This window comes from Camellia sinensis, chromosome 5, assembly GCF_055761805.1.
Source record: "Camellia sinensis isolate YWXY chromosome 5, ASM5576180v1, whole genome shotgun sequence".
Taxonomy (NCBI): Eukaryota; Viridiplantae; Streptophyta; class Magnoliopsida; order Ericales; family Theaceae; genus Camellia; species Camellia sinensis.
In genome coordinates this window covers 20,526,638-20,670,816 of record NC_138965.1, presented here as the reverse complement: position 1 = coordinate 20,670,816, position 144,179 = coordinate 20,526,638, and the positions used below count along the sequence as shown (strand labels likewise).

Sequence of the window (144,179 nt, the reverse complement as noted above, 5' to 3'; positions counted from 1 at the left end):
TTTCTCAGTTTTTGACCTAATACTTGAAAAATATTTATCATAACATTTCCACAAGTGTTATTTACAACTTGATACTTCACTTTTAGCAAGACTTCTGTCTTCAAACTTCTTCCAAGTCTTGGCAATATGGTAATCTCAGCAAGTATGTAGATACTTCTTATAACCTTGATTTAACTTGTAAATTTTTGCTCGTTCAACTTGTAAATTTTTGCTCAAAAAACTTCAACAAGTATTTAACCATAGTCTTCAATCTTGTAAACTCTTCTCTAGTTTCAACAAGTGTTTGAGCATCTTCTCGGTTTAACCTAACTTGTAAACTTTTCTCAAGTTTCAACATCATCTCGGCCTAACTTCGGTTAAACATCATCTCGTCTAATCTTTGGTTAAGCATCATCTGGGCTTCACTTTGGTTAAGTATCATCTCAGTTTAACTTCGGTTAAACATCATCTTCGGCTTAACTTCGGTTAAGTATTATCTCCGTTTAACTTTGATCAAACATCATCTGGGCTTAACTTCGGTTAAGTATCATCTCGGCTTAACATCGGTTAAGCATCATCTCGGTTTAACTTCGATTAAACATCATCTCAATTTAACTTTGGTTAAACATCATCTCGGCCTAACTTCGGTTAAGCATCATCTCGGTTTAACCAACTTGTAAATTGCTACAAATTTCAACAAGTGAAGGTGAACAATTATCTTGACTTAACTTCAACTTGTAAATTGCTACAAATTTCAACAAGTAAAGATAAACAATTATCTCAGCTTAACTTCAACTTGTAAATTGCTACAAATTTCAACAAGCGTTAAGCATTACTTCGGTTTAACTTCAACTTGTAAATTCACACAGAATTTCAACAAGTGTTAAATATCACATCGGTTTAACTTCAACTTGTAAATTCACACAGAATTTCAACAAGTGTTTAAATATCACATCGGTTTAACTTCAACTTGTAAATTCACACAGAATTTCAACAAGTGTTAAATATCATCTCGGTTTAACTTCAACTTGTAAATTCACACAGAATTTCAACAAGTGTTAAACATGACCTCGGTTTAACTTCAACTTGTAAATTCACACAGAATTTCAACAAGTGTTTAAATATCACATCGGTTTAACTTCAACTTGTAAATTCACACAGAATTTCAACAAGTGTTAAACATGATCTCGGTTTAACTTCAACTTGTAAATTCACATAGAATTTCAACAAGTGTTAAACATCATCTCGGTTTAACTTCAACTTGTAAATTCACACAGAATTTCAACAAGTGTTAAATATCACATCGATTTAATTTCAACTTGTAAATTCACATAGAATTTCAACAAGTGTAGATAACCAATTATCTCGGTTTAACTTCGACTTGTAAATTGCTACAAATTTCAACAAGCGTTAAACATTACTTCGGTTTAACTTCAACTTGTAAATTGCTACAAATTTCAACAAGTGAAGATAAACAATAATCTCGGCTTAACTTCAACTTGTAAATTGCTACAAATTTCAACAAGCGTTAAGCATTACTTTGGTTTAACTTTAACTTGTAAATTGCTACAAATTTTAACAAGTGAAGATAAACAATAATCTCGGCTTAACTTCAACTTGTAAATTGCTATAAATTTCAACAAGCGTTAAGCATTACTTTGGTTTAACCAACTTGTAAATTGCTATAAATTTCAACAAGTGGTAAACATCATCTCGGTTTAACCAACTTGTAAATTGCTACAAATTTCAACAAGTGTAAACATATTCTTCTTCTCTCTGCCCCCTGCATGGCTTCCACATACTCCTTTGCGAACCTTATAAAAGGTCTTCAACCTGGCCAACTGCAGTCTAACCTTGTGTGTTTTCTTTTTTATCTTCTGGGATCTGAGATTTGCTCACTGAGCTCTTCTCTTTTCGAACTTAAGTGTCGAGATCTTGTCTACTAGAATCTTGGATCTGCTCACTCAGGTTGAGCTCTTCTCTTCTCAGACCTACTCATCTAAGCCGAGATCATGTCTTCTAGGATCCGGGATCTGGAATCCGGGATCTGCTCACTTAGGTTGAACTCTCGTCTTCTCCGGCCTACTTGTCTAGGCTGAGATCATATCTTCTCGGATCCGGGATCCAGGATTTGGAATCCGGGATCTGCTCACTCAAGACGAGTTCTTTTATACTTGAATGTTATCTCCTTGGGAGCGCTCATGCCCCCTGTCTTTGCATCCCTTCTGGAAGGGTCTTCGTTCCTCCGCAGGTATCTATCCTTTCATACCTGGAAGTCATCTTCGTTGTAGTATCTGCTTCAATCTGTTGTCTTTGGTGCGTTACCTTCCTAGCCAACGTCTTTTACTCAGTGACTCTGGTCACGAGTTTCTGTGTTGCGGTTGTCCCCTTCAACGTCAAGGTTGATAGATCTCTCATTCCCAGCAGGAGCGTTGTCTCTAGTCTGATCCTTCTATCCGTTATTGGCCAACTATTCTTCTTTGTTTTATTGGCCATCTATTCTTCTTTCTTTCATTGGCCATCTATTCTTCTTTCTTTCATTGGCCATCTATTCTTCTTTCTTTTATTGGACATCTATTCTTCTTTCTTTCATTGGCCATCTATTCTTCTTTCTTTCCCACAGACGGCGCCAAATTGTGTGGGTGATTTTCTGACCACACTGCCTGCTTAGTAACCAGTTGGAGAGCACCGGCAGAATAGATAGCACCTGGCTGACCTGCAACAGAAAGAGAAGACTCCGGCGGTGGTTCGTCCACCCGGGGGCACTCCGACGATCAAGTCAGTATATTTCTTAAAGATAATCAAGTGCTAAACTCACAAGCTTGAGTATCAAAAGCATACCTTAGACCCATGGGGGTGCCTCTCTTTTATAGCCAATACAATCCTAGTCCCAATAGGAGCCTAGCCCTAATGGACTTAGAATTACTGCTAATCTGGGACTCCCAGTGAGATTAGGATAAACTCTGTAAGAGTCTCATCTTTATCCAAACTGAAGTTTTCTCCCAATCTAGGACTTTTGTCCATATCCAGATTGAGTTCCCTCTTCATTCTAGGACTCTTATCCTTTATCCACTTATCTCGAATTCCGATATCTTCGGAGATAACCTCGGCCTTGCCGAGATCACCTCAGCGTCAAGACCAGGACACGTGGCACCTCGGCTGACATGTCGGCGTCACCTTGTCATGTGTTGGTACTCAAAAAATATATCCCCACAGATTTATATTTAATTAAATTGATTTACAGAATAAGAAATTATGAAATTATATCATACAACTTCATAAATAGAAATACATATAACAAAACTTAAAGAAAAGAAAGCAAATCAAAGCATGTATAATACCATAGATTCCTTAAAACAGATTGCCTCACCACAGGTGCTGGAAATATATCAGCGTTTGTCTCCCAGAATACAAAAGTATAGACCCTTTAACGCAGTAGCACCTTCTGTTTAACTCTAGCAAACGGACAATAGCAACACTCTTTCACACAGGAAAAAAAATATAGAAGCAGACTGACTGTATAGTAAGGAAGTCAAAAATTCTGTGTAGAAACTAAGGAATATGGCCTCTTTTTATACACAATGAGAGAGAGGAGAAGCCTCTCAGCCCTGAACGCTGGCAACAAATGCAGCCAATTACTCCCGTAAAACTGATAGAGTAATGTACAAAACTAATAGGGAATAAGTGTGTGAGTTGCACACTTTATATACACGTGTGCATATTTGCAGCCACCAAACAAACCTAAGCCAAAAAGATTAGGTTGATAGGCCACCAATCCGGCCCAGCCCAAACCTAACACATTCCAGCAAGCCTTAAGCTTCAAGCCCAAGCCCAAGTCCAAGCCTAAGCCCAAGCCCAAGATCCACAGATCTAGACCCGGATTAATGTACAAAACTAATAGGGAATAAGTGTGTGAGTTACACATTTTATATACACGTGTGCATATTTGCAGCCACCAAACAAACATAAGCCAAAAAGATTAGGTTGATGGGCCACCAATCCAACCCAGCCCAAACCTAACACATTCCAGCAAGCCTTAAGCTTCAAGCCCAAGCCCAAGTCCAAGCCTAAGCCCAAGCCCAAGATCCACAGATCTAGACCCGAATTTTTGCATAACCAACTTGGACCATAGTTTTGGCTCAAGCCCAACCTTAAAGCATCTATAACTCCATTTCTTCAGAAAATTTGGATGTCCCAATGGGCTCATGCTCTTATCAAAATCTTTTTAAATAACCATCAATGCTTTTCTTTACAATCAATGTAGGCTTGATAGTTATACATAATTCTCAATACCTCATCCATGAGGCCAACTTTATAAGACAATTTCTCATTCAATTCTTAATATTTTTTGTCATTCTTTTTGTAATGTAAAGATCTTGTTATAAAGAATCTAAACTCATTTGATCTCACCTCACCCGGTGGTTAGGACCTACTTTAATTTCACATTAAAGTCACCATAAAACTATTTTTTCCAACAATACCTCACATGAATAAAATTTGACCAAACAAAGAAAACAAACAACGTATACAACGAAGACTCAAAGAGAGAGCACACAGACTAACCCTGCATCAAAAAAGTAGATGTTGGCCTTGAACCTTTCATAATAAAAGCCTATCGAATTTACTAGTTGACCAGTGACCATGATGTCTTGAACTGTTCTGCCGTTTGTGTAAACCAAGACAATAGACCTCACATAGAAATTAGTCCAACCATTGTTCTTGTTCTCACTAGTGTATCCAATATGGCCTTGGAATACTAGCTTGGTTCAGTGAGTGTTTTTAAAGAATTCGGCCTTACCAATTCTTAAAAAAAGTGACCCACTTCGCACTCACATAGGTGACCTATATAAGGTATCTCATTATACCACGGTTGATTATTCATATTACTTAGGTCATTAAAAGCATTAGCTTAACCTTCTACCCCCCACAGGGTATCACTGTACAAAGGAATGGGCAAGAGGATTTACTTCTTTAGTGACTCTCCTGTTACACGCAGTTAGGTTGTCCCTTTGAACCTAGATCTTGGGATCTCTAGTCAACTAAGTTAGGTTTTCCGTTCCAGTAACATTACTAAAGGCCTTAATCTCATTTCTCTTGACAACATTTCTGCTAACTCTCGAGTTAACCCTTTGGTTAGCGGATCCGCAATATTGTCCTTAGACTTTACATAGTCTAGAGAGACAACTCCATTAGAGAGTAGTTATCGTATGGAATTATGTCTACGATGGATATGTCTAGACTTTTCATTATACATAGTACTCTGTGCACATTGAATCGTCGATTGACTATCATAATGATTACAAAACATAGGTTTCAGCCAACGTGGAATATCTTCAACGAATTGGCGAAGCCATTCAGCTTCTTCAGTTGCTTTATCCAAAGTAATAAGCTCATTTTCCATCGTTGATGTCGATATACACGTTTGCTTAGAAGATTTCCAAGACATGACTGCCCCTCTGAAGGTAAACACATAACCACTAGTGGATTTGGAGTCTTTATACCAGATATCCAATTAACGTCACTATACCCTTCTAGTATTGTTGGGTATCTGGTATAATGCAGTCCATAATCCTGGGTGTAGCGTAGGTAACATAACACCCACATAATGTCCCTCCAATGAGTAGCATTCGGATTACTCGTGTATCTACTAAGCCTGCTAATAGAGTAAGCTATATCTGGCCTTGTACAACTCATCCAATACATCAAACTCCCAATGACCCAAGAATATTCTAGCTAAGAAACACTCTCGCCATTATTCTTGGTCAAATGTAGACTCAAGTCTACTGGTGTCCTAAACACACTCGTATCCAAATTTCTTAAGTATTTTCTCAATATAGTGAGATTGAGAAAGTAGAATACCACCAGATGTTCTGGTAATCTTAATACCCAAAATTACATCTGCAAAGGCCATATCTTTCATGTCAAGCTTAGAGTTTAACAAACGCTTGGTAGTTCTAATCATTTTATCATTACTACTAACAATGAGTATGTCATCAACGTATAGATACAAAATGACATAACGTCTGTCAGTGTCTTGACATATACACATTTGTCACACTCATTAATTCTAAACTCATTTGACAACATAGCGTCGTCAAACTTCTCATGCCATTGCTTAGAAACTTGTTTCAAACCATACAATGATTTGACAAGCTTACAGACTTTTTTATTTTGCCCTAGAGCTGAAAACCCCTCGGGTTACTCCATGTAGAATTCTTCACCTAAATCTCCATTTAAGAAAACTGTCTTTACATCCATCTGATGTATCTCCAAACCACGTAAAGCAACTATCGCAATCACCATGCGAATGGATGTAATCCTTGTCATAGGTGAATACGTATCAAAGTAATCCAGGCCTTCTCCCTACATGTATCATTTGATAACTAGCCTAGCTTTATACTTATCAATTGACACATCCGCTTTCATCTTTCTTCTAAAGATCCACTTACTCCTCAAGACCTTACTGTCTGGGGGTAGATCAACTAACTCCAAAGTATGGTTCTGTAAAATGGAGTTAATTTCACTCTTCATCGATTCTTTCCACAAAGGACTTTCAGGTGAAGTCACAGTTTCATGAAAAGTTTGAGGTTTTCCCTCTAACATATAAGTCAAGAAGTCCGGACTAAAGGACTTGGAAGTCTTAGCCTTTTTACTCCTTCTTGCCTCTTCTACTTCCTCATCTTGATCACTATCATTAGGATCATCTTCAAGTTCGTTTTCAGAACTTTGGTCCTCTCCTCGAGTTCTGTAAGGAAACACGTCCTCAAAGAAAGACGTATTCCAGGACTCCATAATGATATTCTTATGTATATCTGAAATATCAGACTTGTGCACAGGAAACCTATATGCACTATTATTCTGTGCATAGCCAATGAATATACAATCCACGATTTTCAGACCTATCCTAACCTACTTGGGTATAGGTACTGCCACTTTTGCAAGACACCCCCATATTCGTAGGAAATTATAAAAAGGCTTACTTCATTTCTATAATTCATATAGTCTTGTCTACTTTCTTCCGAGGTATTCTATTTAGAATGTAATTCACGGAGAGAATTGCTTCCCCCCACAAGTTCTATGGCAACAATGCATTCATCGTTTCCTTCAATGTCCTATTTTTTCGCTCAACAACACCATTTGACTGAGGGAAATAAAGCGTTGTAGTTTGGTAGATATCTTCAAATTGAGCACAAATCTCAATAAACGGCGATTCATATTCTCCACCACGATCACTTCTTAAAGTCTTGATCTTTCGACTTAGTTGATTCTCAATTTCATTTTTAAAAATAATAAACTTATCAATCACCTCATCTTTGCTTTTTAGCAAATACACATAACAGTATTTAGTGCAATCATCAACAAAAGTGATGAAGTATTTATTGCCACCACATAATTGTACGAATTTCAAGTCACATACATCACTATACACTAAATCTAAAGGCTCGGTACTTCTTTCAACAGAATAAAATGAAGTCCTTGTCAATTTAGCTTCTACACAAGTTTCACACTTATGATTTGGAGTAATCTTGAAAGATAGTAAGTGATCTAACTTGATTAATCTACGCAAAGAGTCAAAATTCACATGACCAAGTCTACCATGCCATAATTCAAGGGACTCAAGCATATAAGTAGAAGAATAAGCTTTCTCATTAATCTTAGGGATAATAGTCATTACATTGAGTTTAAAAATACTGCCCAACATATATTCATTCCCTACATAGACCCCACTCGTGGTTAACATGACCATATCAGACTCAAACACCATACAGAAGCCATGCTTGCTTAAGAGCGACTCCGAGACAAGTTCTTACGAATGTCTGGCACAAATAGGACATCGTTCATAGTCAATTCTTTTCTTGAAGTTGTGAATATCTTCTTCTCAACACAGATGTAACGAGTGGCCCTAGTGTCCACCCACCATTCCTTCGGGTTGGACCCCACCATGTTCACCTTAGCGCCAACAGTAGACAAATGCATACCGTCCACATCTTAAGACAAACCCTCTATCTCAGCCATGTGAACTCAATTTTTATTCTGTGGAGGCTACTTCTTGTAAGGCTTCTTCTTCTTGCAGCAATCATCCGCCCGATGCACATTGCTTTCACAGTTGAAGCATTTTCCATTAAACCTAAAAGTAGATTCCTACGGCTTGTAAACCGGCCTTTCGGAGACATTGCCTCTAGCCCCCAACTTCGAGTGTTTGCCTGTCGATGACTTCTTCTTCACCCTTGAGGACTAGCCATGTTCAACCATGTTCACTTTCACAGTGGTGGTATTTCTCATTTTCTTCCTATTGTCTTCCTCAATTTGGAGCCTAACAACGAGCTCTCCGACTATCATCTCTTTTGTTTATACTTCAAGTAGTTCTTGAAGTCTTTTCAGTCATTAGGCAACTTCCCAATCAAAATAGCTGCCTAGAATGGTTCACTCAAGAACATTTCCTCTACACGAATCTCTTGCAGAATGACTTGGAAATCTTGGACTTGGCTAATGACAGTTTTTGAGTCCGTCATTTTGAAGTCTAGAAACCTGCCAACGACAAATTTCTTTGCCCCAGCATCCTCGGTCTTGTACTTTTTGTCCAAAACATCCCACAGCTCCTTCGTCGACTTCTTGGCATAAAACACATTGAATAGTATATCTGCCAAGCCATTTATAACATAGTTCCAACAAAAGAAGTCTGATTGCTTCCAAGCATCTAGAGCCACGAGCTTCTGCTTGTCTCGCTCATTCTCTTCCACGACTGGTGGATCCTTACTTAAAAACCTCGCAAGGCTAAGAGTAATCAAGTAGAACAACATCTTCTGCTGCTACCTCTTGAAATTCACTCCAGTGAACTTCTCCAGGCGCTCATCCTCTCGAAATAGCAGCAATAGCAACATGGTTGATCACAGAGGACACAACAACAGGGTTAACCACATGGGTCACAGTAGGGGTTGGCAAGCTAGTTGTCCAAGGGTTCTAATCCCCACCAACATTAGCAGCAGCATCAGTGACAGTTGTCATTTTTAAAAAAATATAACAGAATTTCATTATTGTATATTTTTCAAAATTAAACTTAACACTAGAAAATACTAAAGTTGAAAATTTAATTCAAAACTAATCTCACCACTTATCCTAAAATTGAACATGGTCATGAAAGTTTCCAGGAAGACTAAAAGGGTCACACCAGTCCTACTTAAGACCCAATTAACCTCAGACAAAACTTTTAAGAGCATGTTGACTGCTAGTCTATGAGAAACAAATTTAGAATTAAATTTTCTAGGGGATAAAGTAGGTTAAAACAAACTAAGTTCCAAAACTTATAAGTAATTAGAAAATTGCCAACCAAATTACAAGCAACTAAAAATTACTACAACAATTACAAGCAAATAAAATGCTACAAAAAAATTACATGCAAACAAACCTACTTCAACATATTGGTAAATTAACCATAGTTAAAACTCAAATAAAAATTGCTTCAATTAAAAGAAATAGAAACCAATCCAAATAAGATTCTATTGGTCCAAAAATTCCATTCCACATTTAGGTATTTCTATTTAACAAAAAATTAGTAGTCCAAATTTTTGGTTTTACAGTCCAAATACTATTCATTTGGATTTGCGTGTTTTTTTTTTTTCATTCCCTTTTGCATAGATATTCTTGTAAAGAAAGTTAGCAAAAAAATATAACAAAATACAAAGCAAATAATTTAAATAAATTGTAAAAACAATTAATTCAAACCTTCTAGCACTATATTGAATAGCAAAATGCCATACAAGTTACAAAAACCTTATAACTCCAAAAATTCAATTAAAGTTAATAGGCAAGAGTTACATATGAAATTATTACACAATAAACATATAAATAATTCTAACAATTAATATCCAAATAATTCTAGAGTAATTAACATGTAAATAATTCTATAGTAACATGTAAATAATTCTATTAAACTAAAAATTTAGAAAGCAATTAGCATGTAAATTACACGAAAAATCTAGAAATAAAATCATTCAAATAATTTTAGAATTCTAGAAAACAATTAGCATGCAAATTGAAACTAAAAATCTAAGAAATAATAAACATGCCAATTAAATTAGAATCCAGAAAATAATAAACTTGTTGATTATACTAAAAAATTAACAGTCATGAGAATGTTAATTATGGTAGGAACCTAGAAATCATACTCATAAAATAAATTATACTAAAACACAATACTAGAACCAAACACCATAAAAAATACATTTATTTACTAAACTTGGAACTAAAATAAAGAGTCAGGCAATTTATGTAAACAAATTAGAATTGCTATTATGTAGAGCAATGTCATTTTTCCAACACAAAAGTAGCATACAATCCTAGCCTATGAGCCGAATATATATATATATATATATATATATATATATATATATATATATATATATATATATATATATATATTTGCTTACATATATTAGAAACAGACATTTTCTTTTTAATATTCTAATCAAGCATTTTATAGACCATACGGTGGGCCTCGGAAACAGTTGCAGGCATGTATATATTATTTTATCATAAATAAAGCATTAGGACAAAAATCATGAATTCATGCGAATGCAACCGTGGTCTTTCCTATGTCGGTTCCAGTAACAATAAATCATATTCCGTTTTTTTTTTTTCCCCAATTAACAGATGTAACAAGAGTGTACAATTCTAGTGCAATACATTAATCTATTACATATTGTATATGAATCTATTCGTTCAATTTCATGAAACAACTCTGCTGGGATCCCCAGTGGGGTGACCCCCAGTGACTGTTAGAGAAAATATGTGATTCTCCCCAAGTAAATCAATCAATGAGAATAAAAACTAATGCGGAAAAATTAAATCAGAAGCAACACAAGAATTTTTACGTGGTTCCCTCAATGTGAGATACGTCTACGGGATCGAAATCCGATTCCACTATCAACCAAATAAGTTCCAAACGATTACAAACGAGACACTAATGGTCTCACAAAACTACCTTTAGGTGAATTCCAAATAATCACAAATAAACAAGAGGAAAGACCTCACCAAATAGATGAACAAAAAACTTCAGAACCAGAGTTGTAGAAGATCCAAAAAAACGAACCAAATCAAAACCGAAAATTGAACCAAACTGCTTCACAAATCAAAGCACCAATTCTTGATTGACCAAGTCAAATCAAGAATACCAAAACAACACCAAGTTGATTAATGGGCACCAAATTGCTACTGCCATTTTTTTCTTCACACACGGGGATGAGCAAAAACAAAACCCTCAAATATTATGAATCTAGGGTTTATTATCAAGCCTTAGTTGTTTTCGAATTGGATTGGGTCTCCACAAATTAAATATAATATATAAAAATATATTATAACTAATACTAAACAAAATTAAACTCTTTTTCCAAAACCAATTGGGTCCCACACTCCAATAAGGAGGTATACCCAACAATTCTCCCCCTACCGACTTAGGTGGAGATATCAACCATACCCGCCAAAGTTCGACACTTCAAATGTTTGTCCCTCGACAAAGTCTTAGTCAACATATCCGAAATATTATCATCCGTGTGAACTTTTTCGAGTTGCAACAGTTTCGAATCTAACATATCATGAATCCAGTGGTATCTCACATCAATGTGTTTCGATCTCGAATGAAAAATAGAATTTTTACTCAAGTGAATAGCACTTTGACTATCACAATAAAGCACATACTTTTCTTGCTTCAAACCCAATTCTTGCAAAAATTTCTTTAACCATAACTCTTCTTTGCAAGCTTCCGTAATGGCAATAAATTCAGCTTCGGTAGTTGAGAGAGCAACACATTTTTGTAATTTAGATTGTCATGCCACAGCTCCCCCTATAAAAGTCATCAAATATCCCGAACTAGATTTCCTAGAATCAATATTACTAGCCATGTCAGAATCTGTGAACCCATCAAGTATCGGCTTACCATCCCCAAAACACAAACATACCTTCGAAGTCCCTCGAAGATACCTTAGAATCCATTTTACCGCTGCCCAATGTTCTTTACCCGGTTTAGAGAGAAATCGACTCACCACACCAACGGCATGAGCAATATCCGGCCTTGTACAAACCATGGCGTACATCAAAGAACCAACTGCTGAAGCATAAGGAACTTTCAACATCTCTTCTTTGTCTTTCTCACTTGTAGGACATTAATTCGAACTAAGCTTGAAGTGACCCGCAAGTGGACAACCAACCGCCTTTGCTTTATTCATGTTGAACCTCTCAAGAACTTTCTCAATGTAGCTTTCTTGAGACAACCAAATCAGCCCCTTTTTGCGATCACGAACAATTTTTATGCCAAGTATTTGCTTTGCCGGCCCCAAATCTATCATAGCAAAAGACTTGCTCAACTCCAATTTCAACCTGTTTATCATGGTAGAATCTTGACCCATAATTAACATGCCATCAACATAAAGTAAAAGAATAATAAATTTATCATCCGAGAAATTTTTCACAAACACACAATGGTCCGAAGTGGTTTTAGAAAAACCATTATTCATCATGAAAGAGTCAAATTTTTTGTACCATTGCCGCGGGGCTTGTTTGAGACTATACAAACTTTTCTTCAATTTGCAAACAAATTTCTCTTTCCCTTTTTCTACAAAACCTTCCGGTTGCTCCATGTAAATTTCTCCTTCAAGATCACCATGAAGAAATGCGGCCTTCACATCAAGTTGTTCAACTTCAAGGTTCATACTTGCAGCCATGCCAAGTACAACCCGAATAGAAGACATCTTTACAACCGGTGAGAAAATTTCATCAAAATCAATACATTTCTTTTGCCCAAAGCCTTTCACAACAAGACATGCTTTGTACCTCAGATTCTTGCCATCATTCTTCAATTTGAAAACCCACTTATTTTTCAGAATTTTCCTCCCCTTAGGTAACTTCACTAAATCATAAGTCTGATTTTCAAGTAAAGAATTCATCTCCTCTTCCATAGCCTTTTTCCAATCACCTTTCTTTGCATGCTCAATTGTTTCTTGATAGCTCTCAGGCTCCCCTTGATCAGAAATCAACACAAACTCATTGGGAGGATACTTTCTTGAAGGTTGTCGGTCCCTTGTAGATTTCCTCAACTCAAGTTGTGGTGGCGGTTCTTGAGTTGAATGCCCTTCCTCAATTTCGGGGTCAACTTCATTTTGAATAGCATCATCATCTACATCTTCAAGAGGTGGCTGCACATCTCCCCAATTTTCATCATCAACTGAAGATGAAGGAGATGGATCCATGTCAATAAGATCACTAGTTTTTGGCTCCGGTTGATCACCTTTGCCAAAGTCTTCAATTGTTTGGTCTTCAAGAAACACAACATCACGGCTTCGAATGACTTTCTTGTCGACCGGATCCCATAATCTATACCCAAATTCATCACGCCCGTAGCCAAGAAAAATACATTGTCTTGACTTACTATCAAGCTTGGACCTCTCATCTTTTGAAATGTAAACAAAAGCTCGGCAACCAAACACTCTCAAGTGCTCATAAGATACATCTTTACCGATCCAAACTCTTTCTGAAACATCACCATTCAAAGGATAGGAATGAGACAAATTGATCACGTCAACCGCTGTCTTCAATGCATCACCCCAAAAGGATCTTGGCAATTTAGCTTGTGAAAGCAAACAGCTTGTTCTTTCCACAATGGTGCGGTTCATCCTCTCGACAACTCCATTTTGTTGAGGAGTCTTCTTAACTGTCTTTTGATGCTGAATACCTTGGTTGCGACAATACTCATCAAATGGCCCAATGTATTCACCACCATTGTCTGATCGGATGCACTTCAATTTCTGCTCTGTTTCTCCTTCAACCATGGCCTGAAAATGCTTAAATACTTCTAGAACTTGATCTTTAGTTTTTAGTAGAAAAACCCAAACTTTCCTTGAATAATCATCAATGAAAGTAACAAAATAAAGTGCACCACCATGTGTTCTAACTTTTAAAGGACCACAAACATCCGAATGAATCAACTCCAAAATATTTTCTTTTCTAGAAGTAACATTTTTATAAAAAGAAACTCTATGTTGTTTACCCGCCAAATAATGAATACAAGTTTTGAGATGTGTACCTTTCAAACTGGGTAGAAGCTCTTTCTTGAACAAAACTTGTAGCCCCTTTTCACTCATATGGCCAAGCCGCTTGTGCCATAATTCGGTAGAAGTATCTTCTTCAAGTGCATTGACAACACCTTTACAAATTTTTCCTTGCATCGCATAAAGTGTATGAGTCTTCTTGTACTTTGCCACCACCAAAGAACCCTTTGTGAGCTTCCATATTCCATCACCAAATTTGTTGTTGAAGCCTTCATCATCTAGCTTTCCAGTAGAGATCAAATTGAGGCGAATATCGGGAACATGCCTCACATCTTTAAGCAACAACTTGCAGCCTAAATTTGTTTCCAAGCAAACATCACCCATACCAATAACCTTGGACAAACCTTCATTACCCATTCGAACAGAACCATAATCTCCTTCGGTGTAAGTAGTGAAGAAATCAACTCGAGAAGTCACATGAAAAGAAACACCAGAATCAATCACCCAATTACTCTCTTGGCCCACAAAATTGATACAATCATCTTCACAAACGACCATGAGATCATCGGTAATAACTGCCGTTGTGTCTTCTTGCTTCTTATCCACACTTTTTTCACGCCTTTTCTCCTTATTCTTGAGCTTTCGGCATTCTCATTTCATGTGCCCTTTCTCATGGCAATAATAGCACTCAATGTCTTTTTTTGAAAAAGAACCATCTTTTGATTTGTCACGAATTTGATCATGACCATGAGGAGTCTTACCCTTCCCCCTTGTTTTGCTTCGGCCTCTCACAACAAATGCTTCTGAATGAGAGGAACCCGCTGATTTTCTTCTAGTTTCTTTATTCAATAAGCTACTAGTGACTTGGCCCATTGTGACAACTCCATCGAGTGCCGAATTACTCACTGTCACAACCAAAGTCTCTCAACTTTCGGGCAAAGAACTAAGTAGCATCAAAGCCTGCAACTCATCATCAAAAATAATTTTCATAGAAGCAAGTTGGTTAACAATACTCTTTATTTCATTCAAATGTTTTGAAATAGGACTGCCATCTTTATATTTTAAATTAACCAACTTACGAAACAAAAAAGCTTTATTTGTGGCTGATTTTCTATCATAAAGACTCTCTAATTTTTTCCATAAATCATGTGTCGAAGTTTCAGTAGCAACATGATAAAACACACTGTCATCAATCCATTGACGGATAACACCAACGGCTTTTCGATTAAGCCTTTTCCATCCATCATCTTTCATACCCTCGGGTTTGCCACTATCACCCTCAATGGGTCCATACAAATCTTTACAAAATAATAGGTCCTCCATTTTAGTTTTCCAAGTTACCCAATTACTTCCATTGAAGCTAGACATGCGACCCACGTTCCCCTCCATTGATTTACACAAATAAATAAACTCAAATAAACCTAAGCTCTGATACCAGTTGTTAGAGAAAATATGCGATTTTCCATAAGTAAATCAATCAATGGGAATAAAAACTAATGCGGAAAAATTAAATCAGAAGTAACACAAGAATTTTTACGTGGTTCCCTCAATGTGAGGTACGTCCACGGGATCGAAATCTGATTCCACTATCAACCAAATAAGTTCCAAACGATTACAAACGAGACACTAATGGTCTCACAAAACTACCTTTAGGTGAATTCCAAATAATCACAAATAAACAAGAGGAAAGACCTCACCAAATAGATGAACAAAAATCTTCAGAACCAGAGTTGTAGAAGATCCAAAATAACGAACCAAATCAAAACCGAAAATTGAACCAAACTGCTTCACAAATCAAAGCACCAATTCTTGATTGACCAAGTCAAATCAAGAATACCAAAACAACACCAAGTTGATTAATGGGCACCAAATTGCTACTGCCATTTTTTTCTTCACACACGGGGATGAGCAAAAACAAAACCCTCAAATATTATGAATCTAGGGTTTATTATCAAGCCTTAGTTGTTTTCAAATTGGATTGGGTCTCCACAAATTAAATATAATATATAAAAATATATTATAATTAATACTAAACCAAATTAAACTCTTTTTCCAAAATCAATTGGGTCCCACACTCCAATAAGGAGGTATACCCAACAGTGACCCCCCAGTGCCACGTGTCGGCCTGGGGTTGGCTGAAAAAAAAAAAAAAAAACTGTTTTTAGGCCAATCACAGGAGACCCCCAGCACCCCCACTGGGGGTCTCAAGCTTTATAATATGTTTTAAGATTATTATATAAATTGTGTAATTAAATAAAATAAACAAACAGATTCATACTTAATTAAATTGATTTATAGAGTAAGAAATCATGGGATTACATCATACAACTTAATAAACAGAAATACATATAATAAAACTTAAGGAAAAGAAATCAAACCGAAACCTGTGTGATACCACAGTCTTTTTAAAATAGATTTGCTACCTCACTGTAAATGCTGGTGGTATATCGGCAGTTATCTCTCAGAATACGACGGTATAAACAGGCTAACGCAAAAGTACATTCTGTTTAGTTCCGACGAACGGACAATGGCATCACTTTTTCATTCAGGAAGAAGAATATAAAAGCAGACTAACTGTATAATATAAAAGCCAAAAATTTTGTGTAGAAACCAAGGAAGATGGCCTCTTTTTATATACAATGGAGGAGAGAGGAGAAGCGTCCCAGCCATGAAGACTGGCAACAAATGCAGCCTATTACTCCTACAAAACTAATGGGGAATAAGTATGTGGATGAGCCTTCCAGCCATGAATGAGGGGAATAAGTGTGTGGAGGAGCCTTCCAACCATGAAGGTTGGCAACAAATGCAGCCTATTACTCCTACAAAACTGATGGGGAATAAGTGTGTGAGTTACACACTTTATATACACATGTGTATACAGCCACCAAACAAACTTGGCCCAAAAAGACCCAAACCTAACCCATTCCAGCCCCAAGATCCACGGATCCGACCCAGGCAGGCGGGCGGCACACGCGCATGTGGCAATTTTTGCATAACCAACTTAGATTATAGTTCTAGCCCAAGCCCAACCTTGAAGTATCCATAACTCCCTTCCTTCGAAAAATTTGGATGCCCTAAAGGGTTCATGCCTTTATCGAAATCTTAAGGTTTAAATACTCATCAATACTTTCCTCTACAATCAATGTGAGATTGGTAGTTATACACAATTCCAATACCTCATTTATGAGGCCAATTTTATGAGACAATTTCTCATTCAGTTCTTAATGATTTTTAGTCATTCTTTTTGTGGTGTAAAGATCTTGTTACAAAAAACTAAACCCATGTGATCCCACATCAACCGGTGGTTGGGACCTACTTTAATTTCACATTAAAATCACCATAAAACCATTTTTTTTCCAATAGAAGACACTGTAAAAAACAAGGGCTTAGTTTTTTTTCCAATCAGGATAATGGATTGGAGAGCATTGTTCGGATCCATAAGACTCACTATGGTTGTTTTTTCAATAATCTAAATAGTTTATTTTGTCGGATCCTTAATGTATATCATCCACGCACAATAGTTTATCTATCTAATGTTTGGAGTAACGTATTATAAATTATTTCTATCTAAATAATTTATTTTCTACTATTTGATACGGTTTTTGTTTATAATTTATTAGATAAAAATAACTTTATATAAAAAACTTATTTTAATGTTTTTGAATTCAAATTATCAACTTCTAACTTATTTTAAGATTTTCAATCTCAATCAAAAAAATCCAGTAAGTTCTAACTTTTCACACATCCAATAAGTTTTAACTTTTCACATATAGAGAGAGAGAGAGAGAGAGAGAGAGAGAGAGAGACAGCATGAAAATGAAATGAGTCTACTAATTCACATGGAGAGAGCGTGAAAATGAAATGAGTCTTAATTCACATGGATATGGGTGTCAAAGATTCTCAGAAAATGAATATGATGAATGTTTAAATGCCTTGTGATCGATCTGTACACCTAAATTATTGCTATTGGAGAGAGACTTCTCAGTCAGGCTTGCATGTACTGTCTTTTTTCTATGTTCTCATCCCCATGAGAGCTGCATGTGCCTGGCCTGTGGGTACTCAACATGCATTGGCCTTTTGCATTTAAATGTCTTATTACAAAAAAAAGGAAAAAATTTCGTGTCAGTGCTTGAATTTTTTTTTGTCAAAATAATGGTAAAGTATGTAAATTTTAATTATTAAAATCATATATTTTTTCATGTGTAAGTAATTATTTTTGAAAATTACAGTTGATTTGATTTGTAATTTTCTAAAAAAAAAAATGTCTTATTACATGAATTATGTATATAATACTCTTTTATTATAGAAGTACTTTTTGGATTTTGAGTCTCAAGAGGTAAATATGTGTGTATTATAATACACATTTTAAAAAAAGAGTGTATCATATGTTTAATTAAGATCTTTTGTAATTTCAAGTTATAATTAATTATGATATTAGTTATGATTTATTGTTATTGTTATTTTAATTATATCCAAACAATCTTTAGTTATACTTCAACTAATATTTAATTATGATCCATTACGATTATTTTAGTTACACTAGAAATAGTTTAGTTTTGATATTTTAATTTACATATGTCTAATGTACACTACAAGAAATGTCACTTTTGGCTACCAAAATATTGATCGCCAAAAGTCACATATTTAGTCGCCGAAACGATTTAGCGACCATAATATTTTGTCGCTAAGCTTGTCGCCTTTACTCTGTCGGCGATAGTATTGGCAACTAAAATTTTTTTGGTCGCCGAAAGTGACTATATTTGGCTACTAACTTGTGTTTAGTCAGCAAAAGGTATGTTTTCCGCCACTGATGTATTAGTCGCCGAATGCCTACATTTGGCTACTAACTTGTGTTTAGTCGGCAAAAGGTATGTTTCCCGCCACTAATGTATTAGTCGCCGAATGACTACATTTGGCTACTAACTTGTTTTTAGTCAGCAAAAGGTATGTTCCGCTACTAATGTATTAGTCACCGAATGACTACATTTGGCTACTAACTTGTGTTTAGTCGGCAAAAGGTATCACTTTTAGCTACTAAATAATTAGTCGTCGAAAGTACACATTTGGCTACTAGCTTGTGTTTAGTCGACAAAAGGTATGTTTCCGCCACTAATGTATTAGTCACTAAAAGTGCTACCATAATTTGAGAATAACTATTATAGACCAAAATATTTGGTGGCCAAATAATTTGAGAATAACTATTACGTATTTGGCTACCAAAATATTTGGTAGCCAAATGCTTTAACGTGTTTTTTTTTTTTAAATAAAATTTTCTATAAACAACCTGTACAAATTAATCCATCACTAAATCTATTATTAATACAACCTGTACCCTGTATAAACAATATAATCCATCAACGGTAAATATGTTATTAAGCATTCAACAACGTACACACATTTCAGTTCCAACCATCCAAAAAATTAATATTGAACGTCCACTTATATATATATTACAAATTTCATAAGAACCATGTCTAATCCCACGTCAAGAATTTAATTCCATACATAATACTGGAATAACCAAATTAATTGTACACCTATAACTTCTGTACCACAACAAAAATTATATTCTATACTGCCACAAAACTATTTTGTACCACGTGCTATGTTAATTTCTACCAAATTAGCTGATATTTACTCTACCAAAAAAATATTTTGTACAAACCACTGTATATACGGATAGAGATATAAAAACAATGTCCTCACGTACTTGTCAACAAAAACATATCCACATTTGTATGTCCAAAAACATCTGCAAAAAAAGGGAAAAAAATCATTAGTTCGGTGCGTGTAGAGGCACTTCTAGACGACATATATATATCGTAATAATTTCAAACATTAAAAGACAAGGAGAGTAATATCTATTAACTAATGCAAGACATCCAAACATGGACCCATCTTCTTGTTTTAGCTTTTTAATCTCTAAATCTATCTAAGTAAATTTTAGTACTTAAATGTGAAAGTAAATTGTGTAGGTATTACGAAATTACAAAAATTTTGGGTGTACTTACCATTTCATCCAAAAATTATTTGTTATAAAAATGTAAGAGAACCCATCATTAGAGTTTGTCTGGTATCCATAAAACTCACTATGCTTATGCTTTTGTGACCTCCATGAAGCTTCCAGTTAGTGGGTTTATAGATGTAGATATGCTTCTGTTTGTGAATGAGTAATGCCTTGGGTTCTTTATAGGCTTATGGGGACAAGAGCTATATAAGATTATGCTTACCTATTCTTCCATCTTACTATCTAATTTTGATACGTATCTTCAATACTTGGCTTCTTTAGTCCTAAGTTCCCTGTTCTGTTGCTGAGTAATTATCCTCCCATCAGCCAAATTTTGAGGCCATGTTATATATATGAACTGTCTATTGTTCAACTGTTGTTGCACATTTTGTAGTGGTGATAGTTAAACTTATCAAATACACAATTGTGCCTAAACCTTAGCTGAACTTTACAAATCCATTGTTCGAATTTCCAAACGATTAGGTCAACAAGATATATCCTTCGTCACATTTAGTTCTTGCAAAATGGTGCCCCCCGAACCCCTTTTTTCGACTAAGTTTATGACATTTTCAACTCTAACTCCCAACTCTAAGGATATATCCTTCGTCACATATAATTTTCAAAACGCCAAGAAATGCAATGTAATTGGACCACAACAACGACAAAAATAACAAAAAAAAAAAAAAACATACCAGGAGTTCTCAAAGATGAACACTCCCTGAGCAACTAGAAGGAAGCACACAAGACTATTCATCAATAAGTTCACTTGTCAGATTTTCCAATTCAAACGAGTCACTCACACAACAAAATTTTGATTCATTGCATTAAGATCAATTTTAAGCACCTTCAGCAAAAAATTAAGTATTTTGACATCCCAACATCATCAAACATGTCAGCAGTTTGGAACAACTCTAGTCAAAAAAGCATCGGAAAATGCTATATTTAGTCATTTATTTGGTAAAAAATTTAGTATTCCTAACATTATCTAAAAGCATCGCCACACAAAAGCTCCTCAAAATAATAAGGCGGCAACAACAACATGCGTGCACACACACAAGTGATACCTGAGAGTTCTCAGAGATCCACACACCCACACACCTTAATCAACTAGAACGAAGCGTACAAGACTCTTCATCAATAAGTTCAATTATGTCAGCATTTCTGATTCAAATGAGTCGTACAGAACAATTTTAATTCATTGCATTAAGAACAATTTTAGAAAAAAAGTACATTGAAAACTTTCCAAAAAACAGTAGTGGGAGGGGAAAAAAAAGTAAAATAAAACAATTTTCACATTTTCAAAAGTAGTGGATCCATCAAAAGGGAGAATGAAAAAAAATCCGAGAATGTATGAAAAAAGAAAAGAAAAGAAAAGAGAACCAATAACAGCAGCATTCTTGATCATCTGACATTTTCATTTTACCAGATATCAAAATGGAAACCAAGAGTAAAATGAGTTTTTGAAACTTCTGAATATTTCAATTTCCCAGATTCCCAGCTGGAAAGAGGGAAATAAAATTGAGTTTTTAAAACAAAAATAAACCATAAGCTCTTTCCCTAATTCAAATTATCAAGCAAAATAAACAACCCAGCAAAACCAAATAATTTTCATATAAGTTCTCATCCAAGAGCTCAGGTCAATATATAAATCTTTGAATGAGAATATAATGCAAGTATAAGCTCTTTCACATTGCATAAGAAGCAATATTTCTCTTATGCAATAAATGGTTAAGTTAAACACAAAAGTTTCCTGGTTAAAAGGCATATGGGCCCAGTTATATTATAATGCCTAGAAAATCAAAGACTAAACATGGCATATGCAATCAAAGTCATGATCAAACAAACAGGTCAGAATATATATATCCTCATTCTCGATCGAGAAGTCACCATATTTTGAGATATCAAGCTGAAAACCACCCTCACAAATCCATAGGTAATAGATTTCTTTATCAAGTACAATTTCAATATCAGCTAATAACTAAGCTGTATGCAACCATTCACATGAAACCATTACGCCCTCAATTAAGTTAAAAACCAATATATATATATATATATATATATATACATGTTCTACAGATGCTCACACCACAACAACAGATATTAATACATCAGAGAAGATTAATAAAGCACACTGCTAAGTAAGTTCAATCTAATTAAGTAAACACCTAGTTTGTTATTAATAATAACATCAATAACTCCCAAGGTTAGTAGCTGACTCTAAAGCAGTACTTTCAAAGCCACCTGCAGCATTGATTCAAGGCATGTCCCAACCACCAAGGAAAACCACAGTGCATGGGTGAAGGGAACTACATAGGGCTTGGTTTCTTTTTCTGTGTTTTTTTATTTTTATTTACTTTTAGTTTTTAACCTATGGAGAAAGGAAGGGAGAATCAAATTCCACACCAAGCTCATCATTGAGACTAGAACTTCACAAATCACAACTTTTACATGACTAAAGAACTGTGCCTTCTACCAGGTGTAGAATGAAAACAAAGAAATACCCTCTAGTACAAGATTTGGTAACTATGGTTCAAGGCAGTGGTTAAAAGGCCATCTTAAGGCTAATTGTAATAAGTTTATGTTGTTACGTTGGTTGGTGAAAATACATGAAGCTGTAGGGTTTGCTTTGGTGTATAAACTAGGTAAAGCTTTACAGCTTAGTAGCACAAGGCCATGAGTTTGGGGTTGTTCTTCATCAACATAGCAGTCGTAGGACAAATGGAGAGATTGACTAGTCTTGTTCAATTTTTATTGTGGGAAATTAAGGACATTAAGAAGCTTAAAGAAGTGCAGAAAATAAAGAGCCAAGAGTTAAGGGCAGTTCATGAACACAGTAGTCATTGGACAACCGAAGAGAACAATTAGGCTTCTTCAATCGGGTTTGTTGGCTTAAAGAAATTCAGAAAATTAAGAAGTAGAACATATATCAATATATAAAACTCACCCAGCAGCAAATTAACAAAAAAAGAGAGAATAAAATAATACTCTATTAACACCTCAACTGATATGTATCCCTATAATGTCACCCACATTTCTTCCTTTGAATACTCCAAAAAAGGCCAAAAGTAAAGTTGCATACAAGTATTAGTTATTATGTTTCCATTATTGATGTTGGAAAATACTTATAGTTGAACTTCAGGCAAATACATACAGAATAAACATAGACATACAGAGTCTATATAAACTAAAATTATAAAATATTTTTACTACCAATGAATAACATCACATAAAAAGAAAAAGAAAAATTACAATGTGTACACAGACCACAACTAAGCCCATACCTTTGTTTTTACATGATGGAAAGTTGTTTCAATATGTATTAATAAAGACTAGTGAATCTCAGGTGCTTAATTTATGATTTAATCCAATTAATAAATAAACCAAGCATGGCAAATATAAATAGATAAATGAACCAATTAACACACACAAAAAAATAAATAAATAAGGTTTTAAGTTGTTGGATAAGATGGCATTCCAGCATGATTATAGGGTTGGCAATTAAGAAACAAGTTTATGACATTTTCATCTCTAAGTCACAACGTAGGTGTCCTATTTTTGTACCGTATGTCCCTACATGTCACATTTATCACCGCGAAACTTCCCGTTACGTGATGCGAAGCTTCCATGTCACAAGTTTAATTTGTTTTGGTAGCCAAAACTGGTCACCAAAAATGTGTTTTCTTGTAGTGGTAGAAGGACCCAATCCGTGATGCAAGTTATTCAGTTTGGCTGTAATGGACAATACTTCTAGGTGAAAATTATGTTGTTTTGTTACTATTTGGTGCAGCTTAGCTACTCAGAGATGGATCTACTAAGGATCCAGGGGTCACATGTCCCCGTTTTGGGTTTTTTTTTTTTTTTTGGTGCATATGTATATGTAATATAAGGGAAAATTACATATACCCCTCAAGGTTTAGCAAAATTACAGATACCCCATTGAGCTTTGAGAAATTACAGATACTCCCCTGAAGGTACTATTCGCATAACAAATTAGGGAGCAAATTGTTATGAAAATATAAACCTCAGGGGACAATTTGTTATGAAAACATAAATCTCAAGGGGGTATCTGTAATTTTCGAAACCTTAGGGGGTAACTGTAATTTAGCTAAACCTCAAGAGAGGTATATATAATTTTCCCTATATATATAAAGAAAATATTTCAAATAAAAACACTATCCACAAATAATATTTAATTTTATTTTTAATATTATGAGAATAATTATGATTTTTTTTTAATTGAAAATGAATAGACTACACCACGTTATTGTCGACATGCAAATATAATTTATCTTACTATGCAATGCGAAACTTATTGGATTGTTAATTATATTTGACAAGTGAGATTCATCCTTCATATGTTACTTTATTATTGGTTAGTGATATCATATGTCAATATGACGTGATATCACCGTTATATTGAATTTTTATTAAATTTTTATACGATAATTTTATTTTATCATTACTATATAATCTATTTTAAGACTTTATATATTAGACTTTTTACATTATGTATGATAAGCTAATTACAAGTAACACCATCTTTTCGAACTTTCACAAAGTCAATCATAAAAATTTACATTAAAAACTTTGTAATAAATATTTAATTTTTTGTAATTAATATTAATTTAGAAAATTATTATTCTTTTATTCACTACAACAAAAAACACTATTGGCGACTAAAATGGAAATTTTCGTCGCTGAAAGTCGTAGAATTGGCGACTAAAATGGAATTAGTCGCCAAAATTGGTCACTTTTGCCGACTAAAAGAGTTTAGTCACCGAATGCAATGGTTTTAGCGACTAAAAGGCAGTTTAATCGCCAAATATAGGGGTGTTAGCGACAAAAAAATGTTTAGTAGCCAAAGGTTAGGGTTTTTGGCGACTAAAACCATTTGGTAGCCAAACGTTAAGGTTTTGGCGACTAAAAACCACTTTGGTCGCTGATTGTACCTATTTTGGCGACTAAAAATAGTTTGGTCGCTGAAGGTCAAGCTTTTTGGCTACTAAAAAAAAATTAGTAGCTAAAAACAGGTTTACGGCGACTAAAATTCACTTTAGTAGCCAAAGGGGGAGGTTTTTGGCGACTATAAACAGGTTTAGTCGCCAAAAGGGTAGGTTTTTAGGCGGAATAGTTTTCTTTAGCGACGAAAAATTAATTTGTAGCCCAAAAATAATAGAATTGGCAACTAAATAATTTTTTTAGTCGCCAAAAGTGATCTAAATTTTTTTTAATAAATAATTTATTTTTTACATAAATTATATTGAATATATATAAATGTCGAGTGTGTGGTTAAGGTTTGGAACCACCTGGAGGTCTCAGGTTCGAAGTGTGGGAGGTTTGAGGCACAAAGGGAAATTTTATTTTTTTTCAAAAATGCTTTTGGCGACTAAACACTGTGGTCGCCAAAAGATTGAGCATTGCCGACGAAAAAAATAGTCGCCAAATGTATAAATAATAAAAAAATTAATTCACTATTGGCGACTAATAGTTTAGTCGCCAAAGGTATAATTTCCAAAAATGGAATTGACTATTGGCGACTAAAATCTTAGTCGCTGAAGACCTGTGTATTGCCGACTAAAAGTTTTTTAGTCGCCAAAGGTATTGTCGACCGTCTCTTCGCGACAAACCCGGCGACTAAAAGATTTTGTCAGGGAAAGTGGAAATTTGACATTTGGCGACTAAAAAGGGACTTTTGGCGACTAAATTTTTAGTCACCAAAGGTGTATTTTCTTGTAGTGATTATTGTTGATTACAAGAAAAAAAAAATGAAATTGTTACTAAAATGTGTTCCCTCTAACTTTAATTTTTTGGGAGTCTAAATCTTGTGGGAGCTCCAATATCTCAATCCTAATTTTTTAATTTTTTATTTAAAAAAAAAACTCAGCATTTATTAATTTCTCTCAATCCCCATGCCTTTTGGGAGATTTGGTCAAAACCCCCTCATAATTATTTAATCGTTTTATTTACTATTTTAATGGTTCTTCTTTACAATTATTTTTTTTATTATGAAAAAAATATGATTGTAATTAGATAGCATAAAAATATTTGTGATTTGTATGATTGAAATTATCTCATTTTTTGACGTATTTGGGCTAGCCAAAAAAAAAATTTATAATTTGTATTTGGTTTAGTAATTTCTTCTTTTGTGTACTATTCTAATAGTTCTTTTGATTGAAGTTATCTCCTTTTGTGATTTGTAAAAAAAAATAAAATTATAATTTGATTTTTTAATATGATTGAAGTTAGATAAATATAAATACTCACAAAGAGAAAAATGTGATTGTAATTAGTTCAACAGTTTTTTTTTTTTTAATGTGATTGTAGTTAATTCAATTATTCTTTTTTTTAATGAGATTGTATTGTAATTAGTTTAATGGTCGTGCTATGCACGGGATAATTTTAGATATTTGTATTTGTTTTAGATTTTTTTTAATATATAAATTATGTTTTTTAAGACTTTTTATAAAAATAATTTAACAATCTTATCACTAACCATAGTGTATAGGAGAAGTTGAAAAGGTTACTGCAGTAATTATACACGGATTGTATCTATAATTATTTGTATGAGGTGATTTTAAATGCTGATCAGGAGTTTTTGACCAAATCAATAAATGCAGGCATGTGAAAAGACATGTGGATTGAAAAAAGTTAATAAATGCTGATCAGGGAATTTTGACCAAATTAATACATGCTGAGTTTTTTTTTTAAATAAAAAATTTTAAAAATTCAGATTGGGATATTGAAGATCTCACCGGTCTTGGGATTTAAAAACTCCCTTTTCTTAATATATAGTACTAACATATCACCCGTGCTGTGCACAGATTATGTTTACAATTATCTATATATGTGAATTGCGATTTTTAAATATCTTTTTTTTTTTTAAATGCTTTCTTTTTTTACTTTTTTATATTATATTAAAGTTTAATATTTTGATAATAATCATATGTGTTAGATTTTTCAAGGAATTAAATGTCTTTTTTTATTATTATATTCTATATATGTGAATTGTAATTTTTAAATGTCTTTTTTTTTTAAATGCCTTCTTTTTTTCCTTTTTTTATATTATATTAAAATTTAATATTTTGATAATAATCATATGTGTTAGACTTTTCAAGGAATTAAATGTCTTTTTTTTATTATATTATATTAAAGTTTAATATTTTGATAATAATCATATGTGTTGGACTTTTCAAGAATTTTTTTTTATGCTTGTTCTTAATGCATTAAAGTGTTATTATGAGGGATAATAATAATATGTATTGAGACTTTTCAAGAAATTCATGTGTTGGATTTCAAAGAATTTTTTTTATGTTTGTTTTTAATACATTAAAGTGTTATTATGAGGGTAGGACTTGGGAGAAGTTAATAAATGCTAAGGTTTTTTTTTTAAAAATCAAAAAATTATAAAAATTAGATTGGGAGATTAGAACTCCCACAAGACTTGGGATTAAAAATCCCTTTTTACTTAATATATAGTATAGATAAGACAAAAATGACTTAAATAAGCTAACACAAAATTCCAAAAAAACACAAATAACTTATTTTATTAACTGCAACAAATAACACCAAACACAAGGTATGAAAGCCAAACTATACAAATCAACATATGTAATTTCCCACTTTAGCAATTATCAATTGCATGTGATTCTTTTATGCCAAAGCTTTAGAGCATCTCCAACCCACTAGGCATATGATGCTTGTTAGTCAAAATGCCTAATGTGACTCACTTTTTTCAACTCCAATGCACTAGGCATATGCTTAGGCATTTTGGCTCAGCTCACATTCACTAGCTACATGTAGCTAGCCTTCAAGGCTAGGCAAAATGTATTTAATCATTAAGATTATTTCCCTCCATCTTTGTTGCTGACGTGGCGTTCTATAAAGTTAATAGTATTTGGATGAATAGCTAAAATAAAGAGCATGGTTGGGATAGAAACATGAAATCATTGACAGGCAAAATAAAATGTATACTTTATAGTAATATTTAAATAGGTAAAATGCCTACTACCATTGGAGATGCTCTTAGAAAGCACAATCAAGAAAGGCTACGTTAGCATTTATTAAAAAAATACAGATTAATTACCCTATAATCCCCAAATTGTATCTTCTGCTATACTTTATTCCTCAAGTTTTTTATTGTTTCACTTTGTTCCCTAAAATATGTGATATCTATTATATTTTATTCCTTAATGTTAGCGCCATTCAAAATTAGTAACGGAAAGAGGAGCATTTTTTAAAACTTTACATGAAATATCAACGCAATTAAAATGACCAAATATGCATATGCTCTCAAAGTATGAATTTTTTTTTAGTTCCTAAAATATACTTTCTGTTTCATTTTAGTACTCAAAGTATGATTTATTTTTTTTTACATTTTTGTCCCTGGTTTTTTTTTTAAATTTTATTATAAATTCTAAAAATACCATCCTCTCATTACTGATTTTGAAAAATATTGATGCTAAATATAACAGATCACATATTTTAGAAACTAAAGTGAGATAATTATAAGATTGAGAACTAAAAATATAACAAAATGCATACTGTTAGAACCATTTCTATACCCTAACAATTAATAACCAAAAAAAAAGAAAAAAAAATTCACTCTCTCTCTATATATGTTTGTATATATATATATAGTACGCCTAATTATTGGGTATAAAAGCCATATAGTGGGAATCAGCACCAGACATTTAGGGATGTAATTTTGGTCTGTGGCCCGTGGGTAGCTCGAAACCCGCCCGTGGCCCGAGGTGGGCCTGGCCCGTTAAGGCCCAAGCCCAGCCCGATGCCTTGGGTTAGCGCTAGGGCCTGGGCCATCGTTTTGAAGCCCAGCCCGACTTGTGGCCAGACCCGTTGGCCCGCTCAAGGCTCGCCCAAAAGCCCGGCCCGAGGCTCGGTCCACCCGGCCCACTCTATGCCCAGTTTTTTTTTAATGGAAAATAATAAAAATTTTGGTGAAAAAATTTTTAAAAATTGTTTAGGGCCGCCCAAAGCCAAAACTTGGCCCAAGCCCATGGGCCCGGTCCATTGGCCTGGCCAAAGCCCAAATACCCCTGGGCCTGGGCTAGGGCCTGGGCCTAGTTTTATGGCCCGTGGACCGGATCGAATTTTTTGAAAGGAGTCCGCAAGGCCCGACATGGGCCGGGCCAAAATTACACCCTTACCGATATTTGACAAGTATGACATTTTTATTATTAGATGGAAAAAACAGTTGCCTTTTTTGTGATGTCATCTATTATATAAAAAAGATAAAATAAATAATTTGTTATTATTTTATTTTTTAAAATCACTAGAATAGATGGGGTTGGTAGATGATTTGTGATTGGTACTATCAACAAAGTAGCCAGCTAGTTGAGTCCGGATCCTCGGCCGCACAAGCCTGCCCCCATCCCTGCGGCACCCCTAAAACGACATCGTTTTTGGGGAAAATTTCAATTAAAAAAAATGCAAAACAGAAACCAGAGGACAGAGGAGGAGAAGAAGAAAGGAAGAATGGAGAAGAAGAGGGGAGAAGGAGCAGCCGTGGCGACCCCAGGTCCGGGTTTTTCTCTCTCTACAAACCATCGCTCTCTCTCTCTCTCTCTCTCTCTCTCTCTATATATATATATATATATATAACCGATCAGCAATGGCGAACTCTCTCTCTCTCTATATATATATTTAACTGATCTGCAATGGCAAACATGAGTTCATTCAAGGCTTTGGCTATCTTCTTCGTTGTCGCACTCTTCTCCGCTACTACATCTGCACAAGAGGCTCCCGCAGCAGCGCCCGGCATAGATGCCGGATCGGCATTTGCGTTGCCGATCTCTGCCGGCGTCGGGTGCTCGTCCGTGCTTTTGTCCTTGTTCACTCTGTTCGCCTGGTCCGGGCCGCCACGGCTGCTCCTTCTTCTCCCTTCTTCCTTCCTTCTTCTCCTCCTCTGTCCTCTGGTTTCTGTTCTGCAATTTTTTTTTTTTAAATTGAAATTTCCCCCAAAACGATGTCGTTTTGGGGGTGCCGCATGGATGGCGGTAGGCTTGTGCGGCCGAAGATCCGGACTCTAGCTAGCTATCCCTTTTTTTTTTTTAAAACAGAAAAATACTTTAGTGTTTGGAGTTGGCGCTTTTTAGTAGTAATTTTTTTAAAAAAAGCATTCAAAAGTTTATCTTTTTGATTAACGAACTGAAATTTTTTTAAAAAATTAAAAAAAAATTGAAAAAAAGTCTAGAAAATAAGAAAAAAATTTAAAATAGCTGCCTCTTTTACTTTTTGGTTGTCCTTTTCTAAATTTTTAGTATTTTTTTAGATATTTTTTTATTTTTTAAATTTGTCTAGACCAAACAACCCAAAAAAGTAAAAATGTTAACATAATTTTGAAAAAAATAACATATTAAAAAATGTAACTTTTTTAGCTGAATGCCAAACATATGTGTAATAGAAGAAATCTTTATTGTTAAATATTATGAAATGTTTACATGGAATTAAATTTTAATATTAATTGTAAATAGGATTATAATTGGATTGGGTTGTCTTGACTTGTATTGATAAGAATTCTACTCCACAAAAAATTGCTAAATTAGTCTATTTGTTGTGTGCACCAATTGAAGTGTTTTTTAGAAATGAACTAATCAACGAATGCTTTCTAAGCAGAAGAGAAAAAAGTCAAGAATCTTTTTTTTTCCCGATTAGAGTTGAGAGAAAATTTAATACCAAATAAAAATGTTTGATTGTATTCATTGAGAAATAAAAATTGTACTTTGAAATTTGTACACATAAATTCAGAAGGCTTCTAAAGGCATCAGCAATGGAGTTGTTAATGTGTATTTGTGTTAGAACTTAATTTTTGCTCAGCCAAAAATGTTGTTTTGCACTACAATGGAACTATTAGCCTCCGTTGGGTAGATTTTTTTGTTTTTTTAATTTCTTTGGCTATTTTAGTTTGGGCTAAAAAATTTGGTTCGGGAAAGACTTTTTAGCTTTTTTAGCTTTTTTGACTTTTTTTTGTAAGAGAATAGTGTAATGATTATGGATTGGATGTGATATTTTATTTTTTGTGACTAAAATAGCCTATTTTATCTTTTGTGGTTAAAATAACCAAAAAAAACCTGGAATTGCTCTTCCCAAACAGATTGCTAAGTTATGTCAGATGTTAATCATCTACTCGTTGTAGTTACCAACCTATTTAGCCTTCGTTTGGGAAGTGGGTTGGCTTTTTGGCTTTTTAGCTTTTTTGGCTATTTTAGCCTAGGCTTAAAAGCTTGGTTTGGGAAGGGCTTTTTGACTTTTTGGCTTTTTTGAGTTTTTTTGTGAGAGAAGAATGTAATGATTATGGGTTGGATGTGATGTTTTGTTTGTTATGGCTAAAATAACCTATTTTGTTTTTTGTGGCTAAAATAGCCAAAAAAACCTGCAAACCCACTTGCCAAACACAGGCTAAGCCAGAGAGAGAGAGAGAGAAGAGAGAGAGGGGAAGGAAGGAGTGGGGTGAGGGGCATTGTACTTTTCAATTATTATTTATTAGCATATCACCCGTGCTATGCACGAATTGTATTTATAATCTATATTATATATTAAGCAAAAGAGGATTTTTAACCCACAAGTCTTGTGGGAGCTCCAATATCCCAATCCTAATTTTCTAATTTTTTGATTTAAAAAAAAAAACTCAACATTTATAATTTCTCTCAATCCCCATGCCTTTTAGGAGATTTGGTCAAAACTCCCTCATAATTATTTAATCGTTTTATTTATTATTTTAATGGTTCTTCTTTACAATTATTTTTTTTATTATGAAAAAAATATGATTGTAATTAGATAGCATAAAAATATTTGTGATTTGTATGATTGAAGTTATCTCATTTTTTGATGTATTTGGTCTAGCCAAAAAAAAAAAATTATAATTTGTATTTGGTTTAGCAATTTCTTCTTTTGTGTACTATTTTAATGGTTCTTTTGATTGAATTTATCTCCTTTTGTGATTTGTAAAAAAAAAAATTGTAATTTGATATTTTAATATGATTGAAGTTAGATAAATATAAATATTTACAAAGAGAAAAATATGATTGTAATTAGTTCAACAGTTTGTTCTTTTTTTTAATGTGATTGTAGTTAGTTCAATGATTCTTTTTTTTAATGAGATTGTATTGTAATTAGTTTAATGGTTCTTTTTTTTTCATTTGTCTTTTTTTTATTATAAGAAAAATGTGATGTGATTGTAATTTGTTCAATGGTTCTATTTTTTAATATGATTGTATTATAGTTAGTTCAATGGTTTTTTTTTTTCATTTACTTTTTTTTATTATGAGAAAAATGTGATGTGATTGTAGTTTGTTTAATGGTTTTTTTTTTAATGTGATTTAATTGTTTTATTTACTGTTTTAATGGTTCTTCTTTACAATTATTTTTTTTATTATGAAAAAAATATGATTGTAATTAGAAAGCATAAAAATATTTGTGATTTGTATGATTAAAATTATCTCCTTTTTTTATTTGTTTTTGGTCTAGCTAAAAAAAATTATAATTTGATTTTTTAAGACGATTGAAGTTAGATAAATATAAACACCCACAAAGAGAAAAATGTGATTGTAGTTAGTTCAACAGTTCTATTTTTTAATGTGATTATAGTTAGTTCAATAGTTCTTTTTTTTAATGTGATTGTATTGTAATTTGTTTAATGGTTTTTTTTTTTTTATTATGGGAAAAATGTGATATGATTGTAGTTTGTTCAATGATTCTTTTTTTTAATGTGATTGTATTGTAGTTAGTTCAATGGTTCTTTTTTTCATTTATTTTTTTTATTATGAGAAAAATGTGATGTGATTGTAGTTTGTTCAATAATTTTTTTTAACGTGATTTAATCGTTTTATTTACTGTTTTAATGGTTCTTCTTTATAATTATTTTTTTATTATGAAAAAAATATGATTGTAATTAGATAGCATAAAAATATTTGTGATTTGTATGATTGAAGTTATCTCATTTTTTTTATTTGTATTTGGTCTAACCAAAAAAAAATTATAATTTGATTTTTTAATATGATTGAAGTTAGATAAATATAAACACTCACAAAGAGAAAAATGTAATCGTAGTTAGTTTAACGGTTATTTTTTTTTAAATGTAGATTGGTCAGAAGAATGTCTATACATTTAAGAAGATTAAAAAAAAAATATAAGTATAACATTTTTACTTTATAACATTATAAATACATAATATATGTGTTGTTCATTAATTATAATACTAAGCCTTTGTTTGACAATGACTTTTTTAGTTAGCTTTTTGGTCTTTTTGACTTTTTTAGCCTGAGACTTTTTTGTTCGTTTGGTATTATTGATTGACTTTTTTGGCTTTTTAGCTTTGGGATAGTGGATTTTTTTTTGTCTTTTTGTGATTTTTGGCTTTCTGTGATTTTTTGAATTTGTTTTTGTTTTTTTGTGATTATTTAGCTAAATATGATAACCAAACACCACCTAACTATCACATTGACAATGCAGGAATGCTGATGGAATATTCACAATAATTTAGATTTTAGTTATTTTTTTGTTTTACTTATGCAATGAATTTCGAACAAATGTAATAAATTCTTATTTTTATTACTTTAATTATGCAATGTCAACATTTTCTTTTAAAATTACATATATTTTATGCTAACAATTTATAAATATGTTTGACATAATATAAATAGTTTTTTTTTTTTAAATTTAATCTCGTGCATAGCATGGGTGATATGTTAGTGATTATTATCAAAATATTAAACTTTAATATAATATAAAAAAGAAAAAAAAAAGACATTTAAAAAAAAGAAAAAAGAAGACAAAGTGGTGAAACACAACCCGTGCATAGCACGGGTGATATGCTAGTTATCTATATATGTGAATTGCGATTTTTAAATGTCTTCCTCTTTTTTTTTATTTTTAAATGTCTTCTTTTTTTCCTTTTTTATATTATATAAAAGTTTAATATTTTGATAATAATCATATGTGTTAGACTTTTCAAGGAATTAGATGTCTTTTTTTAATTATATTATATTAAAGTTAATATTTTGATAATAATCATATGTGTTGGACTTTTTAAGAAATTTTTTTTTATGTTTGTTCTTAATGCATTAAAGTGTTATTATGAGGGATAATAATCATATGTGTTGGGACTTTTCAAGGAATTCATGTGTTAGATTTCAAAGAATTTTTTTTATGCTTGTTCTTAATGCATTAAAATGTTATTATGAGGGTAAGACTTGGGGGTTGGGAGAAGTTAATAAATACTAAGGTTTTTTTTTGAATTGCGATTTTTAAATGTCTTGTTTTTTAAATGTATTTTTTTTCCCTTTTTTATATTATATTAAAGTTTAATATTTTGATAATAATCATATATGTTAGACTTTTCAAGGAATTAAATGTCTTTTTTTTATTATATTATATTAAAGTTTAATATTTTGATAATAATCATATGTGTTAGACTTTTCAAGAATTTTTTTTTTATGCTTGTTCTTAATGCATTAAAGTGTTATTATGAGGGATAATAATCATATGTGTTGGGACTTTTCAAGGAATTCATGTGTTGAATTTCAAAGAATTTTTTTTATACTTGTTCTTAATGCATTAAAGTGTTATTATGAGGGTAAGACTTGGAGGTTGGGAGAAGTTAATAAATATTAAGGTTTTTTTTTTTTAAATCAAAAAATCAAAAAATTTAGATTGGGAGATTGGAGCTCCCACAAGGCTTGGGGTTAAAAATCCCTTATATCTTAATATATAGTACTAGCATATCACCCGTGCTATGCACGGAATAATTATAGATATTTATATTTATTTTAATTTTTTTTAATATATAAATTATGTTTTTTAAGATTTTTTATAAAAATAATTTAACAATCTTATCATTAACCATAGTATATGAGAAAAGTTGAAAAGAGTATTGCAGTAACTATACACGGATTGTATCTATAATTATTTATATGAGGGGATTTTAAATGTTGATTAGGAGATTTTGACCAAAACAATAAATGCAGACATGTAGAAAAACATGTGGATTGATAAAAGTTAATAAATGCTGATCAGAGGATTTTGACCAAATCAATAAATGCTGAGTTTTTTTTTTTAAATAAAAAATAGAAAATTCAGATTAAGATATTGAAGCTTCCAGAGGCATTGGGAGTTAAAAACTCTATTTTAAGCAAAAGGGAGGTTTTAACCCTAAGCCTTGTGGGAGCTCCAATCTCCCAATCTAAATTTCTTGATTTTTTGATTTAAAAAAAAATCTTAGCATTTATTAACATCTCTCAACTCCCAAGTCTTACCCTCATAATAACACTTTAATGCATTAAGAACAACCATAATTTTTTTTTTTTTGAAATCCAACACATATAAATTCCTTCAAAAGTCCCAACACATATGATTATTATCCCTCATAATAACACTTTAATGCATTAAGAACAAACATAAAAAAAAATTTCTTGAAAAGTCCAACATATATTATTATTATCAAAATATTAAAGTTTAATATAATATAATAAAAAAACATTTAATTCCTTGAAAAGTTCAACACATATGATTATTATCGAAATATTAAACTTTAATATCATATAAAAAAGGAAAAAAAAAAGACATTTAAAAAAAAATTTAAAAATCACAATTCACATATATAGATAATTGTTAACACAATAAAATAGGAGGGCATTTATGTCTACACGGTTTTTTTATAAGATCTCCTCCATTATAATAAGATAGCACTTTATTTCTCTTATCTTATAATCTATATATATATATATATATATATATATATATATATATATATATATTACAATTCACATATATAGATAACTAGCCTATCACCCGTGTTATGCACGAGATAATTATAAATATTTATATTTGTTTTAGATTTTTTTTAATATATAAATTATGTTTTTTAAGATTTTTTATAAAAATAATTTAACAATTTTATCACTAACCATAGTATATGAAAAAAGTTGAAAAGGGTACTGCAGTAACTATACACAGATTGTATCTATAATTATTTATATGAGGGGATTTTAAATGTTGATCAGGAGATTTTGACCAAATCAATAAATGCAGGCATGTGGATTGAAAAAAATTAATAAATGCTGATCAGAAAATTTTGACCAAATCAATAAATGCGGAGTTTTTTTTTTAATAAAAAATTTTGAAAATTCAAATTGGGATATTGAAACTCCCACAGGCCTTGGGTTAAAAACCCCATTTTCCTTAAAAACCCCCTTGAGTGTTTATGTTTATCTAACTTCAATCATATTAAAAAATTAAATTATAAACAAAAGGAGATAACTTCAATCATACAAATCACATTTTTTTTAATGCTATCTAACTACAGTCACATTTTTTTCATAATAAAAAAAATAATTAAAAAAAAGACCATTAAAATAGTAAATAAAAAGATTATTTAGTAGCATTGAACAAACGACAATCACATTTTTCTTTTTTGTGACTGTTTATGTTTATCTAATTTCAATCATATTAAAAAAATCAAATTATAAACAAAAGGAGATAACTTCAATTATACAAATCACAATTTTTTTACTACTATCTAACTACAATCATATTTTTCTCATAATAAAAAAATAATAATTGAAAAAAAAGAAACATTAAAATAGCAAATAAAAATATTATTTATAGCCATTGAACAAACTACAATCACATTTTTCGTTTTGTGAGTTAACTTCAATCATATTAAAAAATAAAATTGTAAACAAAATGAGATAACTTCAATCATACAAATCACAATTTTTTTAATGCTATCTAATCATCATCAATAATTAAAAAAAATCAAACACAAATTAAGCCAATTGATAATTAAAAAACACAATAATTTATTTTCTTAAAAAACATAGTGAGTTAAAAAGATCAATTACAATTTTTTTTGGGTCAAAATACAATCTAATCATCATCAATAATGAGTATATTATGTGACCCTAATGAGCACAATCCATTTTGTTTTTCAAAAAACACAGTGAGTTAAAAATCAAATCACAAATTAAGTGAATTGATGGTTAAAAAATACAATAAATTTTTTTCAAAAAACACAGTGAGTTAAAAAAATCAATTACATTTTTTTTTTCAAAATACAATCTAATCATTATCAATAATTGGTACTTTAAAAATCAAATCAGAAATCAAATCAAATCACAAACATTTTTTTCATAAATAATTGTAAAGAAAAACCATTAAAGCAGTAAATAAAAGATTAAATCATATTAAAAAAAAAGAACCATTGAACAAACTACAATCACATCACATTTTTTCCATAATAAAAAAATAAATAAATGAAAAAAAGAACCATTAACTAACTACAATCACATTAAAAAAATAAAACCATTGAACTAACTACAATCACTTTTTTTTCTTCGTGAGTGTTTATGTTTATCTAACTTCAATCATATTAAAAATAAAATTAAAATAGTAAATAAAAAGATTAAATAACATTAAAAAAATATATATTGAACTAACTACAATAATCATATTAAAGAAAAAGAGCCATTGAACAAACTACAATCACATCACATTTCAATCACATTTTTTTCTTTGTGAGTGTTTATGTTTATTTAACTTCAATCATATTAAAAATAAAATTAAAATAGTAAATAAAAAGATTAAATAACATTAAAAAAAAGCCATTGAACTAACTACAACAATCATATTAAAAAAAAAGAACCATTGAACAAACTACAATCACATCACATTTTTCCCATAATAAAATAAATAAATGAAAAAAAAAACTATTAAACTAACTACAATCACATTTAAAAAAAAAAACATTCAGCTAATTATAATCACATTTTTCTCTTTGTGAAGGTTTATATTTATCTAACTTCAATCATATTAAAAAATCAAATTATAATTTTTTATTCGCTAGAAAAATCACAAATATTTTTATGCGTTATCTAACTATAATATTAAAAGAGTAAACAAAGGAAAAGTCAAGAAGGAGAAAACAAAAAGAAGACTTACTGTTTGCATACGTATAGTCACTGAAATTGAAAGTGTAGAAGTGAGAAGTCAAGAAGGAGAAAATAAAAAAGAGACTCACTGTTTGTAATAAGTATGTAAAAAGTTAAAAAGAGTGTGTGTTGGAGAAGTTAAAAGGATTTGGAAGAATTTAATAATTGCTAAGTTTTTCTTTTCAAAAAAAAATCAAAAAAATTAAGAAATTAAGGTTCAAATATTGGAACTCTCACAAAACTTGTAGGTTAGAGATAGATATAGATATAGATATTTATATTTATATTTGTTTTAAATTATTTTTAATATACAAATTATTTGTTTTGGAAAAGGTACTGCAGCAATTATGAAAGAAGTCAAAAAGTCTTATGGGTTGAGAGAAGTTAATAAATGCTAAGGTTAATTTTTTTTTTAAAAAAACAAAAAATTAGAAAATTAGGATTAGCATATTGGAGCTCCCACAAGCCTACTTCAATCATATTAAAAAATCAAATTATAATTTTTTATTCGCTAGAAAAATCACAAATATTTTTATGCGTTATCTAACTATAATATTAAAAGAGTAAACAAAAGGAAAAGTCAAGAAGGAGAAAACAAAAAGAAGGCTTGCTGTTTGCATACGTGGTCACTGAAATTGAAAGTGTAGGAGTGAGAAGTCAAGAAGGAGAAAATAAAAAAGAGACTCACTGTTAGCAATAAGTATGTGAAAAGTTAAAAATAGTATGTGTGTTGGAGAAGTTAAAAAGATTTAGAAGAATTTAATAATTGCTAAGTTTTTTTTTCAAAAAAAAAATCAAAAAAATTAAGAAATTAAGGTTCAAATATTGGAACTCCCACAAAACTTGTAGGTTAGAGATAGATATAAATAAATAGATAGATATAGATATAGATATTTATATTTGTTTTAAATTGTTTTTAATATACAAATTATTTATTTTGGAAAATGTACTGCAGCAATTAGGAAAGAAGTCAAAAAGTCTTATGGGTTTAGAGAAGTTAATAAATGCTGAGGTTAATTTTTTTTTTAAAAAAACAAAAAATTAGAAAATTAGGATCAGCATATTGGAGCTCTCACAAGCCTTAGGGGTTAAAAACCCCATTTTGCTTAATATATAGTATAGATTGTTAACACGATAAAATAGGAAGACATTCATGTCTACACGTTTTTTTTTATAAGATCTCCTCTATTATAATAAGATATCACTTTATTTCTCTCATATTATAATCTATATATATATATTATATATTATCTATACTATATATTAAGCAAAAGGGAATTTTTAACCCCCAAAACCTGTGAGAGTTTCAATATCCCAATCTAGGAATGGCAACGGGCCGGGGCGGGGCCGGGGATGACACTCCCCGTCCCCGATCCCCGAAGGTAGAAAAATCCCCGTCCCCGCTCCCGATCCCCGACGGGGAAACCCTCACCTCCCCCACCCCCGTCCCCTAACAGGGATCGGGTTTCCCCGACCCTGAAACATCCCCGGCAGATCTGTTCAACACACAACCAAAAAAAACAAAAAATTCTATAGAATGGAGGCTTCATGGTTCATGATCTGTTCTTCAACACACAACAATCATCAACAACAACAGCAACTATATATAACTTTAAAAAAAAAAAAAAAATGTTCTTCAACAACAAATATATATATATATATATATATATATATAATGTTCCAAAAGGTACAACAGAGATACATACTGATCTGTATATGTAACATACAGAATCAACATAAAAAAAAATAGATCGGTATATGTAACATACAAATCTGTGTATCTGCGTCAGAGAGAGAGAGAGAGGAGGCCGATCGCGACGCCGCGATGCCGACAGTGGCGATGAGCGACGGAGGAGGCCGATCGGCGGATGAGGCAAATCTGTGGCTGTGAACGACGGAGGAGGCCGATCGCGATGCCGACAGTGGCGATGAACGACAGAGGAGGCCGATCTGTGGCTGTGAACGACGGAGGAGGCCGATCGTGAAGCCGCGACGCCGACAGTGGCGATGATCGACGTCGTGAACAGGGCCACAGAGAGAGAGAGTAGAGGGGGTAGAGAGAGAGACGGAAGACAACTGGTGAGGGTTTGGTTTGGTTTGGTTTGGTTTCTATGTGTGTCTCTATATATATCTAGGAGTAAATCAGTAATTTTAATTCGGGGAAAAACCGGGTTGGGGAACGGGGACGGGGTCGGAACAGGGACGGGGTCGGGATACTTATCCCCGTCCCCGGCCCGAATCTGTTCGGGTATTGATTTTTAAATACCATCCCCGTCCCGTCGGGGGTATTTTTCGGGGAAAACCCGCACAATTCGGGATCGGGGGGTCGGGTCTCCATCGGGCCGGTTTTAAATGTCCATCCCTATCCCAATCTGAACTTTCTAAATTTTTTATTTTTTATTTAAAAAAAATCTCGGCATTTATTGATTTGGTCAAAATTCTCTGATCAGCATTTATTAAATTTTTTCAATCTGCATGTCTTTCCACATGCCTGCATTTATTGATTTGGTCAAAATCCCCTAATCAGCATTTAAAATCCCATCATACAAATAATTATAGATACAATCCATGTATAGTTACTGCAATACCCTTTTCAATTTCTCTCATACACTATGGTTAGTGATAAGATTGTTAAATTATTTTTATAAAAAATCTTAAAAAACATAATTTATATATTAAAAAATCTATATTATATATTAAGCAAAATGGGGTTTTTAACTCCCAAGACCTGTGAGAGCTTCAATATCCCAATCTGAATTTTCTAAATTTTTTATTTTTTATTTAAAAAAAATCTCGGCATTTATTGATTTGGTCAAAATTTCCTGATCAGCATTTATTAAATTTTTTCAATCCACATGCCTTTCCACATGCTTGCATTTATTGATTTGGTCAAAATCCCCTAATCAGCATTTAAAATCCCATCATACAAATAATTATAGATACAATCCATGTATAGTTACTGCAGTACCCTTTTCAATTTCTCCCATACACTATGGTTAGTGATAAGATTGTTAAATTATTTTTATAAAAAATCTTAAAAAACATAATTTATATATTAAAAAAATCTAAAATAAATATAAAATATTTATAATTATCTCGTGCATAACATGGGTGATAGGCTAGTATAGTATTAAGCAAAAAACATTTTGTATTTCAAAAAACATAATTGGTACATTATGTGGCCCTAATGAGTACAATCTATTTTGTTTTTCAAAAAACACAGTGAGTTAAAAATCAAATCACAAATTAAGGGAATTGATAGTTAAAAAAACACAATAATTTTTTTCAAAAAGCACAGTGAGTTAAAAAAATCAATTACAATTTTTTTTTTAAAATACAATCTAATCATTATCAATAATTGGTACTTTAAAAATCAAATCAGAAAAAAATCAAATCAAATCAAATCACAAATATTTTTATGCTATCTAACTACAATCATATTTTTTTCATAAATAATTGTAAAGAAATACTATTAAAACAGTAAATAAAAGATTAAATCATATTAAAAAAAAAGAACTATTGAACAAAGTACAATCACATCACATTTTTCCCATAATAAAAATAAATAAATAAATGAAAAAAAGAACCATTGACTAACCACAATCACATTAAAAAAAAAAAAAAAACCATTGAACTAACTAGAATCGCATTTTTTTTCTTTGTGAGTGTTTATGTTTATCTAACTTCAATCATATTAAAAATAAAATTAAAATAGTAAATAAAAAGATTAAATAATATTAAAAAAAAACCATTGAACTAATTACAGCAATCATATTAAAAAAAAAAAACTATTGAACAAACTACAATCACATCACATTACAATCACGTTTTTTTCTTTGTGAGTATTTATGTTTATCTAACTTCAATCATATTAAAAATAAAATTAAAATAGTAAATAAAAAGATTAAATAACATTAAAAAAAAAATCATTGAACTAACTACAACAATCATATTAAAAAAAAGAGCCATTGAACAAACTACAATCACATTATATTTTTCCCATAATAAAATAAATAAATGAAAAAAAAACTATTAAACTAACTACAATCATATTTAAAAAAAAGAATCATTCAACTAATTATAATCATATTTTTCTCTTTGTGAAAGTTTATATTTATCTAACTTCAATCATATTAAAAAATCAAATTATAATTTTTTATTCGCTAGACAAATTACAAATATTTTTATGCGTTATCTAACTGTAATATTAAAATAGTAAACAAAAAGAAAAGTCAAGAAAGAGAAAACAAAAAGTAGACTTACTGTTTGCATACGTGGTTACTGAAGTTAAAAGTGTAGAAGTAAGAAGTCAAGAAGGAGAAAATAAAAAGGAGACTCACTGTTTGCAATAGGTATGTGAAAAGTTAAAAAGAGTGTGTGTATTGAAGAAGTTAAAAAGACTTGGAAGAATTTAATAAGTGCCAAGTTTTTTTTTTCAAAAAAAATCAAAAAAATTATGAGATTAAGGTTCAGATATTGAAACTTCCACAAAACTTGTGGCTCAGAGATAGATATAAATAAATAGATAGATATAGATATAGATATATATATTTGTTTTAAATTTTTTTTAATATACAAATTATTTGTTTTGGAAAAGGTACTGCAGTTATTATGAGAGAAGTCAAAAAGTCTTGTAGGTTGAAAGAAGTTAATAAATGCTGAGATTAATTTTTTTTTTTTAAATCGAAAAATTAGAAAATTAGGATTGGCATATTGGAACTTCTACAAAGCTTGTGGGTTAGAAACCCCATTTTGCTTAATATATAGTATAGATTTTATTTATTGTTTATATATATATATATATATATATATATATATATTCTTAACACACATCTTAACAAATATTTTAATATATTCATTACACCATCACTCTCTCTTTAGAATTAATAAATTCTTAATTAATACACATTTTTTGAGCTGTATTTTTATTATTTTTTATCATATAAGACACTTTAATACATTTTTTTAATTATTCCATTGTGAATGTCTAAGGACACCTCTGCTAAATTTGTCATGTAAATAGAATCACTTATATATTGGTTCATCGGTTCACATGGCTTCAAAAAGCCCTTCATTAAGATTGCAATAGTCCAAAGAAACTGTCTTGGAAGTTTGAATTATTGTTATTTTTCTTTAAATCCTTGTGGTAGCAACTTATTATATTGTGTCTTGTCTGTTTTGTGAGATATTTTCATTTAAATACAAATTCGGAGCAAATTACACCGCAAATGATGGTGCAAGATACCAATTAAATATCCTAGACTCACCGTTTTTGACCATTTAAGTTAATTCTCGTTTGGAAAGTTGAATTGGTGTGGATTGGGTTAAAATAGTTATAAAAAGATAAAATAAATTTTTTAATTTCAAGTTAAAAAATATCACATTTAAATCATAATTATTTTATTTTTTCTTTTACAAATATCAAAAAAATAACAAATTCATCTCAAATGAGACTTTTTAGTCTCAAATTAAAAAAATTAAAAAATTAAAAAGTCAACCTACATCCCAAACGAACGAGATCTAATGATATTTTCTTTTTACAAAATATATAAAATTCTTCATCCACTTTTAATTAATTTTTCAAAAATGTTTGATAGTTTAAATTTGTGTGGTCTGAATGGCTTAAATATATCAAAATAACATCGTTTTACTCCCAAAACGACATCGTTTTGAGACATTCGAACTATTCGGACTATGAAAATTTAGACTGTCATGCATTGTTGTTAATCTTTACCCTTTCCTGTTGAGGATATAAAAAATAAAAAATAAAAATATTCTGCAAAAGCAACCATAATAAAATATTGATGTAAAGGAAGTACAAAAAAAAAAAAAAAAGTACAACAGATTATATTACTATTTTGCAAGTTACAATTGACCACATTAACAAGATCTTAAAATTAAAATCAAATTTCAATGTGATTGTTGCTTTTTCTATTTTTTAAAAAGTGTTTGTTTCCCAGATCTGGATTCCTTTCCCAATCAATTGTTGGAAATTGTAATCCATAATCTTTTTAGAAGTTGGGTGGCATGTAAATCTATTAGGAACGTGCATATCATACTATTTAATAGGCTATCTGAAAATATGTAAAGGTGTGAAATGCATGTAACAAGAAGCTTTCGAGTTCCGAATAGAGTTGGTTCAGTGGTAAAATTTTTGGCCTTCTTAAAGTTTGAGTTTGTGTTCATAATTTTTTATTTGAATTAAACATATTTCTTAATGGTCAAGAGTATGTGGGGGCTTTAGCTTCGTCTTCGAGGTAAGTGCGGTGAGGTGTTAAGGAAAAATACTTCCTAACGGGTATATAAAATAACTTATCTCCATATTCATTTTATAAATCTTAAAAAGAAAAAGAAAAAGAAAAGAAAGCTTGTGAGTTCGTATCTTTTCTGTGGTGTAAATTAAAATTTGATATGTTCTGAGCTACCATTATATTGGATCTAGTCCATACAAATCCCAAATTTAGGTATTTTCTAGACATTTTCAGTAAGTGCTTTTTCTCAACTGTGGTACACATACAAAATTATTCACAATGTATTGTGTTTTCATGCTTGATTCCGAATAATCTTTTTTAATATCTTTTTGTTCATTTGAGAGAACAGAAAAAGATTTTCTCAATTTTGTACATTTGATTTAAGATCTCTTTGGCATGTAAATTCTTTTTCTTTTTTTTTCTTCTTTTTTTTTTTACTTTTATTCTTTAATTTATTTTTTTATTAATTCTGTGGAATAATTTTGTGCAATTAACTTTTTTTTACTTTTCTCCCTTAACATCAATTACTCTTTAATAGGACCACAACGAACATATATTGAAAGAAGATCAAAAGAGATCAAATGGCTCAAATAATAATAATAATTTAGAAACATAAGAGACCGGGTAGGAACCCATTAATACTAAATGAATCCCAATACAAACATGTTAATTAAAAAATGAATAAATAAAGATAGGGTTCATATTGTAACACCTCTCAAATACATGTTAATATAGAAACTATTTTCACAAAGACCATATGATACCAAGTGCTCTATATAATTTTAAAAAAAATAATATATAATTCCATTTAAATTCATTTTTTAGATTCAATAATGTGTGAGTGATATGATTGATTGATAATTAAAGAATATATGAGAGAAATTAATTGATTGTCACATCATTAGACTTAAAAATTGGATTTAATTCTTTGTTTTGAATTCTTCAAAAAATTATAGATCCAAAGCATAGTCATAAATATTGTAAACTGGCTTCAAGTTCTGTCATTTGTTACAATAAATGTTTTTTGTTTTTTTTTTTTTTTTTATAACCGAGAACCAATCCTAGGCAGAAGGTTCTTTGGATCCCCTTGAAGATTACAAACTCAAAAAAGTGGTGTTACATACACCAATTAATGTACTAACTAGTATACCAACACTAATTATGACATTATTATTAACCTCACTCATTATACAAATTACAAATATTAAAAATATCTTAAATTGCGTCATCAATTGATACATTAATTAGTGTACTAATTGGTGCATATAGCATTATTCAACTTGAAATACATGTAATTACTAATCAACTTCACATGTAGAGAGAAGTAGAATAGCATGAACCGAACTAATTTTCATTCAACCATTCTTTGCCGTCAAAATTTTTGCATTGCATTATGCAAATGGATTTTAGAATCTCTCTCTCTCTCTCTCTCTCTCTCGCGCTCGCTCGCTCGCGTACGTGTTCATGTAACCTCAAAGGATTACTACTTTAAAAGACAAATAAGCTTTAAAATCTATCCTTGTAGACCTGAACTTCCGACAACATGAGATCCCAGTTTGATCAACAAATTGACATTTCAATCAATGAGTGATAATTGCATTTTTAATAATCAACGCAAAATTATGACACAAGATCAAACATTAATTAAAGCATTCCATGTGATGTTCTCATCATTAAAATAAATAAATTAATAAATGCATAGCAAAAACTTTTTTTTTTTTTTTTTTAAATGCATCCCTATGCTTGATGCTCTATCATTTCATAAATTATTGAGACTACCTAAGTACACCTCGTTTTAAGATAAGTTGTCATCATGTTCTCAAGTTTCGATTGACGTGTTAATGTTTTAGTTAAAATATCAAAAAATTATTAAAAAAATTAAAAAATTTATAATTTATATCAAAAAATCAAATATTCTTTTTTCTTTCTATTTTCTGCACATCTTTTCTTAAAAAATCAAAAAGTCATTCCAAACATTCTAGTTTTTTTACTTTATATTTTAGTCAAAAAGTTAAAAAATTATTAAAATAGTATGTTCCTAAATGAAAAATAGATCCCAAATTTTCTACCAAATGTCTCAAATAGGTTTGGAGTCCACAAAATTGCAGATCTCACACCCATGTGAGATATTTGGTCATTTATTTGGTAGAAGAGTATCTCTAACATTACCTTAAAAAAAATAAGTACAAATTAAATTATTAATCCGTGTAATTTAAGTAAAGTGTCACTTTAGTTTTTATATTTCTAGTTTGAACAATTTGGTCAACTTTTGAGACCAATGATGTAATTTTCACTTTTAAAAATATGAAAATCAAAATAAAATATTACTCAAATTAGAGAGACTAGTAATATAATTTAACTTATATATATATATATATATAGAGAGGTATATATATAGGGTGCTTGACCTTCTTTCTTCAGTCTAAAAAGTTCACAATCCTTGTCTAAGATGTTATCAATGACCACTCAATTCAACTCTCATTTGGCAATACTCAATAATGTAAATTTTTTTGGCACTTTCAAAACCTTCATTTTCCAACTGTGCAAATTGAATTTATTGGCCGAATCATTCTATTTGGTTTTGAATTTTTAAAAACTGTTTTTGAGTTTTTGATTATTTTTGTTTTTCATGTTTGTTTGTTTGTAGTGAATTTTTTTTAAAAAAATATTTTAATCATAGTTTTTTTATAAGGTAGAAATTAGAGTGTAAATTTGGCATTAGTTAGTGTTTATTGATATGCTCTCTTTGTTTTTTGTTGGAGCACTTGCTTCAAACTTTTTCACTGTGGATGATGCAGAGGACACAACCCTATCACTGAGGAAATCATTGCACTAACACATAATTTCTTATTCATAATGCGTATCTAAGTCTCACAATAATACATATAAATGGATGATCTAACAAGCAACCTATAGCCTATTGGACATGTTAAAATGCTTCCAACACAATTATATGAATTACTTTTGTGGGCTTGCCACTTGTCCACTTTTGGTATTGAGCAACATTATTTGCACTAAAATTCGTACTAAAAATAATAATCTTATGCATCTAGAACTAACTACTCAAAACTTATCCCAAATTGGAGTATATGATTGAGATTGAATTTATATAGAGTAGGATAAATTTGAAAACCACAAGATGATAATTCTGAATACTTTGTAGGTTATGGGTAATTTCTCGATTAAATTTCTACGTTTGTAGTATTACTTAACTAAAAATTTAACAAAAAACATGTGTGTCCAAATATTGTTACTTTTTTTACAACCAATTATATTTGGCCTTCTATATTTTTAGTGAGAGTATTAGTGCCTGTAAAATTATTCTTTTGTGTTCTATAATTTGCATACATATTTATGCAACATGTAGTATATATTCTGAAATTATCTAATCGTGAAAATATTACAATTTAGATGTATAAAAGTCTAGAAATGTTATATATTACTTATTTTTGTTAACATTTTGTATTACCATCTATATAGATACTTCTTATTGGTTCATTAGGGTATAAAAAAAAAACATGTAATATATAATTGTGCTCATAAAATATTTTGGGTCATATTATTCAAAAAGCACATGCATTGAAACGAATTCTTTCATTTTTTTAATGACAAGCAACCTCTTCAAAACATAATCACTTTTGATCTATCTCTCTGCAAGATAAATTATGGATACTTTTTTTAGCAAACCTCCGATGGCCTTTTAGGATTACTCGAACCCAAAACTTTAGATCTTATATTCAAGTTTTTACCGTTGAACCGTGTTATAAGTTACAGATACATGAAATCACCCTAAAAGCAACATGTAAAGGATGAGTTTAGTGGGAAAAAAAAGTGGAATAAGATCATTTTCCTCATTTGTCTAGAGTTGCATTTGATTTTAATCTCTTTCAAGATGTATAATGATGTATAATCTGTGAGGCAATTTGTCTACTTGACAATCATTTCAACAATAGAAAGAAGTGCAGTGACTTGAAACATACCAAGACACATCAATTCACAATAATATTGTATATTCAAAAAATTTATTTAGAAATATTACTATATAGTTCAAATTTATTATTGACATAAATTTCACAATACATCAACTAAATTTCAATCAAACTGCTCCTTTCATGATAAGTTTGCTGACAAATTTTCATGTTAAGTAAAAATTTCTATCAATCCCTTGTTGGGATATGCCCAATCAAAGATTTCAAATATTGCATTAGGGCTACGTGTAACATCATCACCAATCAAGCATGGACACATATTTCAATTTGTAGCTCTCTTTCATTGTTATTTGCTTTTGTAATTTAGATTAATGAGGCAAATTTTCAAAATGAATATCATATCAAATTGGGAATTTACGTGGACAAATGAGAATGCAACACATATGTTGTCTAGTTTGTTTATGGGAGTAGACAAGTCATATCTGTATAATAAGTGACATAGTGAATGTTAGCTTTGATGTGTTTTTGTATTTTCATGAGACAATGCCCCCTAACAACTCTTCTACCAGCCAGCATGATTATATGTTTAGGTGATTGTGTGATACTTGAGATTATAAAAATATTATATTAGAAGCATTATTTAAGTTTTTGTATTTTTTAAAATTGGCAATACAAAAGTTATTAAAGATGAATTATTTGATGCTATTGAAATATTATTTCAATACTTCTAAGAGTCACATGATAAACTCCTTGCATTTAGGTTGCCCTTTATATAATTGTGTTACATTCAACAACATTGAGACAATGCACTAAGACCACCAAATAACTTCTTAATAATACATAGCAATAGATGTCTTACGTTTAAGATTGAGGAAATAAAAACTTTATTTGATGCTCTTGGGACAATGCCTCAATGCTCTTAAGAGCACACGATCATGCGAGTTCCTACATTTTGGGACAAGCTAGCCCTATGTAGCATTCAAGGGCATTGCGACATTGTCCCAACACCCAGGTCACCCTGTGCAGGTGGGCAAGGTTGTGGCTTTGGGATTCCCAAATTTTATTTAAAAAATAAAACTTCTAAATAATTTTAACCCTTATAGTATTAGAGTTAAAAAAAATATAAAATAAAAAACTCAATTGAAATGGTGAATTATTTAAAAATAATAAATAATTATTTTCCAAATGCATGGTTTATAACATATGTTTATTATCAGTTGCAATTTACAATGCGGTACTTACCATTTTACTGAGGGGTTTTTTCAAAAAAATATGTATATAAGAAGCTTTTAGGGTTCATCAAATAATTTATGGAGAAAATTACTAAGGGCATCATGAAATTTTTCCTTGGGCATACCAATTCTTATGTGGAGACACTATGCAATACACCAATGGCCCGTTCAACACATTCCATTGTTTTTGGGGTCTTGAAAAAATATTTAATTCATAGGATTTAATTGTTCTGAAATTTTAAACCTATTTAATTTTCAAGCTGAGTTTAGGATGAGTTTTAACACAGCCCAGCCTAGCCATTTATAAAATTCTAGTTTTAATTTTATTTTAACAAATTTCATTTGTAAAATAAATATGATTTTTTAACAAATGTACAGATATTTTTTTTTTATCTTTTATTATTTTTTATAATCTAATAGCCTATACCTATATTGGGTAAAATGGGTGGGGTAGAAGTTTAAAAGTTCTTTTGGGCTAAGCTTAGAATGGTTAGATTAGTGTCTATGGGGGATTGGGCAGACTTGAAATTATTCATATACTCTTACATTATGTTTGGTAACTTAGGAGAGAAAAGAAAAGAAATGATTACTTAAGTTATAAGATAAAAGAAAAGAAAGGAAATAATTGTGATTTCTCTCCTTTTTGTTTGGACAAAGAAGGATAAGGAAGAAATAAAAGAAAAGAAATGATTGTGATTTCTCTCATTCTTGTTTGGTTAGATTTCATTAAGGGAAAAGAAAAGAAATTATTTTATGTTATATTACCAAAATAACTTTTTTTATATTTTCAATCATTTCATTTTTTTTTATTTTTAAAGGGACAAAATTGATATTATAAAAATAATGGTTTCTTTTCTCTCTCAATCTCTTCACTTTTGGGAAGATTGAAAATAAGGCTTATAAGAGAAATGAGTTTCTCTCAATTTCTCTCAATTTCATCTCATTTCTCTCTACTTAAGTTATCCAAACAAGTAAGAAAAATACATATCTCTCCATTTCTTTTCTTTTCTTTTCTCTCTAAATCACTCAATCCAAACATAGCTTTAGTGCAAGCCCGAATCAAGAAACTAGATTTGGGTGATCATTTTCAAAATGGCCCATTCCATGTACTAAAAAGCCTACTTGCTTCTTAGGAGCAATTTCATGGGTACAAATGGTTCACTAAATTTTCCTTCAATTCAGTTTTGGATTGAGCAAATTGTTTGTTTTCATAGAAGACAATTTATCAATATTATGAAAAATGCTCACTGAATATTCGTTTTGCTAAAAGAGTCCAACAACCACACGATCAAGGGAACTCAAACTCAAACTCAAACTCAAAATCTCAGCAACCGAGATACTAAAACATCATATACTAACACCGCCGTCGACCAAATGCAATTAAACAATTGAGTATTAGCAAGAAACAACAATGTTCATACTCCCTGTCGGTCTAATTAAACACATCTTAAATACCATTTTCAACTCCCAAAAAAAGAGGGGAAATTTTTTCTGCATCCAACTCAATTCGCACCTGGAGCACAAGTTGAATGAAAATGACTTCTATTTACATTTTCATGTCTCTGTCAGTAAATAATTCTGCTATTCTCAGTTCATAATCTGTCAACATCAGTAGAAATGTTAGTGTTGATCTGCTATTATTAGTTCTTTGTTTGGTTAACAGGAAAGTTTTCTTCCGGTTGCTTTTGCCATAAATAGTTGGCAGCTTCTATCCACCGTGGATTGACCAGAAACTTCTCTTGAACAGCCCAACGAGACTTCTCTGTTCCAGTGTCCGTGGAGATCACGTGTGTCACCAATGAATCAACTTCCGTCAAGCATATAGCTCCCAACTGCTCAGCCATCTTCCAAAGACTGATTTTCAGCCTGGAATTTAGTTGAAAACCCGGCTAAACACAACCTTACAGCCCTTTAAAACTTCCTTCCGAACTGTTTTCATCACCTGCCAGAATTATCAGACAAAGATGATATGATAACCATCAAAAAATCGAAAACCCTCATTTTTGGAGCTCTCAATGCAATTGATACTTTAATAGAACATATTGGACGCTTATTGAAACATAAAATGTAGAGACAATGAAGGAAACTAATGAGAATCATTTGTGGATTACTATAGGTTTCACATAGGAAATGCATAAAAAACGCACCACGTATTTCCTTTTCTTAGATTAGTTTCCAAGTAGTTTATGTGGAGTTCCTTCCCAGTTTCTCATTAGTTTCTTTGGAATATCCCCGTAGTTTCTGGCTTTATTGGATGTGTCGGGGCAGGTTTGGCATGGGTTCAAGGGGTTACCTACTAAACCAGTTGAAAAAATTGCATTAAATTACAAGCACCAGGTGGTTTGGTTTTACATTCCAGTAACCATACACCGTGTTACATGGACTCAAGAACGGATGTGAGGTGTAGATATTCGCTAAGTATCTGCATCATCTAATCCCATGTCCAAGGACACAGGGATGCAACAAAAATTCATGTATCTTAATTTACTTCTTTTATGTTCTAGGGTAAAATAGTGTTTTTGCCAAACGGCAACAAAAGTAAATTAACATAAAAGAGAAAAAAGGGATTACAAGAGAGTCGGAGGACAAGAAGTCCTCTAAAAAGGAAAAAAAGAAGAAAAAAAAAAAAAAAAAAAAATCCAACAAAACAAGCTAAAAAACAACATAAGAGTCCATATCACATAGGGCACACATGAGAGGTAGCTATGCAGTATATTAGATTTATTAACTGCATTAGCCGGGTTAAGGTTATACCATCTGTTATGAAGGAATGCAGCACCAAAAAAATAACTCAATTTTAAAACGAAGCCAGCAAAACAAAACAAATTAAAACCAAAAATAGCCACCAAGAGATCAAACACAGTTGCCATAAGAAACTTTACCTGCCTCACATCTCTCTCTAAAAGATTAACCCCAAGTTCCTGTAAGAAGGTGCTCAGTCAGTGATCAAGCTTACCAAAGATAATATAGCAAATTGAAAAAAGACATAGGAAGAAAACATACTGAGTCAAAGAATGTACTATGTATCTGCTTAAGGGCTGTAAGGATGGAAGCAAGTGCTCCATCAGTATCACTTTCATCACTTTTCAACTCAGAAAGAGATCTACAATTGAAGCCAAAATGTCGACAACTCGAAGCAAAGAAATGATATCTTTCCATCAGTATCAGGTTCTCCTTGTGCTTTGCCCACACCTAAAATAATAAAAACAATCAAGCATGCTTAACTTCATACTTGAATAAAGTACAATGCAACTACATCTTCAGATAAATTTGTATACACTTACACATGTAATTTGATACACAACAGAACTAACATTATAATATATATACATATATATATATGTGTGTGTGTGTGTGTGAGAAAGAGAGAAGTGCTGGAAACATCCATCTAGGGGTTTTTCTAAAATTACGTCTTTCTAAAAAATGTACAATGCTAAACTCTTTTTCTGTGGCGGAGGCGGATGTCACAACCAATTGATGCTTTTAAACCTATTTTACTCATTTTTCTGATCAGTTCAAAACTTGAAGAGGTTGCATCACAAGTAAATTAGAGAGAGAGAGAGAGAGAGAGAGAGAGAGAGAGAGAGAGAGAGAGCAGAGCAGAGCAGAGAAGAGCAGAGCAGAGGCCAGGGTGCAAGTTAAAACACCACTGGAAATAGGCAATTTCCCATAATTTCACCAAAGCAATCTCGATTTTAGATTCGACAATCACCAGTGATAATATCATGGAAGTTTATTAGCAAAAATGCCCCAAAATACTCTCCATGGTTAGCCTTATAAACAAAAGATTTTTTCATCACTTCCTTATCACATATGAGTTCTAAGTACAAGAAACCAAATATCAAAATATCATTTAATGGATGGAGATACGCTGGTCAAAAAAGATAGTGTCCTTCAAAACTCATCAGGACACAATACAATTTTTTTTTTGACACCAATTCAAGTTGCTTCTTAATTTCAACTTTGGTGTATGCCAAGGGAATTTATTTCATAGAATTTCACACTTCACAAAGGTAAACAACCATCACTTTGACCTTCAACATGCCTGTTGCAGCTAATTCTTGCAGAAAAAAGAACATATTACTAAACAATAAGCTAGCCATCGATAATAGAAAACCACTCTTTCAATTTAGTATTATAGTACAGGCACTCAGCATGCAAAAGCTTTTGTTAATAGACCACCAAGTTTCTGTACTAATGACCACAAGCAGATTGAAGAAACTTCATCCACGACCATAGAAAAGCCTGACAAACAATAGCATGATGCTCATGAGAGCTCCCATAATAAATTATGAAGTCAATGGTATCTTTTGTTTAAAACACGTCTACGCAAATTGTTAAGAAGAACAATAGCAGATAACGAAAAGAATAGCAACAAGGAATTGTAACAACTGATACTGGTGAATAGCAAGATCCCAGCAGAAATTTTTTCATGAATAAATAATACTACACAAACATGAACCACAAGAGAGTGCGAAAGAAGCCAACAATTAAGAATTAAGGCATAAATAGATTATAGCTGATTATTTACTTACTTACTGGTTCTGTATCGTCAAGGATCAGAACAGCACTTTCCTGCCCCAGCACCACATCAAGACCCTTTTGATGTCTCTGAGTACAATCATCTTGTGCAATGACTCTAGAACTGAAGTATATTTTTTCGGGATCCAGCAATTTTGCCATTTCCAAAGCATAGGAGCGTTCACCCATTGTGTATATGTACATCTCAAACAAGTTGCTTGCTTCTTTCAAGAAGGTGCGAACAAAGGGCCTCAATTTGGTCATCATATGCATGGAGTCCAATCTGAATAAGCTGCCTCTTGAAACATCTACGCATTTCGTATTCCAGTTCCATAAAGATACATGTACAAGGTCCAAATTATGATTATAGGTGACATCAACAAATATATCCAAGGATAATAAAGAAGCAGCATATTTGTACCTTTCCATATCAGAATAACCATACAAAGACAAAAGTTTGAACAAATTGATAGGTAATCAATTTGATCAAAGCCTGTAATAACTTTCCAAGGATCAGCAGAACAAGAGAACTATGCTATACTCAGTTTGTAGGTCTAAATTTGAAACAGATCACACAACAACAAAGGATGACAGCACATATAACATAGGAGCATTGAAGTATTCAACTGTAAAGAAACCAACCGAAATCCTCTACCTAGCATTTGAACCAAGTCCTTCGAAGTATCATGTGTCACTTATAGCCTCTGCTATAATTGTGGCTGTGTTGAACTCTATGTTACTTAGAACGCAGAACAAGAACGGGAACGTAGAATGCCACATGCTCTAAAATGTGGTACGGAAGATGGACTTGAGGTTGTTTAAATATGTATAATATGTCTGTCATTGTCAATGGAAAGACTTGAAACTCTTTTAGGCTGTGTTTGGTTCATGGATTTGGGAAGGGATTTGGAAAGAGAAAAGGAAAAAATGTGTAAAATTAAGTGAAATATAGGTATATTTTATTCTCATTTCACCGTCCTTTTTCCTTTCCCTTTCCAACTCCCTTTTCCAAATCTCCCCAAATCCTTAAACCAAACACAGCCTTAAGGGCTCCAGAGGTTTAATGCATGGTGATCCACTTTCTCCTTTTCATTTTTTACTGGTTGCGGATGTGTTGGGTGATTGACAGAGCTAGAAAGTCTGGTTTAGTTGATGGTTTTGTGATTGAGGGATGGGATTTGTGTCTCTCACCTACAGCATGTGAATGACAACACTATCTTCTTTTTTTCGAGGGAGAAAAGCAAGGTCAGGTGCTCATTATCTTTGTTGAGGATTTTTGAACTTGAGTCAAGTAGTGTACTGGTCATCAACATGCAGCAAAGTAGTGCGAAGAGGATAGCGGACATTCGAGGTTGTACCACTGAGAGTCTTCCCTTTAAGTACTTGGGACTGCCATTAGGAGACAATCCAAAAGCTGAGTCATTTTGGTCTTCTGTATTAGAAAAGATTGGAAAGCGCCTACAGGGGTGGAAGAGAGCTATGTTATCAAGAAGGGGGAGATACACTTTGGTACAATCAATGTTTAAGTAGTATTCCAATTTATTATCTATCTTTATTTAAGATTTTGGTTAGAGTTGCAAACAAGATTGAGAAACTGATGAGGGTTTTTGGTTTTTTTTTTTTTTTTTTTTTTTTTTGGTAAGGTAAGAATAAGGGAAAGAAGAATCTCTTGGTAGGTTGGGAGATTGTTTCTCTTCCAATGGAGAAAGGGGGTTTAGCTATTGGTAAAATCGTGTCTAGGAACATTGCTCTTCTCGAAAAGTGGTTATGGAGATTTCCCATTGAGAATAATTCATCATAGCACTCTATTATTAAGAGTAAGTATGGGGTGCAAGCTAATGAGAAAGATCCTCATGTGGTTAGTAGGGGTGATAGTCGAGCTCTGTAGAAATTTATATTTCATGTTCTTCCATTAATGTCTAGATTTTTTCCATTGAAAGTGGATAACGGGGAGAGCATTCCTTTTTTGAAGATGTTTGGGCAGCGAATTCTTCCTTTGATTTGACATTTTTTAATTTATAAAGGATGGTTCGGCCTCATTTTGTTTCCATTGCTTCCTTGGCTTCCTCTTGTTTGGCACTGATTTCTTGGGAATTGCATTTCACTAGTAGTCTTAATGATACAAAAAATCTTGAACTGGCAATCTTTCTCGTCTTTACACAAGTGAGTTTCTTTATATCCAAATATGTGTGACAAGCAGGTTTGGTTCGTTCATCCATCCAGTATCTTTTCAAGCAAGTCTTTCTTTGATAAACTCATTGATGAGCTTTTAATTTTCATAATTGAAAACTGATCATGCCTCTTAAAGTAAAGATCTTTATGTGGCCTTTGCCCCATGGTAGCATCTTCATTAATGATATATTTTAACAAAGGAAACCTAATCGCTATCTTTGTCCTCAATGGTGCATCATGTGTAGGATGGAAGGGAAATCTTTGAATCATCTTTTCTTGCATTGTTCAAGCCTCAGTACCAGTGGAGATCTCAACTAAAAAGCCTAGGCCCTATCCCCAACCTAGGTTCAAAGACCCAAGGCATAACTTAACTTGACTCCCAAGCGGCTATCAAGAAATGTCTCATTATGTCTATTATGGTTGGTTAACATTAACGACCAAGGAACACACAGAGTGATACTACCCCTTGCCTGCTCGGTTGTACACTATTATAATGCCGAGATGTTTGTCACTTGGTGGCATGCTTGGTGATTCCTACACCTACTTGTCCTATCATGTGTCATGTTCATGTACATATGTTCTAGAGATATCCAGTACCCACAATAATCATCTTTCCAAATAGTGCAATAGCAATCCTATTGGTTTAGTAAATATATAGTACGCAAAGCTGTAAATTTTGAAATTTCCTTTCCGTAGCACATTCAAAGCACAAAATAATCATTTTGACAGAAATTTAATCTTCCAAATCATAATTAAAGAACATTAGAAGAAAGTGTGTTGGTAATTTCCCTTTTACAAAGACTTAAAAAGTTTTCTGCATGAAACTATGCTATAGTTGATTAGTTTTGTGTCATCTAAAGAAAATTTTACCTAATCCAAAAAGAATGGTACCATAAAGTTAAGCTGCATAATATTAAGTTATTACTATGTACAACAGAGATAAAGTTTCTCCTACAAGAACCACAAAACTATTGCAAAACAACTTCAACTACCAAAGCAAAAGTACAAAAACTGTCAACACACTATACCTTCTATAGAATCTGTTTGGCTCTTTAAGTATTCCTCATTTGGTGTGATATCTAGAAGCCGGGTTGGATTAAGCAGTGTGTGATCTAAATCAAGAACCAAGTAAAGCTTTTTATGACCTAAAAGATTCTTCAAGTCTCTGTTCCGTAATCGAGCGATTTCGTCATTACCAAGCTTTAAGTCCTGCAAGCACAAATTATTCTCCATTTAATCGAAAGCTAAATCAAGAAAGAGAAGAAAGAACTATGAATATCTAGTATAGTCAAGCCGACTAAATCATATATATGCAAGGTTGTTAAAATCGGGATCTAAGTAGGATCGGTGAGAGGGTCTGGTGGATCGGATCGTAGGATCGGATCGAGGATCGTAAGATCCTACTTTCTATTAAAAAAAAAGATAAAAATAAAAATTAAAATGATACATATTAAAAATAAGGTGAAAAATCATAAAATCTACGATCCTACTTGCGATCCTACCTGCGATCCTATACGATCCCATACGATCCTACACGATCCCATGCGATCCTACACGATCCTACTTGCGATCCTGTTATAACATCGATCCTACAACGATCTGGATCATTTTGGCAAAGTAGGATCGTACGATCGTACGATCCGGATCGCGATTTTAACAACCATGTATATATGGTATGGTCAAATTTTTGCACATACTTCATAAAATTAGATGGATTCATAAAACATCTATAGCTGTTTTCCTTCCCATACTCAATTCATTCAAAATATTTAAAATGTAACTTAATGGATAATGGTACCAGATAGATGATCATAGCTGATAGAAGGAACATAATTCCTCAATATACCAAATTGAAGGGGAAGAACCAGTTAAAAAGAAAAAATATTTATATAAATACATAGGTGTCCACACAAAATTGCAATTTTAACAATTATGTCTGGTGGATTCAAAGAGGGTAACCTTATGTATATACCCAAATTGTACTGCAGTATCATCCTCCATCACTTGCCCACATAGTAAACACATTCCACGAAAAAAACCAGGATGTGTACATGTATCCTTCTTAACAGAAGTTTCTGCACAAAAATTATCAAGTTAGAAAATACAGTATCAGGCCAAATACCAACTCTGTGAAAGTGTGGCCAAATGGTAGGTAGATGCAAATGTAATATGGAAACATAATTCTTCTAAACAGATGAGTTAAAGAACGACATAAAAGTATTCTTTGAGTAGTAAAAGATGCACTGCAGCATGACCAAAACACCACCCGACAGGATATCAAAGAAATGAAAGACAGTGTGTGTGTGTGTGTGTGTGTGTGTGTGTGTGTGTGCACGTGCGTGTGAGAAAGAAGCATAATTTCATAAACCTAGTATCTTTGTTTCAGTGCAGGCTGGCAAAAAGCTATTAACATTTATGAAATGTGACCTTGTCCAGATTGATTCCTTATCATAACTCCAAAATCATCTATGGTGAGGAATGTAATATAATGTGACAGATATCCAAACCGGTAAGTTATCTGGCACAAGGTAAACGTTTACATCCAGTCAAACACTTGGTTCTGACCTCCAAACTAACAAGGGCAAAAACTCATCGCATACCACAATCCTCGTGTTTGCCTTAAGATGAAAGATTTTGTATACCTTGAAGGATATGTTCCCCATAACATACAAAACCTAGATTTCTTATATGACACGTGTTCCACATCAAGATATAATGATGCTAAGCACTATTGACATCCAAGTCAACAATGAGAGATATGGCATCCTTCATGACCTTGATCAAGCTAACAATGATCAATATTATCAAAAAGATTCTCAACAGAAGATTGGAAGAAATCACAACAATTAGAAAGACGACATAACAGATGGAAAGGATAATTTGACTTCCTTTTTCCCCTTATGCAGCTACATGAGACAATGAGAACAAGAAATGATAAGCTATTTAACATGAGTCTTAAAATGCAAAAAGATATGCACGATCAAACCTAGGTTGGGGTAGAGTAGAGGTTATTTTTTGTTAATTGTTAAGTAAATGTATTGAATGATTGCAATCAACACTATGGGTTGCACAATGAATGAATTCTTTCCTCTACCATAGAACACTACAAATATTCAACAACGAAATGGACCCTAGAAAACAACAATAAGTACACATTAATGTGTACTTATTGGCCGTTGTTTTTTATTACCCAATAAAACTTTACAATATCGTGTTGGTTGACTTTGGCATACACATGCCTCAGGTGAAGAGCATTAAGAATTGAAAAATGACAGAAATAATACTACTACTAATGTTTTGTACCAAAAATAATAACAAGACTAATAATACAAAACAAGAAACACCTAGTTAAAACTAAAACAAGGTCTCTATCAACACCCTCAAGTCATTATTCAGCTCAAGTAAAATTAAACACATTCACATCTTAGTGAGCTTACAAGGTAGCAACCGGGGAAGAAAAAAAATTACGCATCAAACATGACAAGTATTGACGATAATGTACCCAACTGAACTAGAAAACATCACCTAAACTTTCTTCTGCTTCTACGTGTGGAGTCAAACGCTCAGGATCCTTCATGCTTTCCAACATCTCCACCTTCCGCCTTTTAACCCTACAAGATTTAAATATTCAGAACGCACAAACATGAATATCAATTTTATCATTCTCTCCCTTGCAGGTGATAACTATAGATACGAGCAAGATTTGGATGATATTATCTACTATTTGACTTTTCCAAACCTACATCTTCGCCTTTGCAGATTTAGCTAAAAACATCACATACAAAGTTCAGGTACTTTGTACATCATTCATCAAAAACCATACAGAATTGTAAACTAAAGAAGAAATGAAGGTCAATATATATAGTTTCACATTTATAGATAACATTGAATTCATAAACAAAATTTAAATACTCCAGCTAAATAGCTACAACAATGTAGTGTACAACAAGAAGAACCAGAAGAAGACTAGTGTGTACCCTCTCAAGTGCATGGCACCTGTACACTATATTCATGCCTACAGTACATTAATAAGCTATAGAAGACCTTATCACTACCATATTTGGATTTTATAATATCTAAAATTGTATGTAAAAAGGTTATCTCTAACTTTTGTTGCATTTACCGGAACTGTAAACCCAAACTTAAACATTAAAAAACAAAAAGAAAACATACACACAAAAATAAATAAACAATAAACAAAACGAATAAAGAAACCAAGACGGACCACCGTTTGCCAGTTCTAGGCTTTTTCACTATGAAACCAGAATGAATACAATCAAGACCGAACCAAATCAACCCAATTGGATCAGGTTGTTTTGGATTGAGTCACATAGAGCAGCCTAACGAGCACAAGAAAAATGAGGAAGTTTAAGAAGAGGACAAGCACAACAATTCTGATCAGGGAAGCAAGAAAATAATACATGTTGAAGAGAAGAAAAATGGTAAGGATAGTAAGAAGATGAGACAGATTGTGGTGATGAAGACAAGATAACGATAATCAATTGAATGATTGGTTTCACGCCTATATTGGTTTTCATTACACACAAACTATCAACTGCAACGGATGCTTGTGAGTTTCAAACCTTAAAGACTATATTACACCTTTGAAGTGTTGTGTTTTTGCTGGTTCTTTGCTCCATGCTATTCTTCTTCTTTTTGATTTCCTATTGTCTTTTGTTCGTTTAGTCCTATTCGTGGCGCATCTTTGTGTCTTAACAAGCACAAACAAGATATTGAAAACCAATTTTCTGATGAGAACTGACACTAGTGTCTAAGACCACAACCCCAAGCCATGGCTAGAACCACATAAAATTTGACCCAACAAAGTAATAAAATAAATTAGTTTTATCTGGTACAACTTTAGACCTAATAGAAGAAACAACTGGTACCTCTCAATATTGGGCTTAGAATCATCCTCATCATCATCGTCATCCTCGTCCTCATCTTCTAGGTCAGGCGATATGTCAGAAGTAGAATTCAACTCTGCATCAAGAAAGGCAGCAAAGTCTTCACTGCTTGACGAATGTACCGGAGAATCATTCACAAGACTCATCTGAAATGCCATCCAAGCAATAAGATGACCCCAGTTTCATGCACATAATTTGGAAGGAATGCACAAAAGGAAACGAATGAAGTTATGGGGAAATAAGCATCAATCGAAGCTAAAATTCTTAATTTTGGACCCAGTTCTAGTCCACCAAAACTAAATTCCAATGGAACATAGCCTGTTTTATTGACACATTGGTTTGCAACTAAAGTTCATCTTTCTTTTTATCTTATATAAGAGCACCCATATTTATCCCCTTCATGGGTTGCAACTTCATAATTCATGCTCTCCTATTCGGCTGTTAGTAAACATTTGCATTAATTGTCAACAAAAATTTTACCCAAGTTCACAATATACAAATTATATACTCCCTCCATCCCAAAATAACAGTCCCTTTTGGGGAATCTAACTTTTTTTTGTAGTACAATTATTGTACTTTAAAAATATTAATTTTTCAAAATTACCCTTTGATAGTACATTTTTTTAAGAATATCAATTGTCATAATTATACTTTTTGTATTGTTAATGAAGTTAAAAGAATGACAAAATAGGAAATTCATATTATTTTGGTCTTTGATTTTTTAAAATAGACTAAGATTTTGGGACAATGAAAAATAGAATAAGGTACTAATATTTTGGGACGAATGGAGTACTTATTTTGGTATTCACCTGAACTGACCTATGTTCATCCCTTGCCCCTTAAACTTGAATCCATTGTTCGGTTGAAAAATGCATTTGGTTGTGTTTGGTGGAGTTTTGAAAACTCAATTCCACCCCTTGGTGAGTGTGGTGTATGGTTAGAGTTTTCAAGAATTGATTCCACAACCACTTTTGAAAACACGTCTACCCAGTCATCCTCCCGAACGTCCGACCGTTTGACCAGAACAGTGTTTGTGTTTTTTTTATTTTTTATTTTTGGCACCTGTTTTTTTTATATTTTAAATAAAAAATATTTTTAAAATTTTTTATGAGTTTTGAATAGAATTTTGGATTGTGTGTTTGGTTATGAGTTATAAGTTTTTAAATCAAATATCATACGTCACATCAAAAATTTCAAACTCAATTCAAAACTTATTTCAAAACTCATAACCAAATAAATTTTCCACACTCAAATCATAAGTCCAAAACTCACAAACTCAAAATACAACTCTATTCTCAAATCATAATTCTAAAACTCTACCAAAAGCTACCTTCATTTTTTTTCCTTTGTTCTAGTTATGAAACCATTGAACTAGTGGCGGACCCAAAAATCTTAGTTAGGGGGGGCCAAGTTATATACAATTGAAAATAAATTACAAAATTTATTTTATTACATTCTTACAAAAGTTTTGTAGGTATTGTACTAAAATAGTCACTTTTGTAAGTATAAAAATTAAATGTTATCATTAAGTTTGCAAATAAATTTCAATCAATATTCAATAGAAATTTACAAAACAAAAAGTATCAAAACAGGATTATAAAGTACTTTTACATGTTGTACAAAATAAAAGAATAAAAAATAATAACATATAAATATTTTTTCATAGTCATACTGAGTCATAATTAACACCAATTAAAGACATAATCAAAGGTCATTTTGATCATAACCAAAGCCACCACAAGTCAAAGACCACTTTGAGATATAATCAAACATCATGCATAATGGGACGTAACTAATTTTGATTTAATAATTTGTTGGTCCCACCACATAGTGGTCTATAACCAAACACTATAATGGTTTGTAATTAACATCAATTTAACCTATAACTTACATATGGTATACACTATATGTATTAATTAGGATTTTCAAATGGATGCAGCCCCCCTAGCCACCCCCAGTGTCTGCAGTTGCATTGAACTATGGCCAAACGAAGAAAAATAAAAAAGCCTAATTATATGTGTGTTATGCATGATATACAAATTATGTAAATTATAATACTCAGATTCGCAAGAAGAGTTACGCTCGGTTTGTTTGGGCAGAAAACATTTTGCCAGAGAAAACATTTTTTTTGATGTTTGGTGGAGGTGGAGGTGGGGTGGCAGCAGAGGTGATGGCAGTGGTTGGGTGACATCGGTAAGACTTTAGTCCAAAAAATGTGTCTTCAGCCTTTCGAAGTGGAAAATATTCCTACCCAACTATGTTTGTTTTTTGTTAGACTTTCATTTTCTATTGTACCAAACGCCAGAAAATATGAAAAAACCCAATCAAACGGATTGTTAATAATGATCTGCATTTCCCAAAAACAAAAGCATGAGAATACTTCATTAGACAGATAGAGAATCAAAATTTATGTATATACACATCAATTACATTGAAGCTTACAGAACTACTCGACATTGCTATCCAAGCATTATAGCTATTAAATACTCCACATATTGCTATGTGTGTGTATCTATATACATGTATATCAACAGAGTTGCAAAGCTGACGAACAGGAGGAGTAAGATTGAGGAGTTTTACCAGGAATTGTGGTGATCGCCGGTGAGGTTGCGGCGGCAGACGACGGTGGCGGTGTAGCTAATCGCCGGAAGGAGGGAAAGGAGGGGGAACAGAATGCCGTTGCAGAGATTTCTAGGGCTTATGTCACAACCCTGTCTTGATTGGAAACTATTCTTCACCAATTAGATAATAATATAGGGTTTAAGATATTTGGTTTTATTTTCAGGATTCTCTTTTTAAGGAAATTGAAATTTTTGGGGTTTCTTGTGATTTTAGTGAATTTTTTATAATATTTTAAATATTTTTTTAATTTTTAGATATACTTAACATAAATATATTTAAAAAATATAATATTTGTGAAAAAAATTAAAAATTCATTAAATACTAAAAAATACAAAATATATATAGAGAGAGTATATTTTTCGTATTCTTGTGTATTTATTGATTTTTAAAATATTTTTTTACAAATATTTTACTTTTTAGAAACATTTAAGTAAGGTGCATCTAAAAAAGTAAAAAAATTACTTTAAATTATAAAAATATTCACAAAAAATAAAAAACTTTATTTCTAGAAAATTGAAACAAAATACAATGATTAAATTTGTAACTCATATATATTGGATTTACCATAATGACTAAATAATTAAATTTAATCTTACATTCTCTTATTTGATCCATAGAATAACTTACGGCAATATTTAATAAGATAAGCATTAAGAGAGTAAATAAATCATATCCAACTTTACTTTAATTTGGTCATCATCACAATATTATAAGAAAAATGATTGATTTACGGAATTTGAGTTCGTTCAAATTTCCCGTATTACATAAGATGGACATCCGACCGAATGAGCTCCAGAATGATCGCCGAAGTCTCCCTTATCAACTACGATTGTCACCCTTGTTTGTCGGTATGTCAACTGGTATTCTCCCAGATGACTGGCATGCACAAATTTGAACAATTCGGGCGAACCCCAAATACGGTGGATATAGCAATGCTCAATACTATAATTAAATAGTTCAGCAATACGTATCATGGAGATTCTACACTAATAATGCAACATAGTCCATTTCATATATCACAACATTGGCAACTTATTTAATATAGTCCTTAAGTAAGAAGTGCGTGTAAAAGGTCCAATAATATCTTTTTTTATCAAAAACTATTCATGGTATAATTCATTCATTCTCATTAACTGTATTTCTGATATATTTCTCATTATGAATGGCAACTGCTATTTCTCACTTCATTTCTCACTTTATCTTGAGCTTTGTAAAAATGCAACATATTTTAGAATTAATTATCTAAAAACCCTATTTACAAATGTTATGGTAGTTCAGTTTCTATCTAAGAATTTTTTGAACCAATAAATCCTATTTTGTAAAATTGAGAATATTATTAGTTTTTCTCAATTTTTAAAACTAAGAATACTATCAATCTTGTATAGTAATTTTTTCACTAACTGATAAAAAAAAAAAAGGAGAGCATGAGATTAAACATTGTTATTCTTCTATTTATTGGTTTGATTCAACTATACAATAAAACTGAAAATATTATCAATACACAAAATTTTCAGTTTTGCACAAAAAATAATTTAGTTTTTTTAATTTAAAAAAATATTAAAAAAAAATTTTTGCACATAATTTTTTTTTTATATAGTTTTTGTTAATTTGAAAGTTAATATTTTAAAGATTTAAAAATTAAAATAAATGTCAAATTATAATTTTCATTTATATAATCATAAATGATAAACCATCATTATTTTTGGGATACGAGTTGACTTTTTGACTATTTTAACCTGGGACTAAAAAGTTTCGTTTGGAATAAATTTTTTGATTTTTTTGACTTTTATAACAGAAAAATTATAATGATTATGAGGTAGATAGGATGTTTTGTCTTATTGGGCTTTTTTTCTTTTCTTTTTTTTTTTGTGGCTATTTAAACCAAAAAGCCTAGGGCTTTTTCTTCCCAAACAAGACAACTTCGACTATTAAAAAATTAATGGAACTTGAAAATCTAAAAAAATCTTTGTTAGGACTTAATAAAGTATAAGTTCATAAATTAGAACTTATGTGTAAATATCCCTATATTTTATAATTTTGACATAAAAATATAGTTTCATAATTTTTTAAGTTCAATAATTAATTAGTTTTATTTTTATCAATAATCGTTTGGGAAGTTGGGTTGGTTACAAAAAGACAATGGTGGTGTTGCATACACCAATTAATATACTAATTGGTGTATCAATTGACGATGTGACATAATTTAATACGTTTTTCGTATTTGTAATTTATACACTAATTAGTACACTAATTGGTGCATATAGTATTAGTCAAAAGTCAAAATAGGCCTTTTAGTCCCAAGCTAAAAATTGTTACATTCAAACCATAATCATGTTTTTTTTTTTTTCTTTTACAAAAGTAAAAAAAACCAAAAAAATACTTTCCAAACGAGATTTTTTAACACCAGGTTAATAGTCAAAAAGTTAAAAAACTAAAAAATCAACCCATATCCCAAACGAAGCTTTAATTACTTGCTAGTTATATAATGAAATATTTGCTTTTGTCATCTACTTTTATATTTCAATTTATTTATTTTTTACATTTTCACGCCATCTATGCCAATTTTGATCCATTATCCTTACTAAAATAAAAATTAGTATACTTATGTCAAAATTATAAAAATTGTTATATTTTCACCCAACCTTATGAAAGGTCAGTGTAATTTACTATTATTTTTTTTTTTTCTTCACTTCTAAACACAAGGATAGAATCACCTACACATTTAATGTGAACCTCATTATGTCAGGTTTAAATTGAAAAATATGATCTTTTTTGTTTAGTATGAGAAAAATATAATAAAATATAAAATTATATCATATATAGCACTGCTCTTATTATTTATTAAATCACTTAGAATGAACCTATTTTGTTTTTAAATTGGTCCAATGTTTGTCTCAAATTTTTTAAAGTAATAATCCGCTTATCTGGTTAACTTTATTATCCCGTTTGTTTTGGGTGAAAGAGAGGGATTGGGATTAATAATACCAAGGTATTAAGTAATATCTTGGTATTATTAATCTCAATACCCTCCCTATAGCCCAAAACAAACGGGGCCTTAGTCCCTTGGTATCAATCCCCTCCATTCTATCTCTGAAAACAAACGACCCTCACTAACAATCCCCTCACTATTAATCCTCTCACTATCAATCCCTTCCATTCCATCTCTGGAAACAAACGGGGCCTTGGGCCCCTTTTGTTTTAAGCTATAGGGAGGGTATTGGGATTAGTAATACCAAGGTATTACTAATGCACTTGTTTGTTTGCAGAGATAGCCTTGGGACTATTAGTCCCTTGGTATTACTAATATCCTTGGAAGGGAGATTGGTAAGGAGGAGGTAGAGATGGTATTAGAAAATAGTGAGGGGATTAGAAATTTTTTTATTTTTTTTATATTGGAAATTTTTTTAAATATAATGTTTAATTTTTTATATTTTTTTATTTGTTTTATTATTTTATATAAAAATAATTTAACAATTCCTTATTATTAATCCCCTCCCTATCAATCCCCTCACTAACAATCCCCTCACTATTAATCCCCTCACTATCAATCTCCTCTATTCTATCTCCCAAAACAAACGGGGCCTTGGAGAGGGGATTGGTAAAGAGGAGGTAGAGATGGTATTAGAAAAAAAGTGAGGGGATTAGAAATTTTTTTATTTTTTTTATTTTTTATATATGGGAAATTTTTTTTAAAATATAATTTTTAATTTTTTATATTTTTTTATTTGTTTTATTATTTTATATAAAAATAATTTAACAATTCCTCACTACTAATCCCCTCACTATCAATCCCCTCACTACTAATCCCCTTACTATCAATCCCCTCATTAATAATCCCCTCACTATTAATCCCCTCACTATCAATCCCCTCTATTCTATCTCCCAAAACAAACGGGCCCTATAACTTTTGTGTTTTTTAAACAAAACTTAAAGTTAGTTTGGCCAAAAAAAAATTTACTTGACGATTTTGAACAGATGTATTATTTCACTTTGTTTGGTTTAGTTTTTAAAATATAAATTAGTTTGATAAAATTAAATATTAAAAAATAATTTTAAATTAAAAAAATAGAAATTTATGTAAAATTTAAAAATGTGAATCAAATTCATTCTTCTAATTGTATCTTAAGACACACTAATTTTGAATTAGGAAAATTACTCTAAGGTCCCTTTCCCATTTTTAGTAATGGAAGAGATCCACAATATTATTTTTTGATGTCTAAGGTCCTTCAACCCACACCCATATATTTTCTGATGTTCCTGGGCATTCTCGTCTTCGACCCAAACTAGATGAGTTCTTGCCTCAAGCAGCGGGCATAGTTTTCATGGTGGTTGCTTTGGAATTCCTGCCAAACTGTTGAGCAGCGTCGGAGTATGTGTATCATGCAATATGTGATATGCATCCAAACATGCATATGAACACGTTGTATAATGAGTCTTAACATCTGATGCTTATGTGGAATATGCACCTTTATGATATTTTGACCAAGGCAAGTGTTGTCAGGAAAAAAATTCCAGTACTTATCCTCTGCAACAAAGTAGATAAAGTGACTGTACATACCAAGGAGTTCATACGAAAACAACTCGAAAAAGAAATGTATGAACTTGAGGTTAATGTAGACCTATGATTATTCAATTACTAATGTTTCTGTGCTGTTACAATTACATCATCTTTCTTAAATAGTTATGGACTTGGTCCTAAGTGAAATTTATAGATCCATATATATATATATATATATATATATATGTTGAAAAACAGAGCTTGTTATTACAATCTAAAAAAAATTATAATTATTACAAATTTCTTTGCATTTTTATGTTGTACTTTTTATGTGTTTTTTATTGAATATGTTATTTTTTGTCTACTTTTCTTGGCAACCAAACAAACTTTATGCTTTATGGTTCACTTGAAATCTAGAAAAAATTCAGAAAAAATCTCTAGACTGGAATCCAAAGAATTTCTCTGGCCTTCCCAGAATTTCTCTTCCAAAGAATTCTCTAGATATATGTATATTGCTTGGATTGATGTTCATGGTAAGTAAAGAAATTTGTGAATTTGTTAGTAAAGATTGTGTTGTTGGCTTACATATTACACAAAATCAAAAAATTCTTTGTGAATAGAGACAGAGAAATTTGTGAAGTCAGAGAAGTTTCCTGGATCAATGTACAATCACCAAGGTCTGTTTATAAAAAAAACAACTCTGTTGCAAATAGAGAGAATTTCTCTAGTTTCAATCTAGAGAATTTCTATGATCTGTGTGGTTTGGAGAGAATTTCTCTGGTTTTGGACCAGAGAAATTTGTGGGCTTGTTAGTAAAGATTGTATTGTTGGCTTATATATTATACAAAGTCAGAGAAATTTCTTTGTGAATAGAGCCAACGAAATTTGTGAAGTCAGAGAAATTTCCTGGATCAATGTACAATCACCAAGGTTTGTTCATAAAAATACAACTCAGCTGCAAATAGAGAGAATTTCTCTGGTTTCAATCTAGAGAATTTCTCTGATCTGTCTGGTTTGGAGAGAATTTCTAGAGGAGGGGGAAGTCTAACCCCAATGGTTATCTACTGTATTTTATATATATGAAGAACATTGGAATGTCATTGTCATTTGTTGTTTTGTCACAACAATGGGAAGGAGACAATATTACCATTATTATTATTGGTGTGTGTGGGTGAGGATGTTCTATGACACCACGTAAGTTGCACGAACAGTAGCTGAATTTTCTATCCTTTGCCCATTTATGCATTGGAAATCTTCTTCTGGTCCTAATGCTTTTTACAAATTGTTAGTTAAGGGAGATGCTGAGGTAGGCTTTTTACATTATTGGCATTGTGTCCTATAATGGTAAGCTTAACGGGGACTAAGCACATTTTCTGGCAACATTTGCAATTTTATTCTGTTATGCAAAGTTCTATGTGGGGAGTGGCTTGCAAATTTGTATACTATCTCAATATTTTTTCCTTAGTGTTATAGTAGTTTTTTCCAATTTTCATAATTGAGCGTTGGTGAGAAGCCCTCATTAAAGTTTGAGATGGTAGTAAACATGTAAAACTCATCCAATCAAATCCTCTCTGCTCCTAGATTTCACGTTGTTGCAATAAGGATTGCAGGAGAATTATGTGCCCTGCTCTTTGTACACTTTTTGTCTGGCAGTGCTTGAAAGTCAACCCGATTTTGTATATTACAGGTACGTGTGGAGGTGCAAGATTTATTTATTCTTTCTTCGGTTTTAATTTCATTCATGGAGTTGATATTTCAATTTTGCAATTGCAGGTTTATTACTGATTTCTGTCCAGTAACTGAAATGGAGCTTTGGACCCTGTGAGATTACTGATAAATGATAGATAAGGTATGTATAGGAAAGAAAATATTATATTGGATGAGGTTGCTTACATTGACATGGTAGTTTTGTAAACTCTATTGAATTATATTATTGTATATATCAAATCCCAGACTTAGCATCATTCTAACAGGAATAGAGTAGTCATTTTTTTTCTTTTTCACATCATCATCTCCTCTCCACTAACACCCCCCTCCTCTCTACAATTTTCTCTAGATTTCTTTAGTACTCAGAGAAATATCAATTTTCTCTGGTTTGCACCCAGAGAATTTCTCTGGAGAGAATTTCAATTTTCTCTGGTTTGCACCCAGAGAAATTCTCAGATTTTTTCAGAATTTCTCTGGTTCTGGTAAGTTGCCATTGTTATCCCTTCTAATGTTGCTTACATATTACAATGTGGAATTTTTCTAGTTGAATTCAGTTGAACATTGTTCAACAGAGAAACACTTTCGATTGAAAAATTCAACTGGAAAAAGCGAAGAACAGATTTGGGTAAGTTGCAGAAATTTTTCCAAATATTACAAACCAGAGAAATTCTCAATTGTTATTTTTAATAAACCAGAGAAATTCTCAATTGTTATTTTTAATAAACCAAAGAAATTCTCAATTGATATTTCAATAACAAACCAGAGAAATACTCAGATTTTTCTAGAATTTCTCTGGTTCTGGTAAGTTGCCATTGTTATCCCATTCTAATGTTGCTTACATATTACAATGTGGAATTTTTCCAGTTGAATTCAGTTGAACAATGTTGCTTACCTAATGAATCACAATGATTTGGATGTGAATGAGAAGAGAAGTAGAGAAACTCATCCAGAGAAATTTGGTCCAGAGAAATTTCTCTGGGCCAGAATTTCTCTGACCAATTTTCTCTGCATTGAAATTTCTCTAGACCAAATTTCTCTGGACCAATTTTCTCTAGACTGAAATTTCTCTGGATCAAGGTTGAGGGAACTTAGACATTATGAAAATATTTGATGTCCTTTATGCTATAAAATCATAATACCAGGGACCTTAAAAAAAAAATCCCTTTTGAATTTGGATCATCAAATCTATTTGTACACACTAATGTACAAAAGCCATTATTGAGGTCTACGTACTACAACACTTATCAATTGGAATAATGATATGGGTGCTGTTATGGTGTGCAACCCCTTAAGGTTATACACCATATGCAACCAACACAAAAGGTGTAAGTGGAAGATGCAAACATAAAACATGACAGCAAACAGAAAGGTGTAAGTGTAAGGTATAAGTTGCACACTTAAGAAAAGTCCTAATGATATATATATAAATTAATGTACTAATTAGTATAGTAACAGATAATATGTCATAATTTTAAAAATTTTGAATATTTGTAATTTATATAATAGGTGAAATCAGTAATAATGACATAACACTAGTTGGTATACTAGTGTGTATATTAATTGGTGCATGTAATATCACCATATTAATTGAGAATTAAGTGTCACCATACAAAATATGTACACCAAAAACTGTAATAATAAGAAATAAAAAGAATTAAAAATGCAAAAAAGAGGCTAAATATTATTCTCTTATATCAGATAATTAGATCAAATCAGTGGCACAACTACTTTAGTTATAATAACTCTAGTGTGGGTGCATTCTTAAACCTATTTTTATTTATTTATTTTCTTTCTTTTAATTCCACTAAGGTAGGCCCATGCCTTTGTCTTTGTCGTCCAATCTGCACTTGACACGTGGTCTCACATTTCGCTTCATCCTCTACCCAATCATGTCTCACAAGTGATTGTTGATAACATCTGAACGCCACAAATAACATGAACACTGCATGGGATGTAAATCAATAATGCATGTGAGAAAAACCCAAAAATATTATCAACAATTTATGTATGTGTTATTTATTTTACAAAATTTATTTGCACTTTTTTAGTTTAAATTTTGAACTTTCATGTTTAAGTACTTGTAATTTAAAAAGTTAAGATATATATATATATATTTTTTTAATTTTAGTTTATTTATTTTTTCAGCTTAAAAAATATGCTCAAAAAGCTATATTTTTTAAGTTAAGTTTGAAATGTTTTTTTATTTTTATTATTATTTTTTAAATTACAAATAAGTTTTACCAAACAATCTCTAAATTGTTAAACTCAATTTGTTTTTTCAAATTACCAACAAATTATTTTTTTAGATAAATGTACGAAGTTGACCTTTTCTTATAACTGTCCAAAAAGTTTTGGATTTTTTTATTGAAAAGAAAAATAATAAATAAAAATGGTAGATTATTGTACATACTTAACAAGAAAAAAAAATAAAAATAAAATTGTTGTACATTTATATAGCCAAAGTTCTTATCAAAATATGATAGAAAGTTATTGTGAGGTTTATATCTTTAGCGATTCATAAACTTGTAAATTTGTATTAATATTAGAATGGTTATATATATAGTCAATTTCTAAATGCAATTATATATATGACTCAAATGGATAAACAATACGTAACAAAAAAAAGTTTGATATGTTTAATCTTTGCACGAATCAAGGCATTCAGTTAAACACTGTATAATAACTATACGATTAACAAAATTTAACTAAATCTAATATTATGTTTATGTGTTTTTAAGATTTGTCGACTTCACGAAACTACCTATGTTGAGAAATAACATTCAAACCATTCGAGCTTTGAAAGAGAACTTGAGGTGAAAAATATATATACTATACATTATTTTTTATAAAAAACCTAAGAGTATGCATTATTATATGTACTTACTATTATTCATGTGTATATATAGGTATGAATGGAATGACAAAAGTGTCCTTACCTGCCCATATGCGAGCTATGACCGATGAGAGGTTCCATACAAGGGCAAAGATGCCAAAAGCCACAGCCTTCTTGTGTGAGCATGATTCCCAAGCGTCTCTCAATTGTCCAATCCAAAATTTACCTATAATAACAAATAAATAAATGAATAAGGAAGACCGCTCTCATATAAAATATGTTTTCATGTAAATTACAAAGAAATCAAATTTTCCACATAAATTGTGTTGTTCAGGTCAGTAAGAAACTTATGAGATCCATATGTTTAGATTTTGCGTTGTGAAAATCTTAACCAAAAAAATTAAACTTTCCAGTAACTGTTAGCACCATAAATCTGCAATTTTTATTATTATTTATTATTTATATAATTGCAGGACACGTGGCATCCTCTTATTCATTTGGAAGTTAAAAGAAGTTATAGAGATAATGGAGAATATGAAGGACAAAGTGGATGAGTGGGAGGACAAAGTGGATGAGTGGAAGGACACATGGCAAGACAAGAATGAAGATGGAAGAAATGGGTAGTTACTAAGTAATTATTGCTGTATTTTTTCTTCTATAAATAGCCATTAATGGCTAGATTGTAAGGGGCAGAATCATAAATCAAAGACAATTGATTTCAATATTTCTTGTCATTTTTCTTATCTTAGGAGTAGCTTAACATAGATTTATATTTCGAAGTATTTATTTTCAGCATTTCCATTTCGAAGCATTTTATGCACTTTCTTTTCGAAGCATAGGAGTAGAGGTAAGTAATTATTACTTTGATTGTTCACTCAATCATCTTTCTCCATCCCTTTTTCTTCTTTTACTTTTTCTTTTCGCTACACTTGGCAAATTTGAAGTCCTCTTCGTTGAGGCAAAAGAACCGTCAACACAATCGCTTGATAATTGGCTTGAATTTAATCTGTAAGGATTTTTCAATCCTTGCTGGCACGCTCGCATTTATGATATTTTCCTTCGTAGGAAAAATAAGCCAACATTAACTTTTGTTTTCTTGGTAAATGAACTGTTAAATTTAAATTTTTCTTGTAAAATTCTAATGTCAAATGAACATAATATATACAAGAAAATAAATTTCTTTTTCCTTTATATATAAAATTCATCACACTTGAACCGAGTTCAAAAGATTGATTTTAGTGAATAAGATGTTTTTTTTTAATATATATAAAAAAAAAAACTCATCCATATGTATTTGCTTAGAGGCCCATTATATATTAAATCTATATTCTTAGGGTATGTTTGATTAGCACAACTAATAATGAAAAGATTAACAACCCATGATATTAGTGTAAGACTAATTATCCATCTAAATTAGTGAGATATATAATTACTTCTTGTTCACATTTATTTTACGATAAATATGGAAATATATAATCTCAATTATATGTATGTATTGCGTAATTAGTTGGGAATTAAAAAATTCGTCAAATTTGTTTGATAGAATGACTATTAGAATATAATCTAAATAATAAAAATTACAACCAAACAATATAATGTAAGTCTCACAAATTAATAATCTCAATCTAATGTTATAATTTGCTCAATCAAAACAAGCTTTCTATCTCTTTGCACATACTAAGGAAAAAGAGAAAAAGAAAAAATAAGAAAAAGAAAAAGAGCAGTTATGTGATTCATGAGACACAGACCTATTTAGTGCAACTTATTATAAAATAAAAATTAATAATAACAAAACAAAAGTCAAAAACGATCACCCCCCATTTTCTTTCACAAAGACTTCTAAATAAAAATTTAAACAACTCATATAAACTGTCTCTTTTGGAAATAACATGAAAAGTCAAAAGTCAATTTTTAATTTATTTTGGATCATATCATCTTTTTTATTTTTTACACATTTTTTTAAAAAGTTAAAAAAATTAACTTTTAACTAATTTCTCAAAACAACCATCAAATATCACACTGACTGGGGTAGAGCATAGAATGCTTTGTGATAAATTCAAGTGTATTGTGGTGTGGTTTATACGAATGTTTACTTATAAATTAAAACTTGATAATTTAAAAGTAGAAGTTAAAAAAAATTAAAAATTAATTTTCAAAATTTATTTAAGTTATTTTTTATTAATAAATTATAAGCAAAAACGTAGAAGTTAAAAAAAAAAAAGAAGTTAGTCTTTTTTTTAAACTTATTTAAGTTATTTCTTATTAATAAATTATAAGCAAAAACTGTACTAAACAATCTAGCATAGACTCTCAGAATAAATAAAAAAAATTATAAGCCGCTCAGATAAATTGCACCAAACAATACCATACTCTAATGTTGCACTATCATACACATACTTGTTGACAAATGTTAAAAATTTATAATTTATAATTTTAAATCCATCCACAATGATTTAAGAAAGAGTTAAAATTTTATGATTGACAAATCAAAAATTAACATTTATTATTTAAAATTATTGTACACCAAATTATATGAATTTTTATTTAGAGATTTTATACATTCTTCACTTAAAAAATACTAAAAAAGAAGGTAATAAATAAATAAAGAGCAAATTATAATAAACTTAAACTATGACCAATTTGCTTTTTGTTCCTCTAAACTTCAAAACTCAACTGTTAAACCACCTTAAAATATTATCTTGTTACAGTTAATCATTTCTATTAGAATTTTGTTAGGGATTTACACAAAATCAAATCATATATAAAGCACATCACACATTTATTTAATTTTTAAGGCAATAATGTATTTATCTAGTGATTCTGTTTGCACTTTACCACTAAGATAAAAAAGACAAAATACAAATGAAATTACTAGATAAGAGTATCATTGCTTTTAAAAAATCAATAACGGATATTATTATTCTAAAAAATAATAAGTGTGTCATGTATTTCACACATGAATTGATTTCGTTAAAATTCCAAGACAAAATCCTAACAAAATATATTGAGTGTAAAATGATGATAATTCAAAGTAGTTAACTGTTACATTTTGAAGTTCAAAGGGACAAATGACAAATTAATTATATAGTTTAAGAAGGTTTATTGTAATTTACCAATAATTAAAAAAAAAAAAAATTATGCACTAGTCGTGGGACAAATTCAAATAGTGTCATAATTTGTTATTAATTGATTAAAATTATGGGATCTAATATTCTTCCCTAACCGCTTCGCTTCCTCCCTTTGGAAAGCAAGTTTTTGCACAAAAATAGCCAAAACATTCAATCACATCATTCTTTTTACTTTTTTTACACATATTTAATAAAATGTTAGTAAAAAATTAATTTAAATAGTCAATTTCCAAACGAGCTCTAAAACCTCGTTTGGAAACATGTTATTTTAATATTTTTTTTTTGAATTTTTTGCTAAAATATGAGATAAAAAAGAAAAATGCTAAAGACTCCCAAAAGATTTATTAAAAAAATTCTACCAAATGTCTCACATGGCTATAAGATTCATACCATGAGAGTCTTATATGTGTCTTACACCCACGTGAAACATTTGATAAATCTTTTTAGTCTTTAGAATTACTAGGAAAAAAAATAATATGTTTGAGATAAATTTTTGACTTTTTATAAAAAAAAAAATAAAGAAAAAAAGGAGAAATCTTTGACATTTTTATGCAATTTACTATTTCTTTTACTTATTTAATGATTTTTTTTAAAAAAATTAGGTTAAAATCAACAAATAATATTAGAGATCATGGAAAAAAATCATTAAATATTCCATGAATTTTTTTTATTTTTTAATTAATATATAATATTTTATTATTTATATAATCTAATAATAAAAAATCTTTCATAACCATCCTCATAATATTTTCTCCATAATCCCTGTCATTACTCAAAATCAATCCTTCCTAAACAATGCTTGAGAATTACAAACAGTAAGCATAGTGGAGAGTATTATTACCGTAAGCAGTGATGAGTGTGGAATACGATGAGCATATCTTTGGTACGCTGAATACTCCAAAAAACCCTGTTCACACCACACCCAGTTGTCACACCACATCTACTAGTCAGCGCAAAATGACAATCCATAATATAAATAATTAAATAATGCTCAGAAAATTTTAACTTTTTGGTTAGATCTGTTTGGTTCCCGAGAAAAAATTGGAGAAAACTATCAAGCAAAAATAAGCATTTATGGGATTCCCAAGAAATATTTATCACGTAAAATTATGTAAAAATGCTACATTAGGATTAAACTTGTGGCACATTCCTCGTGTATCAAATTGGAGTTATTGTATAATTATTTAAATTTTATTAACTAATATTTTAACAAATTTTTAACAATTGTCATGGATCCCACAATAGATCATGCCAATTAGTAAAATTATTCAACTTGTTTGATTTGAATTTTTAAGATTAATTTTTTAAAAAATTAATTTTTTTTTATTTTTCTTATTTTTTTGTTTTCACTAATTTTTTTTTTAAAATATTCTAAGTAATTTTTTTAATTTTTAAATACACGTAACATAAATACACTTAACAAATATAATATTCGTAAAAAAATATTTAAAAAATTCACTAAATATCAAAAATATTAAAAAATTCAATACATTTTTCATATTCTTGTGTATTTATTGATTTTTTAAAATATTTATTTACAAATATTTTATTTTTTAGATACATCTAAATAAAGTGCATTTAAAAAAGTAAAAAAAATTGTTTAAAATTTTAAAAATATTCACTAAAATAAAAGAATTAAAAATTCAATTTTCAAAAAATTATATCTAAAAAATTAAAACCAAACACAATGATTATTTCTTTGATAGTGAGAATTGTAAAATGATTTAAGCTTTTTTTAACCTAATTTATTTTGCAAAGATAAACATATTTTGAAAATGTTACTTTTTTTATATCGAGTCAATAAATTTATATACATTGTAAAAGAAATAATTAAATTTGCACATTTATACATTCAAATTCAATTCGACTAAATATCGTTCGAGATTTTATCGAAAGATAAACAAGTTAAATTTAAACATTTTGAAATTCATTCATTAAAATTTTAAATTAAGCTTGAACAATCTTTTTTTTTAAAAACAATTTAAACACTACTATTCAACTTAATTAGTTTACACCGTCTCTGGATCAGGAATTTGAAAAAGAAAAATAAAATTAAGCAAAAATTTAACTTACACTTCATTAAAAAAAAAATTACATTTTTTTTTTCAAATCTCATCCTAAATCCATAATCCAAACACTCCTTACAATTTTATTTATAATTGATGAGACTCCAATGTAACACTTATATTGCCACTTGGCGAAGGTAAAATAAACTTTTAACTCCACTAAAATGATGAATAATAATGAATAAAAAAGATTAGTCAACAAATTTAGCACCTAAATTTTTAAGAAAATTACTATTCATACTCTACTTTTGCTTTCTATCCTTTAAATTTTGTTCTTAACCAAAACACAATATGGAGTGTGAATAGCCAGTGAGGGGTGTAAATAACAATCTCCATTTTGAAAATTCAAATGAAATCATAACTCACCCAATTTGGCCATCTTCCAAATAGTTATGGAGCTGCCACACTTTGCCAAAACAAACAGTATGATTGCCAACTGACAAGGTCACATTTAAAAACAATAAAACATCAAGAAGAAAGAATACTATAGATCTATACTACAAATTCAAATTATGATACTATAGAAAAGGAAAAAAGAGTTGCCTAAAATTCCTATTGAGTGGATCAAATTCATTTTGAAAGTAATATTCACATCATCAAGTTTAAATCTATATTATAGATTCAAATTTTAAACATTATTCTGATATTTTTTCTGAAAAACAATAGAAAATGAGTGAAATGAAACTCACCTTCATTGTAGTGGCAGGATCTCCACAAAAAAGGGCTTTGAACTTTAGAAGAAACTCATTCAAATAAGGAAGAATCATTTTTACTAACCATACTGCCTCTTCTTCCCCAACAACATAGTCTTGGTTTGTATCATCTCCTCCTATGACTCCCCTGTTATTTTTTCCAAAATTATAGCCAAAAAAAAAAAAAGCAAAAGAAACCATCAAACAAGTCTTTAATTAACACCTATGTGGTAAATGAACTTTCCCATAAAAAATAAAAAAGAATAAAGGGAGTTTCAAATGAATAGGAAACACGCAAATAGAAAATCAATATAGTGCAAGTGAGACATGTGTCTGGTGCAAGTGAGAACTGTGCGAAAATGACATAGTTCTCACTTGCACTTTCTCAATTTGCAATTATTTTTCTCTTTTTCATTTATCTGAAGTTCTTCATTTAATAAATTACCTGCAAATAATGGATCGAAATAAGAAGATTACAGCAAGATAGACAAGACCCAGATAAGAAACCACAGTTATGAAGCTGTAAAAGTCATCAAAGTGTGTTTTTAGCTCTGTGCTCTGTTTTGAAACAGGGGACGAGTAAAATGAACAAGAAAAATTGGATAATGAGCATGGTTAGAGTAGTTGTGTTGTGTCATATGAGCTTGGAGTATTATTTCTGACCTGATATTGATATCTTTGGTGTAAGATGACGCAATTATGATAAATGTTCCAATACCGAACACGAATGCTGATTTCGAGACATCTCTCCACATAACCAAATCAACTGTTCAAATTTAACAAACATCACAAAATGAATGCTTGAAAATGGAGAGGTATAGTGAAGTAGCATCCAAAAAAAAAAAAAAAAGAATTCAAATCCATCCATCCGTGAAAACTTGCCTAAACTCTGCAATTTATTATGGGTTTGAGAAATCCTCTGGAATCCAGTCTGGGTTTCAGGACTCCTCTGGAATCCATGTGACATTGGAACTACAAAGCAACCAAAATTGAAACACATTAAAGATTAACAAAGGTAAAATGTCATAATAAGTGAAAATAAAAATCAGTGAGATGTTAGTAAAGCGAGACTCTTACTTGGTTTAGTTTTTTTGGGAGTTAGATGAGTCCTAGAGTGGTTCACTAAAGTAGTAGTCTGTTTTTTCACTATTGGTGAGATGGGTAGTGGTTTTTCTTGAACTTTATGCAACATTTTCTCCTCATTCACAACCTGTTTGGGCTTTTGTTCTGGTATGCTAATTTTCTTAACATCAAAGCTCTTCTTCTCTATCTCAATCTCAATTCCCTCATCCAATGCTTCATCCCAATCTTCATCATCATCATCATCATCATCATTTGCCACCAATTTTGGAGCAGATTTGACTTCACCCATATTGCTCAAACTACTAGAAATGACCTTTTCTTCACACACACCACACTCTTTGCAAGTTTCATCAGATCTAGTCTCATCAATTCCAACTGGGCTCTTCTCAATTGCCACAACAGACTCAACAAAAGCCTCGTTCGACTCCGGTTTCGTCACCTTCAATTCAAATGAATTCCTCCCAGTTCCATCACCCAACCCATCTAACTTTTTGCTTGGACCATCCAAAGATTTATTTGAAACCAATTTTGTTTTTGTATCTACAGATTCATCCAAAGCCTTATTGAACTCTGGCTTCACTTTCCTCAATTGAACTAAATTCCTCTCAAATCCATCATCAGATTCACCAATTAACTTCTGGGATTCAGACTTTGCCTTCCTAACCTGATTTGGGTTTCTCTCAGTTCTTTCAACAAACACATTTAGCTCCTTAGATTCCTCAGATCTTGTCTTCATTTTGTGAATTGGGCTTCTCTTAATTCCATCAACAGACACACTTAGTTGCTCAGATCTTGATTTCTTTGACTGAACTGGGTTTTTCTTGATTCCATCAGTAGATACACTCAACTCCTTACACTGTACATCCAAATTCTTGTTTATTTCAGATCTTTGCCTTGCAATCTGAATTGGGCTTCTCTGAAGCCCATCAGAATTCTCAGATTTCCATGTCTTCCTCTTGCCACTGACCCCAATAGGACTTGGTTTTGGTCTCAAACGTTTGTCACCACTCTCTTCTGAGTTCTCTTCTTCACCATTGAAGACTTTGATTCCTCCTTTGATTTCATCACTCATCATTCTGCTCTCCCAAACAGAACCTGCCACCACACCATTTCTTGTTGTGCGCTTTCTTCTACCCACCTCCATTTCCTTATAACTCTCTCTCTCTCTCTCTAGTTTCTCCTGTAATGAGTACACTAGGGACACTGGTTTTTTTCTTTTTTTTCTTTGAACGGAGGTGTAGACGTCCCCCGAACGCCCCGGGAGGGTTAGGTCCCGTTCTGTTCATTTGGGGTCACTACAGCTCGGACTCTTAAATTTGTCACGGTTCCTAATTTGAACCAAAGAGTCCAAATCCGGCAAATCGTTTTGAGAAACAGATTTTTGAAAAAGTAGTGCCAAACATGGACTGCTTTGCCAGATACAGAGTCGCCACCTAAATATTTTATTTTGGGAAATTTAGGAAACCCTGACTCGGTGCCAAAAGGCCACGTGTCCGTCATCACCAAAGTTGCCTCGGCTCGGGAACTTGGGTACGATTGGGGAAGGTCACTTCGTGAGCACCCCCGCTCGCCCGGTCATAGACCGGCCTCTACTAACCATGATATCAATTTTTGAAAACTTTGTATGTCCTTAAACCGGTTATTAGCCTAAGTTACTACGTGATGCTCACAACATATAAGTATAGACCGGGTCGCTCAAATTGGAACAAAACATTTCATGCTTGTTTTTGAAAATGGTTTGCTACCCGCAGGTAGGCTTGAAACAATTGATGATTTATTCCAATTCAGATAACCCAACCTTCACCCACAGGCATTCAGGCAGTTATATCAGATAAGCATATAGCCTCATGGTAAGCATGCTATCATGGCAGTCACTCACACGCATGCAAGGATGCTAAAGCATAAAACTTACCGAGTACTCCAAGCCAAAATAGAAACTACATTAGAAATCATGCATGATCCTAAGTATATAGAAATGCCTAATGCAACACATGCAAAATGCAACTATAGCAGGCTCGGCTATTCTAAGATGACATATGGAATGCTACAGCTAACATGTATTCAATTTGGAATTGAAAATACAATGCAGTTAGTATGATGCGCCGAGCCCGGTGCATGCAATACAGATGAATGAATGCAAACATACTGTCATACTGTATGCTAATTGAAATATGCCCTAATCTAACCATCATAAGCGGATAAATAAAAGGGAGAAAGACGTGGGGTTGGAAGACATACATCACACTCACGCACACTTATTACAGTTATGCCCTCGCTTAGAGGGTCCGAATAAATATACAGTCCCAATATTACAGTCCCGAATAAAAGAATATTACAGTCCAAAATATTACAAAATCCTAATTAATTAATGAATTAACTAAGAAAGCAAATAAAACTGGCGTGCAAGCCAGGGACTGCCTTGCTTCTGATGGATGATACATGTCCGGGTTGTCTTGCGCGGAAATCCACCGGAATGCCCCAATTAGCCTCTGTTTACACCTGTTCTTGAAATGCGTGCCAAGCCCCAAAAGGTTGCTGATTCTTCGTTTTACTGCAACAGAGAGCAGGAAAGGGGCATAGCAATGTATTTGCACAGATATATGCATGTCTCGATCCTCGTGCCACCAATCATGCATACCGAGGCATAATGGCCGAGGAGTCGAAATGCACAACTCAATATAGGATGAATGCACATGAAACTACAGCTAAAACCTAACTCCATCATGGATAATCCGGAGTGTCGGTGACTGGGGGAATTGAGACATATTCCGTCACTCGGAGTACGAAATGTACCTCGTTTCCCATGCCCGGGCTAACTCCTATTCCGGACACGATGCAATATGCATGATATGCATGAAATGCAACTAAGGTGTAATCCTAACATACACAATGCTATGAAAATGAGATGTCTCGAAATGCGTGCACACGGGCACGCAAACTGAGGTAATGGCAGGATGCTATAAAAATGAGGTGCCTCAAAATGCGTGCACATGGGCACGCAAACCGAGATGATGATACGTGTCTCAAAATACGTGCACGGGGCACGCAAACAGAGGCAATGATATGTGTCTCGAAATATGTGCACACTGGCACGCAAACCGAGGCGATGATATGTGTCTCGAAATGCGTGCACGCGGGTACGCAAACCGAGGCGATGATATGTGTCTCGAAATACGTGCACGCGGGCACGCAAACCGAGGCGATGATAGAATGTGATGAAATGACATGGAAATGATAGATGGGCTTATACCAACATGAGTGAGCCTCAGCCACACTCACATAGGATGCCGGCGGATAAAAAAATGGAGTGCCTTGAAATGCGTGCACACGGGCACGCAAACCGAGGCGATGTCAAAATGCAGTGAAATGACATGGAAACATGATATGGACTTATACCAACATGAGTGAGCCTCAGCCACACTCACATGGGATGCTGGCGGATAAAAATGAAGTGCCTCGAAATGCGTGCACACGGGCACGCAAACCGAGGCGATGACAAAATATGATGAAATGACATGGAAATGATAGCAATCATTCTAATGGAATTTCAGCAGTAAAATATGGGGGAAAAACAGTCCCGAAATGAGGCGAAATGACATGAAATGCATGGAATTGCCCTGAAATGCAACATTAGGCACCCGAAATGGCCTATAGCTATGCCAAACATGCACAATATGGACATGCAATACAAAGACAGAAGCTAGACAGTCCCAAAAAAGGCACTTTCACAGTTATAAACATGGCCAAACAGCAAGCATAGGTATGGCAAAAATGGCATGCAAGAATAGGGGCCAAAAGAGGGGTAATGAAGCAAGTGATATAAGAAAAACCCAAACTGAAAAATTTCCTTCTACAACACTGAAGAGGGACCAAAAATATGAATATTTACAGTATATGGCAGCCTCAAAATCAATATACAAATATGCTAAAAATGTGATGCAACACAAGGCTCAAAAGGTGCTATAACATGAAGTATACAAAATAATCACCAAACAGAAAAAAAGTGTTAATGAAACATGAAGTATAGGCCAAAATAAGGCCACTTTCAGTTCGGACCGAGGTCCAAAAACAGAAGCAAAGGGGGCTGCCAATTTATGCAAAAATGGGGCCAAATAAGGGATATAACTACAAGTGACACATGGAGGCACCAAAAAATGTTGAGCCCTTCTCCAATGTTGAAGAGGGGCTCAAAATAAGCCTTATATCAGTTTACAACATGCCCAAAAACAGATTGCTCATGGGCCAAAAATAGCATGCAAAATCATGACATACAAGAGGATCAATGAAGCAAGTGTATCATGGAGGGCTCAAACAGGGTTGTGCCCTTAATGAAAAGTGAAGTTAAGCTCAAAAGAGGGCCCTTTTCAGTTAGGGTCGGAGCTTGAAACAAAAAGCAAGTGGGGCTTACAAATAAATCAAGAAAAAGGGTCAAAAGAGTAAAAGTATTACTTACCCTTGAAGACTCAAACTTTTGTTGCTTCTTGGATGAATTTGCAGCTTCTTTGACCTTTGAGAACCCTTCCTTGTTGCGGGAAATGAGGTAATGGTGGTAGAGCTTGGTGGTGTAGAAGGAATGATGGTTAGGGATTTAGGGTTTTTCAAAGAATTGAGAAGGATGGAGATGGAGTTGTGTATGGAGACTTGAAGGAGAGTTTTTCTAACCCCAAAATACTACAAGGCTTGCTTGCTATATAGGCCAAAGAAGGGGTGTAAAGGTGGGGGAAAAGGAGAGTAATATTCCCCCACGAAATATCCCCCAGATAAAGATCTTGTCTGGGGGAAACAGCTCCACAGCTGTAAAGTGTACAGTGCAAGGAAGCAGGCCGGCCTGGTACTTTTGTTGCAGGTGGCCGGCCGGCCACACCCCCTAGCCGGCCGGCTAGGGGTCAAAAGGTTCAATCATATTTTCTGGCCGGCCAGCAACTGGTGAGGTACTCCTATGTGTGTACAACACAACCATGTGGTTAAAATTCCAAGAAAGTGGGTCCAAGGGGTTCAACATTGGCTCGGAAAGAGGGGTTCAAAAGGGTCAACTTGAATTACTGGCCGGCCATGAACTTTTAGGGTCCTCTCATGTGTGTACATCACAAATATGTGGTTCAAAGTTCAAGAAAAAGGGTCCAAGGGGTTCAACATTAGCCCGGAAGAAAGGGGTCAAAAGGGTCAGGTAACCTTAATGGCCGGCCACCAACTTTTAGGGTCCTCTCATGTGTGTACATCACAAATATGTGATTGAAAGTTGGCAACACTAACCCTAGGGTGTTCAACATTAGCCCGGAAGTGCGAAAAACGGGCGCCGGAGGGCGTCGGAGGATGCATAACTGGCTGCTGCAACAATTGCTGGCCTCCCACCCTTCAGTGACCTCCCCGGTGATAAAACAGAGGTACCTGCCAAAAATGAACGAAAACCGTTGCAAAACGAACGCTCGGGGACCAAAACCCGCAGTTCGAGGTCCTGAAAATGGGCTGTTAAGCACCGAAAGTGGCAATCGGCCACGAAGTGGGTTTCTCAGACCCCAGTGTCCCTCAAAAGGGAGCAAAAAGGAAGTATGCCAAAAACCGGAGCAATAGGAGATGGTTAAGCGGTCCCGAACCGAGGCACACGGCCTACGGTCCCGAAAACCGGGAACCGGACTCCGAAATGGGCAAAATGGCCTATGGCCACAAAATGTAGCCTACGGCCACTGAGAGATGGTCTACGGGACCTCTCCCTCCCCTCAGGAAAAGAAACAGAGAAAACCGAGTCTGGTTCGCAAACCGAGACAAGGCACAGAAGAGGGTTCGGAAGTCTGGAGGCAGGGCTCACGGCCGCGACTCTGAGACTTCTGAACGAGCACATTATGCAACATCACCAAGCGCTCAATCGGTGACGTCTGAGTCTTAAGGTCGGTCAAAAATGGGGTGTCTACAGTTGCCCCTCTTTGACAGAACTCGGAAGTCATAAGTGACGGGAGTGAATGTCAAAGCCCAGAGACGACCCATTTTTGACAAGGCCGAAGACTTAGACAATCATACAAGATAAACAGAGATGTGCCCGTAGGCATGCCCGCAGGCAGGGGGCAAAATGCAAATGATATGCAAGAAGCTGAAGGTACCTCAATGATCATGCAAATGTAGCAAGCTGTAATGAAGCAAGTATTCGCAAATAGATGCAACAGTTTTAAGCAAGAGTGCAAAGCAACAACTACATTTCATGCAGTTAAGAATGCGGAGGATTATTCAATCCCCGCCACATCTCACACGGAGAAGATACAATACCTGCTCGATTCGTCTGGTTGCACCAGCCTCAATTGAACCGTACATACAATATCGTGCCTGCAAAAGAGAGAAATTACAACAAGTACAATATGCTACCAACATATATTTAATGTGATTCCGAAAGTTCGACACACGCAGTGCCGGCAAGTGTATGCATCGCAATGTAAGAGTGGAACATGCGTGACAACGTATGCTCAAACACCGAAGCATGATTAACATCAAGAAATGTGCACGTTAATGCAGGTATGTTCATGAGAATGTAAGATAATGTGACACGAGCAAGAATCAGGGTGTCCGTTTGTTATGAAACAACGAGTACGGAAACGCGTGTTTCGGCGAAGGTAACTCGATCGCGGCCTCCGACCCACTTCCCTGAAAGGTTACAACTCATTCAAAAAGGATACACTTTGATTTCGACGAGTGGTGATGAGACACATGTCAGAACTTGAAGCCGAAGTCCCGGTGGAGCTATTTCGCGACCGGAAATGTACTTTTCTTGAACTTTTTCAGGTCCCGGGAACTCCGATCTTCCTCAAAATTTGCAGAGAGCTAGGTGAGCATGTGAGGGACATGGCCGGCCGTTCATCTTCCCAAGGGGAGGTGGCCAACCGGTTTCCAATAAAGCTAATGGCTGGCCGGCCATTTCTGCAAAAAGCAGATAGCTGGCCAGCTAGAAATAGGGGCCGGCCGGCCATGTGCTTTATCCGGGGGTATTTTGGTCTTTTTCTCCCCCTTTTTGCATGCCTCTTCAACCAAGACTTGAGGCCTATAAAAGGCAGCCGAGGCTCCTTCCTTTTCTTGCCTTCTACAACACTTTCCTCTCCAGATCTGAGTTTCACGCGCATTTTCCAACGCCCCGTGCAAATTGTTTTCGCAAAAACACTCAGTTTCAAGCACTTTGGAGCGATTAAATTCCGGCTTCGGAGCTTCTTTTTGCATTTTCGCCACTTGAGGTAAGTTTGTCTCAATATTTGAAATATTTTCTCGGGAGTTGACTTTTGTTGACTTTTTCCATTTCCCGAGAGTTGACTTTTGTTGACTTTTTCCAATTTTGGCCCATTTTGCTCATTTCTGCTCCCTTTTACAGATTCTTTGAAAATGGGGGGCAATTCTCCCCACGGCGGAGGTTTTCCAGGTGCCGGAGATGATTTCGATCCTATGACTCTACCCCCGAGGACCCGACCTTTCATTCCCGGGAGGTACCGTCCGCCAGCACACGTTCTTCCGCGCGCTGTCTTCCGTCACTTTACCAGTTTTGACGAGCGAGCACCCGGGGATCTGCTTCTCAGAGAGCCGGAGCAGCATCTCTCTCACGAGGCCCGAGAGGTATTTACTTCATTTTCTGTATTTTACATTTCGCACCCTTGCCATGCTTGAATATGCTGTTTAGTTTATGACATAGTACTTTGCTTACATCTTGAACATGTAGTTTCAACACTTGAATTTCTGAACACTCGGCTCATTAATTAATTGCGAACACACAGTACACATTAGTTAAGAGGCGAACACACGGCTCAATCACTGATTTGTCAAACACACAGCCCGAATTTGAAAGTGAACACACAGCCTACACTTTAAATTTTCTGAACACGCAGCCCAGATTAGATAGTGAACACGCAGCCCACAATTTAATTGAAAGTTGAACACGCAGCCCAAACTTCAAATTTTCTGAACACGCAGCCCAGGTAGATAGTGAACACGCAGCCCACAATTTAACTGAAAGTTGAACACGCAACCCAAATTTCAAATTTTCTGAACACGCAGCCCAGGTAGATAGTGAACACCCAGCCCACAATTTAACTGAAAGTTGAACACGCAGCCCAAACTTCAAATTTTCTGAACACGCAGCCCAGATAGATAGTGAACACGCAGCCCACAATTTAACTGAAAGTTGAACACGCAGCCCAAACTTCAAATTTTCTGAACACGCAGCCCAGATAGATAGTGAACACGCAGCCCACATTTTAACTGAAAGTTGAACACGCAGCCCAAACTTCAAATTTTCTGAACACGCAGCCCAGATAGATAGTGAACACGCAGCCCACAATTTAACTGAAAGTTGAACACGCAGCCCAAACTTCAAATTCTCTGAACACGCAGCCCAGATAGATAGTGAACACGCAGCCCATAATTTAACTGAAAGTTGAACACGCAGCCCAAACTTCAAATTCTCTGAACACGCAGCCTAGATAGATAGTGAACACGCAGCCCACAATTTAACTGAAAGTTGAACACGCAGCCCAAACTTCAAATTTTCTGAACACGCAGCCCAGATAGATAGTGAACACGCAGCCCACAATTTAACTGAAAGTTGAACACGCAGCCCAAACTTCAAATTTTCTGAACACGCAGCCCAGATAGATAGTGAACACGCAGCCCACAATTTAACTGAAAGTTGAACACGCAGCCCAAACTTCAAATTTTCTGAACACGCAGCCCAGATAGATAGTGAACACGCAGCCCACATTTTAACTGAAAGTTGAACACGCAGCCCAAACTTTAAATTTTCTGAACACGCAGCCCAGATAGATAGTGAACACGCAGCCCACAATTTAACTGAAAGTTGAACACGCAGCCCAAACTTCAAATTTTCTGAACACGCAGCCCAGATAGATAGTGAACACGCAGCCCACATTTTAACTGAAAGTTGAACACGCAGCCCAAACTTCAAATTTTCTGAACACGCAGCCCAGATAGATAGTGAACACGCAGCCCACATTTTAACTGAAAGTTGAACACGCAGCCCAAACTTCAAATTTTCTGAACACGCAGCCCAGATAGATAGTGAACACGCAGCCCACATTTTAACTGAAAGTTGAACACGCAGCCCAAACTTCAAATTTTCTGAACACGCAGCCCAGATAGATAGTGAACACGCAGCCCACAATTTAACTGAAAGTTGAACACGCAGCCCAAACTTCAAATTCTCTGAACACGCAGCCCAGATAGATAGTGAACACGCAGCCCACAATTTAATTGAAAGTTGAACACGCAGCCCAAACTTCAAATTTTCTGAACACGCAGCCCAGATAGATAGTGAACACGCAGCCCACATTTTAAATTTTTTGAACACGCAGCCCAGATTAGAATTTGCATGTAGCTTTTTTCACTTCATCGGCACACAGCCCATTTCATTCCATTGGCACACAACCCATTTATCTCATTGGCACACAACCCATTTATCTCATTGGCACACAGTCCTTTCATTTCATTAGCACACAGCCCATTTCATTTCATTGGCACACAACCCATTTCATTTCATTGGCACACAGCCCTTTCATTTCGTTATTGACACATGTATTCATTCTGAATGCAGGTTGGTTCCCGCAGTGTGCGAGGGTATGGTTCTACCATCGCGCGAGATTGGTATGCCGAGCTCCCGGAGGCCGTCCGAGATTTGGTAGATTTGGCAGGATTCGGACCCTTCTGCGTTGGGTTGTCACGTTGTCCTGCCAGGAGGACGCTGATGGCAGCCCTGGTAGAGAGATGGTGGGACACCACCAATTCCTTTCATTTCTCTGCTACCGGGGATATGACCATGACCCCTTTTGACTTCGCTGTATTGACCGGTTTAGACGTCGGAGGTTGGTCCATCCCTTACGATGAGGATATGGGCGAGTGGGAGGCCGCCTGGATGTATTTATTGGGGGCTCACCCGCCTGTTGATAGGGTTTCAGGGAGAGTCCGATACACTTGGTTCTCCTCCCATTTCCGGCGAGCGGAGATGGTGCCTGAGACTCCCGAGGAGACAGAGCAGTATGCCCGTGGTTTCCTGATGTTCCTCTTCGGGACTACCCTGTTCGCCGACAGAGGGAACACCGTTGGGCTATACCTGCTGAGCGCTCTAGTCGACCTATCACAGGTCCATCGATATGACTGGGGTGGCGCCGGCCTGGCTACCCTTTACTTTTATATGAGCGCGACCTCCCGCGGGCGGGGCGATTTGCTTGGCGGCTACTGGAGAGCCTGGAAGGTATTTTCTGTCCCCTTGATTTACATTTCTGCTTCTCATTACTTGTACATTGCACACACACAGCGCACTTTTACAGTCTGCATTTTGCTCTCAGCACTTCGTACTTACATTCTGCATTGCTTTTCTCAGCTATGGGTCTATGTATACTTCCCATCATTAGCCCCAGAGCTGGAGGTGGTAGGGATTCCCATGACCCCATATTCATTGGTGTTCGAGGGCCCACACCGGTCGAGGCCTCGAGAGACCCTCCTTCGCCTGCGACAGTACTTCGACACTGTACGACATTCAGAGGTACTTCAGAACTTTCAGTTCTTTTCATTTTCATCTTTGATTTGCTCTGTATATTCTCGATTTCTGATTGGTTTATGCATTCATCATCCGCAGATTACATGGCAGCCCTGGGTGTCCCTGGGTGACGGCCTCCGACTTCAGTATACCGGAGCATCGGACATCTCCCAGTATAGGGTCTTGCTTGAAGGGCCGGTTGGCAGGGTATGGTTCCTGGGGGAGCGCTTTCTGCGCCAGGTATGGGGGTATCTTTCTCAGGATATTCCCGCAGTATCCCCAGCCAGTATGCGGACTGCTGACAGGCTCTCTTACTCGGAGGTAGTCGGCGCCATGTTGGGCAGTGATGCATTATTATATGTTGAGGAGGGGGACTACGCCACTTACCGTCACATATATTTGATGCCTCCATTGACGGAAGCTCGTATCCCGATGATGAGGCCTGCCGGTATGTCATCCTCGGGCCAGGCTCGGGCTCGGGCTGCAGACGCCCCTTCCACTAGCAGGGCTGGTACATCTAGAGGTGGGAGTAGACCGGTTCCTCCGGCTCCGTCGGTTCATCCTCATCCCGGATGGCCAGATATGCCTACTGAGTTGATGGCGTGGCAGTATGGGGCTAGCTCTCCGACTCCGATTCCACTAGAGCCTCCGATGCCCAGTGATCGATACGCCATTGATCCGGACTCACCGCCGGTATGCTCCACTTGTTTTCATTCATCATTCAGATGTTTAGACACTTTTCTGTTCACTAATGATTATGAGCTCATTTTTGCAGCCATCGCGAGGGTACATGGAGGAGGTGGTTGGACTGGTGGCCACACTCGAAGGCATGGTCCTGCGTAGGGAGGCACAGTTGTCTGTCGCGGGCATCCAGGTACCCTTCAGTTTTCTGGCATTTATCATACTTCTGATGACATGCTGATTTCTACTGCATCGATAGACTACTTGTGTAGAGCACATCTGACACACACCCCACTTGGACACTGTATTTATATGCACCCACTTCATGTGGCCTTTGCTTGTATCTGCATCTGATGTATATATTTGGACTGATGCATTTGAATTGAACTCTTTGTTTTCAGATGCCTTCATGGTCCGGTCAGCCGCAGACCAGGCCACCTGGGCCTCCTTGGGGAGCTGGGCCATCTGGGCCTTTTCAGGGGGTGGGGCCATCTCGGCCTTCCTGAGGAGCCGGGCCTTCTAGGCCTTTTCGAGGAGCTCGAGGAGGGCCTGTCCGCAGACGCAGGGCTCACGTTGTGGAGGTGGAGCCTAATGAGGAGGAGGAGGATGCTGAGGAGGAGGAGGAGGCTACCGATCGTCAGTCAGAGACATCTGCTGAGGAGGGGGGCTCCGGTTTTGGCTCGGGGAATAGAGGCGAGGCTGAGGGGGATCCTGAGGATGACAGCTCCGACTCAGATGGTGGTGCGGAGATTGTCCCGCAAAAGAGGATGAGGCGTGCTTCTCGTTCCCGCTCCCGAGGACTTTGATGCTGTTATTTCCTGCTTTATTTTTCTTTTTGCTAGTAGTTTGTAGCACTTTGCACATTGTTAGGCAGTTTTATTTTCTGTAAAAATTGTACCTTTGTTTGTTGTAAAGCATGATGAAATGAAATAGCTTTTGAAAAGGTGTTTGTATTTTAAACTTTTAGCATCGTATCGCATCATTTATTTTGCACAAAAAATGAAATTGAATGGTAATGCGCATTGTGTAATCACCAAGTCAGGTAGTGAACCGACACGACAAACTAAACAACTTAACTTACTAAGATATAACAGGACCTTAGAAAGTTTACAACTCGATAAGCAAAATGCAACAACACAAATAAACAAGACTTTAACAAAAATTGCTTAAACAGAGAGCAATGACTCAAAAACACGAAACACGTCCGCTCGACAAACAACTTGATAAGCAAAACAACAACTCGATAAACAAAGTGTACTTCTAATGATCTGGGCATCGGAACGCATCTGAAACGGAGGGAGATAAAGGCCTTTGACTTTCTCGTTGCATGGAAATGCTTGAAACTTTCCTCAAAGGGTAAAACAGGGCCAAGGGGATACACTGGAGCATTGCTGGCCATCCTTGGGAGCCGGCCGGCCATTTTTGTGGAGAGAGACAGCTGGCCGGCCATTTCTGCAAAAAGTAAATGGCTGGCCAGCCAGAAAAGGTGGCTGGCCGGCCATTCAGTCCTGCAGCCACCAGATTTTTGACACGTGTCCCCGTGAATAGTGTCTTTCTTTCTATAAAAGCCTCAACTTCGGGAACATTCATTTCATCTTAGTTTTAGACAAAGATGGAGGCGTTTCTCGCAGAAAATCTCATATCTTGGATCTCTTCTCTAGATGGCTCGGAAAAGCTGAATTTCCGGGGTTTCGGTTTGAATGCACTATTCACGCTGAGCCGTACTCCGCTACAGCTTCCTTTTCTCCATGCCGCGGCAAGGTTCTGGAATCCAGTGACGCATGTTTTTAGCTTTGGCGGCCAAGAGATGTGTCCCACTTTCGAAGATTTTCAGGTTTTGATGGAGTCTGAATACTCTGAAGTGATCTTGCCCCAGCTCCGTTTTGGCCATGCTCAGGCTTTAGGGCGGATGTGTGGGCTCACGGCGCATGATGCTCGATCTCTGATCTGCAGTGGGGAACTAGACATCCTCGGCTTGATCCATCGTTTTTCCGACGCTGGTGACCGCAGCAACCATTATTGGCAGGGTTTCCGGCAACACGCCCTCTGCTTGTGTATGTTGTCTCACTTTCTGCTTTCCTCGGGCTTCGGCGGAGCTAGCATTCGCCTGATTGAAGTCGCCCAAGGTTTGAGAGAAGGAAAGAGCTGTATTGCCATGACCTTGGCCGAGACACTGATGGGCTTAGATTCTGTCTATCGCCGGGAGGCGACTAGGTTTGCTGGGAGTCCACTGCTGCTGCAGGTAATGTTTCCCGCCCAAAAGAGGGGTAATGAAGCAAGTGATATAAGAAAAACCCAAACTGAAAAATTTCCTTCTACAACACTGAAGAGGGACCAAAAATATGAATATTTACAGTATATGGCAGCCTCAAAATCAATATACAAATATGCTAAAAATGTGATGCAACACAAGGCTCAAAAGGTGCTATAACATGAAGTATACAAAATAATCACCAAACAGAAAAAAAGTGTTAATGAAACATGAAGTATAGGCCAAAATAAGGCCACTTTCAGTTCGGATCGAGGTCCAAAAACAGAAGCAAAGGGGGCTGCCAATTTATGCAAAAATGGGGCCAAATAAGGGATATAACTACAAGTGACACATGGAGGCACCAAACAATGTTGAGCCCTTCTCCAATGTTGAAGAGGGGCTCAAAATAAGCCTTATATCAGTTTACAACATGCCAAAAAACAGATTTCTCATGGGCCAAAAATAGCATGCAAAATCATGACATACAAGAGGATCAATGAAGCAAGTGTATCATGGAGGGCTCAAACAGGGTTGAGCCCTTAATGAAAAGTGAAGTTAAGCTCAAAAGAGGGCCCTTTTCAGTTAGGGTCGGAGCTTGAAACAAAAAGCAAGTGGGGCTTACAAATAAATCAAGAAAAAGGGTCAAAAGAGTAAAAGTATTACTTACCCTTGAAGACTCAAACTTTTGTTGCTTCTTGGATGAATTTGCAGCTTCTTTGACCTTTGAGAACCCTTCCTTGTTGCTGGAAATGAGGTAGTGGTGGTAGAGCTTGGTGGTGTAGAAGGAATGATGGTTAGGGATTTAGGGTTTTTCAAAGAATTGAGAAGGATGGAGATGGAGTTGTGTATGGAGACTTGAAGGAGAGTTTTTCTAACCCCAAAATACTACAAGGCTTGCTTGCTATATAGGCCAAAGAAGGGGTGTAAAGGTGGGGGAAAAGGAGAGTAATATTCCCCCACGAAATATCCCCCAGATAAAGATCTTGTCTGGGGGAAACAGCTCCACAGCTGTAAAGTGTACAGTGCAAGGAAGCAGGCCGGCCTGGTACTTTTGTTGCAGGTGGCCGGCCGGCCACACCCCCTAGCCGGCCGACTAGGGGTCAAAAGGTTCAATCATATTTTCTGGCCGGCCAGCAACTGGTGAGGTACTCCTATGTGTGTACAACACAACCATGTGGTTAAAATTCCAAGAAAGTGGGTCCAAGGGGTTCAACATTGGCTCGGAAAGAGGGGTTCAAAAGGGTCAACTTGAATTACTGGCCGGCCATGAACTTTTAGGGTCCTCTCATGTGTGTACATCACAAATATGTGGTTCAAAGTTCAAGAAAAAGGGTCCAAGGGGTTCAACATTAGCCCGGAAGAAAGGGGTCAAAAGGGTCAGGTAACCTTAATGGCCGGCCACCAACTTTTAGGGTCCTCTCATGTGTGTACATCACAAATATGTGGTTGAAAGTTGGCAACACTAACCCTAGGGTGTTCAACATTAGCCCGGAAGTGCGAAAAACGGGCGCCGGAGGGCGTCGGAGGATGCATAACTGGCTGCTGCAACAATTGCTGGCCTCCCACCCTTCAGTGACCTCCCCGGTGATAAAACAGAGGTACCTGCCAAAAATGAACGAAAACCGTTGCAAAACGAACGCTCGGGGACCAAAACGCACAGTTCGAGGTCCCGAAAATGGGCTGTTAAGCACCGAAAGTGGCAATCGGCCATGAAGTGGGTTTCTCAGACCCCAGTGTCCCTCAAAAGGGAGCAAAAAGGAAGTATGCCAAAAACCGGAGCAATAGGAGATGGTTAAGCGGTCCCGAACCGAGGCACACGGCCTACGGTCCCGAAAACCGGGAACCGGACTCCGAAATGGGCAAAATGGCCTATGGCCACAAAATGTAGCCTACGGCCACTGAGAGATGGTCTACGGGACCTCTCCCTCCCCTCAGGAAAAGAAACAGAGAAAACCGAGTCTAGTTCGCAAACCGAGACAAGGCACAGAAGAGGGTTCGGAAGTCTGGAGGCAGGGCTCACGGCCGCGACTCTGAGACTTCTGAACGAGCACATTATGCAACATCACCAAGCGCTCAATCGGTGACGTCTGAGTCTTAAGGTCGGTCAAAAATGGGGTGTCTACAGGAGGGGCTGTGGTTGTTATCAATGGAATAGAGTAAGGCTTTGAAATGAAGAAATGACGGTTGGTGTGATGAAATGAAACGCTGGAGATAGAGGGGGGAGAGAAAGGAGAGAGATTTATAATCATAATTTTGACCCCTCCATTCCATGTATTGTGTGATGGAGTTTTGGAAATGTCGTTTTATCATATATTTTAAAATAAATTTTTCTTTCAGTGTGTGGATGGAGTTTTGGAAATATGGTTTTACCATATATTTTAAAAAAAATTCTCTTTTATGTTTGATTTTTTTTTTTTTTCTCCATTGTAAAAAGTTGAGAATTTTTGAATTTTGGGTTTATTCGGTTATCTTTTCGGATGTTTTTTTTTGGACGTTTGGCCAGTTAATCGAAACAATGTAAATTTTTTTTTTTTTACAATTGTCAATCGTCAATCGCCACTTGTTATTTGAAAAAAAAAATTATGTTTATTTTTGATATTTTTTAAATATAAAAATTATTTTTTTAGACTAAAATGACAAAAATTTTTTTTTTTGAATTGAATGTTAAAAAGAGTTTTTTTTTTGGGTGAATAAAATTAAAAAGAGTTTGATTTATGCGTTTTGAATAGAATATTCAATAGAGTTTTGAGTTGTGTATTTGGTTATAAGTTATAAGTTTTTGAATTAAGTTTTAAAAACTATTTTCAAAACTCATAATCAAACAATTTTTCTAATTTCATATGTCAAATCAAAAATTCAAAACTCAATTTAAAATTCTTTTCAAAACTCCTAACCAAGCAAATTTTCTCTTTTTAAATCATAATTTCAAAACTTACAAACTCAAAATATAACTCTATTCTCAAATCATAATTCTAAAACTTTGTCAAAAGCTACCACTAGAAATAGAGTCCTTGTTTGTCAAAATGTTTAATATAACTTTTTTTTAAAAAATTTTTTTAATACGTTAAACATATGATTATGTATTTTAATTCAACTCACATTTACTAGTTATATATAGCTAGCCTTCAAGGGCTAGGTAAAATATATTTAATCATTAAACTCAAAATATAACTCTATTGTCAAATCATAATTCTAAAACTCTACCAAAAGCTACCACTAGAAATAGAAACCTTGTTCGTCACAATGTTTAATGTAACTCTTTTTTTTAAAAAAAAATTTAATACATTAAACACATGATTATGTATTTTAACTTAACTCACATTAACTATTTATATGTAGCTAGCCTTCAAAGGCTAGGTAAAATATATTTAATCATTATGATCATTTCCCTCCATCTTTGTTACTGATATAACATTTTATAAAGTTAATAGTATTTAGATGAATAACTAAAATAAAGAGTATGGTTGGAGTAAAAACATGAAACAATTGATAGATAAAATAAAATATATATTTTATAGTAATGTTTAAATAGGTAAAATACATATTAGTGTTGGAGTTGCTCTTTTTTTTTTTTTTTTTTTTGAGCAATGCTATATATTTAAATTTTTATTGACAATCTTACTAAATATATATATATATATATATATTTTATGGACAGTGTGCCGTTTTGGGAACAAAATAAAAAGTCACGTTTTTGGACAAAATGTCCAAAAACGCAACAAAATTGGTTTGGAAAGTGCCAAAAATGCAAGTGTAAAATTACAAATTAGGGCCTATGACAAAAAATAATAATAATAAATTTGTTATGTTGGATAAGGGTATTTTGGTCATTTTAATTTGATTTGACACCATAAACAAATATTAAACTAAAAAGTCAAAAGTCAGCTTTTTACTAACTTTCTAAATCACTTTCCAAAAACCTAAGGTGCCGTTTGGTAACACTTACGTTTTCAGTTTTCTGTTTATATTTACAAAAATTTTAAAAATTCAAATAAAAACTTGTTTGGTAAAATTTTTGATTTATAAATCAGTGGTCTCAGTTTATAAATTTGGCCAAAAAATGAAAACACAAAAAATGTGTTTCTATTTTGAGTTTTCAGTTTTTTTTTTTTTTATCACCCAACACTAGCCACCACCCGCCACCATTTTCCACCACCGTCTTCCGCCTCCGCGACCACCACCCACCCCCACCACCACTACCACTACCTACCACCCACCTGCCATCCAACCGCCATCACCCACCACTCGCTATTACCATCCACCGCCCGCCGCCACCACCACTCACCAGCCACCTGCCACCACCACTATCTACCACCTGCCACCACCAGCCACCCACCACCACCACCACCCACCTGCCACTCACCCGCCACCACCACCACCTACCACCCACCAGCAGCACCACCACCATCACCCACCACCCACCTGCCACCACCACCCATTCGTTACCACCTATCACCCGCCACTGTCACCCACTCGTTACCACCTATCACTCGCCACCGTCACCCACTCGTTACCACCTATCACCCACTACTGTCACCCACCCACCCACCTACCCCCACCACCATCCGCCACCTACCCGCCACCGCCTGCCATCCGCCACCCACCTGCCATCACTACCCGCCGCCACCACCCACCACCCACCACCGTCACCCATCCACCCACCATCACCAACCGCCACCACCCACCACCACCCGCCATCTGCCACCCACCTGCCACCACCACCCACCACCACCCGCCATCCGCCACCCACCTGCTACCACTACCCACCACCACCACCGGCCATCCGCCACTCACCTGCCACTACCACCCGCCACCATCACCACCAACACCCACTCGTTACCACCCACCACCCGCCGCCGTCACCCACCCACTCACCCACTATCACCACCCGCCACCACTTACCGCCACTCGTCATCCGCTACCCACCTGCCACCACCCCCCACTTGCTACCACCCACCACCCGCCACCGTCACCCATCCACTCACCACCACCACCCGTCACCTACCCGCCACTAGTACCCACCACCCGCCGCCAAAACCACCACCACCACCACCACCCACCACCATCACCAACCCACCCACCACCACCAGCTACCCACCACCCACCGTTACCACTTTCTACCACCGTCTTCCGCCGCCACACCACTCGCCATTTCTCACTCTTTTTTATATTTTAAATTTTTTTTAAACATTTTGTCAATACCAAACGCGTTTGTAGTTTATGTTTTTCTAAAAATAAACAAAAAATAAACAAAAACCAATTTATAAATTTTTTGTAAATATAAACTGAAAACGTAAATGTTACCAAACACACCCTAAAAAACTTGATAAAAAGCCAAAGACCAGTTTTTTACCAACTTCTCAAAGCACCCCAGTATTTCTCTATAGTTAGACCCAACTGAGCATCCTGTTGGGCCTCTGTATGCCCACCATGGGGCTCATATCTATAATTTGAATCATTCAATATTTAGAATTCTGTAAAAAATCACGTTAATCGAATATCAGTAGTCACTTAATCAAAGCACATTTGTGTCAACAAATTATTTTTAAAATCATAGTTATCATTAACACAAATTTGTAATGGCTATCAGAATCTGATCAACGTGATTTTTTACAAAAATGAAGTACTTGACGAATCATAAATATTGAACGATTCGGATTATCGATGTAAGCACCATGGTAGGCCCATGAAACCCAACAGTGCACTCCAATCCGATTTCAAATTAAAAGAGAAGGCAGGGCCTTGTGTTTTTATAACCAATTACATTTGATCTTTTGTAATTTTAATAATATTGTTAGTATTAGGAGAATTCTTCTTCTTTTTTATTTTTAATATTTATATACTTTTTTGATGGGGAATATTAATTATACTTAGTATGATTATATGTTTATATAACAGTCATGAAGAAATTATAATTTAATATATGTTTGAAAAAATTGAGATAAAGTGATAAATTTTACAAATATTAATAATTAAAATTTTAAATATTTTATGAATCTATAATTATTTTCTGAAGATACAATCAAAATGTAATTTATCTTTCATTTTATTAAGGGTTGAAATTTTTTCGAAACAAGACTTTCGGTAAGACTAACGAGTCCGAACAGTACAGTAGACTACGGGTGTGTTTGATTGGGGGGAATAGGAGGGGGGACTATCCACTATTTGGATTGTAATCCAAATAGTGCTCCTTATCCGTCGTTTGATTTTTTTTTAGTCCGGCGGACTCCATGTCCGGCCGGACTCCATGTCCCTCATATGGGGGACTATCCTGTCCTGGGGGGGGTGGGACAGAAAGTGGGGGACTAATAACTGTTTGGATTATATGCAAAAATGACCATTTTGACCCTCAACTATTTAATTATGTATTATATTTAATAAAATTCAATAAAATTTAAATGTCACAATTTAAAAATAAAATAATTTTATTTAACTTTTTATTAATGTTTTATTTATTTAATTTTTTAAAATAATTTTTTATAGATATTTTATTGATGTTTTATTTTAAAATTTTGTTTATGTTTTATTTAATTTCATTGTTTAAATTTAATAGATGTTTTATTTAAACAATTAAATGTTTAATTTCAACAATAAATAATTTCATTTATTTAAATTATGTTTTATTTAAACATTTAAACATTTGTACATCAACATGTTTATTAAATTATTTCAACATCTGTACATCAACATGTATATTTATTTAACATCTATTAAATTATGTTTTAATACGTCAACATTTGATTACATCTACATTTGTTAATTGTTAATTACATCAACATTTGTTAATTGTTTAAACATAATCTATACATCAACATTTATTTAATTGTTAATTGTTAATTATTTAAACATAATCTGTACATCAAAATAATTTCAATGTTAATTGTTTAAATAAAAATTTAAACATTTAACCATTAGTATGTTTAATTTCAACAATAAATTTTTATTTGTTTAAATAAAAATAATCTATACCAGTCAAATTTTTTTATCAATATTAGTATGTTTAAATATCTTTAAACAAAATTTAACCATTAGTATGTTTAATGTTTACTAAAAATAATTAAAATATTAAAGATATGTTTAATATTGCTATTACATAGTAAACAATTGAAAAAGGGTAAAATAGTCTTTTGTTCATTTATCCTATCCAGTCCGTCCAACCAAACGTTAGATTCACTGAAAATAGTCCTATCCAGACATCTAATCCCATGAAAAAACAAACACAGGATACATATCCAATCCGACCAAATAGTTCGGGGGATTCACAGTCCCAAGATTCAAGTCCGATGAATTCTAATCCCCCATTTTCCAGTCCGTCCAATCAAACGCACCCTACAATCCATATCTGGAATTAGGAAGAGTCCATCCCGTTTCATCAAAATCTTATTTTATTACTTGCACTAATACCAAAAATTTAATTTAATATTTCCACTTTAAATTATGCCTCATAAAAATGTTAGATTTGAAACATGGGAAAGTCTATAATATATTTTATTAAAAAATATACGATACATAAAAAATTAATGACTAAAATTGAGCAACATCATTAAAAATGACTTGCTTAATAGGTCACTTTTTATAATTATGAGCCAAAATCATATTTCTTCATAACTATAATCAAATTGATCATAACTTAATCATAACCACATTTCATAACCAACACCATTTTATTCATAACTAATATCATATATTTCATAACCACATCTCATAATCAATACCATTTTATTCATAACTAATATAACATATTTTATAACCATAATCACATATCTCATAATTACATCTCATAACCAACCATTTGAGTCATAACCAACATCACATATCTCATAACCACTAGTCACATATCTTATAACCAACACTTTTTTTTTTCATAACCAACGTCACAAATCTCATAACTACTAGTCACATATCTCATAACTAACACCCTTTTGCTCATAACCACACAACTTTGATCATAACCACTATCACATATCTCATAACTATTACCTACATGAATCGTAACCACATCTCATAACCAACCCCTTTGAGTAATAACCAACATTACATATCTCATAACCACTAATTACATATTTCATAACTAACAACCCTTTTGCTCATAACCACACCACTTTAATCATAACCAATATCTTATATCTCATAACTACTAACACATATAGCATAACCAAACACCTTTTGACACCACTTTGCTTATAATCAAAATCACATATCTTATAATCACTAATCAAATATCTCATAACCATTACCCACAACCAACATGACATATATCATAACTACTAATCACATATCTCATTACCACACCGCTTTGATTATAACCAACATTACATATTTCATAATCACTAATCGCATATCTCATAACCAAACACCCTTTGACTTATACCTACACCACTCTGCTCATAACCAAAATCACATATATAATAATCACTAATCATATATCTCATAACTTTTACCCACTTATGTCATAACCACATCTCACAACCAACACCATTTGTCTCACAACCAACATCACATATATCATAATCACTAAACACATATCCCATAACCACTACCCACATATAGGGGTGTAAATTTAGCCCACAAGCTCGCGGTACACCCTAAGTCCAGTCGCGCCCTGGGTGGGCCCAACTAGGCCTGAGCCTAAGCCTAACCTAAGCCTAACCTAAGAGCTTAGGCTATGTGTTTTAGAGCCCGACCCGACTCTGGTGTGTTATGGAGTGTGACCCATCTCATGAGCTCGACCCGAAATTTTTTTCCCCATCTGGACTGACCCAACCCCAACGACTCCCTGCCTCCCTATTAGTGCAACGGTCAAAAATTTAAAAAAAAATAAAATTTGAAACAATCATATAACCGTTAATTCCACCAACAACCAACTTTATTTATTTATTTATATATATATAAATTAACCACACCCTCCCAAGTCCTATAAATACCACCCCTCTCTTACTTTATTTCTCATAAACAAATATGTCTCTTAGACTCTCATTATCTCTGAACTCTCTCATCTCTCAAACAATTTTGAAGTGTCATCCCTAAGTGACAATTACAATTGATCACCTATTTCTATTTTAGATTTATTTTTAGTCATAGTATCTTCATTAAATATAATAGAAATAGTAATATACAAATGATATACTTTTTAAAATATCTATATACACTTATATATATAATTTAACTATATTTTAATAAAAATATGTTGAAAAAAATTATCTATGACGTGATTTTATTTTGTCTACTAAATAAATTTTCTCCTAAATTTTTTTCCCCAACTTTTCTTCCTTTTTTTCTTAATGCCATTTTCTTTCCTTTGATTGGTTTTCGTTGTGCCTGAGCTCTCTCTATTTCTTACTCAGACTTATCTATTTTGCTCAAATTATCGAACGGCCATTGCTGATAGTTCTTCCTCACTGGATTCTTCTTCTCTCTACTCCTGTGTTTCTGCAATAGATCCTTGAACTTGTCACTACTCTCTTTGTCTATTTTAGTACTATTCATTCTGGTGATATTTCTCTATCTAGTAAATGCATCTATCTCGAAACTCTAACTCTTTCATATTAATATGTTATACATACACAAATCTTTGGCCATAGTTATGATTTGAGGATAATGTTATAGTACACACCTTTTTAAGAATATATATTATATGCAAATTGTGTCATTTGTAAGTTATTTTTTAGATAAAAATCATAAAATCGAAACAGATTAAGGAAAATGTTTGGTGTCTCGAATTTTTATGGCTCGAATGGCTTAAATGTGTTAAAATGACGTTATTTTACACCCAAAACGACTTCATTTTAGGTATTTCGAGCCATTCAAACCATAATTTTTCGGGGCCACCTAACATTGTTGACAGATTAAATAGATGACACTTCACCACTAAGGCCTGCAGCGATTGGGAAACTTTCTCTATCCAAACAGTACAACCACTCAATTCAACAGCCATCCGAGCTAAACAATGAGCGATCAAATTCCCTTGTCTTTTCACATGCGCCACTTCCCATAGCCGAAAACTCCATAACACCAACTGAGCATATGCCACCAAATGCCTAAAGGAAGAGAGCTGCTTTGTTGGAGTCTGAACAGCTCAAACAATTGATAAAGAATCACCTTCAAGGATGATATCATGTAGACCCAAAACGTGAACAAACTGGACAGATTTGAGAATCACAAGAGCTTCAAAACGGTCCACCTCTATTGTAGACTTTAAGTTCCCCGCCATCGCAACAATAACCTCTCCAAGATGGTCTCAAACTATTACTCCGACGCCAATTAAACCTTCCGCGGCAAAACATGCTCCATCAAAGTTTATTTTGAAACACCCCTTATAGGGAGGTGGCCATTTATGAATTTAATTATTATAAATGGCATAATTCAATACTATAAATTATAATTGGACACAAAAAAAAAAAGAAAAAGGAAAAGAAGAGTTGTAATCAAACAACACATAAGGTATAACAAAGAACTAAACCAAACTAAACCAAACATTAAGTCCCATCAAATAGAATTGGCTATATGAATTCTTTTTTTTCATGCGGTTCTATCAAAAGCCATTCCATTAGTTAAATTAAGTAGATCAAAATCTCTATTTACAACGTTAGCCAACGTTAATCTAGGCCTACCCCATCCCCTAACATTTTCATCTACCATTACAGTATCGCATCTCTTCATTACTGTCTCTTTTGAATATGACCAAACCATCTCAATCGATTCTCTCTCAACTTATTTTCTATCGTTGCTACTCCTACCCATTTCCGAATACACTCATTTCTAATTTTGTTTTGTCTTGTCTTGTCTAGTCTTGTCACACATCCACCTTAACATCTTCATCTCAGCCACACTTCTTATCTACATGTTATTTGTTGGTTGCCCAACATTCTGTCCCATACAACATCGCTGGTCTAATAACCGTTCCATAAAATTTATGTTTTTGTGTAATGAGTATTCATTTATCGCACAGTACCCCAGATGCACTTCTCAGGTATAACAAAGAACTCTTAGATCATAATTAAAATAATATCATAACCAATAACCCAACAAGTCATAACTTATGACATAACAAATCATAACTAAAGATTACAAAAATCGTAACTAGAAATTCATATGATATACACCTCCAATAGAATTTCTCATATATTGTATGTATGAATATGAGAAAAAGTGTAGACAAATCTGTTGGGTAATGTAGGGGATAAATGATTCGGTCATTCGGATTAGATATCTTTTGTGTATTAAATCGATTTATTCTCTTCAATTTTTTTTGTTCTAAAGACCTGTAACAAAGAACTCTTTTGTGTATTAATTTTTTTTTGTTCCATCCAACACATTATGAGAGAGGCCAACCAATGTGCGGACAAGCTCGCCAACATGGGTGCAGATCAAGTGGAGCACTTGCTGGTTATGAAGGAACCTCCTCCAGAAGTTAAAAGCTTGATTGTAGCAGATATGGTGGGCACAGCGTTTCGGAGGCTCTAGCTTAGCTGCCTCTCTTGTCTGTGTTTTTTTTGTTCGGGTTTTTTAATTTCTGATGTACCGAAAAAAGTACAGTTACCTCACATGCTTAGCCAATGCCTTAATTTTTTTCTTTAATTTTTTTATGTTGAGCTTGAATTATGAATTTAGTTTAAAATTAAAAATATATATATTTCATGTTTGTCTAAGCTATTTACGTATTATTTTGCATAGAAGTAAAAGTTTAAGGGGAGGATTCTCTTCAATTGGATTTATCAATTAGAATGTTGTTATTCTTCATTTATTATGAAGTCTGTATCGATAATTCGAATCGTTATATAAAGTTTATTAAGTATTTTATTGTTATAAAAAATTAATTTGATTGGATATCAATAGATACTTGATTAAATTATATTTGTGTAAATAATTTATTTTTACCGTTAACACAAATATGATCAGATCAAGTGACTATCGATATCCAATTAATACAATTTTTTTTATAAGAATAAAATATTCAATAAACTTTACATATTAAGGGGTTGTTTGGGATGTCCTAAATAAGTGTACTTTTTGACTTTTTAAACTAAAAAATTGAGGAAAAAAATATGATTGTTTGGGTTAACTTTTTGACTTTTTATGGAAAAATGTGTATTAAAAAATTGTATAAATTAGTGTGTAGGGAAAAATTAGGATTGAGAATTGTGCAGCCGTAATTTTTAACTTTTGGTGAATAGTGATAACTTTTTAACTTTTTGAGTAACTTTTTAGCTTTTTGACTTTTTGGTTTTTTGAATTTTTGATTTTTTGGCCACATGCCAAACTTGGCCTAAATAATTCAAATTATCAATACAAGTTCTATGATGGATCCACAAAAATTCAACAGTATCCTATAATCTAATTTAAGGGGTGATTTGGAAGGTTCTACATAAGTGAATTTTTTGACTTTTTATATAAAAAAATATGTAAAAAAGTAAAAAAAAAAAAGTAATTAAAAAAATAAAAAATAAATATTAATAAATATTAATAAATGTGAATTAATGTGACCCAAATATATATATATATATATATATAAATATAGTTTTTTAATTCTGCCCAAACACCTACTTAGGCCTCGTTTGGCAACCGAACTTTTTAGCCAAAAAGCCAAAAAGTTACAAAATTAGCCAAAAAGTCAACAACCCATACCAAAAAGTCAAAGATTCTCATTTCTCTCTACTTTTTGCACATCTTTTCGTAAAAAGCCAAAAAGTCATTCCAAACATACTAGTTTTTTTTAGTTCATATTTTAACTAAATAGCCAAAAAAGTTACTAAATTAGCCTGTTCCCAAACGAGGCCTTATTAGACTTGAGAGACGCGTTTTCCCATCCCAAGGTTTAATAGGTGGTGTGGTCTCCCGGACACAGAAAACTTTTGGTATTGACACGCCACCACACTGCCTTTAAGCTTTTGAGCATGTGAGGCCAAATCTTATGTAAGGGTTGTGACAAAAGTGGCCCTCCAATTATTACCGACTTCCAGTTTTAGTGAAAAAAGAGTAAATTATACTTGTCTTTTTCATGTTTGGTATTTTTCTTTTGTTTTGACCTTAAAATTTTACTTTTTTACTTTGTCCTTTTCAGTTTCAATTTTATTTTTTAAAAATTTATTTTAAAAACTAATTTATACTTAAAATTAAATAAAAAATAATATTGATAGTCATGTTCTATATAAATATTTTATTATATATAATGCACAACTTTGATACAAATTCAAATGTAATAATATATATATTTTTATGTAATGTGACATTTTTTTATCTAATTTTGAATAGAAATTAATTTAGATCAATTATGCAAATGGTCCCTGAAATTTACATGATGTGTCAATTTTTGTTTTCTGTTGTTTTAATTTGCTCGATTTTACTCATAATTTAATAAATTATTACATATCGGTCCAATAAATAACGGGACGTTAAGTTTGGTGGATAGGGACTAAATTGACATATCGTGTAAACTATAGAGACCAAATTGACACATCGTTTAAGCACGTGACAACTTTTCGTCTTCCAAACCTAACGGTTGTTATTTATTTGACCAATATGACACAATCCGTTAAATTAAGAGGCAAAATCGATCAAATTAAAATAACAAGAATCAAAACATCATATAAACTATAGAGATTATTTACATAATTTATCCAATTAACTTTACGAGTAAATTAGGAAAAAATTGAAATATTAAGGGTCAAAGTGGAAAAAATAAAATTTAAAGGGCCAAAGTAAAAAAATAGCCAAATATAAAAGGGTAAGGTGTGATTTACTGGTGAACATGGTGTTTGTTTTATGATTAACATGGTGTTTGTTTATGATTTTTAAAAATTAATTTCACACGCACTTTTGAAAACACGGTCGAAGACGGGAAAATTTGGGCGAATCGGATGTCCCACCGGACGTCCGGCCGGTTGACAGGAACAGTGTAATTTTTTATTTTTTATTTTTTTTCAATTGACACATGTTAATTTTTATATATTCAATACAAAATATTTTCTGAATTTTTTAAAAAAAATTATGAGCTTTAATAGAATTTTGAGTTATGTGTTTGGTTAAGAGTTGTAAGTTTTTGTATAAAATATCATATGTCACATCAAAAATTCTTCACTCAATTCAAAATTCATTTCAAAATTCATTCACCAAACAAATTTTTCACACTCAAATCATAATTCCAAAACTCACAATTCAAAATACAACTCTACTCTCAAATTATATTTAGAAAGCTCTACCAAATGCAATCTAAATATTTCCGTAATTTACAATTTTTCATACAATTAAAAAAATTCATTTCTAGATATATTAATTTCTTTAACCTCATAAAAATTTGAAAAAACTAAATATGTCAATTCTTGAACGAGATCTCGAAATTCAGCATGTTATATATAGCACAAAAAACAATTGAGTAATAATTTTGGTTTTGAATTTTTAAAAACAATTTTTGAGTTTTTCATTTTTTGTATTCTTTTATTTTTAGTGAAACCTTTTTTCGATATTTTTTAGATCTAAATAATCTAATCTAAACATATCAATAAAGTAAAATATTTTGACAATTTTTTTTTTAAATTCACTAAATACAAAAAATTAGTAATTTTTTTTATTCCTTTGATTTTTTATATATAGTTTCACAAATATTTTACTTTTTAGATAGATTCAGGTTATGTACATCTAAAAAAATAAAAAAAATTAAAATATGAAAAATATTTACTAAAGACAACAAAACACAAAACACACACACAACACCAAAAAAAAAAAAAAAAGAAAGAAAAACGAAGAAGAAGAAGAAGAAGAAAAAAAGAAAAGAAAAGAAAGTAACAAAAGAAAGAAAAAAGAAGAAGATTCTCCATCAATTTCTTATTTTATGAAATAATAGGGCAATAGTTAAACCAAAAAAGAGAAGTGGAGTCATTAGGACAACAATCACTACAAAAAATTCGCTTTTTTGCGACGGTAAAATACCGTCGCCAATACCAAAGAAGCCGTCTCAAATGCTTTTTTGCGACGGTAAATAACTTTTAGCGACGGTACTAGGGGGGTCGCAAAAAAAGGGGTAGCTAAAGGTCTTTAGCGACGGTAAACGCCGTCGCAAAAATATTGGCAACGGCAAAAATGCCTTTTAGCGACGGCAAAATACTGTCGCAATTAATGTGTAAAAATCTGAAGTTTTTGAGATGACACTAAAATACCATCGCTAATATGGTTATTTGCGACGGTACCGTCGCAAAAGGGTTTATTTGAGACGGTAAAAATACCGTCGCTAAAAATGGTTATTTGCGACGGGTTTAATACCGTCGTTAATACTGTTATTTGCGACAGAAAAGTGTGCCGTCTCTAAAAATATTATTTGCAACGGTGAAAGTACCGTCGCTAAAGGCCTTTTGTTCATATTGCCAATATCATTGGCGACGGCTACGCTACCGTCGCAAAAACCTGGTTCTAACAAAAAATGCAGTTTTAAAATTATTAAAAATATGCAAATTACCTGTATTAAATAAAAATAACTAAAAAAAATCGATAACTATATAATAATATAAAAATTCCTGTATATAAATAAAATTTCATCCATAATTAAAGTACTCTTCCATTCATAACAACACATCATCAAAATTATCCAACCACATAATTTTGCATAATACATACATAATGTTGTTCACAAATCTAAATAATGTAAATCAAAAATAAAAGTTTTCTTCATAAACAAAAGTCCGTCGCAATCTTCACACGGCTGCATTCCACAAGAAGCAAACTGCTACTCAGGAAATATCTGAAAATAAAAAATAAAAATAATTAGTGACAATATAATTATGTATTAATATTTTAATTATAAAAAAACATAAAAAATTAATTACTATATAATTACAAAGATAGTTAAGTAAATAATTTTGGCTAGATAGAAATCCGAGTCTCGTCTTCTCCCACAAGTCTCTCGTGCCTAGGCGATCATGTGTGCCAAGTTTCGTGCTAAACCGACCCCTTTTGGTGATTTTGGAGCGTTAACACCTTGAATTCAAGTTTTTTAAGGAACTAGTTTGCCTAGACCGAAATACGGCTCTAACTCCCAAACCGGGAAACCGATTAGAGTCCCGTCTTCTCCCACAAGTCTCTCGTGCCTAGGCGGTCGTGTGTGCCAAGTTCCGTGCCAATCTGACCCCGTTTGGTGATTTTGGAACGTTAACACTTCGAATTCAAGTTTCTTAAGGAATTAGTTTGCCTAGAGTGAAATCCGTCTCTAATTCCTAATCCGGGAACCCGATTGGAGTCCCGTCTTCACCCACAAGTCTCTCGTGCCTAGGCGGTTGTGTGTGCCAAGTTTCGTGCCAATCCGACCCCATTTGGTGATTTTGGAGTGTCAACACCTCGAATTTAAGTTTCTTAAGGAACTAGTTTGCCTAAACCGAAATATGGCTCTAACTCCCAAATCGGGAAACCGATTGGAGTCCCGTCTTCTCCCACAAGTCTCTCGTACCTAGGCGGTCGTGTGTGCCAAGTTTCGTGCCAATCCGACCCCATTTGGTGATTTTGGGGTGTCAACACCTCAAATTTAAGTTTCTTAAAGAACTAGTTTGCCTAAACCGAAATATGGCTCTAACTCCCAAACTGGGAACCCGATTGGAGTGCCGTCTTCTCCCATAAGTCTCTCGTGGCTAGGCGGTCGTGTGTGCCACGTTTCGTGCCAATCCAACCCCATTTGGTGATTTTGGGGTATCAACACCTCGAATTTAAGTTTCTTAAAGAACTAGTTTGCCTAAACCGAAATATGGCTCTAACTCCCAAACTGGGAACCCGATTGGAGTCCCGTCTTCTCCCACAAGTCTCTCGTGGTTAGGCGGTCGTGTGTGCCACGTTTCGTGCCAATCCGACCCCATTTGGTGATTTTGGGGTGTCAACACCTCGAATTTAAGTTTCTTAAAGAACTAGTTTGCCTAAACCGAAATATGGCTCTAACTCCCAAACCGGGAACCCGATTGGAGTCCCGTCTTCTCCCACAAGTCTCTTGTGCCTAGGCGGTCTTGTGTGCCAAGTTTCGTGCCAATCCGACCCCATTTGGTGATTTTGGGGTGTCAACACCTCGAATTTAAGTTTCTTAAAGAACTAGTTTGCCTAAACCGAAATATGGCTCTAACTCCCAAACCGGGAAACCGATTGGAGTCCCGTCTTCTCCCACAAGTCTCTCGTGCCTAGGTGGTCGTGTGTGCCAAGTTTTGTGCCAATCCGACCCCATTTGGTGATTTTGGGGTGTCAATACCTCGAATTTAAGTTTCTTAAAGAACTAGTTTGCCTAAACCGAAATATGGCTCTAACTCCCAAACCGGGAACCCGATTGGAGTCCCGTCTTCTCCCACAAGTCTCTCGTGCCTAGACGGTCGTGTGTGCCAATTTTCGTGCCAATCCGATCCTATTTGGTGATTTTGGGGTGTCAACACCTCGAATTTAAGTTTCTTAAAGAACTAGTTTGCCTAAACCGAAATATGGCTCTAACTCCCAAACCGGGAACCCGATTGGAGTCCCGTCTTCTCCCACAAGTCTCTCGTGGCTAGGCGGTCGTGTGTGCCAAGTTTCGTGCCAATCCGACCCCATTTGGTGATTTTGGGGTGTCAACACCTCGAATTTAAGTTTCTTAAAGAACTAGTTTGCCTAAACCGAACTATGGCTCTAATTCCCAAACCGGGAACCCGATTCGAGTCCTGTAACAACCCTCGTTACTGTTTACCGATAAACACTGATTACCGTTAAACTGAATTGATTATGACTGATAATTGGACTGGTAAAAGTACTGAACTGACTGACTGAAATTGGAAACCGAATTGATTGAATATATGTTAGTTAAATTGCATTCTATCTGTTTGACTGTATGATTATCTGTTCATGCTTATATGTTTAAACTGCTAATTGAAGGCCTTATCGGCGGCCGAATCCGGAATTGATTAGTGTTTTATGATCCTCATAATTAATGTGATTTTATGGTATAATTATTTGAAAACTGATTAGGTATGATTAAATTAGATTAAAATAAGCCAATTAAAGAGTTGGACTTAATTACCATTTTGCCCTTGAGTGGGCCACTACCTCTATACCTTGAGCTCATTATACTTGAGCCAAAAACATTTTCCTCAGCCCATTCTGTAACGCCCTCAAAATAAACCCATAATAACCATAACATTAACATGCATTTATAAAAGAAAATGAATCATTTGAGTTAGTCATCAGAGTATTCTTATTGACAGACTTTACTTGTAACATCCTGCAACATCAAAATAAATGCCCTAAGGGCTTACATCTTTCCAAGCTAACACTTGGACACAAAAAGGATGAGTACTAACTCATCTACAAGTTAAGCCCTAGGCTTGAATGTTTACATGAAATCCCAAAAAGTACAAAATAAAACATATAACTAAAGACAAGTCTTCGACATCCCAAACATCAAATCCTTCCAGGCTAAGTCCGTGGAGGAAGCTTATCACCTGAACCTGAAAATGATGTTCCCATGAAGGGTGAGCCACAGCCCAGTAGAAAAATACTAAACCAAATATAAGCATTGAATAAAGCTATAGCATTCAATAGATGGTTAATCAAGATAATCAATTTTATTATTAAACAGTCTCGTAACACTAATGTCTAAGACACATTTCACTTTCCATTATTATCAACATGGCTCAGAACCTGGCCAAACTTACAACAATGAATTATATAACATAATCACATTACTTCCAATATCAACAAAACAAATGAGACTCATGCTCATATCAAAACACTTCATACTTCCCATTTGATACACATTTTAGTGCTGTATCAATAATCATGTAGAAACACTTCAATATAATAAGCACACATAAAAATGGTGCTAATGGAGTCCATCCCCTATCTCCTCCCAAACAAAAATCCGGTTTAGAGGTCCATCCCCTATCTTCCCCTAAACCGTGGAGTACATCCCCTATCTCCTCCCACACACAAAACAATGTATGCAAATGCAATGCTCAATCAATACACGTATTTTCTATATTAATGCAATAGTCAAAATTAATGACTTAACCAATGTGATTAGTTTCAGTTATTCCTAATCCACATGCAATGTCTACAACAATCATGACTATCCTCCACCGATAGCCCAAAACAGTTATTTCTAGACTGGAAATAAATATATCAACAATTTAATAGGTGAGTGATTTAAATCATCCAACTACACCATTTAATCAATAAATTCCCCAATTTCATGGGTTTAACCAAATTCCCCAATTTTCCTTAAATTAATTACTCCAATCAATTTAACAATTTAACTAGGTTTTGTTCCCAAAATTATCAAAGTGTCCCCATCCTATCAAAATACCAAACTTAGAACAAAGCTTATAGAATAGAGTAGGAAATACCTACCTTGAAGATCACAACTAAAATAGAGAAGATGGAGATGATGATCCAAAATCCAAAGTGCTCCAAATCCTCTCTTTTTCAGATTAAAAGAAAGATCTCGTGAAACTCTACCTTTCTTCCAAAGGAACTAGGGTAGAAGACCACCGGAAATAGATCAAATCTAGGAGAGAAGGTAAGAGTAGAGAGAGAGACTCTCAAGGGGCAGTTTTTAAAAGTTAAGAGATGAAAAGGTAGGTCAAAAAGTGATCAGAAAAGTGAAATCACGGACTGATGTAGTCGACTCTACGCTCGAGCGTAAAAAGCCCCGCTCGAGCGTAAGACACAGAATCATGCTCGAGCGTGAAGAAAGCCGCTCGAGCGTCGATTGCACCCTTTCAGAAGTTTTGCAGGCGCTACGCCCGCTCGAGCGTCAAACTCCCCGCTCGAGCGGAGGAACAAAAACAAGGGATCACGCTCGAGCGTAAAAACTACCGCTCGAGCGGAAGAACTGTAGAGCAAAATACTGGGAGATGGAAAATCCCGCTCGAGCGTCAAAACTCCCGCTCGAGCGGAGAAGCAACAACGAAGGGCCCGCTCGAGCGTTAAAACCTCCGCTCGAGCGTGAAGGCCAAAATCTGGGCATCACCTATTGGCATCAACTATCAACCAACCTGTAACAGACCCGTCCAACACAACCTATAATTCAAATACTAAGAGATTGAAGGACAACAACAACCAATAAGTAATGACAGGATCCACGGAACCTAAGTCCGGATACAATAATCTAAAGAGAAAAGACCGGGGTCGCTAATTGAAGGCCTTATCGCTAATTGACAACAACAACCAATAGTTAAATTGCATTCTATCTGTTTGACTGTATGATTATCTGTTCATGCTTATATGTTTAAACTGCTAATTGAAGGCCTTATCGGCGGCCGAATCCGGAATTGATTAGTGTTTTATGATCCTCATAATTAATGTGATTTTATGGTATAATTATTTGAAAACTGATTAGGTATGATTAAATTAGATTAAAATAAGCCAATTAAAGAGTTGGACTTAATTACCGTTTTGCCCTTGAGTGGGCCACTACCTCTATACCTTGAGCTCATTATACTTGAGCCAAAAACATTTTCCTCAGCCCATTCCTTGTGCTCTAGCCGACCTTAGAGAGAGAGAGGAGCTAGAAGAGTTGAGTTCAACTTGCTTCATTGTGAATTGGCTAGAATTACTTGAAGAATTGAAGGTTGATTACTAATTTGAGCTCCCTCACTTCTAATCCTACACCTAAGGTAGATCATTCATCATCTTAATGATGTCATTGAGCTAGTTCTTGCATGATTCATGCTTCATTGTAGAACTAAGTCATGAATTGGTTCATTGTTGTTGAATTGAAGCTTAATTGTTGCATGCATGTACATATATTGAAGTTTTGAGGTTGTAAGTCCATGTTTCCTCACATGCATGTCCATCTTTTGGTCATACTCCATGAATTCATCATGTTCTTGAAGAAATGAGTCCATTTGAACAAGCTTTGAAGGTTGAATTTGGTTTGAATCCATGCATGTTTGCATGTTCTTCATATTCTTGAAAATGGGTTTGAATATGGTTTTAATTGACTCACCTTTGGGGCTTGAATTCATAAATTGAGCTTTGAAACTTGTCATACATTGAATTTAGTTATGTTTTCCAGAATTTGGGCCCAAGAGGTCGAGTTTGGAGTGGTTGAATGCTTGGTTTGAGCTTGGGAGGCAAATCTGGAAATTCCAGATTTGGCTTCCTCGCTCGAGCGAATGGTTCCCCGCTCGAGCGAGCACCTTTGTCCAGGGCTCCGCTCGAGCGACCATCGAGCGACCATCGCGCGTAAAATCACAGCATCCAGTATTTTTACTGTTTCGACAGACCGCTCGAGCGAAGGATTCCTCGCTCGAGCGAAGCCTTTGATTTTGGAAGCCCGCTCGAGCGAAGAAAGTCTCGCTCGAGCGAGGTTCCTATTTTCAGCAAACTTTGCAAAATGTTTTCTAAGTGTATTTTTGCATCCTCATCCCATCCTAGGCATTCTTAGGCCTAGTTTAAGGCATCTTAATGAGGATAAAGATGTAGAACACACCAAGGCAAATTAGGGATTAAGTTATTATCTTTCCCAACTGTGTAGCTTAGTGTGTGTTCGATCTGTTGACTGTGTAGGGTTGACTTCCGAGGAGACGCTCTAGCTTACTATAGCCCAGAACTCTGTGAGTAACATTTGTGTAAAGATATGTTCAAAATGATTATCTTCTGAACAATTAAACTGAACTGTTTCTGAACTGTTATTGTTAACTGAATGAATGAATGTATGACCTATATTCTGAACTGTATTGTGGCATCCTTAGCAACTACTGCTTACTGTTACTGTTACAGAGATCTCTGTCGGTTCCCATGTTGGAACCACTACTGTTTACTGATATGATGGCCATCATTCACTGTTTGGTCTATTAAGACCTGGTCTGTTAAGACCTACTGTACTGTTTAGCTATTGGATGTACCACATATGACTATTATAATCTATGAAACTTGGAGCAAAGTGCTGCACGGAACTAAGTGCTACAGAGTGAGCCACCTCTAGAGTCTGTGCGAGACACCTCTTGAATCCATAAGAACTGTACTATTTTCTGAAATGCTACTGCACTGTTACTGTTACTGTACTGCTACTGCACTGTTACTGTTACTGTACTGCTACTGTACTGTTACTGTTACTGTACTGCTTGTACTGTTATTGTTACTGCTACCGCACTGTTACTGTTACTGTACTGCTACTGCACTGTTACTGTTACTGTACTGCTACTGCACTGTTACTGTTACTGTACTGCTACTGTACTGTTACTGTTACTGTACTGCTTGTACTGTTACTGTTACTGTTACTGCTACTGTACTGTTACTGTTACTGCTACTGTACTGTTACTGTTACTGCTGCTGTACTGACACTGCTACTAGTACTGCTAACGGATGTGCCACGTACGATTACTATGATTTCTAAATGACTGTTACGGCATCAATATGAGCCACAAACTGACTGACCGATATACTGAATCAATGAACTGTTTAAATTTTGAAAAGACATTCATCCTAAACCTCTTTATGCATTATGTTATTCACTGGGCTTTAGCTCACTGCTCATATATATATGTAGGTGTTCAGGCACTGGACCGCTGCTAGGAGCGTCAGGCAAGCTTTTGTTTTGTCAGCCAACCACTGTGCCTCACTGTGAGGTTCTAAGCCGTTCAAGCTTCGGCTTTGGGGTGTTTTAATATTCCCCGTCTGTCCCTGTAACTGTTTTGTTTACTGTATAGACTGTATAGACTATTACTGTACCGTTTATTAGGGATTAGATCCCTATTCTGAATGATTGTACTTGTATGTGTAGACTGTCACAGCTCATTGGACATTGTTTATTTACTGTATTGGCTTCCGCCAGGCCCTGTACTCTGTTTTACTGGATTACTGTTAGGCAGGCCTTCGGTAATCTCGAATTACTGGCCGGTTACGGTGCTAAACCCATAGGGCCGGGTTTGGGTCGTGACAAGTCCCGTCTTCTCCCACAAGTCTTTTGTGCCTAGGCGGTCGTGTGTGCCAAGTTTCGTGCCAATCCGACCCCAGTTGGTGATTTTGGGGTGTCACCACCTCGAATTTAAGTTTCTTAAAGAACTAGTTTACCTAAACCGAAATATGGCTCTAACTCCCAAACCGGGAACCCGATTGGAGTCCCGTCTTCTCCCACAAGTCTCTTGTGCCTAGGCGGTCGTGTGTGCCAAGTTCCGTGCTAAACCGACCCCTTTTGGTGATTTTGGGACGTTAACACCTCGAATTCTAGTTTCTTAAAGAACTAGTTTGCCTAGAGTGAAATTCGTCTCTAACTCCTAAACCGGAAACCCGATTGGAGTTCCGTCTTCTCCCTCAAGTCTCTCATGCCTAGGCGGTCGTGTGTGCCAAGTTCCGTGCTAAACCGACCCCTTTTGGTGATTTTGGGACGTTAACACTTCGAATTCATTTTAGCTTAGAATGTAAAGTTACATTTTATACCTGATTCCCTAAATGCCCGTCTTCTGGTGGTGGTGTATATGGATTCTCGTCTTCTGCAGATTCCCTAAATGCCCGGTGGCCACTCGATGCATCAGGAACCTATGATAGTCAACGCATAATGTGTTAATCTTTTATACATAATGTTGTGTGACAATTTAACTATCAAACAATTTAATTTATATCGAACCTGTCTGTTAGGATCCACACTTGCCCCCTGTGACACAAAGGCCATCATCTCAGCTCTCAGCTGCTGTAAATGTGTAGAGATCTCTGCTCTCATCTCCTCCCTCAGCTCCTTCCTCAACTCATCCTTTAGCTCCGCACGAACCTATTGGGTGATCTGAACAATAGTCGATGGCTGGGGTGCTGACTATGATGGCCCTGCGCCATCTTTATACACTGCTCTCCGAGGCACAGTTCTCCCGTATGTGCGACAATATCCATGATTGTCATGACCTATCAACTCATGGAAAATGGCATTCCTAGCCTCCAAAATCCGACAATCCTCAGGTAGCATAGAGAGTTGGCCATTAAACTCATCCTGTATTGAATAAGAGATACAAGTATATGCCAAATTAAGATAGTTAACACAAAAAATAAAAAATAAACTTTAAATACAATCAAAGGTCTTTGGAAACTACCAAGGTCTGGATAACCTCTGGGTCATCTGCTCTACGTGTCATAAGCCAAACATTCATCTTATCAGTAGACTCCCCCTTATTGGTCATCTACATTTTCTTAGAAATATGAAAATTAGAATCCAAATAATTTGTAAATATACAATGTTTATTTATATACAAAAATAAAACAGTAAAATATAAACCTCATGCCGTATCTGAGTGAAAGTAGTACGCCCTGTGGTATGAGCTATGCCGTGAGCTCGTCGATTTTTAGCGTTCCTAGTTGCAATTTTCTATAATAGGTTCAACAAATGTAAGTATATAAATATGATTTGTATGTTTACATATCATACATATAACTTATTTGTATACCTCAGCATCAGAAGTACGCCAATACTCCACAAGTTCTTCCCACTGGCTTGGTACAGTGTGCAAAGGAACATCATCCTTCAGATTAGGATCTTCACTTCTAGGCTTGAAATACTTACACTTAATCTTATTCTTGTGATCCTTCCATATGCTGTTACAGTTTTTCATGCAGATTGGCTTGTACTCCTCTGGACATATATTCAAATTGTCCTATAAAACACAATTTCAAGGTTTAAATAATAATAACACAATTTTGGAATTTAAATTTTTGGACAAAAATATACTTTTACCTTCACATCCTTCCAGATAGCATTAAGAATATCATCAGGCACAGTGTTCCAGTCAAGAAAAGTAAGAGGAACAATGTTACCATTTCGCACAATAATGCCAAGTTGAGTAGTTAACTTAGACACGTTATCCCCTATTGGACAGTAATTTTCATCAAATTGTATGTCCAATTTGGTACCGGTACCCCACTCCCTAATGCCCTTGGCACATCCTCTACCACGCCTACTCGAGGTTGATGAAGAACTAACATGACCTGTGAGATACAATAAGAATAAACAATATGCAATGATAATAAACAAATGCAAATTTAAATAATGTCAATACAAATCAATTTCTTATACCTGAATGAGGCTGTGAAGAAGTCGAAGGATCTGAAAAATACAATGAAAATAAACAAGTTATATGTAATGAGAACAAAATCTTCGGCAATCATTACAAAAGTCAATATTCCGACGATCAAAATCTTTCCATGCAAGGGAGTCTGCAGGATGCCTAAAGACACCGTCATTAGTTCGTTCCTCTGCATGCCATCTTATTAACTTAGTCGTCTTAGATGACATAAACAGCCTCTGCAACCTTGGCTTTAAAGGAAAATACCTCATTTGTTTTGCAGCTATTTGTTTGCCACCATTGTGAGGACCATTTGAACCACCATCACCATTTGATTTCCATCTTGAACTGTTGCATATGACACATTTATCAAGATTTGCGTCCTCGTTTCAAAACAACATGCAACTGTTGGGACATGCATCTCATGTCTCATATGTGAAGCCCAAATCTGTTGTGACCTTTTGAGCTTTATAATATGAGTCTGGGAGTTTCACACCCAACGGGAATGCCTCATTCAATAACTCAAGCAACATGTCAACAGACTTGTCTGTCCACTGATTAAGCACCTTCAAATGTAAAAGCCGAACAATGAATGACAAAGAAGTGAACTTCTGACAACCCGGATACAATTCACTTTGTGCATCTTTAAGAAATTTGAAATAGTTTGCAGTCTCTGCATTTGGACCGAGCTGGGGTTTAGATGCATGGGGATCAGTGCTCTGTGCTTCATTACCGTCAACACTTGTACCGACATGTGGATTTCCCACAGCCCCTTGTATCATTCCAACCATATCGTCGCCAATGTCTAAATTAGCCAATGTTTCATTCCCTCGATTAGCATGCAGAGATACATAAGATTCCCCATGATTAATCCAATGTTTGTACTTTTTAAAAAAACCATTCAAAATCAGATGCTTCCGTACACCCTCTCGCACAAAATGGTATCGATTCTCACATTTTCTACACGGACAACTAATCATCGAACCTTCAACCCTATTGGTGTAGGCAAACACAAGGAATTGATCAATCCCATTAATGTATTCCCTCGACATCCTATTTGACAAATCAATCCAACTCTTATCCATCATCTGTACTTCCCTTATATGTGTTTCCCACTATTAATTTGCTTCAGGCAAACTTACTGGGAGATATACATCTCACATACAAAACAAATATGCCCTAGAAAAAAATATAATTACAACAAATGTAAGAGTCATAATGAGATGTAAGGGTAAAAATATAATTACAAGACATAATATCACATATTAATTATCGTAAGAGAAGAGGGGATTGGTGGGCTTCAAATCCCGATACTTGGTTCAAAAAAATCCAAGCATCATTTTAGTAAGATGAAGGATCTTAACTTCTCCCCCTTTGATCTTCACCAAACATAAAAAGAGTATATATATATATATATAGGGGGAGGGAAGGGGATAAAAGATTATATTCCTCCTACTAGTTCTTCAGCAGAAGTGAATACTCAACTTGCCTTTGGAACAACAGTGAGATAGGGAACTTTTCCTCCACCCCCAAAACATAAAAAAATAGAAAACCCCCGAGTACCCCCTGCCAAGGGAAGCAAGAAACTTGAGTAAAATTTTTCCTTAAGGCATGTAGCATTAGGGTTTCAAACTAAAATGTAAGTCAAACATTCACTCCCTAAACTTAAGCAACTTGAGAAACTTCAAAAACTATAACATCCAACATAAAATCTGCAAATTAATTCATATGGCACGTACCTTTTCTTAAGGATCTAACAAAATAGTCCAATGTAGGCTCATATAACCTAAAATGTGATGATTCTGGATCCTAGAAATATTTTTTCCTTCCACCTTTTCAAATGAATGAGTGACAGGTGTTATTCGAAAATTAAAAATCGAAGGCATTTAGGACTGGAGAAATGCAAAGAATATTGAGGCAACCTTAACTATTAATATTAGGTTAATGCCACATTGTGCTACCATTTTGTAAAAGTTGCGATTTGCAATGTAAAACCTAATTGCTTACACCAAAATGGATCGTGTGATCCTTCTCCATACACAGCACCTATATACCCAGGTCTGCCAAAGAAGAGCCAAAGAAAATAGAGGTTACAGAAGAGAAATCCAAAGAAGAGAAGGAATAGAAAAGCAAAGAAGAGAAGGGAAAGAATGTAGACGAGAGAAGCAATTTGTTGTTTTTTTTTCGCCCTTCAAGTTAAAGTGTGGTGCCGAGAAATACACAAGATATGTCAATGTCATAGCTTACTGGGGAGCATTGCAACTATTTTTTAAAAAATTAAAGGTGTAAACTGCAACTTTTACAAAAATTTAGGGCCAAGTGTTAAATCTTGTATTGACTTCAAATTGCTAGATTTTTGTGTGTCTGTTTCTTTTATCCCCCAAAATGTGTACCCTGTCTTTTTGTTATCTGACCTCTAACCCTCTTTGCTTGGTTGTTATATTAAGGAAGGAAACTACATCTGTACCCAAATCTAAGATTCACCCACCATCTTCTAGAGCACAAACCATACAGAGTAGGATTGTTTGGAATTTCAGAATAAACTATTCACAGCATTAAATTGATAACTTTTCTCTTTTCCTAATTGTTTCGCTTTTGGTGAAGGATCACTTTCCAAATACGGAAATTCAGCAACTACAATTAACTCGGAACATATTTGGCAACTACAAGTAACCAAACAATGCGATATAACTCAAAAATAGTCACAAGTTAATAAAATATATAGGTATACCAAGTATGGAACAAAAAAACAAAGAACAAGTAGTAGTTAGATTCCTATTGTTGATATTTACTAGATTTCACAAATTCATTGTTCTACTTCTAGTTTTTTTTTTTTTTTTCCAAAGTGAATTTAACTAAGTGGCATATTTTTTTTGATAAAAAACTTTTGTCAGTGACAGTTTATAAAAAACTAATAAGAAAAAGAATGAGAGACGTTTCTTCGGTATCATTAGGAAATTCAAGTGGTAGTGTGCGAATATGAATGATAATTTCATGCCACTTTTAAATTTCATACAAGATTTGGTGAAGGATTGGAGCTACTCTTACATCAGCTATACATTCTAGATCACTTTTCAGCAATGTTAAATTGAGAAAGCCGTGTTGGCCCTGGAGAACCACAACAAGTATTTGTAGGAACACCTACCTTTTGGAATGATTCTCCTGCCAAAAGTGCTTGACTAACACCTTCAGGAGCTAATTTATATTCCTCCAGTGTGCCATTTTCCTATTAAGATACTAGTCACTATTTAACAAAATTGAAGGCTGCTGTAATAATAGAAACTTGAGTCATGTTGAACCATGTAAGTACATAAACCACATGAAAATTGATTAAACCCAAACAAAAAGAATCTTCAATGTAAATCTTCCACATTATTAAAATTAATCTTGTGTGCATTATTAAAATTTTCACTTCATAATATATTTTCACTTCATAATCAGTCAGTTGACTCAATGAGCTGGAATAATAATGAAGTTATAATTCATTATATTAATTAATATTCATCTGCTCTATTAAAATGTCAAGTAGGCTGCAGAATTACTATATGCAGAATTATTTTATTTGCCCTATAATTTTTAAAATTTTAATGTTCAAGCAAATAAAATCTGGTTTGAAACATGTGGAGGCTAAAAATTAGCAGAGCATTGTGTGGGTCGCAACTGGTAACAGCCCAATTGGGACAATAATGGTGTCCAATTTTATAGATTCATACAACATATTGATTATGCATAAAGTTAGCAGAAAAACAAAATTAAATAGATAAATCAAGAATGAAAACATTTGAAAGTAAAATTTGATAAAGTTTTTACATCATCAACAAATTTCATATTCATCATACTTGAAAACAAATATTTGAAAAGCTAGTAAAAAATATATCAAATAATTTTAATCCCAGAAGATATAAGCTGTTGAAATTCAAGAATACACGAAAAAATTGAGCAAATTAGAGGGCTTTCTCTCTCTCTCTGGTTCAGTCATTTAGATGAAAATTTTGACGTCCATTTTCCATATCCCACATTTGGATAAGAGTAATTTAAACACCAAAACCACAAAGAAAAGGACAGAAATTGAATTAAAAAGAAAAAACAATGTAACAGGTTCTAGACTATCCTGAGTAGAAATATAGACAATGTGAGAGTAGAAATATAACAGGTTCTAGACAATGTGAGAGTAGAAATATAGACCTCCTCAGTATGTTTCAATGACTATCCATTTGACTCCATGGATGTTCTGCAAAGCCATTACAGGTTCTAGGGTTTCTTTTGCAGAAATACACTTGAGCCTACCCATGTGGGAAATTAGATGTCTCTGTTACATTCAGTGCATCTTGAAAATTTTGAGCTGTCTCTCTCTCTCTCTCTCAAAATGGTGATATAGTAAAATGGCTTTCACTTGTTTGTAAAACCCAAAAAAGTATTTCGAATGCAATTGAAAAAACCAACCCAGCACAACACAACGAGCACATAACCATCTAAAACAGACATATATGTAAAGGAATCATTTTCGAATAGTAGCAAATTAAGACATTGAAGGGAAGAAGACGAACCTAGACGAAACAATTAGACCCTTCTCATTTGGAATGCTTTTACCCAATAAACTTCATGAATGGCCTTTCGCAGTCGCTCACAGTTGCTCGTCACTCGTCGTTCACCGTCGCAGCTGCTCGTCACTCCGGCGAAGGCTGTCGTTCACCCTCGTCACTCTGCGAAGGCCGTCGTCCACCACTATTTTGATTTTGAATGATTTTGATTTGAGGATTTTGGGGATCAGTGGATTGGGATTTTGGGGATTTTAGGGATTTCGGTTTCAGGGATTTTGATTTGAGGAATTTGGGGATTTTAGGGACTTTAACCGCGAATGGGATAAAAATAGCGGGATAAACCAAATATTCATTTATTTGCGACGGTATATTTCAACCGTCGCAAATGATCATGATTAACGAATGAAACGACGTCGTTTTATCCTTCGTTTTTGGCGATGGGCTTCTGCCGTCACAGATGGTCCACCATTTGCGACGGTAACTTCTTACCGTCGCTAAATAATACGTTTGCGACGGTATACCGTGCGTCGCCAATGTTTTTGGAATTTTCTTTTTACAATCTTTAGCGACGGAATCATCCCCGTTGCAAAAGGCCATTTTTTTATCGACGGCAAACACATCCCGTCACAAAAAACTTCTTTGGCGACAACAACTACAATGCGTCGCAAAAAACCATTTTTTGCGACGGCAGTCACCCCGTCACAAAAACCTCCGTGTTATTTGCCTGATTTTCTTGTAGTGAATGTTATTTCATGTGGAATTATTTATTTAATTTAAAGAAATCCAAATCTCATCTAAAACATTCATTACATATGCCATAGTTTCAAATCCATGCATGCCAATGAGTTTGTAGTGGAAGGACATTACTACCCAATGAATTTTTTTTTACATTTATTGAATACTTTTTTATAACATAACAAGAGGATAAGCTTCCCCCTAGTTGAATTTCTCAATTGAAGTCTGTTTTCGGATCTCTGTGGGCTCACTATGGAGTTCATATTGATACTTCAAACCGTTCAATATGCAAGACTCATCGAGTACTTTATCTTTGTAAAAAATCACGTTAATCGAATATCAATAGCCATTCGATCATAACACATTTGTGTCGATAATTTGTTTTTAAAATGATAGTTACCATTGACACAAATTTAATCTAATCAAGTGGCTATCAATATCCAATCAATGTGATTTTCTACAAGGATGAAGTACTTAACAAATCTTACATATTAATGGTTCAGATTATCGATGTGGGCTCCATAATGAGCCTACAAAACTCAACAGTACGCTCCAATCTAATTTCGAATTAGAGACCAGTTCGAGCTTTCTTAAATATACATAGGTATGGAGAGCAATAAAGATCAATTTAATCACCAAATTTCAACTACTTAAATTTAAGAGGAATATTATATAAATGACAAATAAAGAAATTAATCATAAAATAAAGTGCAAGTGAGAACTATATTTCGGAAACACAGTTCTACTTGTACCCTATTGATTTACCATTAGTTTTTATTTTTTATTTATCTTTTAATTTCTCCTTAACTACTAAATAAGTATACTATAAAAAGACTTTCTCTTTGCTTTCATTCTACTTGTGTTTTAAAAAAAAAATAGAAACTAATTTGATAAAATAAACACTAAAAAATATTTTCAAATTTTTAAAAATTATTTATGCTGCAAAAAAGATAAAATCATATGAGAATGATTATTGCTTTCAATTTTTTTTTTCTTCATTTTCTTCACCCAATTATTATTATTTTTTAAATTAGAAAATAGATTAAAAGAGGAAACCAAAAGAATCTCCATTCACCACGTTAAAATAACGTATTCATATAACAGGGGTCTTAGCAAAAAGATATTGAGTGTAACAGTGGCACTTGTCTTCAATTAATAAAATGTCATAAATAGACAAACCTCCTTTCTTGTTAACCTAATAATATTATTGTGATCCACACTACAATATGAAATTATGCGAGTAGCTCCCCCTCAATATTTCATCATCTCCCTGGACTCATGATAGTGATCTAAATCATTCATCTCATAAGTCTTAAAGAGAATAATATATGTGACGACCCCATCACGTGTAATATTTTATATTTAATTAATTAAAAAGATTTAGATTTTAATTAGTCATTATCCTAATTTAATTTGAAATTTATGAGAATTGTGGAATCTGATTTGTATATTATTCTATTGAAGATCTATTTTAGAATTAGAAATTAATGGTCCAAATGGCTTAAGGAAGTGAAACTAATAAGTTGAATCAATTTAATTTTAATTACGAACCCATTTGGGAGTTTAATTAAATATTCGATTCAGTTTAGTAAAATTGAGATTCAATTAATTAGGTCCGAATTAGAGTTAATTAAGATAGTTAAATTATGAGGATTGAGAATTGTAATTATTACGAATTAAATTTATTTACGGAGTGTTCAATTTGAATATATAATTTATTGACGAAAATTTGGAGTCTGATCAAAAATTAAAGGCCTCAATGATTTGGAGAATCAAAATTGATGATGACAATAAGTTTAATTTAATATTTGAAACCTTTTGGAAGTTTGATTAAAAATCTGATTCAGATTGATAAATTTAAATATAATTAATTGGCCTATAAAGGAAGTCAAATTAGGCTAATTAAATTATGTGGGTTTTGTGATTAGTTATGATTAATTAATTGTGTTAACCAAGATTTATTAAGATTAAGTGTTGCTTAATTAAATTAATCCTAAGCATAAATTGTATTATGGAACAAACTAGAATTGTGGGTGTGGGTGCGCTGAGAAATTTAGGTGGGTGTACTGAGAAATCTATGTATGTACATACATGTGAGTTTTGTGTTGGAGGGTTGATTAAATGTGCACATGTGCTATGTGTTCTCAACAAGAGGAGGAGTGCATGTGTGTACAAGGTGCATGTGTGTGTATGTTAAAGGGTTTTGTTTAGGGATGGCAATTTGAAACCGACCCAACGGGGATCCCTGATCCCGACCCCGATTTAAGCGGTTTTTTCTTGAAAAATACCGTCGACGGGGAGAAGACGGTATTTGAAAATCAATCCCCGATTTGTTTCGGGTCGGGGACGGTGATCAGTGTTTTCTCCCCAGCCCGGCCCCATCCCCGAATTTCCCCGAATATTATATTTATATATCTATTTAGCTGTACTATATTTATATTTATATGTTTGTTTAGAGTCCTCTCTCTGACTCTCATCTAAAATCTCTCTCTCTCTCTCTCGTTCGTCTCTCTCTTTCAACTCTCACTCTTGCAGTCACTGACGGCGACATCACCACCACCGCTGGCCCCGACCCCTCTCTCTCTCTCTCAACTTCGTCTTTCTCTATTCCTCATGGCCACCGCCACCACCACCGCCGCAAGGTCTGTCTCTCTGTCAGCACCACCAAACCCACCGCCACAGCCAGCCACCATCGATCTCGCACATGGTCACTGTCATCGCGTAGATCTGTTATCTCTCTCTCTCTGTGATCCGATCTGTGTGTGATCTGATCTCTCTGTGTGTACGTGCGTGTGTGTGTGTGATCTGATCTGTGTGTGTGTATGTGTGATCTAATCTGTATGTGGTGTACTCACACTGATTAATTTTTTTGTTTTTTTTGAATTTAAATCTGTATTGATATATATTGATTTGTTGTTCTTGTGTTGAAGCTTGTGTTGAAGCTCGGGGATTTTTCGGGGTCGGGGAAACCCGATCCCTGTTAAGGGATGGGGACGGGGGGGTGATGGGTTCCCCTGCCAGGGATCGAGGGTGGGGATGGGGATTTTTTAGCCTTCGGGGATTGGGGACGGAGAGTGTAGTCCCCGGCCCCGCCCCGCCCCGCCCATTCCTAGTTTTGTTGCTTGGTGCTCTGCTGAGAGCATTGCAAAAGGAAAGAGAGTGAATTAAAGAGTGTATAGAAAGAGAGAGTTTGCTGGAAGACCAAGAAGAAAAACAAGGGAGAGTATAGTGTTGAAGAGGAGTTTAATAATTGACCAAAAAATTCATCAATTTGAAGACTTAAAATAAGAAATTGAGACTTAAATTTTGTAGATAATTTACCTACAAGCTGAAATTAAGAGGTGATTGGGTTGAATCTCATGTAATTGAAAAGAAATGAAGAAATTAAGTTAGATTCTTAATTATGGAAATTAATTTGGAAATTGATTATTTTGGGTTAATTTTGATTATCTTGCATGAAATTGAGTCTAATTTCTATATGCATGGACAAACCTACAAGTTTTAATACTCTAATTGTACATGCATCATGGATTTCTAATAAATAATTTCAAGTTTTCATGAAAAAGCTTTGGAAAATTATGAGTTCATGAACAAATGAGTTCAATTTTTAAATTAAAGGAGTTTTGATGTAAATGATCTAAAATTGATCATATTTTCTTGATTAATTAAGAGTTTGTGTGTTTTAAACAAGTCATGTATGAACCCAAGTTTTGAGATTATATTTTGAAAGTTTAATTCATATTTTAGAATTTATGAGTTTGAAATTGGGTTCAATATGAAGAAAATTAGATTGGATAAATCAAGAAATTAATTATGATTTAGACTTTGACAATCAAGAATTGACTTGATTTTTTATTTGAATTTCATTCTTACAAATATCTTTCTAAGAGCTTGTAGCTTAATTTTATGTTTTGTAAGAAATGAAGAAAAATATTAAAATCATTAAATTCATGGAGATTTGAGCTAAGAGTTAGAAATGACTTTGAATATATATGTTTTTGGGAGTGTCATTGCATATTTGAATGTACTATACATGGAGTGGACCTTTGGAAATGTGTTTTGAGCTTTAAACAGAATTTTGAAAATTTCAAAATTTCGCTCGAGCAGAGAAATTAAGCTTCCAGAAATTTTGTAAATTTTGCAGTCTGCTCGAGTGACTAAAGTTGCGCTCGAGCGAAGTGGCTTGTTTCAGAAAATTTTGAAAAGATGGTTCATAACTCGATTTCCATTCTCTTTCACTTTTAAGCATTCTTAGGCATGTACTAAGCATTATAAATGAACTATAGAGTTGGAAAGAGAATTAAACCAATTAAAGAATGGAATGAATTGTATTGTGACGCGATTTCTATGTGTATTATGAATTGTGTAGGGTCAAATGCAAGGACGAATTGAGCAGCGGAACACTGTGAGTAATATCTTAGTAAAGATATTTTCAAGTATGTTATTTTCCAAATACTAATTCTGTATAAGCTCCATGGATTTGTTGATTTGAATATTTTGATGGGCCAAAGGCCGTTTGAATATGAATGTAATGGGCCAAAGGCCATTTGAATGAAAAGTGATCATGATCATGAATATGAAATGCCATAGATATGAATATGGAAATAACGGGCCAAAGGCCGTTTGAATGAAAAGTGATCATAATCATGACTATGAAATGCACATAAATATGGATATGGAAATGACGGGCCAAAGGCTGTTTGAATGAAAAGTGATCATGATCATGAATATGAAATACGCATAGATACGAATATGGAAATAACGAGCCAAAGGCCGTATGAATGAAAAGTGATCATGATTATGACTATGAAATGCGCATAGACACAAATATGAAAATAATGGGCCCGAGGCTGTTTGATACGTTGAAGTGTTTGAATTGGGCTCAAGGCCGTTTGATGAGTCCGACAAGTTATGCAATGGGCCTTAGGCCGTCTGACATGTTTGATGCAATTAGCCCGAGGCCGTTTGATATGTTTGATAAGGATCTAAATTGGGCCCGAAGCTATTTGGCATGTACAAAAAAACACAGAATGGGCCTAAGGCCGTTTGTATATGAAATTTACGGGTTCGATGTATTTAATATGAATTTCATTCGTATAACCTCTTTACTATGGTATTATTCATTGGGTTTTCCCTCACTCTTTGTATATATGTATGTAGATGAGCAGCAGGATGCTCAACCCCAACTGTAACGAACGCAAGAAAGAATGCCAAGTTTGTGGAGTCAACCATGACACGCCTCATGAACGAGGCCTTAGTTTTAGAACTTTCATTTTGACCCTTTTGTCTTCTTTGATGGTCATGTCTGACCTTATCTATATATAAGCTATGGTTTTATAAAAGTATGGTGTTGCGTGGACTTAGACATAGAATGTCTTTTAAGTGGATATGTTTGGTGTGAGTTATTAATATAAGAAATATTTTTGTTCATTCCATTTATGCATAAGTTCATTGGACAATTATTATCTTTTGCTTCCGCTTTTGGCCCCATATGATTATTTAAAATTTGTTTTCTGTCTGAGGCCGTAGGTAATCTAATGATTACTGACCGGTTATGATCCTAACCTATAGGGGCGGGTTCAGGTCATGACAATATATATGCAAAAAATTTGTTTGATACCATTCATTTCATTAAATAAATGACGAAATATATTAATGGTCCCTATGGTTTGATATTTGTGTCATTTTGATTCATGACTTTTCAATTGTGATATATTTGACCATGAATTTTGAATCTTATTTCAAATAAGAACAATTGAAAACATTATTGCTCAATTTCAATAGCAAAATTGTCAATTTGATAAAATATAAACTAATTTGACAAAAATAAATGCCAAAAAATTATTTTTAAAATTTTAAAAATTATTTCTATTCACCAAAGATAAAATTGTATAAAAATGATAAATTTTTTATTATTCATTATTTTTTTACTAAATTAATTTTTAGCATAGGTTTGGATGATAATTATGTAATTGATGGTTATTTTTGTTGATATTTTTGGATGGTTTTCATTTACTAGATGGTTGTATTTGTTATTAACAGATATTTTTGGATGGTTATCATATAATAGATGGTTATTAGATTTTTAATGTATAATCGATATGTTTAATATATGAAATATTTTTAGTCTTGAATTTTTTAATTTAATAGATTGGTTTAATAATGATATCAAAGTTGTTGTTATGTTTGACTTTTTAAAAAATAAAAACTAATTTAACTAAAATAAGTATAAAAAAATTATTTCTATCCCCAAAAGATAAAATTATATAAAAATGATGTGTTTTTAATTTTTTTCACTAATTTAATTTTTAGTTTTTTAGAAAAAAAATTATGAAAATAGATTATGAAAACAAACCAAACAAAACTTTATAACCAAAAAAGTTTCAACATTATTCATTAAATAAAAAAAGCCATTCACTGTGTTTGGTTTCAATTTTTTTTATTCAATTTTCTAGAAATTGAATTTTTTATTTTTGGGTATTTTTTTTATTTTTAGTGAATATTTTAAAATTTTAATTAATTTTTTTACTTTGTATCTAAAAAGTAAAATATTTGTAAAAAAATATTTTAAAAAATAAATAAATACACAAGAATACGAAAAATGTACTGAATTCTATTTTTTTTATTTGTGCTTTTTATATATAGTGAATTTTCTAAAAAAAAATTTCATAAATATTATACTTTTTAAGTGTATTTATATTAGGTATATCTAAAAATTAAAAAAAATTGTGTAGAATATTAAAAAAATTCAGTGAAAATAAAAAAACACAGGAAATAAAAAAATTTAATTTTCTAAAAAGTGAATCTTGAGAAATCAAACCAAACAAGCTAATTATATTTTAAACAGCATATAAGTTAATCAATACAAAATAAATTATATGATGACTTTACCCTTCAAATGGTGCAACAATATATTCAATTGTCTTTATTTAATAGAAAATTTAAAATTTAGGATCAAATGTATCACAATTGAAAGGTTAAGAATCAAAGTGATACAAGTCCTAAATTATAAGGAGTGTTAGTATAATTCGTCCGTAAATAAGTACGATTAGCTAATATATCTATCAATATCTGATCAATCTAATTTTTTATTTATATATTTTTTTCCTGACAACTTATAAGATGAACGTAAATCTCGTCCAGATCACAAAATGAAATCTTAAAGAATACGATGGTGATGAAGTCTTAAGGGGTGGTGCTCCCCATAAATAAGCCACTGAAATCTAACCTTTTCTTTGTCTCAAACTCTTTCTCAGCAAAATGGGTGTGATGAAGATAGAATTTGAGATGGAGATTGGATATAAAAGACTTGATCTAATAAATAAATTACAAATGCCAATGTTTGAAGGTCATTGACTTAAAAAAAAAATTAAAAAATAAAAACTTTAAAAGACAAGTTAACTTTAAAGTTAAAGTTTTACCCCTTGTCTTCACCAGATTGGTTCAGGCCAGAATCTTTCACTTGGTTGGTTTAAACTCTGAACCTCTTAGGAAGAGTTCATGTGGAACACCCTCTCTAATAAGTAATAATTTAAGTTTGTATTTGAATTATAGATTTGAATAAGAATTTAAAAAATTATGAATGAAAATAAATTAATTTTTTGAAGGGTAAATATTGCAGTAAAATGGAATTTTCTCAAAATTTTTGCAATTGAATGAAAAGATCTATTTTAATTGCACTGAACCTACAGGCTACAAAATATTTGCAATGGCACGGGAATATTCTTCTCTTACTTCTGAAATATTTTATTCATGTATAAACTTTATTTAAAAAAATTTATAAAAATAATGTGACAATATTATTATTGTAAATAAATGTAAATTCAATAGTGTTTTGTTTTGATCTGGTGGTGGCTGACTTGTTAGGAAAATAATACCAGAGATGTTATAGATCTCTGTTTGTAACTTGTTTTATTTTCTTTCTGTTGTTTGTTCTTTAAACATTTTCGAAGCATCAAAAAAAATACAAAACAAAAGAAGAAGAAGAAGAAGAATAAAAAGTAAATGGTTCATAATAAGCCACATCATTATGTATGAATATGTTGTAAATTTTTTATTTAAAATTAATTTTTCTTATTTTTTAAACTGAAAAACTAATTACTAAAATTGTGGATAAAAGTTTTCAAACATATCTCCCTTTCCAATTGATATTATAGTTAATCTATTTTGTCTTTTTAGTTGATTTTACATAAAATTTTATCAATTTTAATTTTAAAATCTTTTTTTTTTTTTTGCCCCCTCTCTTGTGAATGTTATATTGTCAATCTAAACAATGCATGCCATCAATTGCAACCTTGTTAACACATTTATAATTATACATGTTGAGTGTGTTGATATGTTTTTTGTTTATAATTGTTGATATCCTAACATTTTTTTCAACTAATATGACAATTGTCTAGCAAATTTAAGTATATCAGTCATAAAAATTGGGTCCTCTCTCAATGCGGGGCATTTTACAACTAATATGACAATTGTCAAGCAAATTTAAGCATACTTGCCATAAAATTTGGACCATCTCTCAACACAGGACCTTAGGCGAACTACAATAAAAATAAATTTTAGTTACACTATATTAGTGACATGTTTTTAAAAAATGTCACAAAAAAATATTTTGTTGCATGTTTTAGAAAAATGTTATAGAGCTACAAACATACAAAGCTCTAGTAGCATTTCAATAAAAGAAGTGTCACTTCACTACAACAAAAATGTGATTTAATAGCATCAATTTTCTGGCATTTTATAAAAGATTGACATAAAAAATTATTTTAATGACATTTATCAAAAGATGCCACTAAACTTTAGAGTAATGACATTTTTTTAAAATGTTACTAAACTCGATAGATGTAAGTTACTTCTTATGGCATTAAGTGAAAAGTGTCATAAACAAATATTTTATGGCATTTTGAGAAATGTCACTAAACCAAAAAAATTCCAAGCTATCTAATGTCATTTTTTGAAAAAATCAAAAAACGTCAATATACTTCCAAATTTTTTTTAAATGCACAAAATAAATATAAAAAAATAAATTGAACTCAATATAACATGCTATCAATTGGACCAATTTGAGACAAAATAAAAAATTCAAGGTTAAAATCGATTCAATTGAAATTATAAAAACTAAAATAATACAATAGCCAAAATAGAGGGACTAAAGTGTATTTTGCCCTAATTGTTAGCATTTTTTAATGACAAATATGCATACAAGTGACATATTTCATTCTTTTAGATGCAAAATGAGAAATTTGCTCAACCTGGTGAATTAATTTGAACAAATTCAACGATCATTTTTCGTCAAAAACACTAACGGTATTATTAATTGGACCAAATTGACACAAAATTTAAAATTAAAATTGATCTAATTAAAAATATAAATAAATAAATTTTTGGCACAATACTTGTAGCAATCCTAATTTTTCTTAAGTAATTATTTATTATTATTATTACTTTATTTTTTTTGGCTTTATTATTTGCGTGGGTACATGAGAATTTAACGTGGTATTTAATTAATTTAATGTGATATTTAATTATATATAATTAATCTAAATATTTATATATATTTTTTATATATAAAAAGGTATTATATATATTGATCATATATAACATATTTATATATGTTGTATTTATATAATAAAATAAAATATAATATAATAATTATTAGGTTATTAGCATAAGAGGCAAGGAAAAGAAAAGAAAAAAAAAAGAAAAGAAAAAAGAGAGGTTGTGCATGTGTGAACAAAAAACGAGAGGGCTTAGGGCTGTGCCTGTGTGAACAAAAAAAAAAAACAAAAAAACAAAAAAGAGGGTGGGAGAGAAAGCCGAGAGAGAGAGCGTCGAGAGAGAAAGAGAGCCGGGGGAGTTTCGAGAAAGAGGAGAGGAAACAAGAAAGGGTTAGAGTTTTATTTTGGTGGTATCATTAACTCTTTAAGTATTTCTTAATTTTTTTAAAAAATAATTGTAAGTGCGAAACCTACTTTTCTTGATTTATATTTATATTTTTGTTTTTATTTATTTGATGTTGGTTTGATATTGAACTTGCATGTAGATGATGGATTGATTTCAACTATTTTGGTTAGTTGTGTATGCAAGTGTAGACACCTTATTTTTGACATCCTCAAGACTCGGACGACATCGCTTGTGCACCCGATGATTATGTTTGTATGTGTTCATTTTGATTGCTCGAAGTCTTCGGCAGAGTGCCTTGCCTTTGAGCCTTGAAACTTTATATGTTTTGTGCCTTATTTTGGATCAAAACCTTGTTATTTCTTGCCTGGAACTTTTGGTGACTTGTCGGCCACCACCATAGGCTGTTGGCCATGGATAATGGTTGTCGGCTAGGGGTGTGGCCGGTCGGCTACCAGTGGTGGCCAATGGCCACCAGTATTTTTTTTTCAGATATTTGTTGACAGCTGTGCCAGTTGTTAGCACAATGAGCTACATCTCTCTACACGTGTATGGTGGGATGTTTCTAAGCTCAAAGAGTGTTTTTTCTATAAATAGGGGGGTTCCCTCCCCATTTTGAGGGGTTAGCAATTTTGGAGCAAAATTTTCCCTTTCTCTCTAGATTTCTCTCTCTCTCTCTCTTGCAATTTTGTATACATTTGCTTACAAATCCTTAGCTTTTGCATATACCTCCTAAACCAAATCTCCTTACCTTTGAGCTGAGTTTCTTTGGGACTCTCTTTGAGCTCTAGCAAGTGGTTTTAGCTTGGTTTGGTTCCTAAAATTGAGCTTTGCTTCAAAGGTATAGAACTTGTCTTGTTTGCTTTGTTTCAAGATACTTGTTTTGCCATCTATTTCAATTGTTTTGACATGGTTTTAAACTATAAGAAGCTCTGTTTTTGTGACTTAAAAGTGGTGGTTTGAGCCTTTTTTTAGTTAGGGGTGGTTCACCCTTCTTGTTTCATTACTTGTATAGCTTTTGTGCCTTTATTCATCACTTTCAAATCAAGTTTTTTGGTCCTTTTAACCACTGAATTTCAGAGGTTTTTCAGTGGTAAAAAACTTATTTTGAAGTTCAAATTTGGAGGGGTTAGCCTCTCCTCATTGTGTCTTGTTTGCATGTCTAGTTAACTCCATGTATTAGCTTGTTGTTTTAGCTTTTTGTGATTTAAGTCCAGCATGTTTTAGACCATATTTAGGGTTGTTTTGCTTTTGTTTTTGGTTGTTTGTTTCATTTGAGTCTTGTATGGCATGGTTGTAATGTTAATTTCTTTACTAGTTTAGTGTTTTAAGGCTTTAACTATCATTGGTTCGAGTTGATTGCATGTTTTAGTGCTTTTTTATCACTCATTTTCAACACCTAAATCTTTGCAATCTCCCTTATTTCTTCACTTTTTGGTTTTGCTTTGAAAGTGATTTCAAACCACTTGTTTGCCTAAGTGTGAAATGGAGGTGCTACACCTAATGGTTTAATCCATTAGGGGGTTCATTACCAACAGTGTAGTGTCTCTTTCATGCCCAAAGCAACTTGTGGTTTGAACCCTCATTCCATTAGAGGACACTCACCAATGGACTTAATGGATTAAGGAATGATTTGGTAATTAAAATAAGTAAACAAAATTGGCAAGTAAAAGTGTGCAAGATAAGCATTCTTTGTGTTGCATTGCATGTGTTCAAATAATTTGAACACAAGGAAAATGGGACATTTCATACTAAAAGTGATGAAATGTGTCATTTTCCTTGGTCACCATTGCCCTTGATCATGCATGATAGGGTGGTGGTCATTTTGGTTTTGTTTGTGCATTTATTGAACTTGTACAACTTGGTTCCTTAGCCATCATGCATGGAAATTGCTTGATTGGTGGTTTGAGGGCAAGAGTTTCTCTTCTTTGAGCTTGTGTGATGATAAGGAGGGTAGACAATACGAACAAATTTGTGAGAATACACTGTTTTGCTCTCTATTGCAGGATGAAAGTTTAAACCAGTAGTGGCAGACAGCCACCACCAGAGGCCGACCGGCCACCAATGGTAGCCAACCGGCCCCTTGTCCCTCTTGTCGGCCATCAGTGATTTTTGCACAATATGTTGGTAAGATGAAGTAGAAGTGTTCTGGAAGTGGGCAGCTTTGTTAGTGATCATATGTGCAAACAGAGGCTACAGCAACAAAACGGTGGCTTTTTGGGTGAAGGATCAAGCATGCATGCATTCCTCACTTCTCGGGATTAGCTAGTTAGTTTAATTAGCATTAGATTAAGTATGTGTTATAATTAATTAGTTGTAGTTAATTAAGTGTTTTCAATAATTAGTTAACTAGAATAGTTAATTAGTTTTGAATTTTATAATAATTAGTTAGCTTAATTAGCGTAGCTAGTTGGTTAGCTTATTCATTCGGACCTTTCTTCGTGAGGGCGTAATGTTGTAATAAGTGTGCGTGCGTGCGTGTGTGTATGTTTCCCAACCCCACGTCTTTCTCTCTTTTGTTTAATCGCTTTTGATAGTTAGATTAGGGACATGTTTTAATTAGCATATCGCATGCTTGCATCCATTCATCTTGTCTTGCATGCACCGAGGCTCGACACATCATTCAAATTGCATTGTCATTTCAATATCTTCTTTGAATACGTGTTTAACCATATGTTATCAAATTGAATCACATGCCATATTAGTAGCCGAGCCTATTAATTGCATTATTGCATGTGCTGCATTAGGCATCTTGTATAGTTAGGATCATACATCTTTTTAACTAGTTTTTGTTTTGGCTTAGAGTACTAGGTGAGTTTTTATGCTTTAGCATACTTGCATAAATGTGAATGTTGTCATGTCTAGCATGCTTGCCATGAGGTTATGTGCTTAAATGCTTAACTGAATGAATGCCTGTGGATGAAGGCTTGTTGTTTGAATTGAAACGATTCAACAAATGTGCAAGCCCACTATGTTTGGTGGCAAATCCGCATCTTTAAGCCCACTTGAGGTGGCAAATTCAAACCATTTTCACAAACAAACATGAGTTGAATTATTCTAAATTAAGCAAACTAGTCTATACTTACTTGCGCACATCACATAGTAAAGCTAGTTTAATAATCGGAATAAGAACACATAATGTTTATAAAAAATCATATCATGATTAGTAGAGGCTAATCTTCGATCAGGCGAGCAGGGGTGCTCAATTCATGACCTTCCCTTCTCGTACCTAAGTTCCCAAGCCGAGGCAACTTTGGTGATGACGGACACGTGGCCTTCAGCACGAGTCAGGGTTTTCTAAATTTTCCAAAAAATGAAATATTTAGATGGCGACTCTGTATCTGGCAAAGCAGTCCAATTTTGGCATTATTTGATTTAAAATCGATTTTTCCAAAAAGGTTTGCCGGATTTGGACTCTTTGGTGTTTATCAATTTCACATTGCATTTGTGACACTAGATTCAGAACTGCGGGAGTCCGAACTGTGAGGTCTTTCTTTCAAACATTCCGAAAGGTGGGGCGCAGAAAAAGGCGAGTCCATAGTTTCTGGCGACTCTGCTGGGGACTTAGAGAACTTGACTCGAACTTATGATATGACTTTTTATCTACACTTATGTGTTTCTTTGCATTTGCATTTGCATCGGTGCACCTAAGTCACAATGTTTGCCATCTGCTATTCTTGAATGGTTTGCCGAAGGCTCGCTTGGAAATGCTTTCCAAAAGGTTGACCGGTTGCGGGCTCTGCCACAATAGGAACACAATCCTTGTATCTGGACTATCGTTGTACCGTTTGATCCTCCTTTCACTTCTCGGTGTTAGGTGTGAGAGGTATATTAGGTAGTCTTGCTGAGGTAGCCTTTTTGACCAATCGACCTAGTTGCATATCGGAAGCCATAGAGACTGTTTCAAACTAGGACAAGATGCTCACCCGAATGAAAAAAATTGTATGAAACCGCTTGTTTTGCGTAGTGAAACCCTAGCTCCTAACGAAATTAGGACAGGGTAACCCTACCCCATCATTGGAGTGTTTTGGCTCTTACTTGCTTGATATGTGCTTTTAGAGTGAAACTCTGCAAGAATGCATGTATCAGTTGCAAGTTTGGGTATCAGTTTTGAGGCAGAAATCAGTGTTGAGTACAGTTCTTCAACTTATGATTGTAACTGCGTGTTGTTTGTGTCTGAGTTGAGGTGCTATGCGGTTTCTGATTTTTGTTTCTTTTTGCTTTATTTTCTTTTTGCAAGGTAGTCTTTCACCATTGCTTCAGACGATTTTGTTACCCCCCAAGCACTCTGGACCTGAGTTAGAAGGATTTGTAGATCTAGGGATCTAGTCAGGGGACAGCCAATGTTTCTTTCACTCCCAACGGTTACCAGACGGAGGGGGATTAGGCAGAATTCGCTAATTCAGCAATCACTTTTTACCTTGCTTGTGCCCAGCCAGGCCTAGTCTTTTACTTCTACTCCAGACAGAGAGTATTCGCCAGTTCCGGTAACTCAAAGGCCCTCACTCAGCATAGAAGATATGCTTTGCCAACTCTAGCCGACCATTGAGACTATACAGCTAAATGCTGCCCGACAGGCTGAGACCACAGCTCGCTAGGCCGAGGTTGTAGCCCGCCAAGCAGAAGTGACAGAAAGGCTTTAGCAACAACAACCACAGCCGTCAGTACCCTCAGTATCCCATGCACCCCCAGCGGGAATTCCGGCACCCGGTGTCACAATTAATGTCCAAGAAAATGCGAGCATTCTGGCAGATCCGATCCCACCTCAGACTTCCAAGGCACCAGTTTACCAAATGGAGGCGCCGTTTGAATTTGAGGTTGACTCCACTGCACTGAAGGTTAACAAGCTAGAAAAGCTCTTCAAACGGGCTCAGGATGTGAATTCTATCCCTGATATTGAGAATGGATACACTAACTCGGAAGTAACTCTGTCAGATAGATTCAAGATGCCGCATGTAGACCGGTTTGAAGGTTCCAGGGATCCTATGGTTCATCTATGGCTATTCTCTGACATCTTATGACCAATGGGTCTCTCCAGACTACAGAAGTTATCGCTTTTTGGCCGGACCCTGTCGAGTATAGCGGCCATCTGGTATGCCAAGCTTGAAGACTCTGTGAAGAGAAATTTGGAGGAGATGGCTGAGGCCTTTATAGCACAGTACTCTTACAATACTCAGATCGAGGTCACTACTCGTGATCTCGAAGCGACTCGTCAGGAGTCGAAGGAGGGTTTCTCGAATTTTGTGACCCGGTGGAGGGCTAAGGCCTCTATGATGACTATCCGACCATCTGAAAAGGACCAGATCAGAATGGTGGTCCGTAACTTGCAAGAAAGACTATTACAGAAGATGATAGTCTTGCCTTTATTTACATTTACTGAGCTCCACGAAATAGGGGTTCAAATTGAGGATGCAATGAAGTAGGGTCCGATAGAGCATGAAAAGGAACAGCCCAAGAGGCCCTTTACACGCAGCTCCAATGCAGCCATGACTGGTGGCACCTCTGTACGGCCTTCGGATGTGAGCATGGTCACCACCACACCCAAGACTGCCAACCCGTTCACCAACACCTCCAATACAACCTCCTAAATCTCAAGCCATCAGGCCCGTGGCTAGAGGGTCATCACCCTGCTCTATATGTCCTTATCCAAAGCCCTAGGGATCCTGATAAAAAAGGGACATCTTAAGCCGTTAGAACAACGCCCATTACCTGATCCTCTCCCTTCGAAACACAACCCAGCCAAATACTGTGCTTTCCACCAACAACATGGTCATGATACTGATCAGTGTTTCAGATTATGTCATGAGATTCAAGATCTCATTGACAATAAGGTGATAGCACCTCCCAAAAAACCCAACGTCACTACAAATCCTCTCCTACCACATAACTAAGCCCCTCTACCCCGGCAAGTAAACCTTATCCACACAATGGTCGTCTCTTACGACCCCAATAGATACATCACCCCCTCCCACCTACCTAAGCCAGTGTTGTTCATTCCAGAAAGCACAAACTTGTGCGTGATGAACGTGTCCTCACTCAAACCCAAATCCATGGTGGTGACAGTGGAAGATGAAGGGGGGTTAGCCTTGGTGGAAAATATCAGTCTGTTGCCCGAAGGCTTTGAGGACTTATCTGATGGGGTGTACAACCCGAGCTGCTATGTTGTGCTTATCAATCAAGCTAAGCCAGTAGTGGTGTTGCCGACTAGGATGGAGGTCAGTGTAGTCCGAAAAGATGGACCAAGTCAGGGATTAGATGATTTAGCCGACTTGGAGGAGGATATAGACAATTTGCAGTTCTTTGATGAGCAAGATCAAGGAGATGTGCATATTAACTAGTTTGATCTGAATGGGTCAACAGACAATTCCGGGTGGCTAAGTGATGAACCCGATATAGATGAGGAAACTAAACTGAAGCTTGGAGAACAGAAAGCGAGAACCGTTGCAATGGCCGGAACGACCGATAGGAAAGGGAAACTACCGGAAAGCACTGGTAAAGAACGATTGACTCAGGAACTGGGCATTGTTAGCACTGTACATATAGAACAAGAAGCCGCGCTGGAGCGGTTTGGGCAGGAAATGAGTGATATTGATCAAAAAGCTGGAATAGCTCAACGCCCCGTGAAAAATGTTACTGCTGAGGGAATACTTAGGCCGGAACCGGACAATTGCTTGTTGGTCACTGGAGGTATGTGGTGGGAAGATGATGATCTACATCTTGCCCATATTGATGAAGATTGGGGTGAAGGCATTCCTGACAATACCTGGTATGTGGAGGAAGTCGACCACATGAAAAGAAGTGGCCGATATTTCAAACCACCGCATCTAGACCAACCCGAGGCATTTGGGAAGGACAAAGAGGTAAAGAAATAGAAGGAAAAACAGTTAGAGGAAGAGGCTGTGCTGAAACAGTTGAAGAAGATTCAAACTGATATATCTATCTGGGGGCTGCTTATGGCTTCGGGAGTGCACAGACAGGCTGTACTGACAGCGATGGATAAAGCGAAGTTGTCCATTGACACCACTCTAGAACAACTGGTGAGGTTAGTCCTCCCAGGAGGTGCTATGCCAACTTTGACCTTTTCAGACAAGGAGTTTCCGCCGGAAGGCTCTGCACACAACAAGCCTCTATACATATCCGTAGAGTGCTGAGAAAAATGGTTGCCATCGTACTAGTCGACACCGAGTCCGCAATCAATGTCTGTCCATACCGCACGGCTTATGCTATTGGCCTGAAACCGGCCGATTTCGTGCCTATAGCCCAGGTGATCTGAGCGTATGACAATACAATCAAAGAGGTGATGGGAACAGTGCAGATCAGAATGCAGGTTGGACCCGCTCAACAGGATATTGAATTTCACGTCCTGGACGTTCCAGCCACTTTCAACCTACTACTTGGGTGACCCTGGCTACACCAAGTAAGACCTGTCTCTTCCACCCTCCACTAAATGCTCAAGTACCCCATGGAAAAAGGGTGGCCATAATCTTCAGGAATTCATCTATACATCCTTCACCAGAGGATACTACGCCTGTACTGGAGATTGTGCATGGCGAAGAGAATGTTTTCATTTCGGGGTTTACCTTGGCTGAGGCCTGGGTAGTGCAGAATATCTTGGTTGTTAATGAGGGTTTCTATGTTAGTGCCCAATGAACAAGTTGCAGCACATGCCCGGAATGGGATTAGGCAGAAGTGGTCAGAAAGGCGTCTCTGCATTGGCCGATGTGCCACATAACCCTCATGTCTTTGGTCTTGGCTATACGCCCACCAAAGAGGACTCGGTAAGGAAATGGAAAGAAATGGTCGGAAGAGCCAGAGCAGAGCAAAGCAAAGCAAAGTGGGAAGCGCTACGAGCTTGTGCACCGACCAATCTAGGGAACCTTGAATGGCTATTTTGTTCGGGAGGGAGAAGACTTCCCATTCTGTGGTTTCCTTGAACCCTGGTTCAACTCTGAGAAGTAACGGTTCCCGGCTTTGAGATTTTCTTTGACTTACAGCTGTAAGAGAGTGACACAGAGGAACAGACTGAACTAATTGCTGAGGCTGCAAAAAGCACAGAAAGTGATTCCGACAGCAGTGAACTTGAGGTAGGAACAGCCCTAGCATGTCACCTTTCGGATCCTCAGATCAACCCGGAGAGCTTGGGGGATGACCTAACCGTTTCCATGATCGGAGACCAACTAGGTGTGAACCCTTCCAGTGGCATCTTGGATGCATCTGACGCACCATCCCTCACCTGGTAGCTGGAGAAAGGCTCCCTGTCCAGTAGCATTGAGTCAGGTAGTTAACCAGAATCTAATTCCACAGAGTCTGTGAAGTCGGAATCAGATTCCGATTCTTCTGAGTTTGGATCCGGTATTTCTGGGGTTGATAACTCGGATGCTGAGGTTTTGTCCAGGTTGTCTTTTTCCTTTTCTTTTGAGTCGGTTGTAACCGAGGAACTGGATGAGCTGGACTTTGTGAATGAGAATGCCATTACTAGTTTTGAGTACTTCTCTGTGCCACTTGTATATTGCATTGACCATGACTTTCAAAATTTTAATGAAAACGATGAGGAAGGCATTCCTCTAGTTTTGAAACATTTGATTGATCGAGAGGAGGAGAGGTTTGTAAAATCCCTTGTTGATGAAACCATTCCAATTAATGTGGGTACTGAGAAGGATCCGCGTCTGGTCCAGATTGGGTGCACGTTGTCTTCGAAGGAGCGCGAGCGCTTAGTCTCTTTATTAAAAGATTTCAAAGATGTTTTCGCGTGGTCCTACGAAGACATGCCTGGAATCGATCCTGAGATTGTACAGCATCGGATCTCTCTTGACCCCGAGGCCTGACCCGTCAAGCAGAAATTTTAGAGAATACGCCCGGATTGGGCTTTGAAGATTAAGGAGGAGGTCACCAAGCAGATAGGCGCAGGGTTTTTGCTAGTATCTGAGTATCTAACTTGGTTGACCAATATTGTTTAGTGCCAAAGAAAGATGACAGAATTCGGGTGTATGTGGATTTTTGAGATCTGAATAAGGCTAGTCCGAAGGACGATTTTCCTCTGCTGCACATCGATGAACTGGTGGACTTCACCGCAGGCCATGCGTTGCTCTCCTTCATGGATGGCTTTCTCGGGTATAAGTAGATTCTGATGGCACTCGAGGACAGAGAGAAAACCACCTTCACTACGCCGTTTGGGTTAAAGAATGCTGAGGCTACCTATCAACGGGCTGCAACCATAATTCTACATGATATGATCCACAAAGAGGTCGAGGTGTATGTGGACAATATGATTATCAAGTCCAAGGAAATAGAGGGCCACTACACCGCCTTGAAGAAACTCTTCCAACGGATTAGAGAATATCGGTTGAGGCTGAATCCACAGAACTACACTTTCGGCATAACAGCATGGAAAATGCTGGGTTTCTTGATCACACAAAAGGGCATCGAGGTAGATCCTTCCAAAATCAAGGCCATCTTAAAAATGCCACCACTAAGGATTGAAAAGGAGGTGCGAGGTTTTCTGGGTAAAATGCAATTCATAAGACGGTTTATTTCAAAATTAACCTTGACTGCTGAATCACTATTTGGTCTCCTGAAGAAAGGAGAGAAATTTCAATGGGATGACCGATGTCAATTCTCTTTCGAGCAAATCAAGCAGTACCTTCAGAACCCACCCGTGTTGTCGCTGTTAGAACCGGGAAAGCCGTTGATTCTGTATCTGTCAGTAACGGACACAACGATGGGATGTATGCTTGCTCAGGAATCTAAAGATAGAGTGAAGAAAGCCATCTATTACCTGAGTAAGAAGATGCTGGATTATGAGACCCGTTACACCCCGCTGGAGAAGGCTTGCTTAGCCTTAGTATGGGCTACCAGGAAGTTGAGGCACTACCTGTTAGCTCACTCCGTAATTCTGGTTTCGATATTAGATCCCATCAAATATCTCTTCGAGAAACCAGCGCTTACGGGTAGGCTAGCTTGTTGGTTGCTTCTTCACTTCAAATTTGATTTGAAGTATGTCACTCGTAAGTCTGTCAAGGGAAGAGCGATAGTAGAGTTCTTGGTAGATCACCCAGTGGAAGGGGATGAAGCAGTAGAATACCTATTCCCAGATGAAACTATTTTGTCGGTCGAGGAAGAGATTTGGACAATGTACTTTGACGGAGCGTCTAATCAGTACGATTATGGGATAGGGGTGTTGTTGATAGCACCCGACAATTCCCATATACCCTTAGCCTTCAAACTCCAATTCAAAGTATCCAACAACAAGGCAGAATACGAGGCGTGTATCGTTGGATTGGAAGCCGCCTTGGAACTAGGGGCAAAAAGGTTGGACGTCATTGGGGATTCGAACTTGGTTGTGTCTCCAGCAAAAGGAGATTAGAAGGTTAAAGAAGAAGATGAAGATTTATCACCAAACCTTGGACATTCTGATTCCTAGGTTTGAGAAGCTAACCTTTACTTATCTATTAAGAGAGCACAACAGGTTTGCTGACGTTTTATCAACTCTATCTTCTATGATAGACATCCCATTTGGAGTTCGGATGTGTTCGATCATTATTGAACAGAGATATGCGCCGGTCTACGAGTTGATTGTCGCAATAGATAAAGTACAAGATCAAAACCCCTGGTATTATGATATTTGGAACTTTTTGGAAAAAGAGGTTTACGGCGGATGGCCATTCAATTTATCATTTGTGGGGGTAAGTTGTATAAGAGGAGTCATCTGGGAATACACAAGCTATGTGTGGACGCAGAGGAATTGAAGCGCCTAATAGAGGCCATCCATGAGGGAGAGTGTGGAGCACATATGAGCAGAGTAATGTTAGCCCGGAAGATCCTCAAGCAAGGTTATTACTGGTCTACCATGGAGGAAGATTGTATTGGTTTTGTTCGGCGATGCCACAAATGCCAAATCTATGCAAATCGCATGAATATCCCGCCATCGAAGTTGTACAACATGACTTAACCGTGGCCTTTCTCAGACTGGG

At 34.3% G+C, this 144,179-nt stretch overlaps 3 protein-coding genes and 1 long non-coding RNA gene across 4 annotated transcripts; 1 reads left to right on the top strand and 3 right to left on the bottom strand.

Moving 5' to 3' along the window:
• Positions 1-50,726: 50,726 nt before the first annotated feature.
• On the bottom strand, positions 50,727-63,976 carry LOC114266582 (RNA polymerase II C-terminal domain phosphatase-like 4). Its single transcript, XM_028207512.2, is given in 11 exon segments — positions 50,727-51,233; positions 51,235-51,258; positions 51,260-51,321; positions 52,262-52,300; positions 52,383-52,571; positions 53,919-54,208; positions 57,101-57,281; positions 58,032-58,147; positions 59,598-59,683; positions 60,962-61,125; positions 63,560-63,976. Coding segments are annotated over 10 exon segments (1,365 nt in total). The 5' UTR covers positions 63,560-63,976; the 3' UTR covers positions 50,727-51,019.
• A 7,611-nt stretch (positions 63,977-71,587) lies between these two features.
• On the bottom strand, positions 71,588-80,752 carry LOC145791257 (uncharacterized). The gene is made up of 9 exons (XM_082871594.1): positions 79,603-80,752; positions 79,408-79,497; positions 79,189-79,291; positions 78,971-79,045; positions 78,523-78,673; positions 78,200-78,269; positions 76,609-76,674; positions 72,743-72,865; positions 71,588-71,748 (listed from the first exon to the last, which is right to left on the bottom strand). Exons 1-9 carry the CDS (start codon positions 80,750-80,752, stop codon positions 71,588-71,590), a joined length of 1,989 nt encoding a protein of 662 aa, XP_082727720.1.
• A 5,351-nt stretch (positions 80,753-86,103) lies between these two features.
• On the top strand, positions 86,104-91,748 carry LOC145791256 (uncharacterized). Its single transcript, XM_082871593.1, has 4 exons — positions 86,104-86,109; positions 90,224-90,817; positions 90,900-90,998; positions 91,207-91,748. Exons 1-4 carry the CDS (start codon positions 86,104-86,106, stop codon positions 91,309-91,311), a joined length of 804 nt encoding a protein of 267 aa, XP_082727719.1. The 3' UTR covers positions 91,312-91,748.
• Positions 91,749-116,821: 25,073 nt separating this feature from the next.
• On the bottom strand, positions 116,822-117,341 carry LOC145790050 (uncharacterized). Its single transcript, XR_014328684.1, has 3 exons — positions 117,250-117,341; positions 117,068-117,154; positions 116,822-116,967 (listed from the first exon to the last, which is right to left on the bottom strand). It is a non-coding gene; the product is annotated as an uncharacterized LOC145790050 (long non-coding RNA).
• Positions 117,342-144,179: the final 26,838 nt, after the last annotated feature.

Coding starts and splice junctions, on each gene's coding strand:
- LOC145791256 (XM_082871593.1), top strand. Junction 90,818..90,899: donor TTGATCCGGACTCACCGCCG/GTATGCTCCACT, acceptor TCATTTTTGCAG/CCATCGCGAGGGTACATGGA. Junction 90,999..91,206: donor TGTCTGTCGCGGGCATCCAG/GTACCCTTCAGT, acceptor CTTTGTTTTCAG/ATGCCTTCATGGTCCGGTCA.
- LOC145791257 (XM_082871594.1), bottom strand. CDS start 80,752: ATGGAGGTGGGTAGAAGAAAGCGCACAACAAGAAATGGTGTGGTGGCA. Junction 78,674..78,970: donor TTTCGATCCATTATTTGCAG/GTAATTTATTAA, acceptor AAAAAATAACAG/GGGAGTCATAGGAGGAGATG. Junction 72,866..76,608: donor CACACTCATCACTGCTTACG/GTAATAATACTC, acceptor TTGTTATTATAG/GTAAATTTTGGATTGGACAA.